This window comes from Narcine bancroftii, chromosome 2, assembly GCF_036971445.1.
Source record: "Narcine bancroftii isolate sNarBan1 chromosome 2, sNarBan1.hap1, whole genome shotgun sequence".
In the NCBI taxonomy this organism is placed as follows: Eukaryota; Metazoa; Chordata; class Chondrichthyes; order Torpediniformes; family Narcinidae; genus Narcine; species Narcine bancroftii.
In genome coordinates, this window is record NC_091470.1 from 232,115,566 (window position 1) to 232,259,744 (window position 144,179).

The window sequence follows — 144,179 nt, forward strand, 5'->3', positions numbered from 1 at the left end:
GAAAGATCAGGGTCACCATTTTCATTCCACGCATGTCTTCAAAGAGCATCCTCCAGCAAATAAATTTTAAAAGTTTCATTACCTCTACGATGTAGGTGAAATGATCTGAACTGGTGAAAAAGATCAGAGGAATTTTACACCAGTGGGAACACATGAATCTTGTATCATGGACCAGAACACTGGCTTAAATATTATTTTACACAAAGCTGAACTCTTTTTTCCCTTGACCCACAAAAATAATCATACCCTCCAGGTCAAAGAAGTGTGGATGGGTAGTTTAAATATACACATAGTGCGTGGTCACAGGCTCTTCTGGCTCACGAACCTGTGCCCTCCAAATACAACCCCCATACGAAGGGTGGGAGGAAACCCACACAGACACAGGGAGAATGTACCAACTCCTTACAGCAAGCTCTGGATTTTGAACGCGGGCTCTGGCACTGTAATAGTGTTGCACTAAACATGCCATCCATTTGCTGAGGTTGTCATTCTAATGGGTTACTGGCAGAGATCATGAAATTGAGCTTATGTTGTTAGAAAGGTGACACAAGTAAGCACAATTTAATGAACTGAACGCTGAATTTGTCTATCGTCACAATCGTTCCACAGCAGATACAATATTGCTTGTTCTCCACTCAGCTCTGGATCACCTCGAAAACAATAATTCATACGTATGGGTGCTCTTCATCGACCACAGCTCAGTGAATAATGGATTTGTCCTGGACTCTCCATGTTGATACAATCACAAATAATCACCAGTGGTTAGACTTTGTGAGGTGTCTGAGGAGATTGGGGAGGTCACTGAAAACCCTCGTAAACTTCTACAGGTGTACCGTGGAGAGCATTCTGCCTAGTTGCATTACTGCCCTGGTAAGGAGGTGCCAACTCTCAGGTCAAGAATAAACTCCAGAGGGTTGTTAATTAATTCTGCCACATCACAGGCACCAGACTTCACTCCACCCGGGACATCTACATGAGGTGGTGTCTTTTAAAAATTGGCCTCTATCCTCAAAGACCCCCCTCCACCCAGGCCATGCCCTCTTCACTCTGCTATAATCGGGGAAAAGGTACAGGGGCCTGAAGATGAGCACTCAGTGGCACAAGGACAGTTTCTTCCCTGCTGCCATCAGATCCCTGGACGATCAATGAACCAACTGCCTCACTTTTTGTGCACTGTTATTTTTTTATAGTAATGTCATTAGATGGTTATAATATGAATGTTTGTAAAACACTGAATTTCATGATTTGTTCATGACAATAAATTTTGATTCTGAATCTGATTTTGAACCATATTTAAAAGGTCAGAATTTGACTTGGGTGACCAATGGTAAATGAGAGCAGGATTACATCATTCTCTCTCTCCATTCTGACTTTTGGTTGCAATGGAATCCAAAATGGAGAGCAAATGCAATAGGAAGAGAGCAAGATTAGTACATCACTCTCTCCATTCTGATTTTTGGTTGCAATGAAATCCAAAATGGAGAGCAAATGCAATAGGAAGTGATTCACTCCACTAGCTGTGGTGATATGTAATTACACTACTAGTCACCAGGAATCATCCCTGTGACCTTGTATATAAAGCAGTCCAGAGCTACAGTCTAGCCTTCCGGGTTCATCTTGCAGAGAGACAAGACCTCTTAGTGTACATATTAGTTTATTAAAGCTGTCTTATACTCACACTGCTGGTGTGGTTATTGTCAGTACAATTTAATAAACTTGTCGTAGTTAAATGTAGACACTAACAACAAAGTTTATCATGAATAACTCTCGAGGTGCATTACATTTGCAGCATGGCTGGTGAATTTGGCCAGAAACTTAGACGGTGATGTCACTTTGGAAAAACAAGGCAATTTTGAAACCAGGTTGTTAATTGTCTCCACGTTGTTAACTCCACTCCAGCAAGCAGCAAGTGGGGCAGAGCAAGCAGTGGAAGTCGTCCATTCATCAGAAGGAAAGATTGGCACCATACAAGATACCTGTTGCATTGTGGGCCATTCATCCCTCTTGGGGCGCTCCTGCTGTGAGTGGGAGAAGTCCATAACAATATTAATTCCATTTACTTTAACAATATATCATTTCACCCACTGAAATTACTGGGTGAACTCCAAATGTGATTACGGTGCTGCAGACTTAAAGAGATAGGATTAGGGAAAAGTAATACTGACTTTTTAATTTGTAAAGTAAAAGCAAAAAATGCTGGAGAACATCAGCAGGTCAAACAGTGTCCTTTATGGAGCAGAGGCAAAGATACACAACTGACGTTTCGGGCTTGAGCCCTTCATCGAAGTATGAGAAAATCCCAGCAAGCATCCGAACAAAATGGGAGGGAGGGGACACCTGCGATTGGGGTTGCGGGGGGGGGGGGGGGGGGAGAGGGATGGCTGTGTGGATGAAAGAACTAGAAGGACAGGAAAAGAGGGAGGGGAAAGAAAAGGCAAGCATATTTAATGGAAAGCAGTGAAGTAGTCATTGTTTGTGCCATCTGGCTGGAGGGTGTCCAGACAGAAAATAAGGTGTGTTCCTCCAATCTGTGGGTGGTCAGGGTAGGATAGTACATGGACAGACGTGAGTGCGGGTGTATGACCCAGAAATGAAGTGGTCGGCCACTGGGAGGTCGCTGTGGTTGCGAATGGAGCGGAGGTGCTGAACAAAGTGAACTCTCAATCTGTAACCGATCTCTCTGATGTAGAGAAGGCCACAAAGGGAGTACCAGATGCAGTAAATAAGTCCTCTGGATATACAGGTGAAGTGTTGCTTCACATGAAAGGCCTGTTTGGGGCCCCGGACCGTGGTGAGGGAAGAGGTGTGGGCGAAAGTGTTGCACCTCCTGCAGGCAAAGGTGAAGATGTCCGGTGTGCAATGGACGGGGAGGAACGAGTACATGAGGGAATCGTGGAGGGAGTGATCTTTGCAGAAGGCCGAGGGGGAAGAGAAGGAAAAATGTGTCTAATGGTGGGATCCTGTAGTAAGTGCCAGAAATTCTGGCAGATAATGTGTTGGATGTGGAGGCAGGTGGGGTGGTAGATGAGGATAAGGGGTAAAGGATACTGTTTGACCTGCTGACCTTCTCTAGCATTTTGTACTTTTACTTCAATCACAGTGTCTACAGAATTTTGTGATTTACTTTTAATTTGGAAATCTTAGTACAATAAAACCCCTGGTATCTGGTTCATATGGGGATTGGTAGATGCCGAATAAGTGTATTTTCTGGTTGCTTGAGGTTGCATGTTGCATGATTGGTGAACAAATGGCAAGGCGCGCTAAATATTTTCCGTGATCTTCTTTGCCCGTTATTCAAGGCTGCCGGTTGTTTGAATTCCAGATGACAGGGATTTTACTGTCCATCTTTTCACTCTGAGGGGACATTGCTGAAACATCTTATACTTTTTCAAAGATATTTTAATTTTTTTTGCCCCTTGATGTCTGTTGGGAGCCTGTTGCTGTCCTTCCATAATCCTTGTCCATTGTTTGTGAGGGAGGACTGTCAGTAAATGTAGTGGGAATCCACACTGCGGGTGCTTTGTTATTTTCCACACTGGGTGGAGAGGGCTCCAACCCTGGTCCTGATCCAACCCCAGGAGTGGGGATGGGGCCACTGACTGCCCCTGCCCCCAAGCCTGACTCCCTGTACCTCTCATTTCACCTGATTTCTGACCCCACCACTGTCCTGGGACCATGTGGCTTGATCCCTCATCCTCTAGCTCCAATCTCCATTCTGCTTCTCTCCCTCATTTCTGTATCCAGACTGTGAGAGTTAGTGAGACTCATATGAGCTGCAATCTGCCAGAGACTGGTTCATGGGAACCAGGTATCAGAACCGGGAATTCAAGTGGGTGCTGAGGGCTGCAATGACTCCCAAAGTGCCTCAGGCGCTGAAGGCTTCCTGATCGTATTGGATCTAGAGCTCGGGTTGCCAGTGGATTGAACTGGAGTCTGCGCGGCTGCTGAGGCTGCGGGAGGGCTGGAGGCAAATCCATGGACACTCAGTGTCTGTGAAGGGAATCTCTTTCGCTTCTCTTTCTCCTCTTGTTCAGGTCCCTGGGCAATGGTCATGGCGACTCTTTGTTTGCTTTATAGCAGACAAAAGTTGAAGTATGTATTATTAATGTGACAATAAAAGGAACCTTGAACCTTTGAAGCTTTAGTGCGCATTGGAGTTGATTGGTGCAGTATATGACTAGCTGCAGCCCAGAATTCACAGTGTCGGGCCTGGGAACCGAGACAGGAAGCACCTCGAGACTCGAGGATGTGTCCCGATCCTAGAACCTTGACTGACCACTCCTCTCCTGACCCACTGAGGACCCCCCCCCCCACCGCCCCAGCTTCTCTTTGCTCACCCAAGATTCCGGCATCTGATATTCTTGTGTTCGTCTGATGCTGTGAGCCTCTTGGTTTCGCAGGAACACAATCAGTTACCATATTCTTGTTTCCTGAGACCATAATTTTGCAACGACTCTGTGATATTAGCAATAATTCATTTTCGAAGCATTAACCTGCCTTGCTGCTCATTGGACAGGAGGTTCTACAATGAACAATGAAAGCAGAACATAGTTTTCCGATAGATGGCAATGTTTCACTTCTGTTCCTTTGCTTCTGTGATTCACATTTACACCAGAGGGAGCGCTGAGTTGCCTCTCAGCCTTTCGTGACACCATAACTTCACCCAACAGAAATCCAAGCTGACTGAGCCAATGGAAAATCTATTCAAGCCTTCCTTTGCATTTTTTTTTCATCAAATAATCTAAATAGTTACCTGCAAGGATGGAAGTGGAACTACTAACAGAAGGCGGTCATCTTATTCAGTTTGAGAAAGGGCAATAGAGCACCTGAATGGTCTTGCTGCAAAGGCTTTTTGGATTCATTTGTAGATCGTGTTCATGGCTGGCCAGGCCAGTGTTCATAGCTGATCTGTGACTGGTCTTGCATGCTGGACCCTTTCATAGGCTGGCTAAAATTCTACCTCGTTGTTGGGGGGGCTCCAGAGTCATGTGTGGGCTAAGTCAGGAAAGAAAGTCAAATTTCATCCCCTGAGCATATGAATCAACTAGCTGGCTTCCAACACTCTAGATTTATTTAATCGAATTGAAATTCCTGAGTCACTGTGGTAGGATTTGAGCTCACATTTCTGAATCTTTTCTCCGGGCATCTAAAGTACTAGTTCCTTAATGTGACCTCTATTGCTTCCAGTTTCAGGTATCCCACAAACTTTGTGATCCTTTCGCACTCCTAGTCTTTCCTCCCAAGTTCTTTCTTCCTTTGTTTACCTTTTCTGTCTTCCCATTCCCCCTTGGTTCCATCTGTCCCTCATTCCCCCTTTCATCTCATCCCACCAATCACCTATCTGCCCCTGCACCACCCCTGCCCCTGCACTTCCATTCTGTTCCCCTTCCACTGCCCTAGTCCTCATGATCTGATGCAGGACCTCGACGTGTGTCCACAGATCCCACATAGGCTATGGACTTCTTCCGGCAGTTTGCTTATCGTTTAATCTCCATTATGCTCTTCCCTACTGCACCGTAAAACTGCTCTGTTCACATTTCAGGAACCTTTCACGGTGGTAATGGACTGAAACAATCAGATGTTACTCAGGCTAAGCACTGAACAGGGTTCCAATAAAGAATGGGTGCAGATAGAAAGGGAGGCTACGTGATCTGAGGAGCCCAGATTAATAAAATATTCTGTATATTGAGGAAAAAGATGAATGTCACTTGTTCCAATTTTCTGCTTTACTTCTGCTTATCCCTTTGCATTTGTTTTAATGACAAATGTTTTAATCTTCAAAGCCCATGATAATGAATATCTCAGCACGCAGACATCTTCCTGGCCTGACCTAAACATGTTCACAGCTGGCACACTCCATTCACTTTAGGTTTATTATCAGGGTAAGTACATGACATCACATACAACTCAGATTATTTTTTCCTGTGGCCCAGGCAGAATTTCCACTTGTCAGTGGTGCAAAAAAATATATACTGTGCTCAAGGCACACATGTAAACAGATAATGAATGTAAACAAACAGTGTAGTGCAGAGAGAAAAAACATCAAAAAGTAATAAAATGAAAAAGTCCTTAAATGAGTCCCCGATTGAGATTGCCGTTGAGGAGTCTGATTGTGGAGGGGGAGCAGCTGTTCCTGAACCTGGTGGTGCGAGTCTGGTGGCACCTAGACCTCTTTTCTGAAGGCAGCAGCTAAAACGGAGCATGTGCTGGTTGAGGTGGATCCTTGATGATTGCCCTCCAATGGCAGCGTTCTCTGTAGATGTTCTCGATGGTGGGGAGGGTTTTGCCTCTCATGCACTGGGCTGTGTCCACTACATTTTTCAGGGCTTTCCGCTCAGGGGTATTGGGTGTCCCCGTAAGAAATCGTGATGCAACCGATCAGCACACTGATATCTTCCAATCTTCCACAGTTGGGGAGAAGGGTCAGGTGGCAGATGGAGCAGATCTACCAACTGAATGTAATTGATATTCTGTCAATAATGATGTTGTCACAAATCCTGATGCTACATTGTGGGTACAAAAAGTTAGAGGAGTGCAGTGGACAAAGAGATTTAGGGGTCATGGTACATAATTTCCTGAAAGTTGAATCACATGTGGATAGGATGGTGAAGAAGGCATTTAGTATGTTGGCTTTCATAAATCAGATTATTGAAGACAGGAGTTGGGATGTTATGTTGAAGTTGTATAAGGTATTGGTGAAGCCAAATTTAGAATACTATGTTCAGTTTTCGTCGCCGAATTACAGGAAGGATATAAACAGAATAGAGAGAGTGCAGAGGAAGGTTTACGAGAATGTTGCCGGGTTTTCAGGGTTTGAGTTACAGTGAAAGTTTGAGCAGGCTGGGACTTTATTCCCTGGAGCGTAGAAGATTGAGGGGTGATTTGATGGAGGTATTCAAAATTATAAGGGGGACAGATAGCGTCAATGTGGGTAGGCTTTTTCCACTGAGACTGGGGGAGATTCAAACCAGAGGGCATGGATTGAGAGTAAAAGGGGAAAAGTTTAGGGGAAACATGAGGGGGAATTTCTTCACGCAGAGAGTGGTGGGGATGTGGAATGAACATCTGGCAGAGGTGGTAGAAGTGAGATCAATGTTAATATTCAGGAAAGTTTGGATAGGTGTATGGACGGGAGAGATGTGGAGGGTTATGGGCCGAATGCGGGTCAGTGGGACTAGATGGGAGAAGATGTTTGGCACAGACTAGTTGGGCTGAACTGGCCTGTTTCTTTGCTGTAAATAGTTATATGGTTATATGCTTGCCATATGGGGCCCTTTATTCTCCTGCCCCAACCAAGTCTCTGGACAAGTTCTGTTATTAGGAGGTTCCATTCTTATTAGATTTGAACTTTTCCTAAATGGTGCAGACAGCAGCAATTTCTGAAAAGCTGGCAGAGCTTCTCAATCAGGGGCCTTGATGTTAGCCATGCTATCATTCCAACAAATTCAGTGTACGTGTCCCATCACTGTGAAGGAGAGTTGATAGGGCGCTATATCTTTGGTTTGATGGAACGATGGATGGGATGTTAGTTAAGGGCTTGCTCAGTATCAATGAGTGGCCTGAATGGCTCCATTGATTCTGGAGGCAATTTCCTGTTCCAGGGAACTGTTATTGGAGATGTTCTGTCAAGATTCTTGAGCTCTTTTATCATTTCTAGCTTGGAATAATTCCTTGTTGGATAGCAAAGATCCAGGATTCTTTACAATATCTCGACAACACCAGGGGAGTAATCAGGTCCAAGGGCCAGGATGTGAATGAAGGCTGATCATGGTCTGGGAAGTAGATTACGATAGGATTAGTGTAAATCGATGGTTGATTATCAGTGTGGACTTGACAAAAGACCTCGTCTGTTGATTTATTGGACTTTCTCATCTGTTCTCATCTGTGACACTTTGTAAAGAGGGGCTGTGGGGCATTGGTGCATGGTAGAAGGCAATGGAAATTGTATAGAAGTTGGTAGGTAGGAAGTTTGGAGATGGATGAGTGTCTTGTCATGCAAGGATGTTAGGGATGGTGGTGGATTGACTAACTGAATATAGCTATTTACAGTATCCGGCACCAATGGGGATTGGTAGATGCCGCATGTGCAAATTTTATGGTTGCTTGAAACTCACTCTTACACCTGCATTAAGAATAAAAAGTTTAAAAGACAAAAGTCAGTCACAACTTTGTTCAAACAGCTGCTATGAGCAAAGCATGTCCAAGGCCCTCCGCTGGCTGAATATTTGGTACCATCTTCACTAAAGGTTTATACGTTACTTCAGAGAACATTTACCTTTTACAAATTTCTTTTTATTTATTTATTTTCCTCGATATTTTTGTTGGTTGCTTGAATTTTGGTAACAGGGTTGTTACTGTACTTGCATCCATTCTCTGAGTTCGGTTCATAGTGCCAGTTAGGGACCTGCTTGGGGGAGCTTGATTCAATGACTGGTGGTCTGAATGCTGAGGAGAACATCAGAGACCAGGGCACTGTCGAGCACCAACCTCCCTCAGACCATCCAGCTATCGGTCTTATCACCTTCATCCTCCTTGTCCCTCTTTCAGGTGCTTGTTCTTCTCTGCTAGTCTTCGGTGGGTTGTCCCTATCATAGGGAAATGTGAATGTAATTCCCACGTGCATACCCAGGCCTAGAAGCATTCATTGCAGAATCCTTGATGTCACGGCAGGCCTGTGAACATCACCCACACTGCTTGTCAGCTTTAACAACTTGCAGACATCATTGACCTAGATGTCCATTAAAGTGCAGAAGCTAGATATTGAGCAACACCCAAATACTTGATCATCCTTTGGACTCTCGAGCACAATAGCATAGAAACAGGCCCTTTGGCCCTTATAGTCTATGCCGAATTTATATTCTGCCTAGTCCAGCGGTTCTCAACCTTTTTCTTTCCACTTGCATCCCACTTTAAGTAATCCCTATGGAATCGGTGCTCTGTGATTAGGAAGTGGTTGCTTAAGGTGGGATGTGGGTGGGAAGGGAAGGTTGAGAATCACTGTCCTAGACCCAATTGTTATTGAAATAATTTGCTTGAGAAAAATTGTCATCAGCCCATTTCCTTTTGAGTGATGAAATTGTGCACATAACGAGTCAATGAGGGATGATTAAACTTTTTCTTTCCACCCACACACCACCTTAAGCAATCCCTTACTAACCACAGAGCATCTATGGCACAGGAAATATTTAAAGTGGTATGTGAGTGAAAAGAATAAAGTTGAAAACCACTGGCCTAGTCCCATTGATCTGCACCCGGACCATATCCCCCCCATACTCCACCCGTCCATGTACCTCTCCAAATTTATTTTAAATGTCGACCTTGAGCCTGTATTTACCAATTCAGCTGGAAGCTAGTTCTACACTCGCACCACTCTCTGGGCGAAGAAGATACCCCTAATTTTTAATTTAAATGTGGACATTTAACAGGCACAGTAACAGGCTCTTCCACCCCACGAGCCTGTGCGGCCAATTACACTGAATTTACCTACAATCCCGGTACTCTTTGGAGAGTGAGAGGAAACCAATGCAGAAACCAGGAGAATTCCTGGATTTGAACCCTGGTCACTGGCACTGTAATGGTGTTGTGCTAACCATGGTGCTCTTAAACATTTCTCCTCTTACCCTTAACCCATGGCCTCTAGTTTTTATCTCGGTGGAAAAAAAAGCCTGCTTACATTTACTCTATTTATACCAGTGATTCACAACCTTTTTTCCCCCACTCACATACCACCTGAAGTAATCCCTTACTAATGATGGAACACCTATAGGATGCCATAGGTGCTCTGTGATTAGTAAGGGATTACCAGCTGCTATGTGAGTGGCAAAAAAAGGTTGAAAACCATTGATCTGTATAACCATATAAGAATTACAGTACGGAAACAGGCCATCTCGTCCCCTCTAGTCTGCACTGATTTAAGTAATCTCCTTCAGTCCCACCTACCTGTTCCCTGTCCTTAACCCTCCAATCCTCTCACAAGTACGCACTCATCCAACCTTCTCTTAAATGACAAAATTGACCCTGCTGCAACCACCTTTACTGGAAGGTCATTCCACTCAGCCACCACTCTCTGAGAGAAGAAGCCCCCTCTCATGTTACTTCTAAATTTTTTCCCCCAACCCTTAACTCATGACCCCTCATTCCAAACTCACCTACCCTCAAGGGGATGAGCCTATTCACATCTACTCTATCTATCCCCCTCATAATTTCAAATACCTCTATCAAATCCCCCCTCAAACTTCTACACTCCAATTAATAAAGACCCAGTCTACTCAATCTTTCTTTGTATTCTAGATACTGCAATCCAGTCATCATAATTTTGTAGTACACGTGTATCAAGTCTCCCCTCATTCTTCCCCTGTGAAAAGACCTCCTGGGCGCTACCACAGAATGAATCTTTAGCTACATGTATAACACATATAACACGGCGTGTTGAGCTCCACTTTGTTCGTGGTGAGGTCAAGTGAATGTTATGTGCAGTTTGCTATCATGACCTTCTGTGTTTCTGGTGGTGATTAGTATTACATGCCTTAATATCCTTCCTAATATGACTCCTGATGCAACACAACAAATACACGTGCATCGAATCATCATAAAGCAACCAATCCACAGCACCTAATCAATTATTGCAATTCGGTTGAGTTCTATCAGACAACATGCATCTCGGACAATATTTATGGTCATTCAAGTTTGATTAAGCACAATAACACTGGTGGGAATATTATGTGTGGGCTAAGGTTAATTCACATATGATATCTGTTAATGACTGAATATGGCCAAAAAAGCAGTGGGGCTCGGGAAACTGGAGTACAATTTTTCAAAGGAATCCATGGGAAATTGGCAGAACCAATCAAAACAAAGTTTGTCTGCAATTTCTACATTGCAAACCTTTAAATACCAACAATAGTTTATTAATTTTCAATTTCCCACTCAATTGTTCCCGGTTTTCCCTTCCCACGAGGGTGCTCAACTCCAAATAACCCTTTCCAGCTGGAAGGAGGGGGCAATGCAGAGCAGAAACTTCATAACTTCTAACAATACTTACAGTTCCACCATCAGCCAAGAGCAGATTTAGTCATTTCGTAACCTTCCTGGGAAAGAGAAAGATTTATTGCCATAGTAACAAGGGCTTGTCCAGCTCTCAAGACATGTATTTTCTTGCTGAATGACCTTCTGCTTAACTCAGTAACCAGCCCTAGTCGATCTGTTTACAAGAGGCACATCTAGCCAGTACTATGTGCAAAACATCTTGGTTCAAGCCTGAATTGTTATGTATCTTTATATTTGCTATATTTGCTCCATACACAGTATGACCTGCTGAGTTTGTCCAGCATTGTGTTTTTACTTCAACCATGGTGTCTGCAGACTTACGTGTTTTATATCTTTAAATCATCTTCTCTGGTTTTCTAATATAATCCATTAAACTTTACATAACTGCATGAAAAGCTCATTTTATCTTTATTTTGAAATTTTTGGATATATCATTCTCAATACTGAAGAGATAAATACAGGTTGTACCTCTCTTATTTGACACTCTGTGGTCCTGTACCTTTGAATCTGCTGCCATGAGAACAAACTCCTTACAGACAGCGTGGAGCTGGAACCCTGGTCCCGATTGCTGGTGCTGTAAAGGCATTGCACTAACCGCTACACTAACCGTACCTCCCCACAGTATTATTTCCTGTTTTAAGCTTCGTTCTACTTTTGTTATGTTTACATAGGGGGTTCCCTTTGGGGTCAATTTCTGTTTCCCGGCATTTTCTGTGGTCCGGCAATGGCCAGTTGTGAAAGAATAAGTTTAACAAATATGTTTAACAAAGGGTTAATGAGTTGGATGCGAATATAGTGCCTTGTAACATAGGCGGGAATATGACGCTTTCTAACATGACCTTCCCTGTGTGACAGTGAGATTGTAACTAACACCACAAAGAATATAGTAAGACCAAATAGAAAAGGATGCAAGGTCATTCTGTTTTGCCAGCTTATCTACAGACACCACAGCGGAACATATGTTACAAAAACAAAAATTGCCAGTTGTGTGAAACCCATGTGAAACTTGTAGGGTCTCATGCAGACCCCTGCCCAAAGGTGTATAAAAATCGAATGAACACTCTGTTCATTTTGAGTAGGGCTCAGTGTAGAGAATGAGTTACTAAACCCTTTCTTTGTGTCCCTCACTCCCGCTAGCATTACCAAGGCTGAATAAAGAAACTGTATGCTTAATTGGTTCTGCTGTGTTTTGCTGTTTGTTTTAATACTTCACGGGCTGACTTTCACATATATCCCAACATCACGGGATAAAAAAGAGGTACATCTTGTACAGAGTCTTATAGATGTTGCTGCTATTTGCGATATTACAGATTGAGCAAAGAGTATAGAATGGTGAAAAAAACAACTTGACCCATCAAACTAACTCTTACACTATAAAGAATTATAATATCCCCTTGTTAATTACCGGTATTTTGCAGGAAATATAATTTTTTTCAGCAAGTCTGTTAATAATTCACTGGGGTCTACTTGGAAACAATATGTGCTTGGTTAGGAAGTGTCTTTTTTTACTTAATTGTGAAAAATGGACCTTGCTACAAAAAAAGGAGCCTGCATTTAAATAGCCCTCTTAATAACCACATTGTGACCCAACACTCTTAACAACCAGAGAAGTGTGATTAACATGTGCAAGGCAGAAAATATGACAGCCAATTAGTGCACAGCAAGATTCAAGAGGCAACGATGATATTATTATCTAAATCTTTGGCTTTCGAGATACAAGTTGAAGGATGACTATTGTAACGGGCACAGGGAACACTTTCCCTTGTTACATATTATTATGATATCTTTAGCATTTATCTGAGAAGCCAGACAATAATTGGAAATAGGGACTATTACATGTGCTAATGACATTATATTTTATTTGTTTTAAAACTTAATTTTAAATTTAAGCATACAACACGGTAACAGGCCATTTTGGCCCATGAATCTGTGCCGCCCAATTTACACCCAATTAACCTCCACCCCCGGTACATTTCGAATGGTGGGAGGAAACCAGAGTCCCTGCGGAAAACCCACACAGACGTGGGGAGAATGTACAAACTCCTTTCAGACAGTGCAGGATGCGAACCCAAGTCCCAATCGCTGGTGCAATAAAGGCATTGCAATAACCGCTATGCCAACTGTGCTGCCCCTATGAAATTCAAATCCCATTGAGTTGAACAAAGCTGTTCTTCATAAAATGCTCAGATCCGCTATATCACAGACTTATGCACATGGCTACTGTTACAGAGTTCTGCATTGTGTATTGGCCTATGTGTTGTGTGGTTTTATGTTAAAAACTGTCAGTTTGCCTTAGAGAGCCAAGGTGAAGGTGGACTGCTGAGAGAGTGGGAGATGGACTGGGCATGTGAAGAAAATGATCTAAAAATTTCTGGACTTGGACGATAAACCACCACTGGGTGGTGCTGTGGAGTGGAAGAAGGCCCAGAGCATGAGTCATAGTCTGGAGGACAGTTTAGAATGTTGGGATTTCAAAATGGATGAACATTCTGAAGGGAGCCAGAAGGATCCAGACCAAGCCAGTGGTTCCTTTCTCTGCAAGCAACACAAGACAACTTCAAATTTTGTGCTTTCTCTCTCTCAAAGATCTTTTGGCTTCAGTTTACCAAACAAACTGAATTTTGTTCATGATCTTTGCTTCAGTTGAGTTCGAAGTTTTGTGAGTCTTGTGTGTTTTGTGTCTAAGTTTTTCTATGGGCTGGTTGGAAATATAACTTAGACTTTGATTACGTTATATTTAGGCTGGGGAATTTGTTAGTTTTACACTGTTATAGAAATTTGCATAGTAACCAGTGGGCATTGTTATAAAAGGGGGGATTTTGAATGAAAGTTTGAAGGTGAATTTTTGTTAATAAAGTAATTGTTCATCTTTACCCCTGTGTGATATACCTCCTTTGTGGTTGCTAGTTTGATCTTGTAACACTACAGATACATTTTTGCCTTGATGCAAAAAGACAGCATCTCCCATTATGCAACATTTTCTCAGCACTGCACTGTGAAATCTAGCTAAACAGTAGCTTGAATCCATATTTTTCAAGACTCTCATTTATACCAAGCAATATGTATTTATTTCCATCAATACAATACTTGTCCTGCATATGTATTGTTTGTTTGCATGTGTGTTATGTCAGGTTATGATTCTGCATGTTTTGTACCAAGAACCGGAGAATGCTGTTTCGTCAGTTTGTACTTGTACAATTAGATGACAATAAATTTGACTTGATATGATTTTATCATGGCGTAATACTGCACAAGTGCACAGTCATGATTTATTCCTCCAGGCATAAGAGGCTGCTATTAACTTCTCTACAATTAAAAGTTACAAATTATTGTGTATATAAATCTATGTGCATCTGAATGATAACTGTTCATGGACACATGGAAACCTTTGATGGTGAAAATCCTCAATAAAGTATAAAGAACTGAATTCTTGAATTTGTATGACTAATAAGTCCTGAGATAAACAACCACATCTCTACTAAGTACTGCTGTTTTTTTTTTTAGCTCCAAATGAAGTTTAACAACTACTTTCCGGTTTGTCCCCTCTAACACTGAAGGTTGCTTCTGTAAATCAAAGTGAATCAAAGGAGACCACTTCTTCAATAGTGCTGACCTTGATCCATATCTAAAACACTTAAGGGAAAAAAAAACACTTTTTATTCATGAATTGCTTCTAAATCTGCATGAAACAGTCATCTGTTATCTGACAAATTTTTCCGGAAGCCCATGTAATGCAATCAAGGTCCAATTTTCAGTGTTTTGTTTTATAGGAATTCATCAGAAACATTTTTACCCATTCTCCATGGTGATCTATCACAGTCAATAATTATTGCTTTTCTAACTCTACAGAATCTATACTCTGGAAGACCATTTACATAGGTGCAAAGGATTAATAATGGTATTTTCTTTACTTACCAGTGTATGGGATGTGTACACACTGTGACATTTATGTCCCTAAAGGGTTGTAAACTCATCTAGCGTGGATACAGTAAAAACACAATGCTGGAGAAACTCAGCAGGTCAAACAGTGAACTTTATATAGCAAAGATAAAGATACATAACCAATGTATTGGGCTTGAGTGCTTCATTAAAGTATGAGCAAAATGAGCTAGCAGAAACTGAAGAAGTTGATGTTAGTACCATCCAGTTGGGGAGTGCTCAGATGGAATATAAGGTGTGGCTCCACCAATTCACAGGTAGTCTTGGTTTGAGAGTACATGAAGGCATGGACAGATAGGTCAGTGCGGGTGTGGGGTGCAGAATTAAAATGGTTGGCCACTGGGAGATCCCTGGCATTGATGCAGACTGAGCGAAGGTGCTCAGTGAGAAACTTCGACTTCTTCGGTTTCTACTAGCCTGCTCCCAGTTCCCTTTTCCTCTGTCTCCTTTCTCCAGATCTCTACCCTTTTCCCTCTCCATTCACAGAGCCCTTCCCCCTGCCCGTTTGCTGGTGCACCCTCCCTCCCTTATCCACTTATGACCTCCTCCATTTGGGGCTGTGCTCCTCCCCATGGCCCTCCCCTGACCATTTTGTTTGGGTGCCTGTCTACATGTTGCCCATACCTTGATGAAGACCTCAAAACCCAAAATGTTGGTTATGTATCTTTATCTTTGCTATATCAAATATGTTTTTTGACCTGCTGAGTTTCTCCAGCTTTGTGTTTTAACTTCAATCATGGGGGTGTCTGCGGACTTTTGTGTTTTACTCCTAGCATGCGTACAGACTCTTCAAAGTACCAGCCAATGAATGCCCATTTAAACCAATCCAGTTTCTTTGTTCCTCAAGCTTACTCCGACTTTCAAAAGATTTTGCTACTCACCAACACAGCTTACATTTAAAGCCAATAACAGATTAAGCTGCGTATCTTTGGAAGTGGGAGGATGCCTCAGTACTTGTAAGAAACGTACAGCGCTAACCCAGCCAACACATGTCTAGAACTTGCTGGCGTGGCACTCCAGCACCTCACTGGCCCACTCAGCGTGGTGATGGCAGCTCAATGCAGGATCTTCGTTGCCCATATTCCCCCAGGAAATGCGAATGCCTATCTACAACCCACCCCCCCCCCTCCCCACCACCCGCCGCGAGCACTATTTTCTATTCTGGACATACCTATTATTTCTGCAGTCGATTGTCCTATTTCGTAGTCCTGCAGTTCGCTGTCAATTATACAGCGCCAAATTCAACATGGCCACCACCAAGGCCAGGTCTCCTGAGACCATCTTATCACCATTTTTTGTGAGTTCTGGCACCCAAAAAAATTTGCACTGCGCCCCTGTCCAAAAGTCAGCCATCAGAGTGGTGAAGACCATCTTCTCCACTGTGCTTCCCATAGCCCAAGCCATTCTAGATAGCTGTGTGGCCAACATTTTATTAAATATACTTTTCTCAGGAATCACTACTTCAGCTCATTATATGACTGCTTCTTCAACTGACAATTCACTCTTGTGAGGGAGATATGAGTGGAGATAATTATGTGACTCTGGCATGGACTATATCAGATAGGTGTGATTGTCTTCTGCAATGACAGATTTTACATTTCAGATTTATTGTCAGAATACTTATATGATATCACATAAAACCCTAAGATTCCTTTTTCCTGCAGGAATTGCAGAATTACCACTAATTGGTAGTGCAAAAAATAAACTGCACACAGTGTGAGCATGTAAACAAATAAAGAAATGTAAACAGATAACAAATGGAAACAAACTGACTGTGCAAGACAGGGAGAGCAAAGAAAATCAATAAAATGCACAAATAAGAGTCCCTGATTGACTTTGTCATTGAGGAGTCTGATGGTGGAGGGGTCATCAATCAGCTCCTTAGTTTTGGTGACATTGAGTGGGAGATTGTTGCTGGTGCACCATTTAGGCCAAGTTTTCAATCTCCTTCCTGTATTTTGATTCATACAACCCACTACAGGCAACTCATCCAAATATAAGAACTAAAATATTTCTTCCCTATTTGGTGCAATTTGTTCCGTGTTCTCTAACTTTGATGTAACATCAGAACTGATCTTTTGTACTGAATATCTCAGCCATAAGCAACAGAAATAGGTTCTATCTTTATGCTCATGGTAGCTAAACATGCAAAGTACTGTTTCTGGATTCAGATCAGCTGTCAAGGGTTTATCATCAGTTATGAATTTCATGGGACTTTCTAATCTTAAAGCTCAGGGAAAATGCCTTTCCTATTTAGTTAAGTGTAATTCAGTTCAAGGTTCAAGAAGCAAATGCTAATAGGTCTCTCTTCTGCACTATCCAGCTCATGAGAGGCTACTCCTCCAATAAAGAGATCCGCTGTACAAACAGCACACTCTCGACATGTTTTTAACCCATTGAGTGTTTCTCAACCTTTTTCTTCCCACTCACATACCACATTAAGTGATCCCTATGCCATCAGTCCTCTGTGATTAGTAAGGGATCACTTAAAGTGGTATGTGAGTGGAAAGAAAAAGGTTGAGCACCACTGGGTTCGATGCTTTGTCATAACCATTGGCTCAAATCTATGGAAGAGCTTTCCTTAAATGAATCAAACTTGGTATAAATGTGCTATTGTAATTCACTGAACCCCAAAAAAACCGGGAGTCACGTGAAGGAGTAGTGGCCGGTCAGAGAATTCCAGCCCTCTCCCGAAAAGTTTAAAAAAAACACACAAAGCACAAAGGTACAAGATTAAAATTTATAATAAAGTAAAAATAAAGGTGAGAAGAAAATGGCAGCAAAGAGAGAAAAGTCGAAAACAATGGGAAGAAAAGAAGAAGAAAGAATGTCGGAAGAAGAAAGTGAAGGCCTTACCTGTCCGAAGAGGCCCGCCGCGGAGAGAGAAGCCAGCTCCCGCAGGTCAGTGGAAGTCCCGGGCTCGGGACTACAAAAATGGCTCGCAGAGCCGAGTAAAAGTACGCAACCACGCATGAAAAAAAACACACTGACGGGAGGGGGGAACAGCTGCGGAGTCGATCTCCACAGCTGAGAGAGACACCTGCAGCACAGCAGCAGGTGCAGAACACAGACAATAACGACAACAAGAAAGAAGAGGGTAAAAAGAAAACAAGGAAACAACAGATGGTCAATCCAGAGGAAGAAGAAGAAGAAGAACAGAAAGAAGTGGAAGAAGAAGAGAAAGGCAAGATAATGGATGTATCTTTTTTTAAAGAATATATGGAATCAGTGAAAGAATGGCAATTACAAGAATTTAATGAGATAAAAAGAAGAATTAAGAATGCAGAAGAAAAAATGAATAAAATGGAAATGGCCATATCAGAGTTAGGAAAAAGAGTGGAAAATATGGAAGAACGAGAAACAATTGTAGAAATGAAAGTAGAAGACTTAAAAGAGAAATTAGAAGAATCTAATAAAAAAGTTAAAGAGACACAGGAACTGTTAGCTCAGAAGATAGATATAATAGAAAACTATAATAGAAGAAATAATATAAAGATAGTGGGCCTTAAGGAAGATGAAGAAGGCAAGAATATGAGAGAATTCATAAAAGATTGGATCCCCAGGGTCCTAGGAAGACCAGAATTACAGGAAGAAATGGAAATAGAGAGGGCACATAGAACTTTAGCCCCGAAACCACAATCGCAGCAAAAACCAAGATCCATTTTAGTAAAATTGTTAAGATATACAACAAGAGAAAATATATTGGAGAAAGCAATGAAGAAAGTAAGAGAGGACAAAAAGCCACTGGAATATAAAGGTCAAAAAATTTTTTTCTATCCAGACATAAGTTTTGAACTCATGAAGAAGAGGAAGGAGTTCAATACAGCGAAAACGATCTTATGGAAAAAAGGATATAAATTTATGTTAAGGTACCCAGCAGTACTTAAAATAGTTATTCCAGGGCAACAAAACAGACTATTCTCAGATCCAGAGGAAGCAAGGAAATTTGCAGAACAACTACAAAACAAGCAGAGAGATGAAGACATGTAATAAGAGTAAAAATGACCACGAACTCTATGTATGTGTGTAAAGGGGTATATGTGTGTATATATATAGTCTGAACCAAGCCATGAAAGACCCCAACAATGAAGACGCTGTTTACATCCGGTACCGCACGGATGGCAGTCTCTTCAATCTGAGGCGCCTGCAAGCTCACACCAAGACACAAGAGAAACTTGTCCGTGAACTACTCTTTGCAGATGATGCCGCTTTAGTTGCCCATTCAGAGCCAGCTCTTCAGCGCTTGACGTCCTGCTTTGCGGAAACTGCCAAAATGTTTGGCCTGGAAGTCAGCCTGAAGAAAACTGAGGTCCTCCATCAGCCAGCTCCCCACCATGACTACCAGCCCCCCCACATCTCCATCGGGCACACAAAACTCAAAACGGTCAACCAGTTTACCTATCTCGGCTGCACCATTTCATCAGATGCAAGGATCGACAATGAGATAGACAACAGACTCGCCAAGGCAAATAGCGCCTTTGGAAGACTACACAAAAGAGTCTGGAAAAACAACCAACTGAAAAACCTCACAAAGATAAGCGTATACAGAGCCGTTGTCATACCCACACTCCTGTTCGGCTCCGAATCATGGGTCCTCTACCGGCACCACCTACGGCTCCTAGAACGCTTCCACCAGCGTTGTCTCCGCTCCATCCTCAACATCCATTGGAGCGCTCACACCCCTAACGTCGAGGTACTCGAGATGGCAGAGGTCGACAGCATCGAGTCCACGCTGCTGAAGATCCAGCTGCGCTGGATGGGTCACGTCTCCAGAATGGAGGACCATCGCCTTCCCAAGATCGTATTATATGGCGAGCTCTCCACTGGCCACCGTGACAGAGGTGCACCAAAGAAAAGGTACAAGGACTGCCTAAAGAAATCTCTTGGTGCCTGCCACATTGACCACTGCCAGTGGGCTGATAACGCCTCAAACCGTGCATCTTGGCGCCTCACAGTTTGGCGGGCAGCAGCCTCCTTTGAAGAAGACCGCAGAGCCCACCTCACTGACAAAAGGCAAAGGAGGAAAAACCCTACACCCAACCCCAACCAACCAATTTTCCCTTGCAACCGCTGCAATCGTGTCTGCCTGTCCCGCATCGGACTGGTCAGCCACAAACGAGCCTGCAGCTGACGTGGACTTTTTACCCCCTCCATAAATCTTCGTCCGCGAAGCCAAGCCAAAGAAAGAAAGAAGATACATGAATGTATCCATATTTAGAGGAAAATATATAGAGTATAGACAAGAATTAATAAGGGAGGGAAAGGGAATAGAGGGAATAAGGAGGGAATTAAAAGAGTGACCTTTGTTACATATGAAAATTGAAATCTTTTCTGGGGGGCTGGGTGGGGAGGAGTTACGGTCACTACAAAATCAGCTGACGTTTGCGAGTGAATTCGCAAATCCAAATGGAGAGGGGAGATGTGGTTGTCCGACAAGGGATAAAGGGCAACTCAGGAGGGGGAGGAGAGAATGGGGTTAAAGAAGTTTTAAATAGGTCAATAAGGAAAATGTTTGATGTTTTAGAAATGTTCTCTTATAAAGTGTTCAAAACAAGAAAGCAGAAATGGATAAGAAGGAAAGGTGATGATGGAGAAACGGAAAGGGAAGATAAACAAAGTATAAAATGGCTACGCTGAACTATATGACTTTAAATATTAACGGAATACATAACCAAATTAAAAGTAAGAAACTACTAAATTTACTGAAAAAAGAAAAAATTGATATAGCATTTGTGCAAGAAACACCTTTAACTGAATTGGAGCACAAGAAATTAAAGAGAGATTGGGTAGGACACGTAACAGCAGCGTCGTATAATTCAAAAGCAAAAGGAGTAGCTATATTAATTATAAAAATGTGCCAATTAAAATAGAAGAGGAAATAATAGATCCAGCAGGGAGATATGTAATAATAAAATGTCAGATATATTCAGAGTTTTGGAATCTACTCAATGTATATTCACCTAACGAAAAAGATCAAAAGTTTATGCAAGATATATTTTTGAAGATAGCAGATACGCAAGGGAACATATTAATAGGAGGGAATTTCAACCTGAATTTGGATTCAAATATGGACAAAACTGGGAAAAAAATTAACAGAAAGAACAAAGTAACCAAATTTATAATTAAATCGATGTAAGAAATGCAACTTTTGGATATATGGAGGAAACAACACCCAAATGAAAAGGAATATTCATATTACTCGGCTAGACATAAAACATACTCAAGAATAGATCTATTTTTGTTATCAGCTCGTATGCAAGATAGAGTAAGAAAAACAGAATATAAAGCTAGAATATTATCGGACCATTCACCCTTAATATTGACAATAAAGTTAGAGGACATCCCTCCAAGAATGTATAGATGGAGATTAAACACCATGCTACTCAAAAGGCAGGATTTTAGAGAATTAATTGAAAGACAAATTAAAATATATTTTGAAATAAATACGGAACCAGTGAAAGATAAGTTTATACTATGGGATGCAATGAAAGCGTTAATTAGAGGGTAAATAATAAGTTATGTAACCAAGATGAAGAAGGACTATAATCAGGCAACAGAGCAGTTGGAAAGGGAAATAGTAAATATAGAAAAAGAATTAGCAATGAAGGAAGATACAACTAAAAGAAGAGAATTGGCAGATAAAAAAATAAAATATGAAACACTACAAACATATATGGTGGAGAAGAACATAATGAAGATAAAACAGAAATATTATGAACTAGGGGAAAAAACACACAAAATTCTAGCATGGCAGCTTAAGACAGAACAAGCTAAGAAAATGATATTGGCATCAAGGAAAAAAGACAAACAAATCACATATAATCCAAATGAGATCAAGGAAAACTTCAGAGAATTCTATGAACAATTATACCAAACTGAAAACGAAGGGAAAGAAGGGAAAATAGATGAATTTTTAACTAAAATTGAACTACCAAAATTACAAATAGAGGAACAAAATAAATTAACAGAACCATTTGAAATAGTAGAAATACAAGAGATAATAAAAAAATTACCAAATAATAAAACACCAGGAGAGGATGGATTCCCAATAGAATTCTATAAAACATTTAAAGATTTATTAATTCCTCCCCTCCTGGAAGTAATCAACCAGATTGATAAAACACAAAGCTTACCAGATTCATGTAAAACAGCAATAATTACAGTAATACTAAAGCAAGGGAAAGATCCACTCGCACCAGCGTCATATAGACCAATATCATTACTTACCACAGATTATAAGATAATAGCTAAACTATTAGCAAACAGATTAGCAGAGTATGTACCGAAAATGATAAATCTAGACCATACTGGATTTATTAAAAAAAGACGCACAACAGACAATATTTGTAAATTTATTAACTTAATTCATGCAGTAGAAGGGAGTAAAGCGCCAACAGTAGCAGTTGCTTTAGACGCAGAGAAGGCCTTTGACAGAGTAGAATGGAAAGCAGAAATAAGAAAACTTTGGCTTGAGCTTGACCGCTGTCAACATTATCATGACCACTGACCTCTAAGGTTGTCTGTGAGCCATGCTGCTAGATACAGCCTTGTCTGCAGCTTACTCAATTCTGCAGATATATGTTGACTATTTTGGTCAGAGCACACACATCTCCTTCAAGCTTGTCCATGAACAATACTGTTTGATATGCCAGATCAATAACATAACCATATAACCATATAACAATTTGCAGTACAGAAACAGGCCATATTGGCCCTTAAAGTCTGCACTGATTTACTTGAAACTCCACTAGTTTCACTTACCCACTGCCATGCCTATAACCCTCCAATCCCCTCACATCCATGTATTCATCGAGCCTCCTCTTAAATGACAGAATTGACTCTGCCACAACTACTTCTTCCATTAGATCATTCCACTCAGCCACCATTCTCTGAGTGAAGAAGCATCGTCTTATATTACTCCTAACGTTTTGCCCCTTGTTTCAATCTCCCCTTCGCTAAGGAGAAAGAGCCTATTCACATCTACTCTATCTATTCCCTTCATAATTTTAAGCACCTCTATCAAATCCCCCTTCAATGAATAAAGTCCCAGTCTACTCAATCAACTTGGAAATGGACAACTGTTTACTGATCATTCTACCACACTCCACAAAGAAAACTCATGTAAAGTTCTCCTTCGAAGTTCCCAGAATTGCCATGTTTTAAAAACATTTTGTATGCTTCAATAAATTCACATCTGTTCTCATTATGGTACTAATTCCATGTTCCAAAGTGAAAACTTTCAGCCATGTACAATAGGTCAGATTTATAACGTTCTTCCAAAATTCATCACACTGTCCTCTTGCTTTACATGGGTAAGCCAGCTTTTAAAGATTTTATAAACTCAGGGCCTGCTCCAGTCAAAGATAGTGTCATTTTCCTCACCCATAACTACTGGCTTTGATCTTGATCATGTGGAATTTTCACAATATCACTTTGTATGAAAAAAATCCCTAAATACTCCATTTTGCAGAGAAATAATTTGGTTATTCATGTAGCCCCCTCAGTTGCTCAATCAGTCCCAAGGCCTCAACCATCTCAGAAGAGTAGATCAGCAACGATATCCACTCTTTATTGGCTTCTCCACCTCCTTCCATCCTGTTCTATAGGCTATGAAATTATTATCCTTAGTAAACAGAGAATATCAACCAGTCAGTTGATAGCAAAATTCAACAGCAACTCAGGTGGGGAAGCCCCATGTCTAATTTAAATTTAGTCATAAAGCACGGTAACAGGCCCTTGCGACCCATGAGCCTCTGCTGCCCAATGAACCTACACCTCTGATATGTTTCAAATGGTGGGAAGAAACTAGACCCCTACCCCTTGGGAAAAACCCATGCAGACATGAGGAAAATGTAAAACTCCTTAAAGACAGAGCAGGTTTTGAACCCCAGTCCCGATCACTGGTGCTGTAATGACATTAATTGTCAATAAGCTTCTATTTTCCAAGGTTAGGAATCATCCTTGTGAGTATGATGGTCACCAAGATCAGACTGTCTTGAGCAATAGTGTATTCCTATCATAAAAAGCACCTATTATGTCATAGTCAATGAGAAGTTGAACTAATACACTTCTGGCTCACAGCTGTGGGTTGCATCTAGTTGAGAAATAATAAATTAATCCATAAATTTAAAAAAACCTTAAAGCAATAAATCAAACTTGTCAAAAGATTATAATGTTTTTGATTTTTTTTAAATTCAAATTTAGACATACACTATGGTAACAGGCCATTTTGACCCATGAGCCTTTGCCGCCCAATTACACCCAACTAACCTAGAGCCCCAAGTACATTTTGAATAGTGGGAGGAAACCAGAATCCCCGGGGAAAACTCATATAGTCAAGGGGAGAACGTACATACTCCTTACGGACAGAGCGGGATTCGAACCCAGATCCCAATCGCTAGCACTGTAGCAGGCCAACCACGCTGCCCTAATGACAGGGCTACATGAATGACCAAGTGATCTTCTCTGCACTAATCTGATGGAGAGAGGAGATGATGACAAGGGATGTTTGTCCATCTGCAAGAAAATGTAATAATAATAATTTTTCATGGGTACGTCACAGTGGCATCACTAAGGTTGGTGTTACATGGTACGGTAACTCATGGTGTCACCCCCTATGGACCGAATGTACAAGTGCACCGAGCTTGATAGAAACAGGTGTGTGTTCCTTGTATATCCGGGGTAGCAGCGACACTGAGTGGGGGTGGGGTTTCTGACCAGAGCGCAGTAGAAGGTTCAAAAGGTAAATTAGCATCGAGTTTTAGCCTTGTAGGTATATTGATCCATGTAAGCTGAGCTTACAAAACGTGTTTTTGTTGTTATAACTAACTAAAGGGATATTTTTATAAAAAAATAATAAATTTCTGCTGAAACACGGCACAAAAATGTTATAGACAGTCATTTTGGTGTCAACCCCTCTGATGGTGTCATCTGAGGCAGCCCGCACTCCCCGCCCCGCAACCCCCCTAATGATACTAGTGACTCCCCCCTGCACCCCCCTCCCGTGACACCTGTAGTGCGTTGAATGATTCAAAGACTTGTTGACTCAAACCAGGGCTTTTATTAGCAAAAGACTGGAACGTAGTACAATGGGGTCGACCAGTCTGGTTAGGAGCTACAGCTCTCAGCCAATCACTAATATTATATTAAATATATACAAATATATACATTGGTGATGGTATCCTGTACTATCACTGCCCAGCGACGCCAGTGACCCCACCCTCCCGCACACCCCCCCCCTCCCCCCAGTGATGCCAGTAGTGCGTCATTTTCAAAAGGTGCATTTATTGCAATGTGAAAATTTAGGCAATGTACACCCTTTAATTCAAATCAGCATCGTTTAAGTTATTTCCTCGGATCTACGGTATTTTTTTGGCATTTACAGCATTTTTCTTTTGCCTTTCCTCAGCAATTGATTTTTCAGGAGTAGTTCATGGTGTTGAATACATGAGGAGACGCCGCAGAATTCCAGGTGGTGATAAGTACTGCAGGAGCTGGGCTTTCAAGACGCACTGCATTTCGTAAGATTAATAGCTGGTGTACTCCAGACAAAAGGGATCCTGTTCTCTAATCCTGTTAAATGCAGATGTAAAAATATAATGTTCCTTTGCTTTCCACAATCAATTAGTATGTGAATTGTTGATAAAATGGTTGAAAATACAGTGCACAGGTTTAATATAAATGAAGCAAAAAATTTTTGGAAATACAGGAAGCTCTCAGCGGTACAGGCAGCAGCCAATATCAATGAAAGACAATTGCTTGTTTTCAGTCAATTTAATTAAAAGGCAACTGCGCCAACTGGATCAGAGTTGGATCTATGGTTGCCTTGTGCCCACAAAGTTGTAACATGTAAGCTGCTGAAACACAACAGGATGTGGAGAGACAAAACAATGAGACCAATAATCTGATGAAGAGAGAAGTTGATGACAGGGAATGTGATTTTGCATTGACACTGGGATGGTGTTGACAACTGACTGCGGGCCGGAATTGCTGGAATGGTAGAGCTATTTCACGCTGACTAGCTTGTCGAGCAAGGTCTGATTTTCTCATTTTGTGTACTTGAGCGAACCTGTTGATCCATTGTGAGGCTATAGCTGTGTAAGCATTCAATCAAAAATGCTTATCTATGGACTAAAAAGGTAAAGACACTAAACTACACAGATCAGGACACAAACACAATTCCTATCTGAACATATTTTGTCTGTTTCAGTAAGTGGATTTGTCCCCCAATGTATCAAGGATAGAGACAGGTAAAACCAGTCAGGGGTAATACTACTGAAATTATCCGGTTGATCTCAGATGTAGATCATGTCAAAAAACCAATAAGGAAACCTCAAAGGTTACTTGGAATATTAGCAAAGTCATATAAATGATGACAAATACTATGAGTGACAACATTTCTGGGTTTAAAAGGAGTTTGTACGCTCTCTCCATGAGTTTTCCCCAGATGCTCTGGTTTCCTCCCACCCTCTAAAGCACACGGTGTTGTAAGATAATGGGGTGGAATGTGCTACAATGGTTAGAGTCGGCTTCTACTGGGTTGTTTCTCATTAATTTAAATTTTTAAAAAATTAAAACCATGTTTCTACACCGCAGGTGTTAGAGGTTCCAGAGTAGCTTATAGTTAGGGTAGTATGGGAAGGTTCAAGAACCTGATAGCTGTTGGAAAAATTTGTTCTTGATCCAAAATATGCTGGACCTCAGGCTTCTGCCTGAAGGGAGCAGAGAAAAGCAATTGTGACCAGGGTGACAGGGGTCCTTTCAGATTTCAAATTTCTGATTTCAGATTTATTGCCAGAGTGCATATATGGCATTGCATACAACCCTGAGATTCTTCTTTCTCAGGCGAGGCAGAATTATCACTTTTTGGTAGGGCAAAAAAAAACTATACCGAGCGTATACTTGTAAACAAATAAATAAATTTAAACAGATAACTAATGTAAACAAACTGACTGAATACACAGAGAATAAAAAATAAAATAATAAAGTGCACAAGTAAGAGTCCTTAAATGAGTCCCTGATTGAGTTTGCCGCTGAGGAGTCTGATGGTGGTTGGGTAGCAGCTGTTCCTGAACCTGGTGGTGTGAGTCTTGTGGCACCCAAACCTCTTTCCTGATGGCAGCAGTGAGAACAGGGTGTGCACTGGGTGGTGTTGCTTGTTGATTATTGCTGCTGCTCTCTGACAGCAGTGTTCCCTATAGATGTTCTTGATATTGCCTGTGATGTCCTGGGCTGTCTCCACTACCTTTTAGAGGGCTTTACGCTCAGGGGTATTGGTGTTCCCATACCAGATCATGATGTAATCGGTCAACACACTTTCTCTCACACATCTTCAGAAATTTGCCAGGGTTTCTGGTGTCATGCTAAATCTCCACAAATTCCTGAGGAAGTAGAAGTGCTGACTTGCTTTCTTCATGATGCCATTAGTGTGTTGGGGCCAGGAACGATCCACCGAGATAATGACTCCCAAGCACTAAAATTTGCTCACCTTCTCCACCTCTGATCCCCCAATGATCAGTGGATCGTACACCTCTGGCTTTCCTTTCCTGACGTCAACAATCAGCTTCTTAGTTTTGGTGGCATTGAAAGCAAGGTTGTTGTTGGTGCACCATTCAACTGGGTTTTCAATCTCCCTCCCATACACTGACTCATCTCCTTTCTTCATACAATCCACTTCCATGGTATAGTTGGGAAATTTGTAGATATGTTATTGTCATACCGAGCTACACAGTCATAGGTGTAAAATGAGTAGAGCAGGGGGCTATGAGCATAGGCCTGTGGTGCTGTGGTACTGATGGAGATTGTGGAGGAGATGTTCTTATCAATCCTCACTGATTGTGGTCTGGAGGGAAGGGAATCCAGGATCCAATTAGACAGTGGTGTGTTGAGTCCCAGGTCTTGGAGTTTGCTAATCAATTTTGAGAGGATGATGGAGTTAATGCCAAAATGTTGCATCCTGAATAATGCACCTTTACCGTCCAGGAGTTCCAGGGCTCAGTGTAGAGTTAGTGAGATGGCATCCCCCTGTTTCTGTGATGTATTCATGTCACCACTCAGACAGGAGCTGACATGATTCATCATCAGCCTTTCAAAACACTTCATCACTGTTGATGTAAGTGATACTGGTCGATAGTCATTAAGTCAGGTTACTATACTCTTCTTCATTGCTTCCTTCTTGAGGCAGCATCTCATATCAATAACTACAATGGGCGGGAGGTCAGAGTCTCTGCTAGGTTTGCCACTTCTGTGGTCTTCTGTGTTCCTGGGTACTTGCGTTTCCAAACCAGCCAGTATACAGTAAAACCCCTTATATCCGGCACCTACAGGGATTGGTATATGCTGCATAAGTGAATTTTCTGATTGCTTGAAACTGACTCTTATAATGACTAATGAATACACTTCCATTCACAATAAATAGCTTAAAAAACAAAGGTACTGTACTTAAACTGTATAGATGACACTTTCCAGGTTCTAGTATTTCCCAATTTCAAAGCATGCTATCTTCAAGGAATCAAAAGTGACAATATTCCGAATTACCAATTAATTAAAGAAAATCAAAACTTTGTAGATGCAGCTTTAAATAGCTTTAATTTGTTTATAAAACTAATCAACATTTTGCATAACTTTGCATTGAGATTTTCATAATGATGAGTAAACAAAGCAAACTGTAGATAATATAACGATATTCAACTTTAGATAGATATCAGAAGAAATAGACAAAATAATAGGAATGAAGATGAATTCAAAGAAAAGCATCTCAAGTTCACATCTCTGTCAAGATTCTTCAAAGAATGAGATGCAAACACTCCGTTCCCTCGGATATTACGACGTAAACGGTCAGAGTCACTATGGTAACACTCACATCCCACTTGAAGCAATCCCTATGCCATTGGTGCTCTGTGATTAGTAAGGGATTACTTAAGGTGGTGTGTGAGTGGGAAGGGAAGGTTGAGAATCACTGCTCCAGACCCAATTGTTACTGGAATATTTTGCTTGAGAAAAATTGTCATTGGCCCATTTCCTTTAGAGTGATGAAACCGTGCACATAACGAGTCAATGAGGGATGATTAAAACAGTGTGTTTCCCATCCACACACCACCTCAAGCAATCCCTTACTAATCACAGAGCACCAATGGTTAGGGATTGCTTAAGGTGGTGTGTGAGTGGAAATAAAAAGTTTGAAAACCATTGATCTACACCAATGCTGATCCATTTACTCAACAGGCTCTTGCAGGGACATAAAATGTATATCTGCATTGCTCTATCAACTCGGGTTACACATGCCTGGAGGAGATAGTAAAGCCACCTTTTCACACTCTTCATATAATGGATCTGACTGTTCTGCCAGTTCCCTTGGCACAAGGACTCACTCCTGCCATAGCAGAGAGTTTCTTTGAGTCGTTCAGTGAGTTTTCTTTTCTGGCACCTGTGCAGAATCAACAATGTGCACTGGTGCTGGAAATGATATCTTTCTCAGACTAATGAAAGCATCAATGTCCCTTTGACTGAACGTGGGAGCTCTCTTGCCCTCCCCTGCAGCCTCCTTTGGCTGTGATAGTGTGTATTGTTGCTGTCAGTCTGGCACAGCAAGTTGCCTTTGAGAGCTGTGGAGAAAGTTATTGGGAGTTGTGCTCACGTGACTCCATTAGTGTAGTTTTAGTGTATTTCAAAGCAAAAATATCCTTAAATCAGTTTAAAATGACTTGGCCAAATTCATGTTATTTTTGTAGAAGACCCAAATTTACATCAAATGTAAACGCAAAGTCATTTCAATTCAAGATAGTTGGTTGAAGTCCAAGTTTTAAGCAGCCCACATAAAACACTATATAAAAAAATAAATCTAATACTTAGATGTGAAATCAGTAAAAATAGAAATGGGGTGCATCCATTCAATTGGCCAATAATGTAGAGAGTGGAACAAGGCATGGTATAAAACAAATATTCTTTGCACAGTTGCACTGAATTACAGGGAAAGGTTAAACAGGTCAGGACTTTATTCCCTGGAGCCAGAGTTGACATCATGGGGGGCATTTGATGACTATCTCCCCCCCCCCCAATAAGTTATTGTGCTCCCCACCACACCACCCTGTTCAATGCAACCGCTTCCACAACCCCCCCATCCGATGTTGCCGTTGCCACCCCGCCCCCCACATCCGACGCTCCCCCCCCCCCCTGTTACCCTAATGCCCTTCAATTCATTTTCCATATATAACATAGCCATATAACAGTTTATGGCATGGAAACATTTTTCTGACTCCGACTCTGCCTGGAGTGCAGAACAGCGAGGGGAGATTTGATGGAGGTATTTATACTTATGAGGGTAAATATAGATAGGCTTTTTCCACTGAGAGCAGGTGTGATACAAACAAGAGGTTTAGGATGAAAGGGGAAAGGGGCATATGAAGGGGAAAATTCTTCATCCAGAGAGTGGTGGGAGTGTGGAATGAGCTGCCAACTGAAGTGGTGAATGTGGGCACAATTTTAACATTGAAGAAGAATTTGGACAGGTACATGGATGGGAGAGGTATGGGGGGCTATGGACTGGGTGCAGGTCTGTGGGGCTAAGCAAAAAATATGGTTCAGCACAGGCTAGAAGAGCTGAATGGGCCTCTTTCTGCACTGTAAAGTTCTATGGTTCTAAAGCAATTAAAGACATTCACATGAGCTGAATTAAGTCAAATTTAAATGTCTATTTATCTCATTTCTCGTGCCTGTCCCGCTCCCATCTGCAACTATTTATTGATTTACACCCAACTCTCTGGCTCAATACAGAATGAAGAATTCCCCTCCCCCCAGTAATTGGTTCAAAATCCACATCAAAGCTGCAATTATTCACAAACATAGCAAATGAGGATGATCTCCTTGATCTTCAGTTGTTTTTCAATGAGGAAGATTCCCTACTCTCGGTCATCTTCCAGTTCTTGAGCAAGATCCTATGTCCTTCCAATTCTAGCCACTTACTCTTCATCGTGATGAGTTTCCTGTCTCTCTTTCTCCATCCTGATCCACTTGACCTAGCCTCTGACTGTAATGGCATATGCTTTCTAGATTTCTTGTCAGAGTGCATACATCACATACAACCTTGAGATTCTTTCTTCTGCAGGCGAGGCAGAATCACCACTTATTGGTAGTGCAAAAAAATAACTGTATACAACATACACATGTAAACTGATATGAGTCCAAAACCCAGCAGCAATAGAAATTCACCAAGACAAATGTTTACTTAAACAAAGGTTGTTTTTAATTTTCTTTAAATATAAAACCAGGATCAAACTTTAACTTATTATTATTAACTTAACCTCACTTAACCCTCTTATAATTTTAACCCCATGTGTATGTAATGTGTGTATATGTTCAGAAAAGTTCTTTGATTCGCATTCCAATCTCACTTCTCACGCCTCCAAGTTCACTGGTATCAGGCAGTTCTTATACTGTGCAGGGAATCTAAAATTTTTGAACCTTCATCAGGCTCTTGTGCTTAAAGGTAAATGGTTGCCACTCAGGAAGGTTCTTGTTGGTTTTAGAGAGAGATTTGTTGCTCGTTGGACACACACAAACTGATTTCCCATGATCAGTACTTCAGTGTCTTGTCAAAGAATCTTGCCCCATCATGGGTTTTCCAAATGATAAACACTTCTTCCAGGTCACCACAGAGTTCCTCTTGTTTCCCTTACTTCAGGAGAATCACTCAAGCCAGCCGTTTCCTCTTATATGGACCACAAAGGTTTTGAACAGGCTGAACTCATAACTCACAACCCGTCTTCAAAATGGGGTCTTCAACAGGCCTGTCAGCTTGCCATTTTGTAGCCTCAGCTGCTACTGAACTCTCTCTCTCTCCCCCAAAGAGAAATCCTGTTTGATCTTTTATTCTCTCTCTGCTTATAAAAATTAAAACCAATTGCAGGGCTAACCCAATCCTTGAAAGATCTTTATCAGCACTTTGAGCCAGGGCTGTTTATTTGCACCTGCTTTTTGAACTTCTTTCCAGGAGAGTCCCATTGTCTTTTGCAAAGCCACTGGTGTGTGCAAGTCTGACTTCAGCCAAGCTCTTGCATTTTAAATGAGATGTGAAGTGTAAGTATAAGTATTTGCTTGTGAAGTGACCTACACTAAACCCCCCCACAATCTATCTCTTTGAAAAACATATTTATATGTAATATAAAATATAATATAACCCGTGCTAAACAAATAAAGAAATGTAAACAAACTGACTGTCCAATACAGAGAGAAAAAAATTAATAAAAACTGCAAATGTAAGATACCTTAAATGAGTCCCTGATTGAGTTTGTCGTTGACGAGTCTGATGGTGGAGGGGTAGCAGCTGTTCCTGAACCTGGTGGTATGAGTCTTGTGGCACCTAGACCTCTTTCCTGATAGCAGCAGAGAGAACAGAGCGTGTGCTGGGTGGGGTGGATCCTTGATGATCGCTGCTGCTCTCTGACGGCAGCGTTCCCTGCAGATGTTCTAGATGGTGGGGAGCATTTTGTCTGTGATGATCTGGGCTATGTTTTGCAGGGCTTTCCACTCAAGGGTATTGGTGTCCCCACACCAGACCCTGATGTACACTTTCCATCACACATTTGTAGAAATTTGCCAGAGTTTCCGATGTCATGTCAAACCTTTGAAAACTCCTCAGGAAGTAGAGGTGCTAGTGAGTTGGGTCCACAAAAGATTCTCCAAGATAGTGACTCCCAAGAACTTATATTCTATGGAGGAAAAGCACAATATCCATTCCATAAAAGTTGGGCACACATGATAGGCTGAGCACATTAGAACTGCTAAGCCAATTTATGTATATTCTAATAATGTTTTCATAGAAATCCCTCAATTCTTTATGGCCCCAAATGGATTATAGGGTTTTCCCAAGAAAGAAATATTGCTATCAACTTGAAACCTCTCATGATGGTTGTCTCTCTTACTGTCCTCTAGTGTCACTCTCGGAATAAACCTTTTTACATTTCCTACTCAGTGGCCAGTGTTATCTGCATTGGGCTGTGAATCGGATGGAATGGAAAACCTTCTCTGTCTCCTTATACTGTACCTTGACCGAAACATTCGTTATGTATCTTCATTTTTGCTACGAAAAGAATGCTGCGTGACCTGCTGAATTTCTCCAGCATTTTTGCGTTGAACTAGCATCTCTATCTCTTCCTTTCCACCACTTGATGAATGATTTATGCGCACATCCTCTGATGAAGATCTGTTTCTACTTGACCAAAACAAACTCCAAGGATTTCCTGCAGGTCTTCCCTTAGAAGATGCCGAACACATGAGCTGTGGCTGGTGGGAGCTTCCAACGCAATGCATTTTACAGCAAACCACAGAGGATGTTGTACTTGAATCTTGTGGAAATAAACCAAGTTGTTCTTTGCAAACTATAATACTCTGTCATGCATTGAATTACTTACAAAGATACAATAAAATGTACTTTATCATATCTGAAGATCATTATACACATGTCTTGTTCAATGCACAAAAATAAACCTCCCTAGTTACAAAAGGTAGATTACGTTTGTTTCTGCAAAATGTCACGAGCTTGTTTAATTTTAACACTGTGCTTAAGTTTGCCAGATAACTGTCAATAATGCGAACAGCAGCTGGAGCCTTGAGCAAAGCAACGAGGGGGTTGAAGCATTTTTCCACAGGGTCAGAGAGCAGGTTGTGAGAGCAACCCCATCCTACTGGTCATGAACACATCCAAAAACTGGTCGGAGGGTGATAAAAGCAAAGATTGCACAGGGCACCATTGTTTGACATCTTACAGGCCGAATGGGGCACTGAAGAAAGGGGTGAAACTGTGCAAGGGCTCTCAATCGCTTTGCAACACAGAAACATGTATGCTTCATTTACAGCACAAGTTTCATGCATGCCTCTATATATTGATTGAGAAAACTTTCCTGAACACATTTGACAAACTCCCAGCCATCAAGACCTTTTACAGCATGAGAGTCCCAGACACTATGTGGAAAATTAAAATCTCCTGCCATCATAACCTTGTGTCTACAGCTGCCTGCCTTTCATTGTGTGAGCATGTTTATAATCTTCTGTAGCAACTATAATTTAACCCATATACATACAATCAAAAGAATACACTTACTCATTCATCAGTAGAAAATGGAGTTGACCCACTTTATTTTTCTCAGCTTTATCAATCTCCTTTTCATCCCACAAAAAGCCACCCAGCCAAATCGTCCTGATCCTTTCAATAGTTCTTGGTCACATGGATGAATTCAACACTCTCAATCTCCTTCTCCTCCATCCGCGATCCATCACAGTGTACGCAGCCACCCCCACGCCCCCGTTCCAACCCACACATGTGCAATACTACACACGCGCGTCACCCAGGAAACGTCACCAGCAGCGACCGGCACTGCCCCTGACGCAGGTAAGTACGTGGCTGTGACACTTCTAACTGGGAAACAGCTTTAAAATGACAATTGTTAACATTAGCTTTTACTTTTTAGCAGTAATTTTTTTAATATTTGGGAATGTCAAGTTAATTTGTGAGAAACGTTTTTATTCTAGTTGAGAGTTTCTGGGCAGCTCCTGCAGTGCATATTTGGACTCGACTATAGCTTCGGAGTGCACAGAGTCAGCTTCAGAGTGTCAATCCCATAGTTCCAATGAAAATCAGGATGCAACAACTTCTTGAATAATATTGTTAAAGTAATTGGTTGACGTATTCTGTGGGAAATACAAAAAGTCTGCGGATGCTGTGATTGTAGTAACAATACACCAAAGTGTTGGAGGAACTCAAATGGGTCTTTTCAGTATCCATAAAAGGCAAGGATATATTGCCGACGTTTCGGGCCTAAACCCTTCTACAAGGAATGAGGCAGAAGCAGGAAATCTCAGAAAGTTTCAGAATTCAGACAGTGCCGGGCTGGGGGAGGAATCCAGACCAACAAAAGGTGTTAATTGGACATGATATGGGACGATGTAAGCATTGATCATGTTTGAGTGGAAGGAGCCAGAATGGAAGGACAGATCGGGAAAGCTGACAAGAAGAAGAAGGGGGAGTGCTTTAACAAAAGCCAGAGAAGTCGATATTAATACCATCTGGTTGGAGGGTGAGCAGTCGGAAGATGAGCTGTTTTTCCTCTGATTTGCGGGTGGTCTCAGTCTGGCAGTACACGTCAGCAAGGGAATGGGACAGGGAACTGAAATGGATGGCCACTGTGAGATCCACACAATTGTGGCAGACAGAGCCGAGGTGCTCCACAAAGCGATCTCCCAGCCTGCAACCAGCCTCTCTGATGTAGAGGAACCACAGCAATATTCAATTAATGGAATTTTTAATGATACTTACCTTTGCATTTAATACTGGAGGAACTGGCCATGTCATAATGTTGGTCTTATTTTAAGTAATATCTGCATGGGGCATTTAATTAAAATGCATCAAATCTATTATTACTGTGGATTTTATACTTGCAACTGGAATGAATATGTTGCCAAGTTGCTGCGTCAAATAATTCCTTGACGCTGTGAAATATGCATTCCTTTCAGTGTGAATGAAAATATTAACTATCAACCAAACATTGAAAGTAGGGGTATCAGCCGTCAGCTTTCAGTCAGTAACTCCTAATTAACCTGGCATACAAACAACAAACTAAGCAAATCGCCCATCTTTACTGTATAACTGGAGGCTGGAGCTTGAATGAATAAAGATTCTTGGATTTAATGTGGCACATAAAGTACATAAACACAACTGGATGCTTTCAGTAGCACAGGAGAAATAAATAAAGCCTTTAACTCACATCAGACACTAAGCTGGCAGGGACTGGAAGAAGGTCCAAATGCTCCATGGACCTTCTACATGCACTATTGTAGGGTTCTGACAGAAAGTAAATAGATTCTATGCAACACACAAAACTGAGTAAATCTGTTACCTAATTGCAGCCCGCCAACTGTAAATTCAATGATGTTGGAATATTAAGTTTATATTTTGTGGTGATATAACTACTACACTGGCCACACTCCTACTACTAGCCTACTGCAGGGGGCAACCACTGCACCTGCAGGTAGGCAATCTGGGAGGCTGGCCCCACCTGCCAGCTGTCAATCACCAGCCGGCCCCTTCGGGAACAGTCAGACCCGTGGAGCCAGCAAAGAGGGTGTGTACGTTTAAGCTAATTAAAGCCTGTTGTGCAGTCTGTGGGGTTGGCGTCGGAATCGTTTGCACAGCAGCGCTCACATATTTCGACATACAGCACGGTAACAGGCCCTTACGGCCCAAGAGCCCGTTCCGCCCAAATGTAACCTACAACCCCCATATGTTTTGAAGGATGGGAAGAAACTAGAACACTCGGAATAAACACATGCAGACACGGCAAGAGCATACAAACTCCTATGGACAGCGCCAAATTCAAGCCCAGGTCACTGGGGCTGTGATAGCATTGCGCTAACCATGCATCCCCAAGTATAGAAATATTATTGATATTTAATCACAGCGCAGTTTGAAGGAAGAATCACATTCTTAAATTTCTGCGATTCTATTTCCCCTCCTTTAAAATCAGTCTCAGCTGTCATTACATCTCCACATGTGGCTTGCAGTCAGAGTTTGCTCGATCATACTCACATTCAGCACCTTGGGATATTTGAATACATGAAAGGCTCTGTATATATCCACACCGTTTTCTTTGTCTTGTTATTCTTTCATACTTCTCTAATTGGGCAGTATGGTGAGTGGAGCAGTTAGCAGAACATTGTTACAGCATCAGCGATTGGGACTGGGGTTTGAATCCCACGCTGCCTGTAAGGAGTTTGTACGTTCTCCCCATGTCTGCATGGGTTTTCCCTGGGAGTTCCGGTTTCCTCCCCCCGTTGGAAAAGTTCCAGGGGTGTAGGTTAATTGGGTGTTAATCGGGCTCATGGGCTGAAATGGCCTGTTACCGCACTGCACGTGTAAAAAATACTTAATTTGATGCGTTTAATGGATTGGGATGTTAAAGGCTAACTGAGAAAAGAAAACCACTACCAAAATATGTGAGCTGAGAAATTCCACAAACACCTAAAAGAGGGGCTGAGGCTACTGATAACATGGCTTTGAAAATCCCTCCAGAAATTGGAGATGAGTCATGGCAGCAAAGGTTCATCCCACTGTTGAGGTTGGGTAAGATCAGCACCATATTGAGTCTGGATTTGTCTTAGGTATTCTCTCAGGAAGAGAGAGAAGTTTGAGGGTGACTTCACCCCATCGAGAACATCCACAAGAGGCGGTGTCTGAAGAAAGAAGCCTCTAATCCTCAAAGACCCCCGCCACCTCTTCATTCTGCTACCAACAGGAAAAATGGTACAGGAGCCTAAAGCCAAGCACTCAGCAGCACAAGGATGGCATCTTCTTCCCCGGTGCCATCAGATTCCTGAATGATTGAACCAAAGAGACACTGCCTCACTTTGACTCTTCGTGCACTATTTTTATCGATTGTAGTAATGGGGTTTATATGAATGTTTGCCCTGTGATGCTGTGACGAATTTCGTGACTTGTTCATGACAATAAATCTGATTCTGATTTTCCTATTTGTCCTCTGTGTGCAGATGTTTTGTGCCTCCAACATGAGTGTATTGGTCTTTTATTTAGCACCCCTCTAGTTTCAGGCCGAAACCTCAGATGCTTGAGGTGATAGGGGGTCCAAGGTTTAGTCATGCCAGGTCAATCTGTGTAACCCATGGACATAGCTCCAATTTTACACAGGGAAGGTGGGCAGCAGTGAATTGAATGTAAAAAATGTTCTGCCCATCTGCCCTGAGCCTGACACAACAAAAAGAGGATTCCTCTTGACTTCACCTACCACCCCACCAGCCTTTGCATCCAACATATTTTCCTGAGCAATTTCTGTCACTTACAACATGATCCCACCACCAGGCACATCTTCCCCTCTCTGCCTTCAGTGGGGCAATTCCATCCGTGATTCTTTTATCCTCTCATCCCTTCCCACCTATTGCCCCCTTGGCACCCTCCTCTATGAACACAGAAAGTGCCATACTTGTTCCCACACCTCCACCACAACCCCCCCCCCCCCTCCATCACCTCCATTTGGGGCTCTAAGCAGTCCTTTCAAGTGAAGCAACATCACTTATGTATCCATGGGAATCATCTACTGCATCCAGTTGTCCCGTTTTGGCTTCCTCTACATCAGGATACTGGATATCAACTGGGAGATCACTTCACTGAGCCCCTTTGCTCTGTCTGTACCAGTGACAGGGATCTCCCAGTGGCCAACCATTTTAATTCTGTGCCCCATACCCACTCTGACATCTGTCTGTGGCCTCATGTACCATCAAACCAAGGCCACCTATAAATTGTAGGAACAACACCTAAGATTCCATCTGGGCCCTCTCCAACCAGAATACATTAACATCGACTCCTCTGGTTTCTGCTAACCCATTGCCTATTCTCCCCCATCCCTCTGTTCTTTCCTCCAGCTCTCCAACCCCTTCCCTCTCCATTCATAGAGCCATTCCCCCTCCCAGTTTGCTTGAGTGCCCTCCCTCCCTTATCCACTTATTACCTCCTGCCCATGGGCCTGTGCTCCTCCCCCTCTTCCTCCCCCTCTCCCTACCCCTCACCCCCACCATTTTGTTCAGGCACCTGCCTACCTTTTGCTCATCCCTTGATGAAGGGCTCAAGCCTGCAACATTAGTTACGAGTCTTTATCTTTGCTATGTAAAGGACACTGTTTGACCTGCTGAGTTTCTCCAGCATTGTGTTTTTACTTCAACCATGGCATCTGTGGGCTTTCATGCTTTAATCTAGTGAAATGAATTTCTCCACCTCATCCTCTCAATTATTTTGTAATGACTTTTCTTCTTCCATTTTAATGTCCATATCTTCCTAAATCCCTTCAATACAGATGCAAGATTTGCAGAAAGTAAGTAGATTTTGTCTCTTTGTGGAAGTGTTAATGTCTTCCAATGAGGCAGCCACCAGCTTGATACTCACCTATACCCTGATGACACCTTAATCCCATCTGTTGTCCAGAATTTATGCATCATTACATCTCTGGGAGCCTAACTGACATAATGTATTCGGGTAAGCAAGCATCTTTGCCTGGTGAAAGGAAGAGGAATCCTTTAGAAATATTATAAAAGGCGATGAATCAATTTGTGTGCACAGTAATCAGAGTGACATCTTTTTTTTTAATTTTTTTAAAATTTTTATATTTTTCACACCATAAATCACATTAGCCATGATACACACTTTTTCCTTTTCACACATATACAGTGACATTTTCTCCCCCCCACCTCCCTCCTCCCAACCCACCCCCCCACCCCCCCCCCCTCCCATCCATTTAAGGTATACAATCTAGTTACTTTAAACCAGTCAGACAATGTTGTCATTCAACAAAAATACACCAGAAATTCTACTAAGTCCATTCTTTTCTTTCCTTCTCCTTCCATCAACTTAGGTAATGATTGTCCCCGGTAGGTTTTCGCTATTGTATTTAATGTAAGGCTCCCATATTTGTTCAAATATTTCGATATTATTTCTTAAACTATATGTAATTTTTTCTAATGGAATACATTTATTCATTTCTATATACCATTGTTGTATTTTCAGATTATCTTCCAATTTCCAGGTTGACATAATACATTTTTTTGCTACGGCTAGAGCTATCTTAACAAATCTTTTTTGTGCATCCTCCAAATCAATTCCAAATTCTTTGTTTTTAATGTTACTTAGGAGAAAGATCTCTGGATTCTTTGGTATATTGTTTTCTGTTATTTTATTTAATATCTGATTGAGATCTTCCCAAAATTTTTCTACTTTCTCACATGTCCAGATTGCATGAATTGTTGTTCCCATTTCTTTTTTACATCGAAAACATCTATCAGATACTGTTGGGTCCCATTTATTTAACTTTTGCGGTGTAATGTATAGTCTGTGTAACCAGTTATATTGTATCATACGTAGCCTCATATTTATTGTATTTCTCATCGTTCCAGAACATAATTTCTCCCATGTTTCCTTTTTTATCTTTATATTTAAATCTTGTTCCCATTTTTGTTTAGTTTTACCATTTGTTTCCTCATTTTCCTTTTCTTGCAGTTTAATATACATATTTGTTATAAATCTTTTTATTAACATTGTATCTGTAATCACATATTCAAGGTTACTTCCCTCTGGCAAACTCAAACTGCTTCCTAATTTATCCTTCAAGTAGGATCTCAATTGGTAATATGCCAGCGCTGTATCTCCAGTTATATTGTACTTATCTCTCATTTGTTCAAAGGATAAGAATCTACTTCATGAAAAACAATTTTCTATTCTTTTAATCCCTTTTTTTTCCCATTCTCTAAAGGAAAGGTTATCTATTGTAAAAGGGAGTAACTTATTTTGCGTCAATATTAGTTTTGGTAATTGATAGTTTGTTTTATTTCTTTCTACATGAATCTTCTTCCAAATATTGAGGAGATGATGTAATACTGGAGAAGTTCTATGTTTTACCAATTTTTCATCCCATTTATATAATATGTGTTCAGGTATCTTTTCCCCTATTTTATCTAATTCTAATCTCGTCCAATCTGGTTTTTCCCTTGTTTGATAAAAATCTGATAGGTATCTTAATTGTGCGGCTCTATAATAATTTTTAAAGTTTGGCAATTGTAAGCCTCCTTGTTTATACCATTCTGTTAATTTATCTAGTGCTATCCTCGGTTTCCCCCCTCTCCATAAAAATTTCCTTATTATTTTCTTTAACTCTTTGAAGAATTTCTCTGTCAGTTGTATTGGCAATGCCTGAAATAAGTATAATATCCTTGGAAAAATGTTCATTTTAATACAGTTTATCCTTCCTTTTAGTGTTAGTGGTAAATCTTTCCAATGCTCTAAATCGTCCTGTAATTTTTTCATTAGTGGATAATAATTGAGTTTATATAGTTGGCCGAGATTTTTGTTTATTTGTACACCTAGGTATCTTATTGCCTGCATTTGCCATCTAAATGGAGATTCCTTCTTAAATTTTGAGAAATCCGCATTATTCATAGGCATTGCTTCACTTTTATTTACGTTTATCTTGTAACCCGACACTTCTCCATATTCCTTCAATTTCTTATATAATTCTTTTATTGATAGTTCTGGTTCTGTTAAGTACACTATAACATCATCCGCAAATAGACTGATTTTATATTCCTTGTCTTTTATTTTTATTCCTTTTATATTATTGTCTATTCTTATCAATTCTGTTAGTGGTTCTATAGCTAATGAAAACAATAAAGGTGATAGTGGGCATCCCTGCCGCGTTGACCTGCTTAAGTTAAATTGCTTTGATACATGTCCATTTACTGTCACTTTCGCTAACGGTCCCTTATATAATGCTTTAATCCAATTAATATACTTCTCCGGTAAACTGAATTTTTGCAATACTTTGAACAAATAATTCCATTCTACTCTGTCAAAGGCCTTCTCTGCGTCTAAAGCAACTGCTACTGCAGGTGCTTTATTTCCTTCTACTGCATCAATTAAGTTAATAAATTTACAAATATTGTCTGTTGTGCATCTTTTTTTGATAAATCCAGTTTGGTCTAAATTTACCATTTTCGGAATATGCTCTGCTAATCTGTTTGCTAATAGTTTAGCTATTATCTTATAATCTGTGTTTAGTAAAGATATTGGTCTATATGACGCTGGTGAGAGTGGATCTTTCCCTTGTTTTAGTATTACTGTAATTATTGCTGTTTTACATGAATCTGGTAAGCTTTGTGTTTCATCAATCTGGTTGATTACATCCAGGAGGGGCGGAATTAATAAGTCTTTAAATGTTTTGTAGAATTCTATTGGGAGTCCATCCTCTCCTGGTGACTTATTATTTGGTAATTTTTTTATTATCTCTTGTATTTCTACTATTCCAAATGGTTCTGTTAATTTATTTTGTTCCTCTATTTGTAGTTTTGGTAGTTCAATTTTAGTCAGAAATTCATCTATTTTCCCTTCTTTCCCTTCGTTTTCAGTTCGGTATAATTGTTCATAGAATTCTCTAAAGTTTTCCTTAATTTCTTTTGGATTATATGTAATTTGTTTGTCTTTTTTCCTTGATGCCAATACCATTTTCTTAGCTTGTTCTGTCTTAAGCTGCCATGCTAGGATTTTGTGTGTTTTTTCACCCAGTTCATAATATTTCTGTTTTGTCTTCATTATATTCTTCTCTACCTTATATGTTTGTAGTGTTTCATATTTTATTTTTTTATCCGCCAATTCTCTTCTTTTAGTTGTATCTTCCTTCATTGCCAATTCTTTTTCTATATTTACTATTTCTCTTTCCAACTGCTCTGTTTCCTGATTATAGTCCTTCTTCATCTTGGTTACATAACTTATTATTTGCCCTCTAATGAATGCTTTCATTGCATCCCATAGTATAAACTTATCTTCCACTGATTCCGTATTTATTTCAAAATACATTTTTAATTGTTTTTCAATAAATTCTCTAAAATCCTGTCTTTTAAGTAACATGGGGTTTAATCTCCATCTATACATTCTTGGAGGGATGTCCTCTAGCTTTACTGTCAATATTAAGGGTGAATGGTCCGATAGTATTCTAGCTTTATATTCTGTTTTTCTTACTCTATCTTGCATACTAGCTGATAACAAAAATAGGTCTATTCTTGAGTATGTTTTATGTCTAGCCGAGTAATATGAATATTCCTTTTCTTTTGGGTGTTGTTTCCTCCATATATCCAAAAGTTGCATTTCTTCCATTGATTTAATTATAAATTTGGTTACTTTGTTCTTTCTGTTAATTTTTTTCCCAGTTTTATCCATATTTAAATCCAAATTCAGGTTGAAATCCCCTCCTATTAATATGTTCCCTTGCGTATTTGCTACCTTCAAAAAGATATCTTGCATAAACTTTTGATCTTCTTCGTTAGGTGAATATACATTGAGTAGATTCCAAAACTCCGAATATATCTGACATTTTATCATAGCATATCTCCCTGCTGGATCTATTATTTCCTCTTCTATTTTAAATGGCACATTTTTACTAATTAATATAGCCACTCCTCTTGCTTTTGAATTATACGATGCTGCTGTTACATGTCCTACCCAATCTCTCTTTAATTTCTTGTGCTCCAATTCAGTTAAGTGTGTTTCTTGCACAAAAGCTATATCAATTTTTTCTTTTTTCAGTAAATTTAGCAGTTTCTTCCTTTTAATTTGGTTATGTATTCCATTAATATTCAAAGTCATATAGTTCAACGTAGCCATTTTATACTTTGTTTATCTTCCCTTTCCGTTTTTCCATCATTACCTTTCCTCCTTTTCCATTTCTGTTTTCTTATTTTAAACCCTTTATAAGACAACATTCCTAAAACATCAAACATTTTCCTTATTCTCCTATTTAAAACTTCTTTAGCCCCAATCTCCCCTTCCCCTCCTGTGTTGTCCTTTATCCCTTGTCGGACAACAACATCTCCCCTCTCCATTTGGGTTTGCAAATTCACTCGCAAGCGTCAGCTGATTTTGCAGTGACCGCAACTCCCCCCCACCCAGCCCCCCCAGAAAAGATTTCACTTTTCATATGTAACAAAGGTCACTCTTTTAGTTCCCTCCTTATTCCCTCTATTCCATTTCCTTCCCTTATTAATTCTTGTCTATACTATCTATATTTTCCTCTAAATACAGATACATTCACGTATGCACATTATACATATACACACTTATACTTCTTTACCCACATACATATAAATCGTGGTCATTTTTACTCTTATTACACGTCTTCATCCCTTAGTCTATTTTGTAATTGTTCTGCAAATTTTCGTGCTTCTTCTGGATCCGAGAATAGTCTGTTTTGTTGTCCTGGAATAAATATTTTCAATACAGCTGGATGCTTTAGTATAAATTTATACCCTTTCTTCCATAAAATCGCCTTTGCTGTATTGAACTCCTTTCTCTTCTTTAGGAGTTCAAAACTTATATCTGGATAAATGAAGATTTTTTGTCCTTTGTACTCCAGTGGCTTGTTGCCCTCTCTTACTTTTTCCATTGTCTTCTCCAGTACCTTTTCTCTTGTAGTATATCTTAGGAATTTTACTAAAATAGATCTTGGTTTTTGTTGTGGTTGTGGTTTAAAGGTCAATGCTCTATGTGCCCTTTCTATTTCCATTTCTTGCTGTAGTTCTGGACATCCTAGGATCCTAGGGATCCAATCTTTTATAAACTCTCTCATATTCTTGCCTTCTTCATCTTCCTTAAGGCCCACTATCTTTATGTTATTTCTTCTGTTATAATTTTCCATTATATCTATTTTCTGAGCTAACAGTTCTTGTGTTTCTTTAACTTTTTTATTAGATTCCTCTAATTTCTTTTTTAAGTCCTCCACCTCCATTTCTACTGCTGCTTCTCGTTCCTGCACCTTGTCCATTCTTTTTCCCATTTCTCATAAGGTCATATCTATTTTATTCATTTTCTCTTCTGTGTTGTTTATTCTTCTTCTTAAATCATCAAATTCCTGTGTTTGCCATTCTTTTAATGACTCCATGTATTCTTTAATAAGAGAAAGTAAATCCTTTATCTTGCCTTTCCCTTCTTCTTCTATCTCACTGTACTCTTCCTCTTCCTCTTCTTCTTCCTCTGGGTTGGCCACCTGCTGCTTCTTTGTTGCCCTTCTCTTCTCTTCTTTCTTGTTTCCATTGTCTTCTGTGTTCTCCTCTTGCTGCAGGTGCTCTGCAGCTGTCGTTGCCGGCTGTGGAGATCGACTCCCCAGCTGGTCACCCCTCCCGTCGGTGTGTTTTTTTTCATGCGCGGTTGCGCACTTTTACTCGGCTCAGCGAGCCATTTTTGTAGTCCGGTTTCTACCGACCTGAGGGAGCGGGTTTCTCTCTCCACCGCGGGCCTCTTCGAGCAGGTAAGGCCTTTTCCTTCATCTTCCGTTGTCTTCTCTTCCTCTCTTCTTACCATTGGTTTTGACTTTTCTTTTTTCGTCGCCATCTTCTTTGCACCTTTATATTCACTTTTCTTTAACTTTTATTTCTGTGCCTTTGTGTTTTCCTTTGTTTTTTCTGACTTTTCTGGAGAGGGCTGGAGTTCACCGTCCGGCCACTACTCCATCACGTGACTCCCCCCTATCAGAGTGACATCTAATGTACCATTGATCCCCGTGTTGGATCATCTTGGAGAGTTGTGCAGGGTTTGACCATGGCTACAGTCAAACTGCATTATTAATCTGAAATCAACAGCTATTGATGAAACATGGGTGACAACACTTAGGGAGCAAGACCCTGGCCTTGACTCACTACGTGTCCTACTGCAGCAAAACTTGATCCATCATTCCGACAGAATACCTCCTCAGCGACACATTTCAGGACGATTCTGCTGCAACAGATTGGATAGTGCAGCTTGCAGAATCAAGTTTCACATGGTGTCCAGGCCAAGCCCTGATGGTCCATTACTGCTCTATTCCACTGTGCTCTGGAGACTTCTGCAAGAACTTTGGTGCATGTCTGAAAGACACTTACACTGAAATTTAAGCAGCTGTTTAAGTGAGATTTAAAGAAACCAGAATCATAATCCATCTGCCTGCAGCGACAAGGTTTAGTTTGCCTAATAATCACAAACGGTGATAGTAAAAGAGCTCTAAATTCCTTTGCGGCAAGACCTAATTGTATAATGCCTAGTCTCTCAAGGCTCAGTCTTCCAGCATCTGCAAATTATTTCAACATAATGGTTTGACCACCCTGAGATCCAAGTTTGAAAGTTCAGTTGTAAACATCTGTGACTATGACAGGCCAAAGGAATAGACTCATCCGGCCTGGTGTTGGACCATGTTAAACCAACCATTCTCAGCCTTTATTTGGCTATTCCCTCCCCCCACACCCCCAGAATTCAGCTTTAAGTCTCTGGACCCCTTTCCCTCTGACTCAGCCAAGTTTTAGTTTCTTCTGTACTCCTCTCCCACTACCAAAAAAAAAGCATAAAAATAATTCATGTTATGTCAGGTGAAAAGAAAAAAAAGGCTTTTACTTAAATGTGCTGTGGTCCCAAGGATATAGGGGGCCCCCATTGAGAATAGCTGCATTAGAGCACTCCGCTCCCTTCACTGCAGATGGACCAGGGCACTTTTGGCTGCCCTCTGAAATTTAGTTCTCAGAGTATACTGCTTTTTAGACATGCTTGAATTTTATTTGGGAAGGTAACATTAACCTGCAACAAGCAAGAACAAGGTCCATTATTCACTGGCATCAGGCAAGAGCAGCGCATTGTACAAATCTGAGTGAAACTCGTCTGGCACAATTGGCTCAAGTTGATGAACAGAACTTATCAGGAGGGAGGAAAAGGGGCTTCCCTTGGTCAGCGCACATCTCAGAAAGTGAGACCACAAGGATGTGGGAAGGCTTGTGCATGAATCGCAGAAGGTTGGTTGGTAGGTGCAGTAGGCTAGCAAGAAGGCAAATGGAATGTTGGCCTTCATTGCTAGAGGGATTGAATTTAAGAGCAGGGAGGTTATGCTGCTACTGTATAAAGTACGTGTGAGGTGGCATCTGGGGCACTGTGTGCATTTCTGGTCTCCGTACTTGAGGAAGGATGTGCTGGCTTTGGAGGCGGTGCAGAGGAGGTTCACCAGGTTGTTTCCAGGTATGAGGAGAGATCAAGTCATCTGGGACTGTACTCAATGGAATTTAGTAGAATGAGAGGGGATCTTACAGAAACATAAAATTAAGAATGGCATAGATAAGATAGAGGTAGGTAAGTTGTTCCCATTGGTAGAGGAGACTAGAACTTGGAGACCTAGCCTCAAGATCCAGGATATTATATTTAGGAAGGAGACAAGAAGGAACTGCCTTTGCCAGAGGGTATAGAATCTATGGAATTTACTGCCCATTGAAGCAGTGGAGGCGACCTCAGTAAATATATTTAAGACAAATTGGATAGATTTTTATATAGTACCTGTAGGGGAATTAAGGGACAGGTAGGTGGAGATGAGTTGTCATCAGATCAGCCACGATTTCATTGAATAGCAGAGCAGACTCGACGGGCCGGATGGCCAACTCCTGCTCCTAGTTCTTATGTTCTTATGAAATGATACAGAATGAAATTAAATGACTACTCAAAAGAAACTTTTCCATCCATGTGGCCTCTGTCCTGAAGTATATTCATTGGATGTTAGAGCTGATGAAATTAAAGTGCTTCCTGCTATTCCTCCTCCTATTTTATCATCAGCTCACTCACTAAAGTGTCGAGATGCTTAGAATGCCTTCAAGGACTGGTGTATTTCCCAAGGTGCATATCTTTTGTGTCCAGGCACTTGTGGTTGGTCAATGCCTTGAATATGTTCACCTCGGCACTGACTCAGGGGAAGACAGGGGAGGAGTAGAGGAGGGAGGAAGTGGCAGAGGGTGGAGCAGAGGCAAACAGGTAAGAGGTAGATATGGGTGGGAGGGTAGAAGAGAAGCTGAGAAGTGATGAAGAGAGGGCAGAGGGTAGCTTTTTGAGGAGAAGAAAGGGAAGGAGCAGAGACAGAGAAAGACTCAGGGGAGAGGTTTAACAGAAATAAGGGAAGTCAATGCTCCTGCCATCTGGTTGGAGAGTTCTGAGACAGAATACAGAATTTTGTAATTCCAATTTGCAGGTGGCCTCAGTTTGGTAGTGCATGATGCCCTGGACAGACACATCAGTGTGGCAGTGGTGTGTGGGAATACAATGGTTGGCCACTGGGAGCTCCTTGCTCTTGAGACAGACAGAGCAAAGGTGCTCAGTGAAACTGGCATGCATGTATTCTTCCAAATGACACTTGGTGCTGCATGTATTGGCTTAATCCCAGTAATTCTACTATTTACACTGGACAACATTTTTTTTTCCAAAAGATTTGGTTCCAGAAAAAAATTGGGAACCTCAAGCTTAACACAAAGATAATATTAGATTTGCTGTATCACACAGGAAGTTGGAGAATCATTAAATTACTTTATTGAAATGCTAATGGCAGTGACTTCCAATAATGTCTAAGCCAAGCTCTTAGGCTGACTGCACATGTTGCACAACAAATGTGAGGAGCCCAGGGTTTGCCTTGGTTACCAATAATAGAGCACGTCAGCTTTCTTAATAAGTCACATTGCATCTTCGATCCTAAAGCGCATACTCACCACAATGTAACAGAATGCATCACAGCTGTGGCAACATTGACAAGACATTCTGCTATATTGAATCTTCCTGAAGACAATAATTGCTATTGTTATGTACACTCACTATGCCATTGCCTGAAGAACATGTCCATCAATGTGTGTTCAATCTATAATCAATGTAATGCACAGGGTTCTGTACATGTGAGCTGCTTTTATAGCCTGTCTGCATCTATCCTGACTGAGCATGCCCAGGCCTAAGAAAACATTTGCATAGCACCTACACTGAGTGTATGCTTGGACTGACCAAAACAGCTTGCTTTGTGGGCAGTATACTAGTAGGCTTAAAATTTAGACATACAGCACAGTAACAGGCCCTTTCGGCCCATGAGCCTGTGCTTCCCAATTACACCCAACACCAAACCACCCCCCCCACTACATTTTTTATACTGGAGCCTCCAGGGAAAACCCAGGCAGACATGGAGAGAACCTACAAACTCCTTATGGACAGTGCGGGATTGGAACCCCAGTCCCAATCACTGGCGCTGTAACAGTGTTGCACTAACCACTATGAGAACTGTGGTAGTTATGACACGGCTGGAAAATATAACAAAAAAACACAACAATTGGTTATACCTAAAAAATAACAGTACGTGTTAGGAACATTTTAAAGTGATTTTTGTGGTCAGCAGCCCAAAATCCATAATATACACTTAAAAAGTGTTCAGGAAGCAAATTCTTTGTTGTTCAGTGATATACTCCCTTTGCTATGATCTTCGACACTACATTTCAGTGGAACCTTTCCTGAACCGTTCACTGATGTTAATGCATTTCTTCTTGCCCAAGATTGTACACATCCTCAAAGCGATTCATCCCTTTAAGTGCATCCTTTTCCTAAGTATTCTTTTGTTCACACAACAAAAGAGAAACTTGCCTTGTGGAAAGATTCAGTTAGAGGTCCTTGCATTGCACTCGAGCACATGTGCTAAATACCAACAACTGAACCTGTTCAGGTCTTGAGGCTGGCTCAGATTCCATGCAATTGTGTGAATTTCAAAGCCTCAATAACTTCCACTGCAGCTGGCAGGACTTGTGTCTGCTCATTATGCAAGTTAATTTATCCTAATCTTTCTGCAGAGCTTGGAGTATTTGGAGAGAAATATGGCCTCATTTCACATCTGTATGAATGTTAATTTGGTACGCTGTTCTTCAGTGAGGAGACATGGCGGTTCACAGGATCATTCCTGGCCCCTGTGCTAAGTGCACATGTTCTTCCTGTGATTGCATGGATTCATTCCACTGCATCCTAAAAAATGGTAGCTAGTTGGTCACTTTGAAGCACCCCTGAAGTTGACAGGTGGCAGGATAATTGGGAGGGAGTTATTGAGCTTGTGTGGGTGTGGTGCGCTGTTAGACAGAATCAGACACACACAAGGTAAAGACTGAACAACAGGCTTTAATCCACAAAAACCTCCACAGAGCCAGGCTGACTGTGGCTGCAGCAACTCAGTGTGAGGCCTTGGGAGGCCGGCACAGGCTTATATCCCAGAGGGTGATTGACACCCAACTGGGTGGGGCTTGATCCATTCAGGCCGACTGATTGGCAACCGGCCAGGTGTTGTCCTGTCCCCTTACACTCCTGCAGGTACAGAGGTTGCCCCCTGCAGTAGGCCGGTGGTGTACCACCACATTCACCCCCTTCTTTAAAATTGTCCCAGGAGTGGGGGGGGGGGGGGGCAGTAGCAAGGAATCACACCAATAATGTACACACAATATTTACAGGTTGAGACGATTCGGCGGCCGCCAGGATCTCTGGAACCGTCATAGGACTGGCTCCTGGTCACTAGTCAGAGGCGAAGTGAGGAGGCTGGTGGCAGGGGTGTGTGTGGCTTCTGGTGCCACGCAGAATGGTGGCCAGGGAGGCCGGGGTCGATGTATGCAGGTCGTATTGGATGGGTGGGGGGGGTGTTCATCTCTTAAGGCTGAAGCGGGCCCCTGGTGGTCAAGGAGGCCCTGCATGCCCCATAGCTGCATGGGGATGGGGGTGTATACCCGGTCAGCGTCGTCCTGGGCTGGAGGGTGGTGTGGTGTGGTGGGTGCTCCTGCTGGTGCCAGGTCCCTGGTTGAGACGGTGTCCTCCCTGGCACTGCCAAACCTAATGTAAGCATAGTTCTGGTTTGCATGAAGGAGGAACACCTGCTCCACCAGGGCTTCGGCCTTGTGTGTCCTTACATGCTTACGCAGAAGCACCAGTCCCGGGGATGTGAGCCATGCTAGGAGTGACATTCCAGTCATTGACCTCCTGGGGAATGAGAACAGACGTTCGTGAGGGGTCTCATTGGTAGCCATGCACAGCAGTGACTGAATGGCATGGAGTGCCTCGGGCAGGGCGTCCTGCCAGAATTCAATGGCCCACCCTTTTGACCTAAGAGCCAGGAGGACTGCCTTCCAGACCACCCCATTCTTGCGTTCCACTTGTGTGGTGAATGTCTGCCAAGCTGCCTGTCTCCCCTCTGGCGAGCCTTGCTGTACTAACATTGACTGTGCATTATCTCTATTGTTAAGGACACTCCCCGTAGGTATAACTGTGTATGCACCTATTGTCTTTCATTATTGTACCATGAGTTTCTGCTAATAAAAACCATGATTATTGTTTGACCACATCGTCTTTGTCTACTTCATCAACTGGCACTTCAATTTTATTAGCAGAAATGGATGGAGCACTCAAGCCAGAGTGGCTGATAATTGACCAGTCTGCCCCGAGGGCAGGAGAAATTTTCAACCACTGGATTGCTTGTTTCGATTACTACATGGCTCGAAACAACGTGGTCAATGAGGTGATACAGTGGGGTCACCTGAACTCTCTGCTGAGTAAGGTCCCTTTCGCCGTAACGCAAGGAGCTGCCACTCTGGCTATAGCCTGGGAACTTACTATGCAGCGCCATGGAGTGTGGTGCTTGCTCGACACCAGTTGCTGACTAGATGCCAGAATCCTGGGGAAAGTGATGCTGCCTATGCACTGGCTCTCGACTCACTGGCAAATGAATGTGATGTCAGGGCACTCATTGTGCAACAACACCGCAATGCCTTGAAGCTGGATGCTTTAGTCAGCGGGATTGACTCCAGTTACATCCAACAGAGGCTGCTGGAGACGGAGTCCTTAACTTACGACCGGGCAGTCACTCAAGCCAAAACACTGAGAAGTGCCATGCAGTCCAGTGAAATGCTAGAAACCAAAAAGGAAACATCCAGGAGTGCTGGAACCCCGAAGGAAAAATAAAGGTGAACTCCTGAAAAATGCTACTTCTGTGAAAAGAGCTGGCAACCCAGACAGAAGTGCCTGGTTCGATTTGCTACCTGTAGCTATTGTGGGAAACTCGACCACTTTGCTAAAGCGTGTAAGGCGAAAAGTACTCCCATTGATAAGAAGAAGAAGAAGAAGAGAAGCACCAAGAAAATGCATCCTGGAGCTGCAGGAATGAAAGACAATTGTGAAAAGGAGGAATCTTCAGACGAGGAGGCTGAATCGACTTCAAGTGACGGCAAAATGAGATCCCCTGTGATAGCTCAATTGACTCCAAAGCCTGGAGAATGTTATGGACTGGAAAGATCGACTATGAAGGGGGAGGTGAATGGTGAGACTCTTGATTGTCTAATAGACTCGGGGAGAGCTGACAGCTACATCCATGAGAGAGTTGCCATAGCCTTAAATTTGCGGAGATATCCAGCGAACCGAAAGGTATCGATGGCTTGTAGTGAACTTACAAAAACTGTACGGGACAAGTGTAAAGTTACTTTAAATTTGCAGGAACATTGCCTGGCTGATGTGTGGCTCTTTATTACGCCGGAGCTCTGCGCCCCTGTGGTACTGGGGTTAGATATTCAATTTCAGATGAACAAATTCATACATTTTGGTGGGCCACTACCTACATTTAACATCCCCTGCGCTAGTTACTGCGGTCTGTCCACATTAAAGATCGAAGCTCCCTCCCTTTTCAGTGATTTATCCCCCAAGTGTCGTCCAATTGCCACTAAGATCCATTCTTACAGCAAAGGGGATCGTGAGTTTATCAAAGCTGAGACCCAGAGATTGCTTAAAGAGGGAGTAATTGAACCCAGTAAGAGTCCGTGGTGAGCCCGGGTGGTAGTTGTGAAAAATCACACTAAGAAACGACTACAGGCAAACAATCAACTGTTACACTAACCTGGATGCCTGCCCCCTGCCATGCATCAATGAAATGGTTAATCAGATACCGCAATACAAAGTGTACTCCACTATCGACCTCAATGCAGCTTACCACCAAATCCCCATTAAAAAAAAGGAACGACCCTATACAGTCTTTGAGGCTGATGGGGGAGGTTATACCAGTTTAAAAGGGTACCTTTTGGAGACACTAATGGTGTGTCAGTGTTTCAGATGGAGATGGATAAGATTGTTAGGACGTATTAGTTACAGGGTACGTTTCCCTATCTGGATAATGTCACTATCTGTGGGAAAACACAGGCTGAACATGACAACAACTTAAAGAAATTTTTAGCAACAGCTAAAGAACTCAGCCTTGCATTTAACGAGGGCAAATGTGTGTTCAATGTGACAGAGCTACCCATTCTGGGCTACATTGTCCGCAAGGGCGAAATCTGCCCCGACCCGGAAAGAATGGCCCCCCTTAAGAAGTTACCACCCCCAGACTCAGCAAAAGCCCATAAAAAGTGTATGGGATTCTTTTCCTACTACTGCAAATGGGTTCGGGACTATGCCACAAAGGCACACCCTCTGTTTGACACTAAATCTTTTCCTCTCTCTCCAATGGCCTTGAAGGCTTTCGAGAGAATTAAAGCTGATACTGCCAAAGCTACACTCTCATCCATTAACGAGGATGTCCCATTCCAAGTGGAAACTGATGCCAAGGATTGTGCCTTAATCAAAAGGGCAGACCTGTGGCATTCTTCTCCTGCACGTTACGCGGACCTGAACTTAAACATCCTGCCATTGAAAAAGAAGCCCAGGCTATTATTGAAGCTGTTCGCTACTTGAGACACTTTCTAGCCGGCAGAAAATTTACTCTTGTAACTGATCAGAAATCTGTAGCCTACATGTTCCGTACTAAACACAAAAGTAAAATCAAGAACGATAAAATGGCACGCTGGCGAATAGAACTCTCAACTTATAATTATGAGATCCAGTACAGACCGGGCAGGTTAAATGATCCCTCTGACGCATTGTCACGATCTGCTGCTGGTGCTCAGCTGGAGGGGCTAAAAGAGATCCATAGCAGACTGTGCCACCCAGGAGTCACGAGATTCTTCCACTACTTAAGGGCTAACAACCTTCCTTACTCTCTGAAAGAAGTCAGGAAACTGGCTAAAAGCTGTCCCATTTGCACAGAATGCAAACTGCAATACTTCAAAGCTCCAGAGGCCACTCTCATCAAGGCAACCCGACCTTTTGAGAGGATTAGCTTAGATTTTAAAGGATTGTTACCTTCCAACAACAAAAATGTATATTTCCTGACTGTAATTGACGAATATTCCAGGTTTCCCTTTGCGATACCCTGCCCTGACGTCTCGTCAGCATCTGTCATTATGTCACTTGACAGAATTTTCAGCATTTTTGGTTTTCCCAATTACATTCATACCGATAGAGGCTCAACAGTCATGAGCGCTGAACTGCGGCGAGCCCTGTTACAAAAGGGATTGCCACCAGCTGTACCACGAGCTACAACCCACAGGGCAATGGGCAGGTTGAAAGGGCTAATGCTACAGTCTGGAAGACTGTTAATCTTGCTTTAAAAACACATGGTTACCCTGTAACCGGATGGCAGGAGGTGCTGCCTGAGGCATTACATTCTATTCGGTCTTTATTGTGTACTGCAACAAATCAAACACCTCATGAACGTATGTTTGCCTTTCTGAGGAAATCAGGAACTCTGATGGACTGGCCAGCCTGTTTATCTGAGCCTGGAACCGTGCTGCTGAAGAGCCTCTCTCGGGTGCATAAAGCAGACCCCCTTGTTCAACCAGTTCAGCTACTGCATACTAACCCCAACTATGCTCATGATATATTCCCAGACAGGAGTACTGACATTGTACCCCTAAGAGATCTGGCCTTGCCTGGCTCGCCCCTTCCTCGCACCCCTACTCAGAGTGAGCCTGAGAAGTTGGACTCACCCCCCCAAGCTTGTGACCCCTAGTCAGCTTTCAGATGGCCATGCTGAGGCTCCATTGCCTCACGCTGGCGATTCTGGAGCGGGTCCAGAAGTGATTCCTTCCCACACTACTGACCCAGGATCTGTACCAGTTCCCAAGGTTGTAAAGGAGCCACCTGTTTTGAGACGAAGCACCAGAGTTCGTAAACAACCTGATAGGCTGAGATATTCATAAAACATCTCATTATATTTCGATTTCTTGCTAGATACTGGTGTATTTTGGCTGTTAGAGCATCTCAGGCCAAACATGGAATCCATGTATCGCTTGCTTCAGTCTTTCCTAGCAGCTGTCCTTTTGATTTTAACTCTTCTTCTGCTGGGGGGAAACTGTGGTGAATGTCTACCAAGCTGCCTGTCTCCCCTCTGGCGAACCTTACTGTACTAATATTGGCTGTGCATTATCTCTACTGTTAAGGACACTCCTCTTGGGTATAACTGTATATGCATCTATTGTCTTTCATTGTTGTACCATGAGTTTCTACTAATAAAAGCCATGATTATTGTTTGACCACATCGTCTTTGTCTACTTCATCAACTGGCACTTCAACTTGCCCATTGCCTCTTGGGTTATAGCTTGTCATGCGACTGGTCACGATACCCCTCACCATCAGGTACTGGCACATCTCGTCGCTCATGAAACTTGACCCCCGGTTGCTGTGGATGAAGGCGGGGTAGCCAAACATGGTGAAAATCTGCCCCAGGGTCTTGATGATGGTGGCCATGGAGGTGTTCGTGTCCCTGACGTCTCTGATGGTGTACAGCAAATTTCGGGACTTAACAAAATGGTACAACCGGGTGATGCCCGGATAGCAGAGGGATTCATGCAATGCCTGGAACCTGTCATCTTGCATAGATGCGCAGGTGCGAGAGAGGACATCAGGGGAGTTGTTAAACTTCCCGGGGTGGTACTGGATGTCATAGCTGTAGTTTGCCAGCTCGACTCTCCAGCACAGGATCTTTTCATTCTTTATCTTGCTCTTGTGAGAAGTGTTAATCATGAACACCGTCCGTAAGGAGCGTGAATCTCCTGCCAGCCAGGTAGTGGCGCCAGTGGCGGACTGCTTCCACAATCGCCTGGGCCTCCTTTTCAATGGCGGAGTGCCCTAGCTCGGAGCCGTGAAGGGTCCTGGAAAAGAAGACGACAGGGCGCCCCCCCCTTGGTTGAGGGTAGCAGTGAGGGCCACCTCAGAGGCATCGCTCTCCACCTGGAAGGGGAAGTCCTCATCCACAGGCTGCATCGTGGCATCCGCGATGTCTTGCCTGATGCGGGTGAAGGCTGCCTGCGCCTCAGGTGGGAGGGGAAAAGTTGTGGCTTTGGCCAGTGGGCAGACTTTGTCTGATAAGTGAAGGACCCACTGTGAGTAATAAGAGAACAGGCCCAGGCACCTGTGGAGGGCCTTTAGCATGAGGGGGGGGAGGGGTAACTCCATTAATGGGTGCATCCTTTCCTGATCTGGGCCGACGACTCCATGGGCTACGATGTACTCCAGGATGGCGAGGCGGGTGGTGCTAAACACACACTTCTCCTTGTTGTAAGTGAGGTTCAGCTCCACGGCTGTCTGGAGAAATTTTTCCAGGTTAGCATTGTGGTCCTGCTGGTCACGGCTGCAGATCGTGACATTATCCAGATATGGGAACATCGCCTTCAGCTTATGCCGGTCTACCATGCGATCCATCTCCTGCTGGAAGACGGAGACCCCGTTCATGTCCTCAAAGGGAACCCATCGGAACTGGTACAGGCGACTGTCCACCTCATAGGTGGTGTAGGGTTTGTCCTTCGGGTGGATAGGGATTTGGTGATACGCCGACTTCAAGTCAATCGTGGAGAAAACCCAATAGCGGGCAATCTTATTGACCATGTCGGCGATCCTCGGCAGGGGGTAGGCATCCAGCTGGATGTACCGATTAATGGTCTGTCTGTAATCCACGACCATCCTTGGCTTACTTCCTCCTTTGACCACCAGGACTTGGGGTCTCCAAGGGCTGTTACTGGGCTCTATAACGCCTTCTGCCAGGAGTCACCGCACCTCTGCCTTGATGAAGTCCCTGTCTGCAGTGCAATTGCGCCGATCAGCTTGCAGCCTAGTGCAAGATGTGGGAAGAGCTCTGGTGGGGTGATGCGATGTGGAGAGACTGCGGGTTGGCTGGGGCTAGTAGGTTGGCGTGCTGTGCAATGTGAGTGGAGGTTGTGGCCCCCCGAAGGCAAGGGTGACACTCAGCAGGTGGCACTGTAAATCCAGGCCCAGGAGGAGTGGTGCGCAGAGTTTGGGCATGACCAGGAGCCTGAATCCTGTGTAAGTCTCCCCTCGCACCGTTATATCAACCGAACAGTGCCCGAGGGTACTTATCCTTGGTGGCGAGGGTGATCGAGAAGATGGTGGGGTGGACCTTTAACCTTAGGGAGTGGGCCACACTTGGGTGAACAAAACTCTTGGTGCTGCCACTGTCCAACAGGCACTTTGTTACCTGCCCATTGACTCGCACGTCCATCATCGAGACCCCGAGATCGTGGGGAATGTTCCTGGTCAATGTGGTGGTGGCTAAGACCATCGCAGAGTCAGAGTCATTGCTCTCTGGAGGGATGGGGAGCGTCGATAGGGTGGCCTGGTCATCGCTCGTGTTGATCACATCGCCATCGGTCATTGGGTGCGGCGTGCAGTGTCTGATGGCACCTGGAGGTGTGGGGAGCACTGGTAGGGCAGCCTGATCATTGCCTGTGTTGACCACATCATTCTCAATGTCGTCAGGGGCCCTCCGTGTTGGACACTGCCTGGCCCAAGATGACGGCGGCATGTGGGGAGCTGCTGCGTGGATGACCTCCTTCCCCAGCCATGTCTGCTGCGCCCGGGGAAGTGACATCATCACGGCCGGTGGCAGTGATGTAATTACGTCAGCTGGAAGTGACGTCATGCTGTGAGCCAGAAGTGACGTCACTGTAGTTCTCAGCGAGGGCGAGGGCTGGTGCAGATGCTCGGGGCACACGCTGCGACGGTTGCTGGTGGGGCCAGATGTTGCGCGGTTGATGTTGGGGAAGATGGAAGTCGCTGCAGGGACAATGGCGCCGTCCAGCACGCGCATGTGGGGGGGGTCCGTGGGGGAGGTAGGGAGGTCATAGAGGGCTGCTGAGCTGCCGGCTGGTTTAGAGAGGCACACTTTTGCAAAGTGGGCTTTCTTGCCACATCGGGGACAATACTGGTGCCTAGCTGGGCAGTTTTGGCGTGATCGTCGATCTGACCTACACCAGGACTCATGGTACTTACACGGACACCGGGCACCTGCTTCAGTGACGTTCTCCTCCCCAGCTCAGTCTGGGGCTGCAGCTGCAGTGTGAGAGGGCCATGAGGGGGCCTGGGGAAAACCGGAATTGAAGGCTTCAATGTGCAGGGCTGCTGCTCCCAGGGTTTGGACCACTTCCACAGTCCTGATTGGGGCATATATGTTGTCCTCCAGCAGCTTCTGCCGGATGGCCCTCGAGCATAGCCCTCGGACGAAGGCGTCCCGAATCATCCTCTCGACCTCCTCTACACCTACTTCAGGTTCAGCCAGACACAGTCGGGCCAACTCTCTCAAGTGTCCCAGGTAAGACTCAGCCGTCTACCCGGGTTGCTGGGCTCAGGTGTTGAGGAGGTACCTTGCACAGACCACATTCATGGGGGGCTTGTACAAGTTCTCAAGAATTTCCATTGCGATCTTGTACATGGTGCAGCCTTTGGTTACCTGGAAGGCTCGGGGACCCAGCTTTGACTGGAGAAGGACCAACCTCTTCCAAATGGAGTCCAGGATGTCGCCCTTGTGTGCCTCGATGATTGCCTCGACCGCTTACTGCCAGATCTCGAAGCATGTCTGGGCTTCCGGGTGGTGTGGGTCAACCTCGAGGCTTCCTGCGCACAGGAGTTTTTCCATGGCAGCCGTGGGAAAATTTTGTGGATTAAATTGTGGTGCGCTGTTAGACAGAATCAGACACACATAAGGTAAAAACGGAATAACGGGCTTTTATCCACAAAAACCTCACAGAACCAGGCTAGCTGTGGTTCCAGCGACTCAGTGTGAGGCCTCGGGAGGCCGGCACAGGCTTATATCCCGGAGGGTGATTGACACCTGACTGGGTGGGGCTTGATGCATTCAGGCCGACTGATTGGCAGCCGGCCAGGTGTTGTCCTGTCCCCTTACACTTCTGCAGGTACAGAGGTTGCCCCCTGCAGTAGGCTGGTGGTGGACCACCACAGTGGGAGAGTTGGTTACTGGGAAATACATGAAGCAATAGAATCTTTAGGTGGCATAGATTCAGAAGGCCAAATAGCTAGGGAGAGGGTACAGAAGAGATTTACCAGGATTTTGCTTGGATTGGAAAATAAGTCTTATGAAGCAAGGTTAGATGGGATAGGACTTTTTAGACCGTAGAAGATGACAGGAGACTTAATAGAGGTCTACAAGATTATGAGAGGCATCGATAGGGTGGACAGCTGGCACCTTCTCTTCAGGACAAGAAAAGCAAACACCATTTGTACAAAGCGAAGGGAGGGAAGTTTAGGAGAGATATTAAGAGTAAGGTTTTTACAGTGACTTGTGGGTGCCTGGAATGCCTTGCCTGGGGTGGTGGTGGAGGCTGAAAGAATAGGGGAATTTAGGAGACTCTTAGACAGGCACATGGATTGAATGAAACAAATAAAGGGTTACAGAATAGCGAGGTTAGTATTTTTTTTAAGGAATATGTGGGTTGCCACAACATGGATGGCCAAAGGGCCTGTACTATACTGTGTGTTCTATGTTCTAAATAACCTACTTCTTTGTCAAGATAAATAAAGATGCCAGGTTAGTAACTAAAATTGCATCAGCAGAAAGAGCAGAAGTTGGCGCGGTTGCAAGGATCACAGTTGGCGTAGCGATGACAGCGCCAGCGTTCGGGACCGGACTGGGGCTCGAATCCCGTGCTGTCTGTAAGGAATTGATACTTTTTCCCCGTGTCTGCGTGGGTTTCTCCGTGGGCTCCGGTTTCCTCCCACCGTTCAAAACCGGGGGTGTAGGTTAATGGGGTATAAATTGGGCTGAATTAGCCTGTTACCGTGATATAGGTCTAAATTTGAAATTTAAAGTAGGTTAAACTTAAATTGAAGGAACTCTCCTGGCTGAAATCTGTTGAACTTTTGAATGTTATCGACTAGTTCGATAATGATGCTAATATCCGTAAAATATTAATCGCTTCAACTGCCTAAAAGCAGAAGATAATTTTTCACTGCTCCTTCTGCATTTAGCGACAGTCTTTCAATTTGATATCTAGAGCCTGTGTTGGTTGGATAAGGTGCACTTTTAAGATTTATAGGCCTCTGGGGCTTGCAATCTATCCATCCTCCCTTCTTCCAGGAGGCCCTGGGTTGAACCTTCCCTGATCATTCATTGGGCAGCGTTACATGAAATAACATCCCAGGAATGCCAAGGCAGGTGAAAGTAAACTTGCAGCTGGCTATTCCGAGCACAGCAGGTGGTACATCAAAGCCACTGGCGGGCTGGAACACAATTAGTACTGTTCTGTTTCCCTAAGGTTAAATCCTATTCTTAGCTGTTTCACCTTGATGTTAAAGTCTTGGGAATTCCTTGCATATTTCTCAATCCATGCTATAATCTGCAACATGTACACATTCATACCTTATTCTGCAAACACAAATACCACCCAGCGTTGTCAGAAGACTTGATATTTATTCGCTTCAGTATTGAAATGAAAACCTAGCTTTATTTTCAATTTTAACTATGAAAGGTTCGGCTTTATAACATTACCTTTAACAGCCATAATCTTCTCATTGTACAAGAAAGATTGTAAGCTAAATGGAAAGGAAGGTTTTCTTTTTGGGGGTGGGGGGGGGAGGGAAAGATTGGCTGGGGCAGGTGGGGGGAGAATTTACAAAGGCAATCCCTGTTTCTATTTGATATTTGCTTTTCTCTGGCTCTTGTTGAAACTTTTTAATTTTTTTTTGCCTTTTACAGAGATACAGTCTCATTTTATTATTGTAGTGATGGAAAGGATTGACATAAAACCATAAATAGGCTCTTCAGCCCATCGAATCTGCCCCAGCATTCAGATCCTTTTTCCCACTCAGCCCCACTGCCCGGCCTTCTCCACATAACCTTTGATGCCCTGGCTAATCAAGAGTTTATCAATCTCTGCCCTAAATGCACCCAGTGGCCCGGCCTCCACAATTTCTTGTGGTAGAAAATTCACCACCTTCTGGCTGAAGAAATTCCTCTGCATCTCTGTTCTAAGTGGATGCCCTTGAATCCTGAATTTGTGCTCTCTTGTCCACACTCCCCCACCATGAGAAATAACCTTTCTACATCCACTCTGTTCATTCCTTTCAACATTTGAAATGTTTCAATGAGATCCCCCAGCTCATTCTTGTAAATTCCAATGAGTACAGGCCAAGAGCTGTCAAAAGTTCCTCATAATAACCGTTTTATTCCCCAAATCATCCCTGTACAACTCCTCTGAACTCTCTCTAAAACATCAGCATATCCTTCCTTAAATGAGGAGCCCAAAACTGCTCACAGTACTCTAAGTGAGGTCTCAATAGTTCCTTGTAAAGTCTCAACATCACATTCTAATCTTATAATCTCCTCTTGAAATGAAAGCCAGCATTCGCCTTCTTCACCATCAAATCAACCTACAACTTTACTTTCAGGGTATCCTGCACGAGAACACCCAAGACCCTTTACATCTGGGGATTTTCTATTTTCTCCACATTTAAAAAATAGTCTTCCTCTTTATTTCTTCCACCAAAGTGCATGACCATACATTTTCCAATATTGTATTGTTACATATGTTAGAATAGTTATGGGTAAAATACATCTTTAAAAGAGATAGATTGTGGGGGTTTAGTGTAGGTCACTTCACAGAGTAACACTTCACAAAAGACATCTCGCTTAAAATACAAGAGCATCGTTGAACCTGGACGTTGAGACTCGAGTTGACTTTGCAGAAGTTTTGAAGAATGCTGATTTATTGTGTATGGGCAATAAAGTCCAGGCTCAGAGATATTGATAAGATCTTTCAAAGATTGTATTTTGAACCCTGTAAGAAGACACATGGTTTTTACAAGCAGAGAGAAAAAGAAACAGTCAAGTGATTTCGGGAGAGAAAGAAAAGTCAGTTCTACAGTAGCAGTTGAGGCTGCAAAATGACAAGCTGGCAGGCTTGTGAAAAACCCCATTTTGATGGTGTGTTGTGAGTTCTGAGTTCAGCCTGTTCAAACCCTTGTAGTCCTTACAAGAGGAAATGCCAGGCTAGAGTGTTTCTCCTGAAATAAGGGAAACAAGAGAAACTCTGTGGTGACCTGGAAGAAAAGGTTATCATTTGGAAAACCCATGATTGGGCAGGTTTCTTCGGCAAGACAATGACTGATAGGAGGAAATCAGTTTGTGTGTGTCCATGGAGAAAGAAATATCTTTCTCTGAAACCAACAAGAACATTCCTGAGCAGTAACCATTTAACAGTGAGCACAAGAGCCTGGTGGAAATTATAAATGTTGAATTCTGTAGACAGTATGAGAATTGCCTGATACTGGTGAACTTGGAGAAATGAGAAGTGATTGGACAGTGAAACAGAAAACATATACACATTACATATAGGTGGCTTAGAATTAGAAGGGGATTAAGTTAGGTTAAGTTAATAGCAATAAGTTAAAGATTGATCCTGTTATTATGTTTAAAGATAATTAAAAGCAACTTTTGTTTAAGTAACCATTGCCTTGGTGAATTTCTATTGCCGCTGGGCTTTGGGGTCCTCTGGGCTTGTAACAATATTTCATTTGCCACCTCGCTGCCCCTTCTAATCTGCCCGAGTCCTCCTGCAACCTCCATTTTCTCAACACTACCAGCTCCTCCATCTACCTTTGTATCATCTGCAAACTTGGCCACCATTCATCCAATAGTTTAAATCATTAATATATGACATAAAAACCGACCCCTGTGGAACACCACTAGAAACTGGCAGCCAACCAGAATATGACTGACTCTCGGTTTACTGCCAATCAGCCAATGCTCTGCCCATGCTAGTATATTTCCTGAACTACCATGGGCTCTTATCTTGTTCAGTAGCCTCATGTGCAGCACCTTGTCAAAGGCCTTCTGAAAATCCAAATACACAACATCCATTCCATCTCCCTTATCCAGCCTGCTTGCCACTTCTTTAAAGAATTGGCATTGGCAGGAACCTATACTAAAGGGCGAGCTGGTGTTAAAGATGGACTTCAGAGGAATCAAGAGGTGATTGACCCAAGTTTAGACTTGTGTGATTTGTTTCCCATAGAGGTGGCCCTGACAAATTAGTGAGAGGCCCTCAACCATCTCCCTCATCAGGACAATAAATTACTGTATAGAAGGAGGACTCAATCCCCCTCCCTGTAATTGGATTCTGGACTTCAAAATGGAAAGATCACAGCCTGGCCGTGTTGGTCACACAACATCGAGCACCATTGTGCTGAGCACTGGTGCACCTCAGGGATGTGTGCTCGGCCCAGTCTTGTTCACACTCCTGACCCAGCATGGACAAGATGAGGGAGATGGGGAGCATGGGGAGCAGGAATGACCACCCTCCACTACACAGCAATTACTCCACAGTGGAGAGAATAGAGAACACCATTTTCCTTGGAGACCACTTAACTGGTGACCTATCGTGGACATACAACATCTCATTTGTCAGGAAGGCGCGACAGCGACTGCACTTCCTGAGAAGGCTGAAGCAGGCAAGGCTACCGGCCACCATCATGTCAACCTTCTATAGGGGATCCATTGAGAGTGTCCTGTGGAAGTAACATTTCCTGAGGAGACTCTTAGTTGTTTTTTCCAAAGACAAATTAATTTTTATTTGTAGTTCATCTATTTTTTGACTCAATCTTATTAATTTCCTTCTTAAAAGTCTTTTTATTGCCTCTAACGTGCTCTTCTTCTAAACTTGATGTTTCTTCTTCACTCTAATAACCTTCTGAAGCCTCTTTCACTGGAGATGTATCCCCTTCATGTACCGGACTGCTAACTGCAACACCAACTGTGCCACCCAAGATACTGACTTGTTGGTGAATGCTGATAAGAAATGGAGTCAAAACTGAACCAAAACAAAAATATAGAAAAATCCAAATCTTATTAATAAGTCCAGTTCTGTTCCACCTCAGTGCCACAGTTTCCGATATCACAGCTTGTGAGAATTCACAGCACAAAATCACAGTGTTTAAACATACCCCCGTTCCTAAACGAGACAATCAATGAAAAATCCCCAACAACTCAACCATGCAAAACATCCCCCAGGTGTTCCGCAGGAGCTTGTTCAAACAGAATGTGATGCTTGTCGATATCAGGAGGTATTGGGTCAAGTGGCTCGCTCAAGGGAAAAGAGTGGCTTATAGATTTGAGAGCTTGGGTAAGTGTCCTGACAAATAAAAGCGAATTCAGCTATCATCTGAACTCACTGCTCACTCACACGTTCCTCGACTGGAACCGGGACTGAAGAGAAGGTGTCGTGAGATAGCAGTACCTCTGATGCCCCTGTCAAAGTTGTCAGACGTTGTCAGAATCTGAATCCGAATCAAATTTTATGGTCATGTGTCGTGCAATTCGTGATTTTGTGGCAGCATTATTGTGCATTACAGGTGCAAAAATTGCTCTAAATTACATTTCTTTAAATATATTATATAAAAAAATAGTTTAATAAGTCAAGGTTTTTAAACCTTAAATATTCCTCTCATTCAGCAACATTATAGATGGCTGTAAATAACTTTTATTTTTAAAATTATTAAATGTACTATATTAATTAAAATATTATTAAAAATCAAAATAAAATGGAATAAACAAAATCAACCAACCTGATTCTTCCTGATCTCCTCATTGGATATTCCCATTCAAACCACCCATGAGGATTCTGATCCTTGGTGGATCCTGGGTGGAAAGCGAGAGAATCCCAGAAGTATACAGAGAGCCCACTGATGTAGATGAGACATGGACAAATCTTAACAGGTTTGCATTCTATGTGAGATTACAAAGGAATGGGCAAATGTCTGGGCTTCCCTTCAAAATGTCCTGCCACAGCCAGTAAGATTTGGCGCAGTGAGGCAGTGATTTAAAAAAAAACATTTAAAATGTTTTGAGCACTGACAGACTTTAATTTGAGGTCAGGATAGTTATTGTGACATCAGAGATGATGGGCACAGTGAATTATTTGCAACTCCCACTTGCACTGATGTATAGATGGATTATTCAGCTTTTGAAATCTCTGTGGTGTGTGGACACCTATTTGCATTGCTTCTTTTATTTTACCAGCAGATTCTTTTATTGTTACTTGCAGTGCCTTGAAGATCTCTTTACCTGCGGCTTGAACAGTATAGACAGCAATTTTGACAATTCCCTTTGCCATGTGGAAGATTTAGTCAATGGTTACACCTCCTTTGTAACCAGTCTTTTTGTCTGTTATGCACAGTGTATAAAACATCTTTTTAATTGTTATTTCAGGTGTATAAGCAGCCTACTTGCTTCCTTCTTTCATTGCCTTGTCTGTCTAGTCCACTGTTACTTTCAAACATACATCTGCTGAAATAATGAATGTGTTACATATTAGACACACTGTCATTGGGGACATCCTCGAAGATTGAGGGAAAAAGACTCATTCTACTTGATGAATAACATCCACACTGCTGCCAAAGGATAGATTTGTCCAATAATAATATGCCATCCCTGAGGTATCTTCAGCGTTGAAGAAAATGATGCAGTAGCAATTTTACCACACATCAGGTATATTAAATTTTCTTTCATTTGTTCACTTTACAACATGATTTCTTTGGTATTTTAATTTTATTTTACTTACCTTCTTTAATAAATTAATGATTATTTGACCTGGTGCAATTATTTCAGGGTTTTCAAATCTGAATGCCATTGTAAAAATTGCTGGTCACTTTTTCATTATGTTTTCACCTTAAAGAGAAAGACTAGAGTTTGCACTAGTGGAGTTCTTCTACTATTACTGTTAAACATTGTGAGTTGTTTGATGCATTGAGCATCATGAGGAGTAAAATGCTGGCACAAAAAGGCAAGTGAACTATCTATCTATCTATCTATCTATCTATCTATCTATCTATCTATCTATCTATCTATCTATCTATCTATCTATTTCTTTCACCATTAAAGACATTCTTTTTGTGCAAGCTTGGTCCAGTGCTGTTCTTCCGCTTTATACAACTTATTATCTTAATTGTAAAATTCTAGGGCACTACCTGAAGCAAATTAATCATTAATCATTTTAAAGCATTGAATCATATTACACATGTTGAAAGGTTCCAACCTGCAATGTCAACTGTTCTCTCCTCTTTATACTTCTTGACCTGCTGAGTAAATAGCTTTTGGCTCTAGTTTCCAGTATCCACAGTCTCTCCTGTCTGCTATGCATAAGGGTTCCCATTTAACAACTGAAAGACTTGGTCACTTTTACATCTTTTGAAAGTTGTCCACACCTGAAAACAACTGGATTAGAAGAGATTCCATGAAGGGCTAGAATCTACAGCATCTACTGGAAATGTGTCTTGTTCATTGATCTATCATGGTGGTAAGGTAGATTTGAGAACCTAGGGCAAGAACTGTGCCCTTGGTCATGTATATTACAAGGGTGTGAGACAATCATCCCTGCTTATTTCATTAGTAGCACCAAGTATGAGGGGAGCAGTGCGCAACTGACAGCTAATATGCTCGGTCCATTTAACACATATGAAGACATGTATCTCCCCAATACTCTTAACAGTTGCAGACATGTGATTATTCCTGGCAGAAATGGTAATTGAATTTCAATAGTCTTTTTCTGTAGTTTAACATTTAAACAAGTTGCACTGCTTAAGTGAACAGAATCTTTAGAACAGAATGCAGCACCTCTGATGGTCCTTCATTTTTGCATTTATTCTTCCAGATTCAGTGATTCAGTTGGGATTCAAGCACTATGAAGTCAGAATTGTAATAGTTTTGGAAGGTCGTGTGATCTGACCAGACCAGTGATACCAACAAAAATAAAAACATAATGCTGGAAAAAACATAGCAGGTCAAACAATGTACTATACATAGCAAAGATAAAGATACATAACCAACATTGCAGGCTTGAACCCTTCATCAATGTATGAGCAAAATGTATTCAGGTGCCCGAACAAAATGGTGGGGTTGGGGGGTGGGGTGGGGAGATCATGGTGTCTGCAGACTTCCGTGTTTTACTCATACCAATAAAAATGTTGGAATTCTGAATTAAGCTCTCCAAAGACACTTATGAACATAAAAATAAGCAATAAATATGGGAACTTTCCTGTTGAAGACACTTCATTCAGTATGTTCTTCTACACTGAGCATATCCTGACTTTGTTGATCCAAACCAATGCATCTTTTAGCGGTTACTCTAGGACAGCCATTCTCAGCGGAGGAACATGCACCTCTCCCCACTGTCCCCCCCCCCCCCCCCCCCATGCGCTCGAGTACATTTAAGGGGAGGCCATGGACTGAAATCAGAAAATACTTTCTTTTCAGTTTAGTCACCAGGAGAGAAGTATGGAAAGAACAACTAAACTTGACAGCTTCACAAGGAAGGGGGCCCATAAACATTGAACAGAGTCCTAAGGGGATCATAGCCAAAAGAAAAGGTTGAGAATGACTGCTGTAGGCAATATTAGTTGATGAATACTTAATACATTCAATTGTCTGTTGCTTCATAATAACGGCAACCAATTTATTTTAAATTGGGTTAGATCTCGACCATGAACACTGACCAAAAGAATGTCGCATGATGACATTAAGCAATTATCTTCTAACAATGTCCAGTTATTTCCAGAGCCTGATCATGAGTTGAGGGGAGCCCTTCAAAGGACTTAATTTCACATCCTCCTCAATTCTCTTACAAGATCCCAGCCTGTCCAATGTGCTTGCTTCAGCCATTTCTCCGACATTTATTGCTAGCTCAATGAGTCCTCAGATGCCCTGTCATGAGGGACATATGCCAGTACACAGGTGGATCACCTCAAAGCCCTCCACAACGACCTCTGCCACCCCAATGTCATGAGATTCTTTCACTTTATCAAATCTCAGAATCGCCATACTCCATTGGGGATGACAGAGACATGATCAGGGACTGCAGGGACTGTGCGGAGTGCAAGCCACACTTCTAACAACCAGACAGGGCATACCTGATAAAAGTCACGTGCCTCTTTGAGTACCTGAGCATGGAATTCAAGAAACCCCTTCCCTCCACCAACCGCAACACATACTTCCTCCCGGTTATCAACAAGTATTTGTGGTTCCCCTTTGCCATCCCCTTGCCTGACATGACCACTATCACAGTCAATGGGACCCTGTGCAACCTGTTCACCCTGTTTGGGTATCCATTGTACATCCACAGCGACTTGGGGGTCCTCGTTTATGAGTGACAAGCTGTGCTAATTCCTGCTGGCCAGGGGTATCGCCACCAGCAGGACCACGAGTTATAACCCCCAGGTAGAGAGAGAGGACAGCAGTGTGGAAGGCCATCCTCCTTGCCCTAAATTCCAAGGGAATGCCTGTCTCTCACTGCCAGGAGGTCCTTACAGAGGCGCTTCATGCCACTCGATCTCTGCCACTAACGCAACCCCTTAAGAAAGAATTTTATCCTTCCCCATGAAGTCCGTATCGAGGACTACTCTACCCTCCTGGCTGATGCCTCCAGGACTGGTCCTGCTATGAAAACACGTGAGGGGCTATAAAACTGACCCCCTGGTCAAAAGAGGTTAGTTTCTCTATGCAAACCCCCAATATGCATATATAGCCTACCTGGATGGCTGCGAGGAAACAGTTTCCATCTGACACCTCATCCATGCGGGGACTCCTGAGGAGCAAATCCACCAAGCAGCACTTTCCCCCTTTTACGGACATCCAATACATACCACGGCACCCTCCCCCACCCCAGTCACTTCAGCCGAGCCGTCACACTCCCAGCAGGTCGTCACAGTGCTGGAGGTCTGGGGCAAGGCAGTGGCCCCGGCCGCACCCCAACACGGGAGATCAAGCCACCGGACCTGGCTTAACCTGTAAGACTTTGTGCCCCACGTTACCCCGTTGGACTATTAAAAAAAAACAAGGGGTGTATGTGCTGAACTGCTGTGTCCCTGATTACAGTCCTGTGACTGTACCTATCGCCCCCCTCCCTCTTTGACCTTGTATAAACACCTTGACCCTTCCTCAGAAAGCCCAGGTCATGGCGTAGGATGAGGTCCTTGTCCATTGTGATCAGTGACTCAGTTTCAGCCTCTTGAGTTATTTACTGCACGTCACTGTTCCTGACTGCTTAAAACCTCATGTTTTCTCTTTGATTTTGGCCTGCATGAAAGTCTTAATTAGGCTTAAGCAATCTTTGAGGTTAGTATTCGACATGATTGGTACAGTGGTGTTGCAGGTTGTAAAATGTCTGTAAAATATCTGTGACCCAGATTTTATTCTGAATGGAGTTTGCAAGAAATTTAACGTCCACGCAGCAGTCCCCCAGTGAGATCCGGACCTCCATACTGCAGCTGTAGAATAGAAAGCAAGAGCAGGGATGTGATGTTGAGGCTTTATAAGGCACGGGGGGAGACCTCTCTTGGATTATTGTGAGAAGTTTCGGGCTTCTCATTTAACAAAGGATGTACTGACATTGGAGACAGTTCAAAGGAGGTTCACAAGAACGATTTCGGGAATGAACAGGTTATCATTTGACAGCGCATGGACTGTTCTCATTGCAATTTAGGAGAATGGAGGGGGAACCTTATTTATATATATCTTTTTTATTTTTCACGCATAACCTTGTGTTTATTGTATTCTTCATAGTTCCAGAAACATAACTTTTCCCATACTTCATTTTTTATCTTTATGCTTAGATCCTTTTCCCACTTCTGCTTAGATTTATAGTTTATTTAATTTTCCTTATCTTGCAGCTTAATGTACATGTTGGTTATAAATCTTTTAATTATCATTGTGTCAGTAATCACGTATTCAAAGCTGCTTCCTTCAGGTAATCTCAAGCTGTTTCTCAATTTATCCTTTAAATAAGCTTTCAATTGATGATATGCAAACATTGTACCATGAGTTATTCCATATTTGTATTTCAACTGTTCAAATGTTAATAAATTATTTTCCAAAAAACAGTTTTCTATTCTTTTGATTCCTTTTCTCTCCCATTCTCTAAAGGAAAGGTTGTCTATTGTAAAAGGGATTAGTGGATTTTGCGTCAATAGCAATTTTGGTATTTGATCATTTGTTTTTTTCCTTTCTAAGTGGATCTTCTTCAATGTATTAAGTAAATGATGCAATACTCGTGAGCTTTTATATTGCACCAGCTTTTCATCCCACTTATAAAATATATGTTCTGGTACCTTTTCCCCTATTTTATTTAGTTCTATCTTAGTCCAGTCTGGTTTTTCCCTTGTCTGGTAAAAATGATAAATACCTCAATTGTGTGTCTCTATAATAATTTCTAAAATTTGGTAACTGTAAACCACCTTGATTATACCTCTCTGCTAATTTATCTAATGTTACCCTTGGATTCCTCCCTTTCCACAAGAATTTTCTTATTATTCTCTTTAGTTCCTTAAATAATTTTTCTGTTAAGGAAATTGGTAATGTTTGAAATAAATATTATATCCTTGGGAACACATTCATTTTAATGCAGTTTAGCCTCCCTATCAACATTAGTGGTAATTCTTTCCATTGATCTAAGTCTTCCTGCAATTTCTTTATTAGTGGCTGATAATTTAGTTTGTACAAGTGGCTTAAGTTATTATCTACCTGATCTCTAGATATCGGATTGCTTGTGCTTGCCATTTAAATGGTGATTCTTTTTTAAATTTTGTACAGTCTGCGTTGCTCATTGGCATCACTTCACTTTTATTTGCATTGATCTTGTACTCCAATATTTCTCCATATTCCTTCAATTACTTATGTAATTCTTTTACTGATACATCTGGTTCTGTTATGTATACTATGATGTCATCTGCAAATAAACTGATTTTATACTCCTTCTCCTTTATTTTTATCACTTTTATTTTATTTTCTATTCTTATCTGTTTTGCCAAAGTTTCTATTGCTAAGGCAAACAATGAGGGAGATAGTGGACATCCCTGTCTAGTTGACCAACTTAATTTAAAGTGACTCGATACATATCCATTTACTGTTAACTTTGGGAATGGTCCATGCTATAATCCAATTTATATATTTTTCTGGTAGATTGAATTTCTGTAATACTTTAAATAAGTAATTCCACTCTACTCTGTCAAAGGCTTTTTCTGCATCTAGAGCAACAGCCACTGTTGGTTTCTTATTTCCTTGAACTGCGTGAATTAAATTAATAAGTTTGCAGACATTGTCCACTGTTCATCTTTTCTTAATAAATCCAGTTTGATCTTGTTTTACTATTTTAGGTACACAATCGGCCAATCTGTTTGCTAATAATTTTGCTATTATCTTATAATCTGAATTAAGTAGAGATATTGGTCTATATGAATATGAATCTGGCAAGTTTTGTGTTTCTTCTATCTGGTTCATTACTTCCAGGAGAGGAGGAATTAATAACTCTTTAAATGTTTTATAAAATTCTATTGGAAATCCATCCTCTCCTGGTGTTTTATTGTTCAGTAACTTTTTTAATACATCCTGTACTTCCTCGATTTCAAATGGTTTTATTAGTTTATTTTGTTCCTCTTCTTGCAATTTCAGCAGTTCAATTTTAGCTAAAAATACCTCTATTTTATCATCTTTCCCCTCGTTCTCAGTTTGATACAAATGTTCATAAAATTCCTTAAAATTTTCATTAATCTCTGTAGGATTATATGTAATTTGTTTGTCCTTTTTTCTTGATGTCAGTATTGTTCTCTTAGCTTGTTCTGTTTTAAGTTGCCAGGCTAATATTTTATGTGTTTTTTCTCCCAGTTTGTAATACTTTTGCTTTGTTTTCATTATGTTCTTCTCCACCTTGTACATTTGTAATGTTTTGTATTTAATTTTTTTGTCTGCCAGTTCTCTCCTTTTCGTTATATCATCCTTTTTTACTAATTCCTTTTCTGTACTTACTATCTCCCTTTCCAAATGCTCTATTTCCTGATTGTAATCATTTTTCATCTTGTAGTCACATAACTTATTATCTGCCCTCTAATGAAGGCTTTCATTGCATCCCATAATATAAATTTGTCTTTCACTGATCCTGTGTTTATTTCAAAATATGTTTTAATTTGGCCTTCCATAAACTCCCTAAATTCCTGTCTTTTAAGTAGCATGGAGTTTAACTGCCATCTATATGTTCTTGGTGGGATGTCCTCCAGTTCTATGAATGATCTGATAGTAGTCTAGCTTTGTATTCAGTTATCCTATCTCTCCCTTGAATATGGGCTGACAACAAAAATATATCAATCCTTGAGTAAGTTTTGTGCCTACTCGAATAATATGAAAATTCCTTCTCTCTTGGGTGTTGCCTCCTCCATATATCCATAAGTTTAATTTCCTGCATTGATTTAACTATAAATTTGGCTACTTCATTCTTTTTACTTGTCTTTTGTCCTGTTTTATCTACATTGGGTCCAAATTAAGGTTAAAATCCACTCCTATCAATATATTTCCTGCAATCTTCAAAAAAAATCCTGCATAAACTTTTGATCCTCCTTGTTAGGTGCGTATATATTGAGCAAATTCCAAAATTCTGAGTATATCTGACACTTTATCATTGCATACCTCCCTGCCGGATCTATTATTTCCTCCTCTATTTTTATTGGTACATTTTTGTTAACTAGTATGGTTACACCTCTAGCTTTTGAATTATAGGATGCTGCCATTACATGTCCTACCCAGTCTCTCTTAAGTTTGTTATGTTCCACTTCTGTTAGATGCATTTCCTGCACAAATGCTATATCTATTTTTTCCTTCTTCAATAAATTTAGTAGCCTCTTCCTTTTAATTTGATTATGTATTCCATTAATGTTAATAGTCGTATAGTTCAACATAGCTATCTTATTACTTGCATACACCTCTTTTCCACCTCTTCACCACCTCCATCCCCCTTTTCCCCATTTTCATCTCTTAGTTTTCTCTTATTACACTTAATGTTCAACAACACATTTAAGAAATCACTTTTTTTTAACACATATAACAAAGCCCTCTCTCTTTTTTTTCCGCTTACTCCCTTCCTTCTCTTCTCTTTTCCCTCTTTAATTCTTTACATATACATTGTTTTTAAATCTTTATATATATATACTTTATCGCTGTTCTTCATTCTTGTTATATCTCTTTATCTCTTCTGTCCTGCAAACGTTCTGCAAATTCTTGCACTTTCTCTGGATCCGAGAAGAGTCTGTTTTGCTCCCCAGGTATAAATGTTTTAAGCACGACTGGATGTCTTAATATGAATTTGTAACCTTTTTTCCATAAAGCTTATTTCGCTGTATTAAATTCCTTCCTCCTCTTTAAGAGTTCAAAACTTATGTCTGGGTAAAAAAATATTTTTCGACCCTTGTATTCCAATGGTTTATTATCTTCTCTAATTTTATTCTTTGCCCACTCCAGTATATTTTCTCTTGATGTGTATCTCAAAAATTTTACTTAGATGAATCTTGGTTTTTGATGTGTCTGTGGTTTCGGAGCTAATGCTCTGTGTGCCCTTTCTATTTCCATTTCTTCCTGCATTTCTGTTGTTCCCAGGACCTTCGGGATCCATCCTTTTATAAATTCCTTCATGCCTGTGCCTTCTTCACCCTCCTTCAGGTCCACTATTTTTATGCTGTTTCGCCTACTATAATTTTCCAACATACCAATTTTCTGAGATAACAACTCTTGTGTCTCTTTAATTTTCTTGTCACTTTCTTCCAATTTTTCTCTTGTCATTCACTTCCATTTCTACAGCCGTTTCCCGCTCTTCCACATTTTCTACTCTTTTCCCTATTTCTGTCATTACCAGTTCTAACCTTTGTATTTTATCTTCTGTTCTTTTCATTTTCCTTTTAATTGCGTTAAACTCTCATGATAACTATTCTTTTAATGATCTCATTTGTTCTTCAAAAAAGACTTTATCTATATTCTGTTCATCAGTTTTACCTTTTAGTTCTCTTTGTCCATCAGTTTTACCTTCTATTTCTCTGTGAAGATCTTGGTCTTCTTCTTCCTCTTCTTCTGTGTCTGTACATATGTTTGTCTCTTCTTCTTCTCTTCTTGTTATATCTCTTATGTGCCTGTGTCTCTTCTGTTTTTCCTGATAAGCTGCTTGTATCTCTTTGTCAGGCCTCTTCTTGCTGGGCCTCTTGTTGTTGTTCCTCCCCTCTTGGGCTGCTTGTCTGTTGTGCTTCTTGACATTGGTCTTCTTGTCGATCTTCCCTCCGTCTGTCTTCCACGTCTGTTTTATCGCACCCTCTTCTGCTGTCTTCCTTATCCTCCAGCTGAGAGCCCTGGTGTCGGGCGTCTCTCAGCTGCTCGGTCTGTGACAGCCCACTCCTCTGCTGAGCCCCCCTCTCGCCAGTGTCCTCTTTCTCTTCCGATTGCGCACTTTTGTTTGGCTCCGAGAGCCATTTTTGTAGTGTATCAGCTGGTGGGTTGTGACTCTGTAGGGCAGGTACTGACCGCGAGGGTCAGGCACTCCTCGTCACCACAGCGTCCTGTTCCTTCCTGCAGGTAAGGCTTTCTTCCATCTTCTCCAGTGACTTTTTTATTTCTTTTTTTCCAGCTGTTCTTACTTTCTCCTTCTTGGAAGCCATCTTCTTTCTCTTCTCTGTATCTTTATCTTCTATTTCTTGTACTTTATTTCTGTTATGCTTTGCTTTTTCCTGACTTTTTTTTCTATTTTCCTGGAGAGGGCTGGTTTTCCCGACCGGTCACTACTCCATCATGTGACTCCTCCAAGGGGGAACCTTATTGAAACATTGAAAGGAGTGGACTGAGTAGATGTAGAAAGGTTTTTTCCCATTGTAGGAAAGGCCAGAACAAGAGGGCACAATTTCAGGATTGAAGGGCGTCCACTTAGAACAGATGAGCGCAGGAATTTCTTCAGCCAGAGGGTGGTGAATCTGTGGAATTTGTTGCCACAGGGAGTTGTAGAGGCCAAGTCATTGGGTGTATTTAAGTAGAGTTTGATAGGTTCTTGATTAGCCAGGGCATCAAAAGGAGAAGGCCGGGCAGTGGGTCTGAGTGGGAGAAAGGATCAGCTCACGATTAAATATCAAGGTGTGGTGTGCTGAGGGAGCAGCAAGCAAGCTCAAAATCAAAAGAGTGTACAACAGGCTTTATTCCAGTAAAAGTCTGAACACCAGTTCATGCCTTGGTGGTCTCCGTATGACTGGCCCAGGAGGGGCCAGCTCAGGTCTATTTTCGGGTCGGCTGATTGACAGCCGGCTAGGTGGTCAGCCCCTTAGGTGATCTTCCTGCAGGTACAGAGATCGCCCCCTGCAGTAGGCTGGTGGTCATATCACCACACAGGGCAGACTCAATGGGCTTATTTCTGCTCCTATGTCTTATGGTCTTTACACACTGAAGTGCGACTGGTCAGATGTTCTCATAAAATAGTGCAAAGGCACAGGGCAAAACTGGCCTTTTGGCCTGCTGTGTCAACCAACCATTGACCAGAGCCTTGTTCCCTGTCTTCTTTCCTTGTTGTCAAGCAGTGGACACCCCTCAACTGCAAGTCTGCTTGTTATTCACCAGCATGTCCTGGCCCGATTTTAGAGAATCTGAAACAGTTCATTAATCGGAATGGTAATCCTGTTCGTCTTGCCAGTCCTTCCGACTTCCAGAATTTTCCATGAACGCAGTAAAGAATCCCAAAGGGGGCTTTTTCCTTCTGCACCCACCCACTCCCCCTGCCCCACTGAAGAGAAACATAGGAAATGACCCTATAGGGAGGTGACCATGGCAGCGGACCAGTGAGGGGCTCAACGGCAGAAATACCTACACAGTCTGCGGGCTGCTGGTGACTGGCTAATGGGAACCAGGTAGCAGAATCAGGATTCCAAAGGGTGCTGAGGGCAAGAAGGGACCCCAAAGGGCCTCGAGCGCTGGAGGCTTCCTGATCCTATCGGAGGTTTGGACCTGGAGCTATGGTTGCTGATGGTTTGATCTGGAATCTGTGGAGCTGCCGAGACTGTGGGAGGGCTGGGGGTGAGTCCATGGACACTTACTGCCTCTGAAGGGACTCTCCTTTGCTCCTCTTTCTCTTGCATTAGGGCCATCGGGCAATTCTCACGGCATCTCTTTGTTTGCCTTACGAAAGTTGTACATCAAGTAAATGTACATGACAGTTTCTAATGTGTTATTACATGACAATAAAAGGAACGTTGAACTTTTGAACCGTTCTGCCGTACTGGGAAGGTGATGGTGCTGCTCCTTGAAGTCACGTTGGATTTCAACATGAGGTAATCATCGTAGACTCGTGAGGGATAAGTTCTCTGAAGCAGTCATCCAACTTGCATTTCGTATCCCCTATGCATTAAATTGGAAATAAATATAAATGAACATTCAACCATGGACGACTGAAAGGAAGGGGGAGAAAGATCAATGTTGTGCTCCTTCAGTTGCTTGGGAAAATGCAGTGAAGCATAGATGCTCGTGGTGATAAAAAGGTGCACCAGAGTTTTCCAGAGAGAATGGTCCATGTGGAATGCTGAAAGAAGTGGGGAGGATGTATCTGGTGGCAACATCACACCAGAGAGCATGGAGAATAAATATGAGGGCTGGTGCAGAGAAAAGAGAAGGCAGTCGGAATCTCTTCCAGGTTATGGGACTGGGAACAAGGGGCATAAGGAGCCTTGTTGGAAAGATCTGTTGTCAAGTGCAGTGGAGGGAATTCTACTGCTATTGATAAAGGAAGATATACAGCATACTGTGCATGTGGATGGTGCCATCGTCAGAACAGATGTGCTTGACAGGTGTATGGGAAGGCTCCTTACAGCCAGCAACATGAGCAGAGTTGTAGCTGAAGCAGGATATTTCGGCACCGGCAACACTGAGGTTTGCGTAAGTCACTTGCCTCCAATCCAGTAACACCCAACAACACGTAGCGTAGCGGTTCGCACAACACTATTATACTGCCAGCAAACTGGGTTCGAGTCCCCTGCTGCTTGTGAGGAGTCTTTACATTCTCCACGCGTGGGTTCCCTCCTACATTCCAAAGATGTACGGGGTCTGAGGATTAATTGGTCGCATGGTTAATGTGCTGTACCTCTAAATTAAAACGGACAATCTACATGTGGCCATCTCCTGGTGGGAACGTCGACCACCCTTAGCCTCACACGGGGAGAAAGCCTTCTTGTACCAACCCTTTCCCAACATGGCATGCTGGCATGAAGAGAGGAGGAATAAACTAAACAAACCAGAGAAAGAAAGAGAGCTTACCTTGCAGATTATGCCAGTTCTCAAAAAAGACACATCTAAAAAACTACACATTAAATATATCAGTTTTCTGTCATTTTCTGGGGCCTGGTGGATGGTGTTGTTACATGTCCCACTGTTTAATGTGAAGGTCTAATCCCATTCTGTGGACTGGGCTAAAAGCTCTTCTGCATTCTTTGCTATAAACTATGTCAACATCAAGACTCAGCACCTTTGGGCCAGTGTTCTAAATTAATCCACCCAATGAATGCTGGTTTATCACTGGCATTTTATTGTCACGTGCGGGAATACTTTGATGTCACTAGCTACCCCCAGTGAAGGTTAGCCTCGAATGGATTGAGGTCAACGTTGTTTCTTTTTATAGAGCCAGAAAATAGTTGTGAATGAAAACGATTTCCTGTGGCTGCCAAGGACATCAGAAGGTTCTTTCATTATTACTTTCCTGCAATGGGTCATATGGCTCTTGTATTTGCAAGACTAACTTCCTCTGCCTTGAGGGCACATTGGTCTAATTTAATGAATTGAGGCCCACCAGAGCAGCTCTGACATTAAGCTTGCCCGGACACACAGTACTTAGTGCTGCAGTCAATATCATTATTGTTTTTATCTGTTATTAAGTAATGGTAGCTAATAACTGAATATGGATCACTGTCAAGTTAAGAGAACCTTAACATTGCCTGAGACAGATGACTGGCCTCAGTAAAGCAAACAGCTTTTGAGAAGTATGAGCTCCGCATTTTGTTTCGCACCCTTTGCTGTTCTTATCAGTGCTACTTGTTAAACCAAATCCACATTTCAGTAGGAGCCCATGTGATCACATTATTAGATTATACTTTGCAGAGATCACATTAGATGGTAATTTTCTCAGCTTGTCTGTGATGTTCTGTTTTTGTACGCCAAATTTTACATTCCCCAAAGTGTTGAAACCACTCTCCTGTCCATTTTCCCAAACTACAAATGTTGGAATGAAAGCATAGGGTCAGATTTGAGGGCTTCCACGCTCTGCGCCTGTGTCACTCTCTCTTCAGCACAGCTTCTGAATCTGCTCCTTCAAGCACCTGCTCAGCATTCTTTCTGTTCAAGGCTGCTTGTTGGGAAACTGTAAGTGGAGTGTGATGATATGTTTCCTCCATTGTATATAGTTATCATTGTCTGTTGTATATATGGAGCTGGCCCGCCCACGGATGACTCATACCCTATGACTCCTCCCCCGTGGCCCTGGGCCATAAAGGTCGAGCCATCTCTCCCTTGCCACCATTCCTATCCTGGGATCCGGGCCAGCAAGGTTCTTCTGTGTATTAAAGCCTATCGTTTCCTCAGCTTGTCTCTGTGGTTACTGGTAGTGCACTACATGGAGCGAGGGCAAGTTCTGGCAAGTCAGAAAGAAGAGAAAAATCTTTAGTTGTGTGATTAGCTGGAAACTTTTTTTGCCCATTATATGGGGTGTTAACCCAGTATTGTGCTGTTCACACAATGCCATGTGTACATGACCTTAGATGGCAATCTCCGTGTAAAAACATAGTGTACTGCTGCTGGCCAGCACCATCACAAGCATCAGGCAGTGTGGATCTTGGCAATGAGTCTTGAACAGCTGTAGGTGAATTACAACATTTAAACCACATCAGGGCTTCAGGCCTTAAAGGACGCTTAGCGATAAGCTATGGTTTGGCAAGAGGTGCTCCATCCCGAGAACATTTTGGGCTAAAGGGGACTAGGGAGAATGGAGTATGCCTCCACACTTTAGACCATAATCCTTGTAAAAGAAGTGGAATATAGGAGGGCTACTCCATTGTGCTAAGGCCAGAAGCTACCCAAGACAACAAGGAACTGATGGGAGTTGAATACAGAGCTGACAAGTGGAAATACCTCTCTCCGGGTATTGGATCAATGACTGAAGAAATTCCATGAACTCTCCAGATGCTACAAGTAATTTCCTTGAGAAACAATGCGTGGGAACTTTTGGAAATCATCTTGTATCTCCACACACACACACACACACACACACACACACACACACACACACACACATACACACACACACACACGTGCACATGCACACATGTACTCACACGTGCACACACATGTACTTCTACGCCACATGGGCCAAAAACTTGCCGAATCCAAATTAAAACAAAATCTCAATGAGCACCTGCATGGAATAATGACAACTAGATCCCTGGTTTCTAAAATGAAATCAACAGCATTTAACCTACATGTGTTTTGACTTTCTTTCCCTAAACATGTTGGATCACAGAGGAGGCTAAGTTCACCCAATTTTCTCCACCAACAGTTCGAAAGCTATCCAGTTATTGTATCCCATTCCTTGTAATTTCTAGATACTTTTCAAACTTGCTTTTCCCAAATGTGTAAAACCATTGTGAGTAATGTTGACCTTGGGTGATAGGGTTACACAGCTTCAGCTATCAATAGAAATGGAACGAAAGAGGGATAAATGTGAAAGGTATGGCTGAATCAATATCCTCCATTTCACACCATGTACATTTCACATCAATTCCTGCCCTTTTAAATTTTGCTTTGTTTTTGGATACACACACTTAAACTTGGTGCAGTTCCATTGGCACAATTCTTCCTGGGAGTCCTTGCTCAAAGGGTCCTTTGTCATATCAGAACATCAGCACATTTAACAGTAGGTAGACTATTGCATAATAGTTCTGAGCTTGTACTGGGCTATGTAGCAAAGACCTAGATTAAATGTTGCAATATGCAATGGCTTCAATTGGCTTGGATTAGTTTTTGTAAGTTCTTCCACTCTGTTGAATGACAATTGTCCTCTCATTGAATCAAATCATAGGCTCAAGGAATTAAACAAGACAGTCTGCAGATGCTGGGGTCAAGTGTAGTGCACAAACATGCTGGAGAAACTCAGCAGGCCATACAGCATCCTCACGAAGGGCCCAGGCCAAAAAGGTTAGTTATCCTTTCCTTTCAGTGGATGTTGCATGGCCTGCTGGGTTTCTGCAGCATGTTTGTGTTTTACATAGGCTCAGGGGAACCACTTGTCAATGTATTCCTCACTGAGGGAGGAGAAAGGACTGGGAACGGGATGTGAATGTGTAGCCAAGTTGGCAGAGATGTGTATTTTTTAGATATACAGCACAGTAACAGGCCTTTTCGGCCCATGAGCCCATGCCGGCCAATTACACCCAATTAACCTATAACTCCCTGTACGTTTTGAAAGGGGTGAGGAAACTGGAGCCCATGGGGAAAGCCCTCACAGACACAAGGAGAACGTACAAACTCCTTACAGACAACACAGTTTTCGAACACCAGTCCTGATCACTGACGCTGTCACAGCGTTGCGCTAACCTCTACACCCACTGTGCCATTCTCAAAAGCATTCACTGAAATAAGAAATTATTGCTAAGATGTTCTTTAATGAATTTTAAGAAGTCTTTACAACTAATTGGCCATAATCTGATTGTTGGAATGGGAGTTCTCAGATCAAGAATAACACCAGGATGCCAAGAAATATTTTAATGACGATAAAAATCTTTCTGTATTGAAGTCACTATACTATTGAGGGAAGCACATTAGATCATTTGTGCACATCTAACTCCCACAAATAGCAATTTGATAACTGCCAGAGCATCTCCTGCTGATTGAGGAAGGACATCAGAGAGAATTCTTCAGTTGCTCTTCAAAGGATGACTCCAGGATCTTTTATAACTCCCTAACGGAGCACTCTAAGCTATAAATTTAAAAGTTGACATACAGCGGGATAACAGGCCCTTTTTGGCCCTCAAGCCTGCGCCGCCCAAATTACACCCAAATGACCTGCAACCCCAGTAGGTTTTTAACAGTGGGAGGAAACCGGAGCCCCGGAGGAAATTCACAGACACAGAGAGAACGTACAAACTCCTTACAGACAGCACCAGTTTCCAACCCTGGTCGCTGGCGTTGTAACAGGTTGTGCTAACTGTGCCTCCCTTAATGATCTTAAGCTAATAATTCAGTTATTCATGTGCCGCATAACATCTGTTCAGGCAACATCCAGCAGCATATATGCCCTTGATCCCATAAGGCTATAATAGATTATCCATTACCTATTTCTGTATTTATGCATCTTTTTATGTTGCATCTTTTTATGTTGCAAATTGAAATCAGAATGAGTTAATGATTTAATCAGAGCAAAGAAATTATCTGGTTACATCTGTTACAACCTGTTCTCCAATTGGAAATGGGACATAGTGGACAGAACTGAATAATATGGTGCTTGCACAACGTCTAAATCGCTTAAGGTCCTATTTCACAGAACATATTGTAGACGTTAAATGATGCACGACTATATTAGTAACAAGGAAAATGCTGGAGTCTATTAAAATGAAAGTGGTTACAGTACATTTAGAAAATAATAACAGAATTATACAGTTAATATGGATTTATGGGTGGCAAGGTTAGTGTAGCCGTGAGCACAGCAGCATCCATGGAAAGTAACAGGTAGTCGACTCATCAAGATACCTGAATTTCTATTTTTTAACATTTAGACATACAGCACGGGGCCCATGAGCCCGTGCCACTCAAATACCCCAACTAACTTACCACACCTGTATGTTTTGAAATGTGGGAGGAAACTGGAGCACCTGGAGGAAACCCATCCAGACACGGGGAGAGCATGCGGACTGCCAACTGTACTAATCTCTGCTAACCATGCCACCCAATTTTGTGCATGAATCACTGAACTTTAACATGTGGGATCAGCAAACAATTAGTAAACCAACAGTGGTTGGCAAATATTTTGCCACTTTACAAAAGGATTTTAGTACAAGGCAGTGTTAGTGTGGAATGATTAGCGTAGTTGTTAATGCAACACTATTACGGCGCCCGTGACCTGGGTACGAATCCAGTGCAAGCTGTAAGGAGTTTGCACGTTCTCCCACTGGCTCTGTGGGTTTCCTCTGGGTTCTCTCATTTCTTCCCACCCTCCAAAAACATAAGGGGTTTGCAGGTTAATTGGTGTATTTTTGACAGTACAGGGTCGTGGGCCAGAAGGGTCTGTTACCATGTTTTAGCTCTAAAATTGTAAACAAAAATAAACAATTGAGACATCTGTCTCCATTAATATAATTCCTTGGTGAGATGATAGCCAAAATATTATGGGCATGTCTGATCTCCCAGACTCAGAAAGTTTCACCTTTATTTATCATTCATACTAAGCTCGCACAGTAAAAATGAGATATCATTTCTCCAGGACCACGCAGCATATTTACATAAATATGTTAGACTAGAAGTTAAACACATTAAAATATTATATTGCAAACAGTAAAGTCCACGGTCCACTATCCACATATGTTCTGGGAATTCAGGAGCCTGATGGCTTGGGGGGAGAAACTGTTGCCCAATCTGGATGTCAGGGCTCGAGTGCTATGGCACCTCCTGCCAAATGGCAGAAGGGAGAACAGTTTACATGTGGGGTGTGTGGAGTCTTTCACACTGTTTATTTCCTTTTGCCTGCATCAAGTGTTTTGGACATCCTTCATGGTAGGAACAAAGCCCCCAGTGATCTTTTCCTGTGGTCTGAGGAGGTATAGCAATCACAAAATTGATTGCTGAGATGATGAATTTATTAAATGAAAGATTAACCAGAGATTTGGCCCAATGCTTACAGTGGTTCTCAACCTTTTTCTTTCCACTCACATCCCACTTGAAGTATTCCCTATGCCATAGGTGCTCTGTGATTAATAAGGGATTGCTTAAGGTGGGATGTGGGTGGGAAGGGAAGGTTGAGAATCACTGCTCTAGACCCAATTGTTACTGAAATATTTTGCTTGAGAAAAATTGTCATTGGCCCATTTCCTTTGGTGTTATGAAAATGTGCACATAATGAGTCAATTAGGTACAATTAAAACAGTGGCTTTCAAACTTTTTCCTTCATCTTAAGCGCATCAGAGAGCACCAATAGCATAGGGATTTCTTAAAGTGGTATGTGAGTGGAAAGGAAAAGGTTGAGAACCACTGCTTTATACCAAGCCTGTTATTGATAGCTGAAGGTCTCATTGGTTATGAGAGGATTTGTCACGAGTAAGTACAGGCAATGAAACGGATTCAGTTGATGTGAACCTCTCAGTTTTATTAATCAAAATGCCATGCAATTATCAGCCAAGATCCAGTTCATTACCTTCCCTTTATGCTGGGGGAGAGTAACAGTTCATTCATTGCAATTTTTTTTTACTGACTCGTTTAGTTCTTTGTTTGAAGCAGATCTTTACAGGATGCATGTATAACAGCTGTAATCTGAGAGATGAATCCGTGGAAACTGCCCAAAAGCTCAGATCAAGAAAAAAAATAGATTGTTCTAAAGAACTGGAGTCTGTGCAGAAGCATGGCAGTTTTTGTACAACAGTTACTGGACTGTGCATTCAAATAGCTTGTGGGTGGGTGGAAATATACATCTGAGAAACCATCTTGCAAAAAAAATTGCCCTGTCATTTCCCAATCACTAGACATCAGACTGATAAAGTTGGTTAAATGTGGGGGAGAAACCTGTCCCATATTTTTGGCTTCCAAAAGCCATACACTTCATTGCTGGAGGTTGTTTGGATCAAATAATCACTCTACATAAATTTGAATAATTCACTTTCAATGGTGAGCTTTCTTTTGGGCAGGTGGATCACGTTGACAGGTAGCTGTGGAGCCGAAGGTGAGGTGTTAACTTGTGGGAACATGTAAAGTAACTACAATTCCTGCTGATGTGCATTGGTCACAGGAACTTCGGCTGAAATGTCAAATAAGATGTCCAGGGGCTAATGGTGATTTATTGCTGACGAAAGGTTATTGATTTTAGCTCGGTTTCCCTCTCCACGGATGCTGCTTGACTTGTTGAGTATTCCCAGCATTTCCTCTTCTCATAATTGTTAACAAGCCTGTTCACACTCCCACGTCATGACCAATCTTTGTAATCACATATTCAAAATTGCTTCCTTTTAGTAACCTCAGCCTGCTTCCCAATTTGTCCTTCAAGTAGGTTTTCAGTTGGTGGTATGCAAACATTGTACTGTGAGTTATACCATATTTGCACTTCATTTGTTCAAAAGATAATAATTTATTTCCCGAAAAACAATTTTCTATTCTTTTGATCCCTTTTCTCTCCCATTCTCTAAAGGAAAGGTTATCTATTGTGAAGGGGATTAGTTGATTTTGCGTCAATATTAATTTTAGTAGTTGATAATTTGTTTTTTCCTTTCTACGTGAATCTTCTTCCAAATGTTGAGCAGATGGTGCAGTACTGGTGAATTCCCAATGTTGCACCAGCTTTTCATCCCCCTTAAATAGTATATGTTCAGGTACATTCTCCCCTATTTTATCTAGCTCTAATCTGGTCCAATCTGGTTTTTCCCTTGTTTGATAAAAATCTGATAGGTATCTTAATTGTGCTGCTTGGTATCTGTAAGCCCCATTGTTTGTACCATTCTGTTAACTTATCTAGTGCTATCCTCGGTTTCCCCCCTTTCCATAGGAATTTCCTTATTATTTTCTTTAGCTCCTTGAAGAATTTCTCTGTTAGATGAATTTGTAATGATTGGAATAGGTATTGTATCCTTGAGAAGATATTCATTTTAATGTAATTTACCCTTCCTATCAGTGTTAGTGGTAAATCTTTCCAATGTTCTGGTCATCTTGTAATTTCTTCATTAATGGCTGATAATTTAATTTGTATAGATGGCCGAGATTATTATCTAGTTGAATACCTAGGTATCGAATTGCTTGTGTTTGCCATCTAAATGGTGATTCTTTCTTAAACTTTGTGAAATCCGCATTATTCATTGGCATAGCTTCACTTTTATTTGCGTTGATTTTGTACTTTTGATCTTTTAGAAGTGTTGTCTTACAATGTGTTCAAAAAAAGAAAACAGAAATGGATAAGAAGGGAAGGTGGTGATGAGGAAGCGGAAATGAGAGGTAAACAAAGTACGAAATGGCCATGTTGAATTATATGACTATAAATATTAACGGAATACATAACGAAATCAAAAGGAAGAGGCTGTTAAATTTATTGAAGAAAGAAAAAATTGATATAGCATTCGTGCAAGAAACACATCTCACTGAAGTGGAACACAAGAAATTAAGGAGATATTGGGTAGGGCACGTAATGGCAGTATCACATAATTCAAAAGCCAGAGGAGTAGCTATATTAATCAATAAAAATGTACCAATCAAAATAGAGGAGGAAATAATAGATCCAGCAGGGAGGTATGCAATGATAAAGTGTCAGATATATTCAGAATTTTGGAATTTGCTCGAGCACTTGTATCACCAACTGCTCCCACTGAGGCTGCCAGGTGGAAAAACTGGTGGGAATGTAGGGAGGACAGGTTACAGGAATAATTAGTGGGGAAATGATTCAGCATGGATGCACTGGACAAAATCACCTCTTCCTGCATCATCTGATCAATATGAACTATATTTCCTGCAAGGCAAGTAAGACTTTTGCCAATCTGAATTCTTTAATACGTTTCAATTACATTGACAGGCCTAACATATTCAGAGATATTTAACATGTAAACAAATACTTAAAATAAAATGATTGCTTTATCAACAATTTTCAATATAGTTTTAGCACTGAACCCTTTGCTGGCCCTCTTCAGCGAGGCGAGAATTCTGCCCCACCTACTCATGACCAGTGGTTATGTGACACCATGTCCTGTTTGAACATGGAAAAGGTTCATCATTCAATTAATAATTCAGATATATGATTCAAAAGTAATGACTCACTCTCTTACTTTATTATTTTACATCATTGTAATTAAATTGTGAGATTTGTATCTTTTCCATGTTCCTTATATTAAATTTTTTTTATCTTTGATTTTCCTTTAATACCAGTCATATATCGCATCTGGCAACACGGTTAGGTAAGGGGTTTGACTTTGTCTCCTCTACTATTTTCTTCTTTCATCATTTTTTATATATTATTAAAGTTTTTTTTTCTAAAAAAATGGTATATACTATTCAGAATATGAATGATGGATCTGATTTACAATTTATGTACGTTAGTGATATATGGAATGTCTTATTTTGTTTACGGAACAGTCCGTTCTGTCTTATTGAATTGTACCCTTTTTTGTTTGTGTAAGTTCTTTATTAAGATCAATAAAATTATTTTAAAAAGAAAGAGAACTCTAAAAAAAAATTATTGCAAATTGGAAAAAAATAAAAAAAAGGTTAATGAGAAACACATGGGTAGGTTAATTGGTCACATAGGTGTATTTAGGTGGCATGGGCTCATGGATCGGAAGGGTCTGCATCTCTAAAATTAAAATTAAAATTAAATAATGTAGAATATACTTTTGACAAGTAATTTGGAAATACGTTCATTGTCATTTATCGTGAGGAATCTCTAAAAGTAGTGAGGTGATCCTTCAGTTATTTATGGCACTGGCAGTTTCATATCTTTCCTTACCAAAGGAAGGATTTTGGTGCACTGGGTGAAATTCAGGGAAGGTTCAATCGTTCAACATCCATTATGGGTGTGGGTGGATGGTCTAATGAGGAAGGATTAGTCAAACCTGGCTTGCATCTACTGGGATTTAGAGGAGACGATTGAACCTTATCAGATTATGATGGGTCGTGACAGGATGGATACAGATAAGATCCGAGAGAATGTAGAATTAGAGGTCACTGTTTAACTCAAAGAGGTGGCCCCTTTGCAGAGAATAACTATTTATTATTTCTCCCAGAGCACTCTGAATTTATTTTTGGAAATCACTCCTGGAAGTGGCCTTTCAAACAGAGACTTAGAATATTCTAAAGACAGAAGTAAATTATTTCTTGATAAGTGTGGGAAGTGAAAAGTTTCAGGTGGAGGATGGGTCAGAGGGAATGCAGAGATGAAGTTTTCAATCAGATCAAATGTGATGTTATTGAGTGCTTGAAGCATAGAGTGGCTTAGTGCTGTTTCTAATTCAAATGTTTGGATGTTAGTAACTGTCTTCTGCCTCTGTGCCTTATAAACCTCATTGTAGTGTTTAGGATCCTGAGCCTCGGGAGTTCTGCTACAGGTGATTTGACCTCCGATACTGTCAACAAGTTTCAGGCTTGTGTGCTTCCCAGCTTTGATGGCCAGATTTACTTTGGCTTAAATGGCCAAACATTAATAATGCAAATGCCAGCACCCAGTTCAGCTACTTTCCCTGCATCTTAACCGACACACTGGTTTGTGGACTTAAGTTTATCTTTCATAAAATACCTGGTGTAGTTAGAGGGGAAGTTTTTAATTCTTTTAATTTAATTTTAATCTGGACCTACAGCAGAGTAATAGGCCTTTCTGTCCCATGAGACCCAAATTGTTAAAGTTTATTATTATCATTCAAATGTACAAGTACAACTGTATAGATGACAGGGAAATAAGAGAACTTGGAAAGTGTCATCTATATTATTATTCAAAGAAAAGTATCTCAACCTCATGTATCTGTCATGGTTCTCTGAAGAATGAGATACAAACTTCCATTCCACTTGGATATTACAACATATTATGCCATAGTAATTATGGTACACTTCAAACAATACTTATCCTTAAATGGATAGTCACAAAATTAACAAAAATCAAAACACACAAGGTTTTAATCTTTTCAAACTGGACTAAACAGTGTCCTTTGGTCCTCGGTGTAAAAACATGCAAACACAAAATAGACATAGGACACATCTACAAATTACAGGTACACAATCCTTTATCCGGAGCCCTTGGGGACAGAGTGTTCTGAATTTTGGATTTTTACGGATTTCGGAAAGCCCACCCAAATTGTGCTGCCTATCCATGCCCACCCCCTTCCAGTTGCCTGACAGTCTCCCCCAATGGCTGCCTCCCCCGACCACTGGTCCCTCGGCCACCCGAACACCTCCCCCAACCGCCGGTCCCTCGGCTGCCCGGACGCCTCCTCCGACCGCCAGTCCCTCGGCTGTCTCCCCCAATCATGGTCCCTCGGCTGCCCGGCTGCCTCCCCTGACCACCAGTCCCTCGGCCGCCTGGCCACCTGCACCCAACTGCCGGTCCCTTGACCATCCGGCCGCCTCCCCCGACCCTCCGTCCCTCGGCCGCCCGGCTGCCTCTCCTGACCGTGGTCCCTCAGCTGCCTCCCCCAACCACCGGTCTCCATTTTCCGGATGTTGGAGCTTTCCAGAGTTTAGGTGTCCGGATAAAAGATTGTGTACTTGTATTTAAATGCAATGCATATATAAAAATGAATTCATGTTCTTAAATAAATAGTAGAGTGAATAAATACACCAATTAACCTATAACCCTTGTATGTTTTGAAGGGTGGGAGTAAACTGGAGTCCCTGGAGGAAGCCCATGCAATTATGGGGAGAACGTACAAACTCCTTATAGACAGCATGGGATTCGAATCCTGGTTCTAATCACTGGTGCTGTAACAGCGTTGAGCTAGCCACTATGCTAACCATGTCACTCACAAATAGAGCAACAGCTTTATCTCCAGCATCGCATACAGTTGTGTATGAATGCTATTGACAGAGTGTAGCATTAAACAGAGAGGGAATATAAGACAGCACCAAGCAAAGCAGCGCACAAAAGTGCTGGGGAAACTCAGCATGTCATGCAGCATCCAGAGAAAGCAAAAGGCAGTCGGCACTTTGGGCAGCTTGAGTTATTCAGGAGCCTGATGGCTGAGGGGAAGAAACTGTCTCCAAGTCTGTTGCTGCACATTTTCATTTTTAAGCCTTCTTCTCAATGACAAAAGGAGAGTGTCTGGGGTGTAATGGTTCCTATCTTCTGTCCGTACAGGTGTCCAGAGTCATGCTGCACAGAAACTTGCTCTTCGGACCATCGACTCTGTGACAACCAGCAAGCACATAGTTCCTTCTTCCCTCATTCCTGCTGTCTTCCCCTAGATTCTACTTCTTGAGGGGGGATTCTTGGTGGCCAGATACCAAACTGCACTTTTTGGGAAGTGGGAGGAGAGCAGAGCATCCACAGGAAGCTGGGTGTTCCAATATTTTACAAGGTGAGAACCTGATGTAGACAGCACAGGAGGTCACGAATCAATTCAATCTGCTGGAACTGTGATGCACAGCTGAACTACCTGCACTATTGTTTAGTACATGCTGAATGATTCTCATACATTGAGGAAAAGATGTTGTTTCACACTGTCAGCGTTTTTCTGCAATGAGTGGTTGAACAGGTGACTGATATCCTCATGGTTTAATAATGCTGGACAGCAATTTTCTTCAAGAGGTTTGCTTCCTGAAAACAAAATTGGGGATTCTGATAGACAACTTCAAGCTGAACACAAAGATAATTTCAGATTTGCCGTATCACATTGGAAGTTGGAGAAACATTAAATTAACTTTTATTGAATTTAGCATGTTTAATCACACAATGATGCTACCACTTTGACCTAAAAATGTTTTGCCGCTGATTTTTCTGTGTACTCAGCATTTGATGCCTTTTTTGTCAGTGTCCAACAATAGTTGGCCAGCATCGATAGATTCCAGTTGCCCCGATAGTGTTTTCTCATGGTCGCAATGTCCTGGTGAAGCTTGTCACTGACTTCACGAAGATCAGCGGGGAAGAAGCCCAATTGTGAACGCAGAAAATGAATTTTCAATGACATGCTGCACTTCACGATTTTGTATGCTTAAAGTGGACTTAAAATATGATAGAAGATCACAAAAATAGGTTTTATCTAAAAACAGTACATGATAGGTTGTTTACGGGGGAACGGTTGGCATAGCGGTTAGCACAACGCCTTTACAGTGCCAGCGATTGGGACTAGGGTTCAAGTCCTGTGCTGTCTGTAAAGGGGTTTATACATTCTCCCCGTGTTTGCATGGGATTTCCCCAGCGGCTCCGGTTTCCTCCCATCACTCGAAAATGTACCGCCAGTGTAAGTTGATGGGTGGTATAATTGGGTGGCATGGACTCCTGGACAGAAACGGCCTGTTACCATGCTGTATGTCTAATTTTTTTTAAGTTATAAATTTTCATGATCAACACCCGAAAATCCATAGAAATATACCCCAAAGTGTTCAGGAAGGAAAATCTTCACTGTCTGGTGAGATCTGTCAACATTTTGTGTGTTAACTCACACATGTAACCTGAGCAATTGGGTCAGATCTCAATGAGCAATTAAGCAGTTGTTACTGTACCGATCAAGAACTGCACAGGAGAGTCTTCAGTGTCAAAGAAAAATAAAAGTTACCTTGCCAACTTTTAAAAAATGACATCAATCAAGGGTGGAAAGGCCTTAGTTCAAATGATCAACAAGCAATTGAAAATGAAGTCATATTACATTTTTTTTGTGCCTTACAATAAAAAATCAATAAAAAAGCAATAAAATGCAGTAAAAGTCGTAACTCAAAAGACTGAAATGGATATGATAGTTTGTGTGAAGGTTAAACTCAGATTCCTGCGTACAATGAACAATTTGTAATACTGCTAAATTCGATCGGCATTGCGTTGTTCAGCTTGGTGATAAAGAGGAAGTGTACATTTTTCCCTCCAAGTCCATTTACGCTGTATTTGTGACCAGCGAGAATCACTGCAGGAAGAGTTAAAACGTAATTTCATATGTGCATGACATGTTGAGTCCATTCAGCCCCTCAGATTAAAGTTGGAAAATTGTTATGACTGAGGACACTACTTGAGTTTGGTAAAGAGATACTTGAAGTGGATTAGGGAAAAGCACAGGGAAATGGAATTAATTGTATATTTTCTTCAAAGTAATAATGTGAACGCACAATATGACTCCACAACTCTAAATAGCTTCTAAAAGTACAGCAGAATCCCTGTAATCTGGAATTCAAGCAATTGGCAAAAAAAATCGCAGAAAATAAACAGGTCTAAAAAAAAGTTTAAAATTGGCGGGCCTAGTGGTGAGTTCACCAATCACGCCACACACACAGACTCACGCAACTGGAAAATTCACATATCCAGCATTTACCAATCCCCATAGATGCTGGATACTGTTTTTTTTTTACTGTATTTACAAGATTCTAATCCCTAACTTTCTTTTACTGAGGATAATCAGGAGATTTTAGTCAGGTAAAACTAAAAAAAATGTGGGTATTTTGAAGATGACAATGATAAAATGGTGTTGAACAACACTGCACATCTTTCTACATGAATTAATACCAGTCATTGATAATAATGGACTTGCTGATGTGACACAATGTATGTATTACTTAGATAGATTGATGGAAAAGGCAGGAAAGTGGAGCTGAGTCCATGGCCCGACTGGTCATATCTTATTAAATAGCCAGACTCGTCATATCTTATTACATGGCCGGATTGGTCATATCTTATTAAATTGCCAGATTGGTCCTATCTTATTGAATGGCCGACTGGTTATATCTTATTAAATGGCCGACTGCTCATATATGGGCGACTCCTGCTCCCATTTCTTATGAATCCTTTGACTGACTTTTTTGAGTCTAAAACTACGCAAGACAAACCAAATGAAGTTTATTGTTATCTGCTGCACAAGTACAACTCGACGAAACAACATTCCCCGGTCCTTGATGCAAAATGCGCAGACACCCATCCAGACATAACACATGCAGACAGACAATACATACACAGGACAAGTATTTTATCTGTAAAAATAAATAGATATTATTTTGTACAAATGAGAGTCTTTGATGGTTAGTGTGAGCTGTTCTCACTGCCCATGGGAAGAAGATGCTCCTGAGTCTGGTGGTGCTGGCTCTGATACTCCTATTTCTCTTCCCCGAAAGGAGTAGCTGAAAGATGCTGTGCCCAGGGTGGAAGGGGGTTCTCAATGATTTTGCATGCTCTCTCCAACAACAATCTGGTAGATCACATTGATGGGTTGGGGGGAGTTGGGGCGTGGGCGGGAGGAGGGAGACTTCAGTGATACTTCAATACCAGTGCAACATCTCAAATGCAGCACTAACTAGACTCTCAGCCTGGTTTATGACTGGTTCTGTTTTCTCACAGGATTTACACTGGCAGCTAAAACTATGTGCCAGTTAAAGGATTGGCCATGGAGGCATGAAAGGCAGCAAATGCTGGAATCCGGAGCAAAAAATGCACTGCTGGGGGTACTGAGTGGACCAGGCAACATCACCGCAGGGAAATAGTCAGCATTTAGAATCTGCACTAGTCAAGATGAAGAATCTCAACTCTCAATGTCGACTGCCCATTTCCCTCGACGACTGCTTCCGGACCTGCACATTCTGCCAACATCTCATTTTTCCTAGCTCTGTAACACTCATGTTGCTTACCTCTCTGGCAAGCAAACCAAGTAGCTCAACCAACCAGGATCACATTCACCGCACCTTCAGGTGTGTCCTCAAAATTCAGTAGCCCAGAAATACCAACAAGGTCCTGCAAAAAGTGGAAGTAACTCCACTTACATCAGAAGTCAGCCACAAACTGACTAAAGTTGCCAGAGATGTCTCTGAAGACAGGGTTGGATTTTGTGAAAGCCAACAAGATTTGGAAACCAAATGGAAACCTGTAAATAGTTTGTATGTTCTCCCCATGTCTGCGCAGGTTTCTCCCAGGGGCTCCAGTTTCCTCCCACTTCTGAAACGTACTGGGGGGGGGGTGGGGGTTGTAGGTTGATTGGGTGTAAATGGGTGGCACGGGCTGGTGGGCCGAAATGGCCTGTTACCGTGCAGTATGTCTAAATATAAAATTTAAATTGATCTTCCAGGTAGGAACAAAGGTTACATTTATCAAAAATTTGCTGGTTGACCTTTTCTGGACTTCTGCAGTGTCATGGCAACAATGGCAGTCTGCAAGGATTATGAGGGAAAGTGCCTCAGGTTGAGCATCACCCTGATTCCTCCCTGAGGGCTCTTGCAGACACTTGTGTTTACTTGCAGAACAAATCTCAAGCAATAACTACAGCCATTCTAAATGGGCACATGTCTGTTGCTGTGCACCTTCCTGATTGCTAGTTGTCATGAAGTCCCTTTCCACAAATAAACCATCTCTTGCATACGCTGTCCTTCAGAAGCCCTTGCAGGTTCCTTTGCCTTCCAGGAGGAACTTTCCACCTCCCCATTCCTTCCACCCCCACCTATCATCGTAGCTCATTGTTTGCCAACACTCCTGAAAGTTAAACTGTGCATGTTGTACATAGGGACACTTCTTTTAGGTCAGTATTTGGATAAAATGGCTTAGTGTTATTATTTGTAGGAGGTTGCTAATATGTTTACACCAGGGAAATGATGAGGGTGAATTTCTCCAACTGTGATCGGCATGGGTTTATTAAGCAAAATGCTGACATTGCAATTGATGGGTTGGCGATTTCTGCTGCGTGCTACTCTTTTCAGTTAAGTTTAAGTTCCAGCTTGTCACAATTCAGCAAATGGGAGGAGTGGACACAGCCCAGGATCTCACAGGCAAAACCCTCCCCACTATCGAGAACATCTACAGGGAGCGCTGACATCGGAAAGCAGCAGCAATCATCAAGAACCTGCACCACCCAGCACATGCTCTGTTCTCGCTGCTGCCATCAGGAAAGAGGTAGAGGCACCAAAAGACTCGTGCCACCGGGTTCAGGAACAGCTGCTACCCCTCCGCCATCAGACTTCTCAACAACTGAAAAATCAGGGACTCATTTAAGGACTCTTGTGCACTTTATTGATTTTTTTTCTCTCTGTATTGCGCAGTCAATTTGTTTACATTTCTTTATTTGTTTACATGTGTAAGTATGATCTTGAGTACAGTTTTTTATGCATGACCAATAAGTGGTAATTCTTCCTCGTCTGCAGGAAAACGAATCTCAGGGTTGCATGTGATGTCATGTATGTTCTCTAACAATAAACCTAAACTTTGACTTTGAACTCCCATAGATTGCAAGTGAATAAATAGGCAGAAATTTCTCCAAAACATTAACTATATCTGTTCTATCTTCTCAAAAATAAAGTCTGAAAGGTGCCTGCTCCACATTCTAGCAGACCCTTCGTAAGATGCCGCATTTTGTGATCAGATGGTGTTTCAAGATGAGTCAAAAACAACAAAAGATTTACTTCATAAACTATAAAGGAAATATTTTTCCCAGCAGTTGGTCTGCGAAACTTGTGCTAACATCTTCCAACTCTACCAATCTTTGTGCTTTCATTGAATAATAGTGTCATTCCTTGCAGGTAACGATTAATGCTTGTCTCGGGACCAAGGCATGCCTTGACTCCACCAGATTTTAGCACAAAGTTCAGCAGAATTCTGTACATTAGATTTGTTCAGTGAGTTTTTTTTTATGAGTTGCTTCAAAGCAATCAAAACCAGAAGGGCTACCCTCAATTGAGCTCCTGGAATTAGTACAGTAAATTGAGCCTTTGCGTATTCAATTGCAGGGGCTTATAAACTGAAATTACAACCCATGAAGTTTGTCAGTTAAAAGCAGACTGAATGAAGTATCCCTGCTGCTACACCAACCTCCCGAAATACTTCTGCATTTTCAGCAAAAGTTGTTTTACATCCTTGGAAGTAACAAAGATAAACGCCTTTGGAAATTTTTGTGCCATTATGATTTTTTTAAATGATTTTTTACACCAGTTTTTAACTCCTCAGTGCTGTCTTCAGCCAACCGTCCTGCTGTCAGATGGTATCTTACAGTTTCTGCTGCAGTGCAGGTGGGTGCAGCTTGGTATTGCTCGACCAATTAGGAAAGAGCCAACATTCAGCTCAAGCCAAAACAAGCCCATTTTATTTCCTTTCAGTTGAAACTGCCAGCGACTTGTGTTGTTGCCATTTTTCTGCAAATTGTAGTGGAAAAGAGAACTTTAAAAAAAAAAGCGACAAGCCCAGGGCAGAGCAGTGAGCGGTCTGCATTTAATCAACTATTTCTAAGATTGCAAGAAAGATTTACGTGTATAATGATGTGAAAGAGCCAACTGCTCCAATTATAGAGTTTGAATCTACCACTGTATGCTTTCTGACAGAACCGTCAGTGGGATCAAAGTGTTTTGCCTGGGCTGCATTCTACTAACTGGTTGAAATGATACAAGGGTTTGTATCATAGTAAACAACATTCACAACAACTTTCCTTTGTACCAAAACATTCACATCTCCTCACTTGCCGGGAAGGAGCAACAGCAACTGCACTTCCCGAGAAGACAGGACGACTGGCCACCATGGTGTCAACCTTCTCCAGGAGCTCTATCTAGAGCGTCCTGGCCAGCTGCATCACAGTATGGTTGCTGCAGAGAAATGGATCGCAGGTCAATCCACAGGACTATAAGAGTGGCAAAGAGGATCACCGGAGTCTCTCCAACACCCCCCCCCTGCCCCCCACTGCCCCCCCCCCATCGACGTAATCTACTGGATCATTGTCTGAAGAGGGAGCGCAAAATCATTGAAGATCCCTTCCATGCTGCACACAGTATCTTTCAGCCACTCCCATCGGGGAAGAGAAGCAGGACCATCAGAGCCAGCACGACCAGGCTTCTTCCCAAGGGCAGTGAGAATGCTGAACAACAAAAGGAACTGCTCACACTAACCATCAGAGACTCACACAAAAAAAATATTAATTTATTTATATCTATGAAAATGTCATGAATAGGTATGTGTGTTATGTCTGGTTGTGTGCATGTTTAGCACCAAGGACCCGGAGAATGCAGTTTCATCCAGTTGTACTTGTACAGTCAGATGACAATAAATCTGACTTGACTTGGCTATAGGAACAGGTCCTCAGGCACTCATACAAATGTTAACAAATGAAAATTGACAGCAAGCACCAAGGATGTGACCAAAAGCTTGATGAATGAGTCAGGGTTTAATGAGTGACGTGAAGGAGAACAATGGTGGGGAGGGGATGACATTCTGCAAAAGAATTAGAAAGAGTTATATCTTTATAGCTAAAGGTGCAGCTTCTAATAGAAGGTGCATTACAATCAGAAACTCAGCAAGTCATACAACCTTCTTAATATTGCAAATTTTATAACCAGCATTTCAGGCCTTTTGTCAAGATATGAGCAAAAAGAAAATGGACGCCTGAATTAAATGGTGGGGGTGGGGGGGGGGGGAGAGGGAAGGGCAGATCGAGGAGGACAGGCCCACAGGCAATAGGTAATTGTGGGAGGGAGGTCACGAGAGAAATGGTGATGGGTGAGGGGAGTGGAGAGGGAAGGAGGTGGAGAGCTGGAGAAAAGGAGAAAGAGGAATGAGGAAGATTTCTGATTCAGATTTTCGGATTTTAGATTTATTGTCAGAGTACGTACATCACATCACATACAACCCTGTGGGCCAGGCAGAATTACCACTTATTATCATAAACCTGTCATTGTTCTGCAGCAAGTGCAAATATTGGAAAATACATTCCAAAAATAAATAAATACATTGGTGCAAAAGAAGATAAAGTGAGGCAGTGTCTGTGGTTCAATGTCCATTCAGGAATCTGATGACAGCGGGGAAGAAGCTGCCCTGTGCCACTGGGTGCTCATCTTCAGGCTCCTGTACCTTTTAACAGATGGTAGCAGAGTGAAGAGGGCATGGCCTGGGTGATGAGGATAGAGGCTGCTTTCTTGAGACCACGGGCCTTGAAGATGCCCTCGATGAAGTGAAGACAGGTATCTTTGATGATTCTGGCTGAGTTCGCAACTCTGTTATTATTACCAAAAGATGTAACAGAGGCTGAAAGATCACTTATCCGGCTGTGGTTGGGACTGAGGTATGCAACAATTAGTTTCCAAGCACCTGTAAAAGTAGTCATTTCTCTGTGTGACTTGCAGTCAGGAAGAGGTGGTTTAGAAGGTGGAAGCTTGTGATTTCTCTGAGAAACTAGGGGAAGCTTTATTTTTGTGTCTACACAAAGGAGCTGATTGCTGACAGCAAGTGAAACGGACCTGAAACAGTACACAAAAGTTCTTAAGGAACTCAGCAGGCCATACATCATCCTTCAGGAAGCAATGATCAGTAGACGCTCTGGGCCTGAACCCCTCTTCAGAGTCCAGGGGCAACTCTGATGGGGGAATGGTTTCTGAGTCTGTAAAAGACAGCACGTGTTTGTTTTCTCAGATTCTGCAGTTGCAACAATTGAACAATGCATTGGGTCCCTCTCAAATACTAAGGATGTCTAAGTTAGTGTCTTAAGAAAGGAGCCTCTATCTTCCACCCAGGCCATGCCCTCTTCACTCTGCTATCAACAAGACAAAGGTTGAGGAACTTTCCTGCTCACGGTGTCGAAGGCTTTGGTGAGGTCAACAAAGGTGATGTAGAGTCCTTTGTTTTGTTCTCTGCACTTTTCTTGGAGCTGTCTGAGGGCAAAGACCATGTCAGGAGTTCCTCTGTTTGCGCGAAAGCCACACTGTGATTCTGGGAGAACATTTTCGGCGACACTAGGTATTATTCTATTTAGGAGAATCCTAGCGAAGATTTTGCCTGCAATGGAGAGCAGCGTGATTTGCCTGTAGTTTGAGCAGTCTGATTTCTCGCCTTTGTTTTTGTGCAGGGTGATGATGATGGCGTCACGAAGGTCCTGAGGCAGTTTTCCTTGGTCCCAACAAAGCTTGGAAAACTCATGCAGTTTGACATGCAGAGTTTGGCTGCCAGCCTTCCAGACCTCTGGGGGGATTCCATCCATACCTGCTGCTTTGCCACTTTTCAGTTGTTTAATTGCCTTATATGTCTCATCCTGGGTGAGGACCTCATCCAGCTCTAGCCTTAGGGGCTGTTGAGGGAGCTGGAATCTTGGACTGAGCGGTTGGCACTGAAAAGAGATTGGAAGTGTTCTGACCATCGGTTGAGGATGGAGATCTTGTTGCTGAGGAGGACTTTGCCGTCTGAGCTGCGCAGCGGGCTTTGGACTTGGGGTGAGGGGCCGCATGCAGCCTTTAGAGCCTCGTAAAAACCCCTGAAGTCGCCAATGTCCGCGCTGAGCTGGGTTTGTTTGGCGAGGCTAGTCCACCACTCATTTTGGATCTCCCGGAGTTTGCGCTGAAGATGGCTGCATGCGCGACGGAAGGCTCGTTTCTTCTCTGGCCAGGACGGCTTTGCAAGGTGAGCCTGGTGGGCAGCTCGCTTCTTTGCCAGCAGCTCCTGGATTTCCTGGTTGTTTTCGTCGAACCAGTCCTTGTTTTTCCTGGAGGAGAAGCCCAGTACCTCTTCAGTGGATTGCAGTATGGCAGTCTTTAACTGATCCCAGAGGGTTTCAGGGGACGAGTCCATGAGGCGGATGTGCTTATCCAACCTTCTCTTAAATGACAAAATTGACCCTGCTGCAACCACCTCTTCCAGAAGGTCATTCCACTCAGCTGCCACTCTGTGAGTGAAGAAGCCCCCTCTCATGTTACGTCTAAATTTTTGCCCTCTAACCCTTAACTTATGACCCCTCATTCTAATCTCACCTATCCTCAAGGGGAAGAGCCTATTCACATCTACTCTGTCTATCCCCCTCATAATTTTAAATATCTCTATCAAATCCCTCCTCAAACTTCTACGCTCTAATGAATAAAGACCCAGTCTACACAATCTTTCTTTGTATTCTAGATACTGCAATCCAGCACCCTCTCTGCCTTATTGATATCCTTCCTATAATTTTGGGACCAGAAATGCACACAGTATTTCAAATTTGGCCTCACCAATGCCGTAAACAGTCTCAACATCACCTCCCAGCTCCTATATACTATGCTTTGATTTATAAAGGCAGCATACCAAAAGCCTTCTTCACCACCCTATGTACATGTGATTCCACTTTCAAAGAACTGTTATTCCAAGATCTCTCTGATCCTTTGCATTCCTCAATGCCCTCCCTTTCACTGCTTATGTCCTGTTTTGATTATTCTTCCCAAAATGAAACACCTCACACTTATCGGTATTAAACTCCATCTGCCCTCTTTCAGCCCACTCTTCTAAGCAGTCCAAATCCTTCTGCAGTCCCTGAAAACCATCTTCACTATCCACAAATCCCCCTATTCTTGTATTGTTTGCATATTAACTCACCTAATTTGCCACTCCATCATCCAAATCATTAATGTAAATGACGAACCACAGGGGACCCAACATCGATCCCTGAGGCACGCTGCTCATCACCGACCTTCATCCTTTGTCTGCCTTACATCTGTTTTATTATGTGACAATAAAAGAATCTGGAATCTTGAATGAAAGAAAGAAAATGCAGCATCTGGGAGAGAGAATGAGAGTTACAGGTTCAGACCGAAGACGATCGGCAGCTCATTTTACTGGCTCCCCATCTTGTCTTTGAAATATATTAAGTTCGAGTTTATTATCATCTGATTGTACAACCCGATGAAACACTATCCTTCCAGATCATGGTGCATAAACAAAAGCACACAATGCACAGTGGATAAAGATAAATATATCTAAACATTTGGCATCATTTTTCACAGTTTCAGGAGACTATTCATCAGTCTCAAAGGGTGCGTGAAGATACTAATTCCCCAGCCTGGTTGCCCTGATTTTGATACTTCTGTACTTTCTTGATGGTAGTGGGTTGAAGATCGTATTTGCTGTATGGAAAGGGTCTTTTGTAATTCCTTGAGATCTATTTAGACAGTGCTCCCAGTAAATGTTGTCTTTAGAGGATAGGGAGACCCCAGTGATCCTCTCAGCTGTTCGAATGAACTCTATATAGACTTCCCATCCAATGCTTTGCTGATGCCATCCCACTACAATGATGTAGCAGGAATGGGCACTCTTAATTGTGGTCCTGTGAAAGGTTGGCAGGACGGGGGCCAGTAGTCTTGTCCTCCTCAACCTCCTAAGGAAGTGTAGGTGCTGCTGAGTCTTCCCGACTAATGAGGAGGCGTTGAGTCCAGGATAGGCTGTCCTTCTGTGTTCTCCGCACACTCCATTGATGTGCAGTGGACCTTAGCCCTCCCAAAGTCCACAACGATCTCCCTTGTTTTGTCCACGTGGAGACTCGGGTTGTTGTTCTTACACCTATTGATGAGCCTTTCAACCTCCTTCCTGTAATGGGTTCACTGTTGTGATCGATGAGGCCAACTACTGTTGTGTCATCTGCAAACTGATTCTGTGGCAACTAAATCTGGCAGTAAGGGCATGAGTCAGTAGCATAAATAGTTGTGGGCTGCGCACACAGCCCTGAGGTGTGCCTGTGCTCAACTTGATGGGACAAGATTTTGTGGCCAATCTGGAGAGGCTGTAGTCTTTCCATCGCTGTTCCTTCATTATCAATGGGTGCGAATGCTGGAACTCCTACTAACAGAGCTGCAAGAGCAGTGAATTGAATTGAGTTGTACATTGCCATGATACAATGAGTTACCCAGTAAGTCAGCCCACCCTGAAGTACCGCAGTGGTGCAATAAGAAAACAAAAGTGCGGAGTGGTTACAGTAAGTTAAAGAGTGCTGGGTCCAGTGCTTCAAAGAGCAAGGTATAGCAAAAAATACAGTGAAAGCAATGCATGGGCCTAACCTTTCACCAATGGGAGGTCAAGTGTCATATAGTCAAAGTGTAATTTAGTACAGAAGCAGGGCCATTCAACAAACTATGTCTACACCGACGATCAAATACCTATATATACAAATCCCACTTATCAGCACCTGGTCCATAACCTTCAATGTCTTATCAATGCTGCTGGATTTGTTTTAATGTTACTGCCATCAGGCTGTACATTCCAGTCTCCAAATAACCTCTGGATGAAAAAAAGTCTCCCTCAAATCTCAGTTAAACTTTTAACCCCTTCACCTAGACCAGTGGTTCTCAACCTTTTTCTTTCCACTCACATACCACTTTAAGTAATCCCTATGCCTTCGGTGTTCTGTGATTAGTAAGGGATTGCTTAAGGTGGTGTGTGGGTGGAAAGAAAAAGGTTGAAAACCACTGTTTTAATTGTACCTCATTGACTCATTATGTGCACGGTTTCATAACTCCAAAGGAAATGATAATTATTCTCAAGCAAACTATTTCAGTAACAATTGGGTCTAGAGCAGTGATTCTCAACCTTCCCTTCCCACTCACACCCCACCTTAAGCAATCCCTTACTAATCACAGAGCACCAGTGGCATAGAGATTACTTACAGTGGTATGTGAGTGGGAAAGGAAGGTTGCGAACTTCTGAGCTAAACTGGTAACTTCTGGCTTTAGACACCATGGCTCTCGGGAAACGTCTCTCACTATCTATGCTCCTCATCATGTTATATACTTCTATCGGCACCTCTTCTTCCTCCTCTTTCCGGAAAGCAAGCACAGTCACTCCAGCCAATATACAGTATGTTATTTTTTTTGTCACCAGCACCAACTTACCTCAAATAACTGTAGGGAGTTTGTACGTTCTCCCTGTCTGCATAGGTTTTCCTTGGGGGTTCTGGTTTTCTCCCACCCTTCAAAAATGTACTGGCGGCGTAGGTCAATCTGGTGTAATTGGGCCAAAATGGCCTGTTACTGTGCTCTAGGTCTAAAAAAATTTTAAAAAGCAAAAATTTTTTTTTTATTGTTGTGAGGTGATGCACCATATTTTACTCAAAAAAAAATTACTCAAAGACTGAGGATGAGAGAACTGATGGGCTGTTATTCACTAAAGAACAAAGGCTCATCCATGCTCCTCAGCAGTTCTACACTGAGGAGGGGGCTGTGGAACAGTCACCATTATACAGGAGCCTGTGGGAGGGGCCACAGGTACAGCCGGCCAATGGGTGTGCCCGTCCGGACAAATACATACAATAGTGGTTTACCACAGGAAGAATTCAATATATTCAATGCATACTCACAAAAGGCTTCAGTGTGAGATAGTTAATCTGTCCTTTAACAAGGAAGGTCATGGTATGGATAGGGTGCAATTCACTGGGTTTTCTAATCAATTGAATTGGTATTAACTACACATGGTAATGAAGTCCTCAGAAAGCAAAGTCATTATTACGTCCTTGTGGAGGAATCATGCTTTAAACAGTTCACTTCAGGTCCTATTGACACAGTTTGGATGAGGAACTATGGAGAAGTTGGAAATCACTAGGCCACTTTGTTATCTGACATTCACGGGCAATGATAGAAAAGAGAAAAAGCTGAGGCAGCTAGTTTCAGTACAATCGACTCCTCCTGGGCATTGCTTGAAGAAAAACCGATCTCCTACCTGAAAGGCTTTATCTTCAATTTTCTCACTCGTTTCCTTCCCTGCAGAGAATCTGCCATTCCAGGCCTCCACTCACTTTTTTGACCTTCCCACAATAGAGGTCAGAGGGCAGACCATGTAATCTTTCCCAGTTCAGGTGCCTTGAGGCTGGTACAGAGTATTGATCCATGTATAAACAGTGGATCTTTGCTCTCCACAGCCTGCTTTTGTTTAATGGCTTCATTAGCAGAATGGTTTTTTTTCAAATTTTGGTAAAAAGAGAAGTGATGTCGAGGCCACAGGAGTTATTAGCTGTGGGTCTCGAAAGATGCTGAGGACCGTGCACGGTGGTGAGTTAATGAAAAGCAGCTCCATTCCATCAGGCAGAGATGTGAACCAACCCATCTGAAAACTATTCAGAGAACAAAGCAGGATTGATTTGGCTAATGTTTCATTTGTGAAGAATCCCCTTTGTATTTTGCATTCCTCAGTCTGCTTTCTTCAGGCTATGCCCTCAGCTGCCCCCTCTCATGCTCCCCATTTCCTCCCCATCAACTGAGTGTAGCAATCAGCCCACTCCCAGGCCACTGGAGCCATTTGCAAGGGAGTATGAGCTGGTGAAGACAGCTCCTATTTTTCATTCACTCAGAATGGGAACAGGATCTCCACTCATCACCTCATGTGACTGGCCTGGTTCGAGACGGGGAACCCAACCACACCACAAGGACAGGGCTGGCAGACCTCTACCTTTATTGATCTCAAGTGATGGGGGGTAAATGCATTGGTTCGCAGTTTGTAGGGTGAAAGCAGAAATTAATTGTGGCATAGAAGTAAAGAATAAAGATTATAGAAGAAAGGAATTAAGGGGCAGCACAGTTAGCGTCGTGGTTAGCGCAACACTATTACAGTGCAGGTGACCCAGGTTCGATCCTGCCACTGTCTGTCAGGAGTTTGTACACTCTCCATGCGTCCTGCATGGGATTCCTCTGGGCGCTCCGGTTTCCTCCCACCTTCAAGTTAGTCTCCTGCTATTTGGGTGGCATGGGCCCGTGGGCAGGAAGGGCCCATTACCGTGCTGCATCTCTTAAAAGATTTTATAAAAACTAAAATCAAATAGGTACCACAGGAACTTCCTGTAGGGATGGCATAGAATGAACGAAAAGGCTCATTATGGTCGGGATGGGAATTTTAGAATGAAGCAAAGGACGAAGAATCAGGAAAGTAATTAAACTTCACATTTTAAGGTCAGATTTTAAGATCTTCCACACATGTAAAATTAAAAAAGGATCCATTATTGTCATTTAGAATGTAGCATACATGAAATTCTTTAACTTTTGTCTACTGTAAGGCAGACAGAGATGGAAAGGTTAAAACCTTGTGTTTTTACTTCTTAGTTAATTCTGTGCCTATCCCTTTAAGACATTGTTGTTTGTAGTGTTACCATAGTTACTCTGATGTCAGATCTCATAATATCCAAGCAGACTGAGAGTTTGCTTTTCATTCTTTGAAGATTTATGGAGGAGAGATAAGCTTAAGAACTTCTTAATCATCTTAATTTGTCTTATTTTGTCTATTTCTTCTTATATCTGTCTATAGTTGAATATCGTTATATTATCTACAGTTTGCTTTGTTTACTCATCATTATGAAAATCTCAATGCAAAGTTATGCAAAATGTTTATTGGTTTTATCAATGAATTAAAACTACATAAAAGTTGCAACTATGAAGTTTGATTTATTGGATTAATAAGAGAGCAATTTGGAATATTGTCACTTACATTTCCTAGAAGATGACATGTTTTGAAACTGGGAAATTGTAAAGTGTCGTGTATAAGAGAGTTGCCCCTCAAAGACACCTACAGCACCTGGTGTTCCCGGATGGTCTCCAGTCCTGAGCCTGCGCAGTATCCAAGATCAAACAATCTCAGGTACATTCAGGCTATTAGGTACTGTTCTAGGCAAAAGGAGAAGTTTCTCCCTCAGAAACTTGGCAGTTAATATTGGGAAAGAGGGAAATAACAGAGACATTAGTCAGTCAGTCAGCATTTTATTGTAATTTTTAAAACTGTGAAACAGCCATAAAAACAAAATTGCATTTCTCCAGGACAAGGTGTTACTTAATAACATAATACTATACACAAGACCAAGTGTCGAAGCAGGCAAAATGGCACCGTATCAGGAGGGTGCTGCGAGCAACTGCCATGCAGCCATCACGAACCATGACTACCATCTTATCCCAGCTTCCCAGTTACAGTTTTATCTCTTACAAATTAACAGCATAACATTACATTTAACTTCTTTAAAACAAACTACTCAACAGAATGTGCAAAATAACAGCGAATGGTACGTGTTTATAGACCGAGCCCAGTCTGTGGGCTCAGTAAGGCAGGATATTAATGTTCATATCAACTAAAGTGACTCCTGGCCCAGCACTTGCCATTTCCCCCATCCAGAGGCTGCCGCAGCTTTTCGCCATGCTGACCGCAGATGGTAGCGAGAGTCCTCCAGCCTATTTTTTCAGGGGAACTCCCCTCAGTCAACAGTTCCTCAGTGCCCTCATCACGGCACCATCCGCCGCTATGCCCCACACTCTCGGCCGACACACCAGCCTTGAGTGCCCAAGCCAGCACGTGGCCTACAGCTCCAGAACCTTGGACTACCTCATCACCGTTCTTCCAGCCAGACATGGCACCGCACCCTGTGATGAAGACGGCCCTCGCAGCTTGCACCCCACCTTAAGACTGCCAGCTGCTGTCCTGCTGACTCTACCCTTGAGGTACCACCGACTCTAGCCTTCACCACTGACTCTGCTCACCACACCACCATCCTTGACACGATAGGTTTCATCCGTGGCCAGCAGGCCGCAACAAGTTCTCTGCTGCCAGCCCCAGCCGGTCGAGTCAGAGCCCGGCATGGCCTTTCTCAATCCCCATTGTTCCAGAGACCGTCCTCAATCCATTTCAGTGTTTCTTTTCGGCACCTACTTAGGTAAGTGTAACACCCATGCCTGGAGAGGCTGTTGCGAGCTGCAGTCAATAAATATTTAGTAAATGTCCTCACAGCAGAAGATACAAGAAATATCAAAACTAGAAGGATGGGGTGGGGGAGGGGAAGTGAGAGGACTGAGAACCACCTTTATCAATGGAGAAAAGGTAATTTGATAAAGCACACTTATAACCTGGATCCTACAGTTCAGGGGAGGGTAACCTTTTCCTGTCCACTCACATACCACTTTAAGTAATCCCAATGCCATCTGTGCCCTGTGATTAGTAAGGGATTGTTTAAGGTGGTATGTGAGTGGAAAGAAAAAGTTTGAAACCCACTATTTTAATCGTACTTCATTGACTCGTTATATGCAAGGTTTCGTAACTCCAAAGGAAATGGGCCAAAGACAATTTTTCTCAAGCAAAATATTTCAGTAACAATTGGGTCTAGAGCAATGATTCTCAACCTTCCCTTCCCACCCACAGACCACCTTAAGCAATCTCTTACTAATCACAGAGCACCAATGGAATAGGGATTACTTACGGTGGAATGTGAGTTTTAAAAAAGGGTTGTCCACCCCTGCTTAGTTCTTCAAGATCAGCTGCCTCCTTTCAAAGAGCCAAAAACTACCCCCCCATCACTTCTCCCCTTTCCTCTCTCTAATACCTTTTGTCTGTTGGTCTGTTCTTCCCTTCTCCCTCCTGCCCATTCTTCCCTTCTCTCCAATTTAATATAAGCCCATGCCTGCTTTTGGCTCACACCCTGAGGCCCAAAGCGTCGGCCTCCTGTGGACGCTGCGGGTCCCGCTGAGTTCCTCAAGCATTTCTGTGTTTTTTGCTACAATTGCATCATCTGCAGATCTTCGGGTCTTGTGGAGATAATGGATGTGATCTATCAACATGTCCTTGATCTGGAAAGGGTTAGGGCTCGGGTTTCAATTGATTGGAAAATCCAATATGTGACACCACTACTCAATAAAAAAGAAAATGAGAGATATTTGCTGCACCAATTTATTGCTGAGGAAATGTTAGCGTTCAACTTTAAGAAACTAGAGACAAAAACGTGAAAATTATAATATAATTCGGATGTATCAATGTGGATTTAAATTAAAATCATCTTTGACATTTATTGGAGTTCTTTGTACCTTGTCTGGTAGATAAAGGGGAAAGTAGTAGATGTAAAATAACAACTGTAAAAGGTGGAGATACTCAACCCAGCAGCATTTATGGAGAGAGGGAGGAACAGAGTTAGAGACATAAGAGGCTACAGATGCTAGAATATCAGCTGTTCTTTGCCTGATTGGGTGAGCACGTGGACAGGTCATGTTTGAAGAGTTGGGCTCCGTGCTACTTGTGAGGACCCTTGGAGATCAGGCAGCGGAGACACAGTGCTCCCCTGCAGGGTACAGCCCCCCTGTCTTAAGATGTCGGCTCCATGCAGGCTTTAAATAAGTGGTTTATTTTAAAATCCTGCGACTGGAGGTTCTGGGTCCAAGATGGTGGCATCTGGGCTCAGCAGCGGCCTTGAGGGATTGCAGATTCTGGGGGAGCAGAGGATTGGTGTAGGGCACCAGGCAATGGGGAGACTGCACCCCATTTGAGAAGGAAAAGCAGAGTAGATGACCCTACAGATGGTGGACCAGCAAGGGGCTCTGTGGCTGAAGAAAATACAGGTAGTGGGCTATTGGTGACTCAAGGCAAGGAACCCACATGGGCAGTGGATGATTACAGTCAAGGGACTCCCACCAGGTCGTGGAATGCTGGAGACTGGCTGAGGTGGTGCCAGGACTTGGAACCATAGATGACATTCCATTTTCTATTATTTTCCAATTTCAAGATGTCATCTTCCAAAAAATGTAAGGACGATATTCTGAATTACTATCTTATCACTCCAATAAACCAAACTTTGCTGATGCAGTTTTATGTAGCTTTAATTCATTGATATTAATGGATAAACATTTTGTATAACTTCTCATCAAGATTTGAATCTCATGCTGTCTGTAAGGAGATAATATGTTCTCCTGTGTCTGCATGGGTTTTCCCCAGGAGCTGTAGTTTCCTCCCACCTTTCAAAAATGTAGGTTAATGGAGTGCAGCACAGGCTCAGAGGGGTGAATTGGCCTGTTACAGTGCTGTATGTACATGTTTTAAAAATGTAAACAACTGACTGTGAAAAACAAAGAGGAGAAAAAAAATCAAGGGCAAAAGTCAGAGGCCTTAAAACGAGTCCTTGATTGAGTTTGTTGTTGAGGAGTCTGATGGTGGAGGGGTAGCAGCTGTTCCTGAACCTGGTGGTGCAAGTCTTGTGGCACCTACGCCTCTTTCCCGATGGTAGCAGCGAGAGCAGAGCATGTGCTGGCTGGGGTGGATCTTTGATGATTGCTGCTGCTCTTTAACAGCCTCTGACCTGTGTCCATTAGCCTTTGCAGGGCTTTCTGCTCAGGGGTATTAATATTCCCACCCCAGGCCGTGATGAAGCCGGTCAGCACACTTGCCACCACACCTCTGTAGACATTTGCTAGGGTTTCTGGTGTCATAGCAAATCTCCGCAAACTCCTGAGGCTGTTCCATGGCCATTCAATGATTCTGAAAGCTCTCTCTTTCACTTCGCTTTTCAGTTTTGTTACCTGGAGGGCAAACAAAAGAAAGAAATATGTGCAATGTCTATATTGTACAACAGATGAATCCTGTTATTCTACTTTTGCCTCGCTGGGCAATCTCCATCTTTTACCATATAAATTACACTTACAATTTTGTTGGCATTCCCGAACATTGAAATGAAACCACCTTGACCTTCTTTTGAATGTGAAAATACCATTGCTCATCTGCCTCAAAACTGACTCCTGTGAGTCACATTTATTACATACCTCCTTCAGAATGCCTGGCATCAATACTAACCGTCAGCTTTTAAAAGTAGTCTTATTTTAAACCTCCTCATTTTGTTACCCTTTGCTAATCTCCACAACCAGATTTTAACAAGACAATTTATTGCATTCCCAGTTTAACCACGTCCAGATTTATGAGCAGCCGCAGATGCTTTATTGCAGACTTAAAATAAATTGAATAAATTGGAAAAAAAATGTCTGCAGATGCTGGAAGTGTTCAATAGAAATGGATGGCAAGGATATCATTGTGGTTAGCGCAACCCCTCTGTATCGCCAGCGAGCCAGGTTCGAACCCAGCCCTGACTATAAGAAGTTTGTACATACTCCCATGTCTGTGTGGATTTCCTCTGTGTGCTCTGGTTTCCTCCCACCCTCTAAAATTGTACGGGGGTTGTAGGTTAATTGGGTGTAGTTGGGTGGCATGGACTTGAGGACCAAAATGGCTGTTACTGTACTGTATGTCTAAATCAGTGGTTCTCAACCTTTCTCTTTCCTATCACATGCCACCTAAAGTATAGGTGCTCTGTGATTAGTCAGGGATTGTGTAAGGTGGTATGTGGGTGGAAAGAAAATGTTTGAAAACCACTGATTTAATCATACCTTGTTGACTCATTATGTGCACGGGTTCATAACTCCAAAGGAAATGGGCCGATGACCATTTTTCTCAAGCAAAATATTTCAGTAATAATTGGGTCTAGAGCAATGATTCTCAACCTTCCCTTCCCATTCACATCCCACCTTAAGCAATCCCTGACTAATCACAGAGCACCGATGGCTTATGGATTACTTAAAGTGGTCTGTGAGTCGAAAGAAAAAGATTGAGAACCACTGTTCTAAGTGTTAAAAACTTAAGTGTTGGAAATAGTCAGCATGTTTAGTTGCACTTGTGAGGACGAAAATGGAATTTGTGTTCATCAAAATGGGATTCTAACTCTGTTTGTCTGCCCTGCAGATGCAGCCTGACCTGCTGAGCATTTTCTGGTTTTGGTGTACAAATTGGTTGGGCATGAATTTTATTTTGTTCATCTCTGCCATCTCTTAGTATTCTCCCCATATCCTCATAAACTAGTCCCCGCCACAGATTCTATCATGCCCTTAAGCACTAGAGAATCTTGGGACAATATGCATTTAGTGGCTAATTTACCTACCAGCCTGTATGTCTTTGGGAGTATGTGAAGCACCAGGAAGAAACCCACACAGTCACAGGGAGAACATGCAAACACCATGCAGCTGAGATCAGCATTGAACCCAGGCCTGTGGTACGGCAAGCCAGTGGCTTGACAATCTGTGTCACAGTGCTGCCCATACACTGTTTCTACAGCCATCAAATCTTTCATCATGCCAATTTTACTGCATCTTCAGTTTTGATAACTATTCCGCTCCACATTGCAGCATTGCCACAAAACAGAACCATAAAACCAGAGAACCCTGCAGCAAAAACCCAGACCCTTCCACTCATCTTCTCTGTGCCAAACTAAGTTTCTGCCCAGTCCCATTCACCTGCCCCTGCACTGTAGCCCTCCATGCCTTTCCCATCCATGTACCTCTCCAAATTTTCATAAATGTCAAAATTCACCATTTCAGCTCATTCCACACTCTTACTGCCACCTATAACCATATAACCATATAACCACTTACAGCACAGAACAGGCCAGTTCGGCCCTACTAGTCTGTGCCGTAGCAAATCCCCACCCTCCTAGTCCCACTGACCAGCACCTGGTCCATACCCCTCTAGTCCCCTCCTATCCATGTAACGATCCTGTCTTTCCTTAAATGTAACCAATGATCCCGCCTCGACCATGTCTGCTGGAAGCTCATTCCACATCCCCACCACCCTCTGCGTAAAGAAATTTCCCCTCATGTTCCCCTTATAATTTTCCCCCTTCCATGTCCTCTAGTTTGAATCTCCCCCTTTCTCCCCCTGCATGAAGAAATTCCCCCTAATGTTCCCTCTAAATATCTCAGCTTTCACCCTTAACCCATGTCCTCTGGTTCTTGTCTCGTCCAACCTTGTTGCATTTACCCATCATAATTTTGTATCCCTCAATCAAATCTCCCCTCATTCGTCTACACTCCAGGCAATTGCATTGCTCAATTACAACTACACTTTTTATATAAATAATATCTATTAAAGAAAACCCATTTGGAGATGGGTGCGAAAAGGTTGGCGCAGCGGTTAGCACAATGTTGTTATTGCGGCAGCAATCGGGACGAGGGTACGAATCCCACGCTGCCTGTGAGGTGTTTGTACCTTCTCCCTTCACTGCGTAGGTTTTATAAAATCTGGTTTCCTCCCAGAGATGTAGGTTAATTGGGTGCAAATTGGGCAGCACAGACTCATGGGCCGAAATGACCTGTACCATGCTGTACGTCTAGAGATGAGCTAGATTCAGGAAGAATAGCATTGGCATTGAGAACATTTTGAATGGCCACTTTGATGACCTTGATGCCTGTCACTCACCTCTGGGCAGAATAGAGATTTCACATTAAGAAATAGTATCTGCAAGACTGTGAAAAGGAGATAGGACTGCAAACAAGGGTGTGTACTGGAAACTGATGCCAGAATAGTTTATGTTCTAGTTTGGTGGAGTAATTATGTCAAGTTGGTTTGAAATCCTAAACTATTATTTTTAATGATTTTTGCAGCTCATTGCAACCCCCTCTCCCTGGCAGAACTAGTTGGAGTGGGAATGAAACTGAAATGCACAGTTATAATCTTTGCTAGAGACAGAGAATGGCTGAATATCTTCTGGTAATGCAGAAGAAATAGCTGCTTAAATCTACATCACCATTAGCACCTTAACCACCTATTACCTCCTGCCTGTGGGACTGTGCTTCTTCCCCTGTCCCTCCCTTCCATCATTTTGTTCGGGAGTGATGCATCATCAATAATCACAAATGACTGAAGTGAAACTGACAGGCTTTTATTAACTATAGACTGGAACAGCCAACGACCTCATTGACTGATCGAGGCAGAGTGGAATGGGGAGCATGCAAGGGGCTGTGGGTAGGATCGAGCTCAGGAGGTGTGTCCAGCCGGCATAACAGTGGTTTAACAAAGGGTGCTTGTCTATATTTTGTTCATAGCCCAAAATGTCGGTTCTGTATCTTTATCTTTGCTATACACAGGACACTGTGTGACCTGTAGAGTTTCTCCAACATTGTGTTTTTACTTCAATCATAGTGTCTGCAGACTTTCCGGTTTCACTACAAACAGCATAAGGATGATTTGCCTTTATGCTAACAATTACAATTTACTTTTATATAGCATAAACTAACTTACAGGAGTGATTTTAAACAAATTTTAATGCTGAGCTGCATATTACCTCAAAAAATTAAAAGCTTGGTCAGAGGGATATATATTTCAAGGGCGTATGGAGAGAAAAGAGGTTTAGTAAGGAAAGTCAAGAGGTCAGGGCCTTGAATCAGGATACAATTGTAGGACAATTAAATTTGGAGATGAGTTGGAAACTAGGCCTAATAGGCTGGAGTATTGCAGGTGTGTAAAGTGATAAGAGACAATGGAGGTTTTATAAAACCAAAGATGAAAATGTTAATATCCACATGTTGCTTAGCCAGGAGACACAAGTGAGCTGAGAAAATTTCTACAGACATGTGGTGGAAGGTGTGCTGACAGGCCATATCGTAGACGCCAATACGCCAATACCCGTGAGTGTAAAGCCTGCTGATGTACCATCAATAATTCACATAAGGCTGAGTAGTGAAACAATCAGGCTTTTAATAGTTAAAGTCTGGAACACTATCAAACAACCATCCACCTCCTTGACTGATGAGAGTGAAAGAAAAGGGGTAGCCTGCAAGGGGCTATGGGTAGGATTAGTCTTAGGAGGCCTATCTAGTTGATAGCAGCCAATCCCTTCCTGAAAAAGGTAGTGGACACAGGGCAGGATATCACAGGCAACCCCCCCCCCCCCCCCACCTTTGAGAACATCTACAGGGAACACTGCCATCAGAAAGCAGCAGCAATCATCAAGGATCCACCCCACCCAGTACACGCTCTGTTCTCACTGCTGCCTTCAGGAAAGAGGTCTAGGGGTCAAAAGACTTGCACCACCAGGTTCAGGAACAGCTGCTACCCCTCCAGCATCAGACTCCTCAACAACAAAATCAATCAGGGGCTCAAGGACTCTCACCACCTCACACACCTACAATACTCCAGCCTATCAGGTCTCCCCCTCTTCTAGTCTCTCATCCCCAAATAAAACTTTGCACTTCATTGAATTTTTTTTCTCTGTATCACACAATTTGTTTTACTTTTCTTTATTTGTTTACATGAGTATGTTGAGTGCAGCTTTTTGCATTACCAATAAGTGGTCATTCTGCCTTGACTGCAGGACAAAGAATCTCAGGGTTGTATGTGATATTATGTATGTTCTCTGACAAAGAATCTGAGGTTTGAACTTTGAGTTTGGTCTTGGAGATCAGAGCTTTTCATGACTCAAGCTGATGGAATGTGGAAAGCTGACTGGAGATGTGTTGCAATAATCGAGTGAGGTCCAAAAGCAGGTAATCTGAAGCAGGAACAGATTTAGGTTACAGAGATGGATGTGATATGAACGTGAAGTGGAAGAGACCTTAGAAATCTTCAAACTTCCTCATTTTCTAATAACATTGACACTTTATTCACCAACTATAGCAAATAAAAGCAGGCATTTGGAACTTGTTAAGTATCTTGACTTGGCATGCAGGTAGCTACATTACATCAGCAAGGCATCTTTCCAGATATAGGGGGTCAGTTTGGTTCTTGTTAGGCTATTAATGAACTTTTAACTTCTACCAATCAATATTGCTATGGCATTAAACTAGACAGAACAACACATATTTCTGAATCTCTGTCTTCACTTCTGGAGACAAGCTATCCATTGATATCCACTATAAACTAATGACTTCCACTGCTAATTAACCTCTACCCTGACGATGACTTCTTCATTACCTGAAATCTTTCATTTCCTAAATGTATGCTCTCACCCCGCTCTCCCTCACAACAGAGATTGACCTTCCTTGATACTCATCTTTAACCTTGCCAGCCTCCAAGTTTCTGCTAGCTGCACAAGTCACATCTTCCCCTTTCCTCGTCTCCCTCTGCTTTCTGCAGGGATGACTCCCTGATCCACCCATCCCTCCCTACCCAACCTTCCCCGTCCCCAGCACTTTCTTCTGCAATAGTTCCCCTATACCATTCAGGAGCCTAAGCAGCCTTCCAGGTGTGGAAGAGACTGTTGTACACCCTCACCAATTTCACCCATTGCAGTCAGTCCCTATGATGTGCTGCCTTTACCTTGGTGAGACCAAGCTCAGACTAGACAACCATTTTGTAGAGCATATGCACTCTGTCTGCAGTGGTCTAAATCACAAATTTCCAATAGGGTCACAGCACATTTAAGTAAAAGCCTTGCTTTCTTTTCAGCTCACTATGGTGAATATCTGCCAAGCTGCCTGTCTCCCCTCTGGCGAGCCTTGCTGTACTAACATTGGCTGTACATTATCTCTACTGTTAAGGACACTCCCCTTGGGTATAACTGTATATGCATCTATTGTCTTTCATTGTTGTACCATGAGTTTCTGCTAATAAAAGCCATGATTATTGTTTGACCACATCATCTTTGTCTACTTCATCAACTGGCACTTCAATTTATAAACTGAAATGGATGCAGCCCTCAAGCCAGAGTGGCTGGTAATCAACCAGTCTGCCCCGAGGGCCAGAGAAATTTTCAACCACTGGATTGCTTGTTTCGATTACTACATGGCTCGAAACAACGTGGTCGATGAGGTGATACAGTGGGGCCACCTGAACTCTCTGCTGAGTGAGGGCCCTTTTGCTGTAACGCAAGGAACTACCACTTTGGCTAAAGCCCGGGAACGTCTGACTGCTTACTGTGCAGTGCCACGGAATTTAAAAAAAATGTATTTTATGTAGTTGGTTGGATAAATGTGCGGAAGAAACCAAAACTTGACTGGGAAGGGGCCCATAAACTTTGAGCAGAGTCCAAAGGTGACCATAGCCAAAAAAATAAATTGAGAATGGCTGGTTGCAGCACTATCAATTAGACCTGACAGACCAGAAATCAAGATTAATAGGCTTTCATCACTATAAACTTACAGGCATATCTTACATGCTGTTTGCCCATTTCCAAGGCAGTACTGAAGGAGGGGATTGGGTGATACTGCCTTTATTAGAGATCCTAGAGGGGGAGGCCTTACGGTATCATGTGGGCCAACCAGTACAATGCCTGTAATAAGGTGTTCCACCACACTGGTCGAAAAATGAAACCTCTTCAAAGGGCCACTAAAGTCTCAATGGGCCAAGTGGCCTCCCAATTGGGTGCAATCTAGAATTATTTCTGTGACTTAATGCCACTAAATAAGCCCATCCATTAATCTGGAAGGAGATTTGTCAGGCCATTCCGTCCTGCTTTTGCACTATTAAATGGCAGCTCACAGTCTATTGACAAACATAACTCTAAGCTCAAAGTTCAGATTTATTGTCAGAGTACATGCATGACATCACATACAACCCTGAGATTCCTCGTCATCCTGTCAGGCACAATTTCCACCTATTGTTAACTGTAAACTTTACTCAAGCAAAAAAGATCCGTACACAAAAGAGGGAAAAGTAGACAAACTGACTGTGCAATACAGAAATAAATATTCAGTAATAAATAATCTGCAAAGTAAAAGTCTTTAAATGTGCCTCTGATTGGTTTTGTTCAGGAGTCTGATGGTGGAGGGGTAGCAACTGTTCCTAAACCTGGTGGAGCGAGTCTTGTGGCACCTCTACCTCTTTCCTGATGGCAGCAGTGAGAACAGAGCGTGTGCTGAGTGATGTGGATCACTGATGATTGCTGCTGCTCTCTGACGGCAATGCTCCCTGTGGATGTTCTTGATAATGGGGTGGGTTTTGACTGTAATTTCCTGGGTTGTTTCCACTATAGGGAATACAAAAGCGGGCTTTTCACTCAGAGGTTTTGGAGCCCCCATGCCAGCCAGTCAGCACTCTTTCCACTACACATCTGTAGAAGTTTGCTAAGGTTTCTGATGTCTTCTTGCCATTCTTGCTGAAGCCACCTGAAGTCTAGTTTCTTCCCTGAAGGGCTGAGTTTCAGAATGCACTGTCCTTCTTCTGGGCGGTTAATTGATAACAGCACGGATATTTCTCTCCATTGGAAATGACAACATGTATGATCTTATCTTCCGTCATCAGATTACAGTGTCGGGCTTGGGCCCAGAGCTTTATATATTGCTGACTAAACAAGGTGGAGGAAACGCTAGGGGAGCTGAATCCCTTCTCCCTCTAGTCCGCTTTCCCAGAATGCTTGAACTTCAACCAGCCAACTTTTATACTGTTTCTAGAATGGCTTGACTTCAAGGCTGCAAGTTATGAGAACACAGCGTACTGGCCAGAGCTCAGCTGTATGTTCCCTGCAATAAAAGTGCCCCACTTTGAACTGAAGCACTGCTGGGACCAGAGATCAAACACACAGGAGAGGCATCACCTCATATGGCCCCAGCCTTCAACATGCTTTGGGATATTTAAATGAGATTCGCAGCCTCGTTCCTTCTTGAAGTCACCTGAATTCTCAGGGGGAAAGCACTGAGATTTAGAGGAGTCTGTCCACTTATTTTAACAGTTGCTTCTAGAAGTAGACGCGTCAGGTATACTGGAAAATAAAATGATTAGATTAACAGCAGGGAATCTGAGAGCTTGCAATTGGCGGCATCCCACATAATGACTACCACAGTGGCTAAGCTGGCATATGCTGATTGGCATGCCAACCACAACACCTGAACATAGGCTTTCATTTACTTTTTCAAGGAGACTGCAACTCACCTCTGAGAAATAACTTCTGGTTTGAACTGCGGCAATGTGTTGATCAAACTTACTCCCAAGAACAGCTTCACTGCGCCAACATCCAAAAGCCTACCTTCTTCTAGATGGAAGACTGTATCATCCTATGGAGTCCCAGCCCAAGGCAAGGAGATCTGGCCCACGAGGTCTATTGCTCAACAAATTGGCATTAAGTGTGAACTGCAGAATTGTTTGTTAAAATTAATCCAGAGAGATGGTGTTGATTCTCCAGCAATATGCGGGGCTGTCATAACCCAGAACAGAGCACAGCAACAGGCCTTTTGGCCCATTATGTTTATGTTGAACATTGGGCCTTCTTCCACTAAGACAGTTTGTAGTTCTATAAATATGACTTTAAAAGCATTTGTACCTTAATTATTTTGGACTATTTATAAATGCAATAACAGAATATTGATATTTATACAGTGCCTTCCACAACCTCAGAGAGTGAAAGGACCTTGAAGCTAAAGACGTCCTCCCTAAACTCACTGCTGCCTTTTGACAGATGTAGCCATCAACCAAGCAAAATCACACGCACCATAATGAAATTGGTAATCAGTTATTCTGCTCTGGTAAGGTTGAGGAATTAATATTACTCCAATAAAACCTACTGATCTGCAAAAAAAAAAAAGGCTGAGCTGGACAGTCTCTGGAATTAACAAACTTTAATTTTTCCTCAGCTCCTTTTGTTCATCCAGATTTCAGATTTCATCACATACAACTCTGAGATTCTTTTTTCCTGCAAGCAAGGCAGCATCACCATTTATTAGTGATTCAAAAAAAAACTGTACACAGCAAAAACATGCAAACAAATAGAGAATAGAGGCTGTGCAGAGGGGAAAAAATCAATAAAGTGCACAAGTGAGAGTCCTTGAAAGAGTTCCTGATTGAGTTTGTTTTTGAGGAGTCTGATGGTGGAGGAGTAGCAGCTGTTCCTTAACCTGGTGGTGTGAGTCTTGTGACACCTAGACCTGTTTCCTGATGGCAGCAGCGAGAACAGAGCGTGTGCTGGGTGGCGTGGATCCTTGACGATCGCTGCTGCTCTTCGACCACATCCAAAGAAGCTGCTTCAAGTATCTTATCTGAAAGGCAGCATGTTTGATAATGCAGCATTACCTATGAACACTCGGATTTGCACCTGAATGAACAGTTTAAATTGTAAAAACATAGCATTTCAGTTATTTTTCTATTATTTAGAGTGACACAGTTAGCAAAGGGCATAGCACACCACTGTTACAGTGCCAGTGTTCGGGGTTTGAATCCCACTGTGTCTGTGAGGAGTGTGTAGGTTCTCCCTGTGTCTGGGGTTTTCTCCAGAGGGGTCCAGTTTCCTCCTACTTTTTGAAATGAATGAGGATTGTAGGTTAATGGAGTGTAATTGAGCAGCATGGGCTTGTGGGTTCAATTACCCTATTACCCTGCTATATGTCTAAATTTAAATTTAAAATGTCCTTCCTATTTTCGCTCTGGGAGTGAAGGACAGACCCAGCCTGACCTGCTGGGGATGTTCTCCAGCTCTACATTTCTCAATTTCCACATTCTTTTGTTTATGTTCTCACCTGCTCACTGCCCCCAATCACTCGTTCACCAGATGATGTTCATCTCCAATTGTCTCCTATGCTCACCCTTGCTTTATCCTTACCCTCCCTGCAGCTTTTACAAGCTCCTTTTGTCTACCTTGTGAGTCTGACAGAGGGCCTCTGACCTGAATCATGAGCTCTGCTTCTCTTCCCGCCGCTGTGGCCTGATACGCTTGAGCATCCCCAGTCTGCCTCAGTGGACGACCTTCGATTGTGTGATGTAATGAGACAATAATGCAAGTGGCGAAAATCAGGGCCACTTGGAGCTCGATCAGAAGGTCATGGATGGAGTCACTTGTGAGGACATGAACTGAGGTGTGGCTGGCTTGAAGGCAATATGGGTCAAGAAAGATGGGGTTGGAGGAAATCAGGACTTGCTCTGGGATAGAGCAATTCAGGTGAGGTGACGTTTATATGAGTACAAGGTGGATGGCCAACACAAAATATGCTGGATATGACTTTAGGATTTGATTAATGTAAATGGAGATACAGTGTAAGTGATATTGGAGTTGCTGAAGATGGATATTGCCTGGGAGTAAGATCCAAAATGCCAGCGTAAATGGACAGAAGAATATCAGTGATTATTTTGCTCAATAAAGCAGATCGGAAATTGCATCCACATTGGACTTGGATTTAAGATGAGTGGGAAAGTTTTTGCAAAGAGGATGTGTAAATTAATCTAGATTTCATATTGCACAAATTGATTCAGTCCCATGTGGAACGAGCTGCCATAGGAAGTGGTTGAGGGTACGATTGCAATGTTCAAAAGACGTTTGGGCTCGTACATCGACAAGAAAAGTTCAGAGGGATATGGGCCAACTGCAGGGAAATGGTACTACCTCTGGAAGACAATTTTCTCATTAGAGATAAGATGGGCTAAAGGCTACCTAGAAGCACATGAAGGGCTAGGTTATTTGCACCTCAGGGCATAGACACTGTCCTCTGAAGGCCAGTATCAAAACAAATGCTTCTTACAAGGAGTCTAATCCAGTAGTTCTCAATGTTTTTCTTTCTACTCACATACCACCTTAAGCAATTCCCATGCCATAGGTACTCTGTGATTATTAGGGGATTGCTTAAGGTGGTATGTGGGTGGGAAGAAAAAGGTTGAAAACCACTGTTTTAATCATATCTCATTGACTCGTTATGTGCACGGTTTCAGAACCAAAAAGAAATGGGCCAATGACAATTTTTCTCAAGCAAAATATTTCAGTAACAATTGGGTTTTGAGCAGTGATTCTCGATCTTCCCTACTCACCCATATCCCACCTTAAGAAATCCCTTACCAATCACAGAGCACCGATGGCATGGGGATTACTTAAAGTGGTATGTGAGTGGACTTCTGGGGGGTGGGATTCCATCCATACCTGCTGCTTTGCCACTTTTCAGTTGTTCGATTGCCTTATATGTCTCATCCAGGGCGGGAACCTCATCCAGCTCTAGCCTTAGGGGCTGTTGAGGGAGCTGGAGCAGGGCGGAATCTTGGACTGAGCGGTTGGCACTGAAAAGAGATTGGAAGTGTTCTGACCATCGGTTGAGGATGGAGATCTTGACGCTGAGGAGGACTTTGCCGTCTGAGCTGCGCAGCGGGCTTTGGACTTGGGGTGAGGGGCCGTACACAGCCTTTAGAGCCTCGTAGAAACCCCTGAAGTCGCCAATGTCCGCGCTGAGCTGGGTTCGTTTGGCGAGGTTAGTCCACCACTCATTTTGGATCTCCCGGAGTTTGCGCTGAAGATGGCTGCATGCGCGACGGAAGGCTTGTTTCTTCTCTGGACAGGACGGCTTTGTAAGGTGAGCCTGGTGGGCAGCTCGCTTCTTTGCCAGCAGCTCCTGGATTTCCTGGCTGTTTTCGTCAAACCAGTCCTTGTTTTTCCTGGAGGAGAAGCCCAGTACCTCTTCAGTGTATTGCAGTATGGTAGTCTTCAACTGATCCCAGAGGGTTTCAGGGGACGGGTCCGTGAGGCGGGTTGCAACGTCGAGCTTTGCTTTGAGGTTTGCCTAGAAGTTTCCTCTCGCTTCGTCTGACTGCAGGTTTCCAACATTGAACCTCTTTCTGGGGGCTTTATTGTTCCTGGGCTTTGGCTTGAAGTGAAGGTTGAGCTTGCAGCGAACCAGCCGGTGGTCAGTGTGGCATTCCGCGCTAGGCATGACCCTGGTGTGGAGCACATCTTGTTTGTCACTTTCTCGCACCAGGATGTAGTCCAGGAGGTGCCAGTGTTTGGATCGGGGATGCATCCAGGTGGTCTTAAGGCTGTCCCTCTGCTGAAAAAGGGTGTTTGTAATGACAAGTCGCTGTTCTGCGCAGAGCTCCAACAGAAGGCGCCCATTGTCGTTGCACTTGCCGACGCCATGCTTGCCCAGGATTCCTGGCCAGGTTTCTGAGACTTTGCCAACACGAGCGTTGAAGTCGCCCAGGATGACAACCTTGTCGGCTGTAGGGGTACGTTGGATGATCGAACAACTGAAAAGTGGCAAAATCGAACAACTGAAAAGTGGCAAAGCAGCAGGTATGGATGGAATCCCCCCCAGAAGACTGGAAGGCTGGCGGCAAAACTCTGCATGCCAAACTGCATGAGTTTTTCAAGCTTTGTTGGGACCAAGGTAAACTGCCTCAGGATCTTCGTGATGCCACCATCATCACCCTGTACAAAAACAAAGGCGAGAAATCAGACTCCTCAAACTACAGGGGAATCACGTTGCTCTCCATTGCAGGCAAAATCTTCGCTAGGATTCTACTAAATAGAATAATACCTAGTGTCGCCGAGAATATTCTCCCAGAATCACAGTGCGGCTTTCGCGCAAACAGAGGAACCACTGACATGGTCTTTGCCCTCAGACAGCTCCAAGAAAAGTGCAGAGAACAAAACAAAGGACTCTACATCACCTTTGTTGACCTCACCAAAGCCTTCGACACCGTGAGCAGGAAAGGGTTTTGGCAAATACTAGAGCGCATCGGATGTCCCCCAAAGTTCCTCAACATGATTATCCAACTGCACGAAAACCAACAAGGTCGGGTCAGATACAGCAATGAGCTCTCTGAACCCTTCTCCATTAACAATGGCGTGAAGCAAGGCTGTGTTCTCGCGCCAACCCTCTTTTCAATCTTCTTCAGCATGATGCTGAACCAAGCCATGAAAGACCCCAACAATGAAGACGCTGTTTACATCCGGTACCGCACGGATGGCAGTCTCTTCAATCTGAGGCGCCTGCAAGCTCACACCAAGACACAAGAGAAACTTGTCCGTGAACTACTCTTTGCAGATGATGCCGCTTTAGTTGCCCATTCAGAGCCAGCTCTTCAGCGCTTGACGTCCTGCTTTGCGGAAACTGCCAAAATGTTTGGCCTGGAAGTCAGCCTGAAGAAAACGGAGGTCCTCCATCAGCCAGCTCCCCACCATGACTACCAGCCCCCCCACATCTCCATCGGGCACACAAAACTCAAAACGGTCAACCAGTTTACCTATCTCGGCTGCACCATTTCATCAGATGCAAGGATCGACAATGAGATAGACAACAGACTCGCCAAGGCAAATAGTGCCTTTGGAAGACTACACAAAAGAGTCTGGAAAAACAACCAACTGAAAAACCTCACAAAGATAAGCGTATACAGAGCCGTTGTCATACCCACACTCCTGTTCGGCTCCGAATCATGGGTCCTCTACCAGCACCACCTACGGCTCCTAGAACGCTTCCACCAGCGTTGTCTCCGCTCCATCCTCAACATCCATTGGAGCGCTTACACCCCTAACGTCGAAGTACTCGAGATGGCAGAGGTCGACAGCATCGAGTCCACGCTGCTGAAGATCCAGCTGCACTGGATGGGTCACGTCTCCAGAATGGAGGACCATCGCCTTCCCAAGATCGTGTTATATGGCGAGCTCTCCACTGGCCACCGTGACAGAGGTGCACCAAAGAAAAGGTACAAGGACTGACTAAAGAAATCTCTTGCTGCCTGCCACATTGACTACCGCCAGTGGGCTGATAACGCCTCAAACCGTGCATCTTGGCGCCTCACAGTTTGGCGGGCAGCAACCTCCTTTGAAGAAGACCGCAGAGCCCACCTCACTGACAAAAGGCAAAGGAGGAAAAACCCAACACCCAACCCCAACCAACCAATTTTCCCTTGCAACCGCTGCAATCGTGTCTGCCTGTCCCGCATCGGACTTGTCAGCCACAAACGAGCCTGCAGCTGATGTGGACTTTTTACCCCCTCCATAAATCTTCGTCCACGAAGCCAAGCCAAAGAATGTGAGTGGACAACTAAAGCGGCATCGTCTGCAAAGAGTAGTTCACGGACAAGTTTCTCTTGTGTCTTGGTGTGAGCTTGCAGGCGCCTCAGATTGAAGAGACTGCCATCCGTGCGGTACCGGATGTAAACAGCGTCTTCATTGTTGGGGTCTTTCATGGCTTGGTTCAGCATCATGCTGAAGAAGATTGAAAAGAGGGTTGGCGCGAGAACACAGCCTTGCTTCACGCCATTGTTAATGGAGAAGGGTTCAGAGAGCTCATTGCTGTATCTGACCCGACCTTGTTGGTTTTCGTGCAGTTGGATAATCATGTTGAGGAACTTTGGGGGACATCCGATGCGCTCTAGTATTTGCCAAAGCCCTTTCCTGCTCACGGTGTCGAAGGCTTTGGTGAGGTCAACAAAGGTGATGTAGAGTCCTTTGTTTTGTTCTCTGCACTTTTCTTGGAGCTGTCTGAGGGCAAAGACCATGTCAGTGGTTCCTCTGTTTGCGCGAAAGCCGCACTGTGATTCTGGGAGAATATTCTCGGCGACACTAGGTATTATTCTATTTAGTAGAATCCTAGCGAAGATTTTGCCTGCAATGGAGAGCAACGTGATTCCCCTGTAGTTTGAGCAGTCTGATTTCTCGCCTTTGTTTTTGTACAGGGTGATGATGGTGGCATCACGAAGATCCTGAGGCAGTTTACCTTGGTCCCAACAAAGCTTGAAAAACTCATGCAGTTTGGCATGCAGAGTTTTGCCGCCAGCCTTCCAGACTTCTGGGGGGGATTCCATCCATACCTGCTGCTTTGCCACTTTTCAGTTGTTCGATTGCCTTATATGTCTCATCCAGGGTGGGAACCTCATCCAGCTCTAGCCTTAGGGGCTGTTGAGGGAGCTGGAGCAGGGCGGAATCTGCCAAAATGTTTGGCCTGGAAGTCAGCCTGAAGAAAACTGAGGGCCTCCATCAGCCAGCTCCCCACCATGACTACCAGCCCCCCCACATCTCCATCGGGCACACAAAACTCAATACGGTCAACCAGTTTACCTATCTCGGCTGCACCATTTCATCAGATGCAAGGATCGACAATGAGATAGACAACAGACTCGCCAAGGCAAATAGCGCCTTTGGAAGACTACACAAAAGAGTCTGGAAAAACAACCAACTGAAAAACCTCACAAAGATAAGCGTATACAGAGCCGTTGTCATACCCACACTCCTGTTCGGCTCCGAATCATGGGTCCTCTACCGGCACCACCTACGGCTCCTAGAACGCTTCCACCAGCGTTGTCTCCGCTCCATCCTCAACATCCATTGGAGCGCTTACATCCCTAACGTCGAAGTACTCGAGATGGCAGAGGTCGACAGCATCGAGTCCACGCTGCTGAAGATCCAGCTGCGCTGGATGGGTCACGTCTCCAGAATGGAGGACCATCGCCTTCCCAAGATCGTGTTATATGGCGAGCTCTCCACTGGCCACCGTGACAGAGGTGCACCAAAGAAAAGGTACAAGGACTGCCTAAAGAAATCTCTTGGTGCCTGCCACATTGACCACCGCCAGTGGGCTGGTAACACCTCAAACCGTGCATCTTGGCGCCTCACAGTTTGGCGGGCAGCAACCTCCTTTGAAGAAGACCGCAGAGCCCACCTCACTGACAAAAGGCAAAGGAGGAAAAACCCAACACCCAACCCCAACCAACCAATTTTCCCCTGCAACCGCTGCAATCGTGTCTGCCTGTCCCGCATCGGACTTGTCAGCCACAAACGAGCCTGCAGCTGACGTGGACTTTTTACCCCCTCCATAAATCTTCGTCCGCGAAGCCAAGCCAAAGATGTGAGTGGAAAGAAAAACATTGAGAACCACTGGTTTAATGCATTGCAAACTCATATGAATGGAGCTTATAGTTAACCAACCAATGGCTGAAACCTGTGAGCAATGCAATTCCAATCCATTCACCTCAGGTCATGGGACTGAATCAATTTGTGCAATATGAAATCTAGATTAATTTCTCTGCCACAAGACTCCGTCTATTGCGATATAATGTTCCACTGGCACCATTTTTAACGTGAAGAGCACACTAAAATTTCAAGCTAACAGCACACAGGCGGCCATGCACGTAGGCCATGCAGCCTACTGATTGAAAAGTTGCATCCAAAGCACTTCACATTGGTACAGAAGCATCAGTGGAGATGCCCATCTCAGTTACTCCTCACGCAATCTTGCATTGAGAACATTTGAACCAGAAACGTGTTTCAGTTTATACTGAATATTGGAAGTGGCAGCACCCAGTTTGAAGACTTTATCTGATCTTACTTGATGTAATGTGGACTGACTAAACTCTAATCAGTGCACTGCACTTATTTCCCTGCACCATTCATCCTGACTGACAGGATGCTTTATTTTCATTGAAATTCCGCAAGCTCTCTAATTTCCAACACTGCACCCATAATCCACTCGCTGCTTCGTTGGTGGCAGGCAGCTTTTGAGACATCTCTGGGCTTCTCAGAGACCTGGGTCTTTAATTGAGGTAAATGGCAATGTAAAAAGCAATGAAGCAGCACAAATAGCTTTGCTGAGTCGGATGGAAAAGATCGCTGCTGGTTTTGGCAGCTTTTAGTATAATTACTGCTAATCATTTGACCTGTGACACTGCTAATTGTTTCATATGATTACTTCTGTTTAATCCTCCCGAAACACGTTAACTCTAATCTTTTACATACAATAAACAGCTCTTGCAATGGAATTAGAAGGGAAGGTTGTAACTCGCACCCCCCCCCCCCCACCCCACCAGCACCTTTAGTCCGGTGCATCCATCCTCTCGTTCCACTTGCTTTTTTGAAAGCCTGTTTCATTGAATTCTGTAGCTAATTCAGATAATATCAGAAAATGAATTTTTAATTAAAAAAAATTTAGACAGGCAGGACGGTGACGGGACCTTTCAGCCCACGAGCCCATGCCGCCCAATTTTACACCTAATCAGCCTACAAACCCATTATATGTTTTGAAGGGTGGGAGGAAACCAAAGCCCCCGGGGAAAACCCACGCAGAAATGGGTAGGATGTACGAACTCCTTACAGACAGCACGGGATTCGATCTCAAGTTGCTGGTACTGTAACAGTGTTGCACTAACTGCTAGGCTAACCATGCTAGTAGATATAAATAGAGCACTTTTAAATCCTTGGAATGTTTCAGTACAGATAGCCGTTCTTTGAAGTGAATGCCCACAGTCACCCCGTTTTACCCCATTGGGGACATCCTTACACTCTCATCCTCAAGTGAGCTTCTTTTGTCTGCTAGTAAAAACACAAAAGTGCTAGAGGAACACTGCAGGTCTTGCAGTGTCCATAGAAGGTAAAGATATATCACCAATGATTCAGGCCCAAGCCCTTATTCAAGGTAAGAATGTACCTTGAAGAAGGACGCAGGCCCAAAGTACTGGTTATATATCTTTACTTCCTAAGGACTCCAGGAGACCTGCTGAGTTCCTCTAGCACTTTTGTGTTTTACAGCAATCAGAGCGTCTGCAAATCTTTCTATTTCACTTCTTTTGTTTCCTCTTCTTGCCCTGATGAGGAGGCTTCAAACTGAAGCGTTAACTCTGTTTCTCTTCTCACAGATGCAACCCGACCTGCCAAGTATTTCTAATATTTTTGGTTTTCATTCGAGGTACTTTGAAGTTTTTATAGACATGACATTTGTGCCCGGCCACCTCCCTCAAAGATTAAAGAGTTACGAACAGTTTTTAATCAGTGTTTATTGATTGAGGGGCAAGGGCTGCCCCTGGATGCATGCAATTTTTTAAATATTGCAATTTGTTTGATTGTCAGCACTCCCTCTACACTGGTTTGGAGATTGAGCTTTGATTCTTTTTCTCGTGTTTCTGGACTAGCACCTTCTGAACTCAGAGGTGAGAAAACGGCCAACTGCCCTGCAGCAGAGAAATTCTGTAAACTGTTATTTCCTTCCTCGTGTGTTCCAACATCTAAAGTCAGACCTGTAAAACCATGTGTTGATGGTTCAATGCTCTGTAATTATTAAAAGTATTGCACCATTTCTTGAAAATAGATGGTCGGCATGAACAGGATGGGCCAAATGGCCTCTTTCTATTAGTCTATGACTCCCAAGTTGTAAAACTCTCCATAGCTTTCTGGAGTTGTTAAATTGATAGAGCATCTGATTTTTTTCCAAAGTTAAACATGCCAGCCGTTGAGTATGAGTAACGGGGACAACATCTTTCCATCTCATCAGAATTGAACGTCTAGCAATAAGTGAAAAAAAGATTACATGGGATTGTTAAATTCTAGTCAGTTATCTTAGTTAATCCAAATAGGGCAATTAAGGGATTTGGTCCCAAATTTACATTAAGGATTAAAGATAAGGCACGAAAAATACCTTCCCCCCAAAAAAAATGTTTCCCTGAGTTTAAATATTTTAATTTATGGCACTCTTTTATTAATTTTCATAATATATAAGATTACTCCGATATTGTTTTGTGATTCTACTTTTTCTATATGGTAGTAAATTACATCCACCCACCAACAACTTTGGAAGAGAAGCGTGTAGATTTTGTAGAATAGCAATATCTTTTCTTTTGTCCTTTTTCAAGTGGCCGTTTTATATTTGTTTAAGTGCGCAATGTACGTTTTTTGTCTTTCTTCTAGTCCAGTGGTTCTCAACCTTTTTTCTTTCCATTCACATTCTACTTTAAGTCATCCCTATGCCATCGGTGTTCTGTGATTAGTAAGGGATTGCTTAAGATGGTATGTGAGTGGGAAGGGAAGGTTGAGAATCACTGCTCCAGACCCAATTGTTACTGAAATATTTTGCTGGAGCAAAATGGTCATTGGCCCGTTTCCTTTGGAGTGATGAAACGTGCACATAACGAGTCAATGAGGGACGATTAAAACAGTGGTTTTCAAACTTTTTCTTTCCACTCGCAGACCACTTTAGCCACCCCTTACAAATCACAGAGCACCGATGGCATAGGAATTACTTAAAGTGGTGTGTGAGTGGGAAAAAAAAGGTTGAGAACCACTGTCCTCGTCTGTTTGTTAAAGTACTGTGCTTATATAGAACATATAATTACTACACCTCTATATTCCTTTGTACATGTTCACTCTAATGGTTGTACTTATTTATTATTATTGAAAACAATAAAAATATTGAAAGAGCTTTCTCAAGTTGTGAAATGCTGCATCTACTTTCATTAAGCTGACTGCTTTCCAACAGCTAGATAAAGGCTGCTGCATTGATCCAAGGATTCCTCTCTGGGCTCGGAGTGAATGCATCAATGGGCCAGGTCTGTGGTTTTGTTTCAAAAGCAACATCTTTAACAGTGTGGCATGGCCCACCTGCCAAGGCTACATTCCAATCCATATTGTGGTCTGGATGCACAGCTTTCTGACTCAGGCTGGGGAAGCGTCTGTTTTAAAATTATCAGATGAGCATCTCTTGCGATCTCAGGATGTCACAAGAAACGAATGGAATGGTTGTTTATTGTTGTGTCCACCACTTTAGTAAAGCAGTTTGTGCAGTAATAAAAGAAAGTGCAGGGTTAGTGTTACACGGAGTCAAAGATGTTGCAAGAAAAAGTGCAAGGTATAAGAACAGAAAAGATCAGTTAAAATAAGTGCAGGAGTGTCATCCTTTATCAAATGGAGGTCCATTTAAAAGTTTTATAACAACTGTCCTTGAATCTGGAGGTTGGTCTTTTACATTACAGCCAAATAGATCCAATGACCAGAATAATACATATCACAAAATTTAGATGGCAGAAAGTGCTTGAAGCAATCAACAGCTCAGACAGCATCTGTGAAAGGACAACGCATCTAACGCAACGCTATTACAGCTCCTGCGACCTGGGCTTGAATCCAGCGCTGTCGGTAAAGAATTTGTGCGTTCTCCCCCTTGTCGGCATGGGTTTCCTCCGGGTGCGCCAGTTTCCTCCCGCTCTTCAAAAACATACAGCGGGAGGTTTGTAGGTTAATGGGTGTATATGGGTAGCACGCGTTCGCAGGCCACAACTGTAAATAATTTAATAAAAACATTTAATGCTCTAGGACCGAGACCCTTTGTCACATTGAGTAGAGAGTTCTGTACCTTTGTACAATGTCCTGTGCTTCTGATGTCTGACCTGAATCATCCGCGTCCACGGATGCTGCCTGACCCGTTGAATGTTCATGGCATTTTCTGTTTTAATTTCATTGCTGTGCTGCAGTAAATTCAGGAGTCAATTTGTACATATCATACTCCCCTGCCCCCTCAGGAAAGAAGACCTTGTGGTGATGGTTAGGGAGTCAAGGGTTACGGTGAGGAGGCAGGAGAATGGGGTTGAAAATGGGATAGAAAATCAACCATGACGAAAATGGTGAAGATCAATGGACTGAATGGCCTATGTCTTCTGGTCTTATGACCTGATTAACATGAGATTATTGTAAATGGGTGGGGTGATGGTTGGAATGGATGATGGCCTGAGGGCTGTGCAACTTGCTGGTTGGGGGGTGGGGGGGTGGGGGGGGTGGGGGGGGGGGGGTGGGGAGTGAGATAACTGTTTGGTAGGAGTCCCTTGCTTGAATTTGACTGGCAAGAGAATTTAAGCAATTAACATTGTAACAGAGAATGATCATAGATGCTTACATCAAACTAATATAATTTCCTCAGTGCCAGTGTTCAATTCAGGACAATTAATGGAAAACATAACTAAAAGCTCTTTCTGGCTGGAATATTCATCTGGTGATGCAGAATGTCTTTACAATGCACAAAGGATTATGTGCATTTAAATGGAAATGTAAACAAAGCCAATTCTCCATGTGTGAATTGTAATGGCGAATTGGCTGCTTGCTGATTCAGAATCTTGCAAGTGATGACAGGTGACTGTAGTTATTTTAGTAACAAGGCTTCTATTCGCAAAACAATTAGGCACACTTAAACCCCCCTGCGATTCGCCATGGGCAACAGGCCAAAGTTAAGAATAGTCCAAATCCAGCACTGCATTCCTTGAATTTGATTTTAAATAAATGACCTGATCTGGCAACAGAGATTTGCCGAAAAATCTGTTAGTTAGGGAAAATGTGAGAGTGGATGGTGTTGAGGCCCTGAGGTTCAAGCCGAAGAGCTGTGACAATGTGGAGGCATTTCACTGGCACAATTACAAACAGCTGGAAAGGATCCTTCACCAGTCGGGAGCTGAAGGAGGAGCAAGGTCAGGAAAGCCTGCCAAAACTACAGTGGACACAAGGTCAGGAGCTAAAGTATCAAGACGGAAGGATTGCGGAGGGAATTGCACCTGGATTCAGAATCAAGATTTATTGCCATGAACAAGTCATGAAATTCGATGTTTTGGGGCAGCGTCACAGGGCAAACATTCGTATTATAACCATCTTATTTCATTACTATAAATTAAAAAAAATAGTGGAGCATGAAAAGAAAGGCAGTGTCTTTGGTTCAATGATTATTCAGGAATCTTTAATTTTCAATCTTTTTACTGGTTTTCACATACACAAATTACATAGGAACATATGATAATAATGATAAAGTAAATTACCGTATATTTTGTCATATAACTCGACCGACATATAAATCCACCCCCAGTTTTCAGTCTAGTTTTTGAGTATATATCCGGTGTATAAGTCAACCCCCATTTGTCAGGCTGTCCAGGTCTCTTAGGAACAACTCAATTAATTTTTTTTTTTAAAACACTCCAATCGCAAATAACAAAGCTGTAAATTAAGTAAGTTAAAAAAAATCCTCGGCCTACCAGGCAGCAGTGGTGATGGAGCAGGAGCGCCGACATCTTGCTCCTGGCAGGAGCAGGAACCTTGGCCTAGCAGGCAGGAGAGGTGGTGGCGACCTCAGGGTTCCAGGTGGAAGCAGTTATAGTGGGGACATGTCGGGGAGCGGCAGTGCTGGTGGCGGGGAGGTGCTTCCAGCCTCGACTTATATGCTGAACTGACACCAATCTGGTTTCTTTGGTGAATTTATGGTCTCAAATGTATACCTGGTGTATCAGTCGGCCCTCTACCCCACTTTATGAGAATTTTTTTTAAGTTTCACAATAGCTGAAATATCGAATTAGAAATAACGAATAACAGAGAGCAAAGTACATATTTCATTAAAATAGAAAAAAGGGAAAGAAAAAAAACATATATTGCTAAACTAAGAATTTAGCCCCACCCTATGAGGACTGCTGGCCAAGTTAAGGAGTCTACTACTGGTAATACTAATAACAATGGGGTTCAGAAAAAAAATTGAGCACCTAATTTTTTATAGAGGCAGACATGCCATCACATTGAGTATGAGTGGGGAGGGGCAGCATCTCTCCATCTCAGCAAAATGGCCCTTCTAGAAATGAGGGAAGCTAAAACCATGACATGAAATTGAGAAGAAGTCAATGTTAAATCCATTGGCCCCACTCACTCCATAGATAGCTAAGAAAGGGCTAGGAGACATTAATATCAAGAACTAACGATAAGGTGCGAAATACCCCTTGCCAGAAATTAAAGTGAGAAGGACATCGCCAAAACATATGATACAAAGCACCTTTCTCAGTTATGCATTTATCACATTTACTCGAAATGTTAGGATAAAATTTAGCTAACTGAACCTTGGTAAACTGGGCCCGATGGACTACTTTAAATTGTATTAATGAAAGCATGGCACAAAGTGAAGATGAGTGAATAAGTTTCAAAATAGGATTATTCAGGAATGTGATGGCAGTGGAGAAGACTCTGTCCTTGTGCAGCTGAGTGCTTGTCTTCAGGCTCCTGTACCTTTTCCCCGATGGTAGCAGAGCGAAGAAGGGCATGGCTGTAAACAGTCAATACATTTTCCCCGTGTCTGCATGGATTTCCTGCGGGTGCTCTGGTTTCCTCCCACTCTTCAAAATGTACGGGGTCGGGTTGTAAGTTAATTGGAGTGTTTTGGAGGCACAGGCTCGTGGGCCAGAAGGGCCTATTACTGTGTTAAATGGCCAAAAAGAATTCAAAACGTTAAGCAAATTCTAACTTGATGAAACCATTATTTTGTTTATCTTGAAATCTGCACATTAAGTATTTTCAGAATAAAATCGAACCAAGCAACTCAAAAAGGTAGGATTATATTCCCTATTTTTTATTCTAATAATTTCCATGGATTTCCAACTGGAAGTTTCAATTGCAAGCAACGAGCTGTGGAGGAGCTCAGCAAATGAGACAGCATCCGTGGACAGAAATGGTCAGTCAACCTTGTGGGTTGGGATCTTTTATCAAGACTTAAGGAGGAAAGGTGGGGAGCAATGTATGACATATAAAGGGGGAAAGAACTGGAGGGTATGGCCAGAATGTGATAGATTATTGGACATAAGGTGTGAGAGTTGGTCAAAAGTGAGAGGTGCAAGGTGGGTCAAAGCTTGAGCGTCCTATTGCCAATCATTTCAATTCCCACACAGATATGTGTGTGCTCAGCCTCATCCATTGTCAGGGAGAGGCCAACACTAAACTTGAGATCTTATGGTCTTGAGCAACAACACATCATATTCCTCCTGGATGGCTTCAAAGCTAATGACTTGGACATCGACCTTTCCAATCTCCACTGTTTCCAACTTTCATTTACCTACTCCTGAAATTTATTCTTTTTCTTATTCTCGCAACCCCCCTCCATTCCCAGTGAGTTTGTCTCCCCCTCTATATACGTGATATCATCCCTTCCCCCCCCCCCACTGCATTTTTTTATTTTCGTCGTGATAAAGGATCCCAACCCTAAATGCTGATCAACCATTTCAACCCATGGATGCCATTGGGCCCACTGGGTTCCCACAGCAGTTCATTATTTGCTCAAGATTCAAGCATTTGTGCTTTTCTGGAAAGTTTCTATTGTCTTATGTGATCCTTCCTGCCAAATGTCCTTCTGATTTTGGTACACAACACAAAGCCCAGTTCTTGAAGACAAATCAGCCTGGTTCTGTGATGGTGAAGAACATCTACCATGGAAATGTCAGGAAGACAATACTGCAGCCAATTCAATGTAGCTGTGTACCATTGGGAGCTGTTCCATATCTGCTCATTAGGTAGGTACGAGAGATTTGACAGAAACGGGGAGTGAAGAAGGAGAGACAAAACCATGTTTTGAGGTGCTTGGGGTTTTGTTATTTTTAAACAGCACTGAAATTGGCATTGTGATCTTCTACAACTCTTCCTCAGTCAGATGTGTATTGGGACACATCCAGACTTGTTAATTTTGAACAAATTTCACAAGAATGGCAGATTTTAATATCGTGTTGTAGTTGTGCTCCATTTTATAACTGAATAAGTCAATTAGATTATTCGATACTTCAACTTTCCAATCCCAAATTTGATTCCTTAAGTTAAATTCAATCACACAGTTTAATTACAATAATATAAATCCTCACTTACACAAGCATCCAATATCAAGAAGGTTCAATACTGGGGGTGAGGAAATGGTTAAATTTATGTGCAAACTGCAATACATTTTGGAAAACAGCGCCACTCCAAGGTGACTGGAGGCAGGTTGCTGGTGGGACCAAGTGCAGGGATCGGAACATTGCCAGTTGATTTTATCTGCATTCCAGAGAGAGATAGAAAGTTGGTCAAAGGCAGGAGGGATTGTCTCTCCCACTGTATGATAATATGTTGTGAAAATCCCTACATTCTCTCCACAGGTCAGCACTGAATTCAATTGGGCAGTCAGCCAAACACTCCAACATTTCAAACGTCTACCAAATATATCAATAAGGAAATATGCATTGAACTCATCAGACATATATGAGCACAGATTCTCAGTGGCATTTCCAAAATGTTTCTAACTTTTAGGGTATTATTCATCAGCAGAGTGATATTTTGAATGTCATTGCAACCCTTGAGAGAGTTTGCTCAACATTTGAGATGGACTGGCCCCCTGAATAATCTCTTTGTGGGTCTATCAACCTATGGAGGAGACTCTGGATTCTGGCTTGCCCATCAATCTTATCACAATGTATGTTACTTCCCTCTCATATTCAACCTAACAACTCTTTACCATGGCACATAATGTTTTGTATAACTTAAGTGAACCACAGGATAAGGGGCCAAGTTCAGGTGAGCAAGATCTTCAACAACCATGCCAGCAATTGAGCTAAATTTATTTGCCTTGTATCCCCAAATGGACAAGGGAAGGAATAGGCCATTCTGTCCTTTTAGACTGATTCACAATTCAATCCATTGAAATTATTTATGTTTGTGTCTTTCTTTGCATCTGTACATTGTAGATACGTATTTGACAATAAATTCTCATTTATCCATTCATTCATTCACAGCTGAATACAATCATGGCAGGTATCTATCTCAATGCCATATTCCCATCCCTTCATCATACCACTTGAACCCTTTTCTATCGAGAGATCTCTCTGCCTTCTTAGATATATTCAGTAACTTGCCTTCATTAACTTCTGTGATAGAGAATTTCACAAATTTCACAGTGAAGGTATCTCTCCTCTTCTCTGTCCTACAATTATCTCTTAACGTATCCTGACCCTTGGTTTAACAAATTTGTCCTGGGATAAACATCTTTTCCCCATCTATTTGGTTGAGACTTGTCAGAATTCTATATATTGTAATGAGATCCCACTTCATGCTTCAACATTGAAGAGGGCTTGGTCAACCCAATCTCTCTTCATGTAAAACTCTCACCGCTTCAGAAATAAGGCCAGTGATTCGATGTTGCACTCCATCTATAGCAATATATTCTTTTTTGTTTTGAGTCATAGGGTAGTGAAGAAGAACTTTGGAAAGCTGTCCTTTATAAATCAGAGCATAGAGTATAAGAGTTGGGAGGTAATGTAAAAATTGTACAAGGCATTGGTGAGGCAAAATTTGGAATATTGTATTCAGTTCTGGTCAGCAAATTATAGGAAGGATGTGATCAAAAGAGAAAGAATACAGAGAAGATTCACCAGAACGAGACCTGGGATCCAGCACCTAAGTTATAGAGAAAGGTTAAACAAGTTAGGTCCTTATTCCTTGGAGCATAGAAGGCTGAAGGGGGATTTGATAGAGGTCTTTAAAATTTTGAGGGAGATAGATAGAGTAGATGTGGATAGACTTTTTCCATTGAGGATAAGGAAGATTCAAACAAGAGGACATGAGGCGAGAGTTAAGGGGAAAAGTTTAGGTGTAACACAAGGGGAATCTTCTTTACTCAGAGAGTGTGGAATGAGCTTCCGGTGGATGGGATGGAGGCAGGTACAATATGATCACAAGATTGCAAGTTAAAGGAACAGAAACAGGCCATTTGGCCTATCGAGTCTTCTCCGTGAAACCTCCCTGAGCTAAACTGTTCTCGCATCTAGTTCCAAGTTCCAGCCTTGTCCCCATACCCCATGAATCCCTAACTAATTAGATACCTGGCAATTTCCTCTTTAAATCCCCCCAAAGTTCCTGTCTCCACAGCTGCATATGGCAATAAATTCCACAAACCCACTACCCTCTGGCTAAAGAAATTTCTCCTCATCTGTTGTAAATTGGTACTTTTTAAATTCTAAGACTGTGCCCTCTTGTCCTGGAATCACCCAACAGGGGAAACATCTTATTTACATCCACTCTGTCCAATTCATTTATTATTCAAAATGTTTCTATGAGATCCCTTCTCATTCTTCTATATTCTAATGATTAAAGTCCAAGAACTGCTGGAATTATTCCTGGAATTATTCTGGTAAACCCCCTCTGTACCCTCTCCAACCTTGCTATATCCTTTCTAAGATATGGGGCCCAAAATGCAGACATTTCTCCAAATGAGTCCCATCAGTGCCCCATAGAGCCTCATCAACACTTCTTTATTCTTATACACAATCCCCTTTGAAATGAATGCCAACATAACATTTGCCCTCTTTACTGCTGATTCAACCTGGCGGTCAACTTTCAGGTTATGTTGCATGAGGATACCCGCCCCTCTGAACGTCTGAGATTTGAATATTATCCCCATCCAAATAATAATCCGACAATTTATTTCCTTGACCAAAATGCACAACTGTACATTTCTCAACATCTCACTTCTGCCATTTCCTCCCCCATTTGCCTAAGTTGTCCAAGTCTCTCTGCAAGTTTTCGATTTCTTCAACACTTTGTACTCTAGCACCCATCTTGGTGTCATCTGCAAACTTTGCCACAAAACCATTTAATCCATAATCTAAATCATCAATGTATAGTGTAAAAAGAAGCGGCCCCCACACCAACCCTTATGGAACACCACTAGTAACGGCATAGGATCCCTTTATTCCCACCCTTTGCTTTCTGCCTATCAGCCAATGCTCCACCCAATCTAACATCTTTCCTGCAATTCCATGGTGTCTCATCTTATTAAGGAGCCTCTTATGCGGAACCTTATCGAAGGCCTTTTGAAAATCCAAATACACAACATCTACAGCCTCTCCCTTGTCCACCCAACTTGAGGTTTCCTCAAAAAATTCCAATAAGTTGGTCAGGCAGGATCTTCCCTTCATGAACCCATGCTGGCTTGGACCTCTCATGCCATGCACCTTGAAGCATTCCATAACTTCATCCTTGAGGATCAATTCTAATATCTTTCCAACTACCGAAGTCAGACTAATAGACCTATCATTTCCTTTTTTCTGCCTCCCTCCTTTCTTAAACAGCAGAACTACATCTGCAACCTTCCAATCCTCGGGAATCTTGCCTGAGTCTATTGATTTCTGGAAAATCAATTCCAGTGCCTTCACACTCTCCAAGGCCACCTCTTTCAGAACCCGTGGGTGCACCTCATTCGGTCCTGGTGAATTATGTAATTTTAGACCATTCAGCTTACTAAGCACTAGCTCTCTTGTACTTTATTCCCAGATAATTTTGAATATCAGGTTTATTGCTAATGTTCTCTATAGTGAAGACTGATGCAAAATATCCATTTAGTTCGTCACCCATTATAATTTCTCCAGCTTCATTTTAAATCGGCCCAATATCTACCCTTGTCTCTCTTTGACTTTTTATATACTTGAAGAAACTCTTAGTATTCTTTTGTATGTTATTTGCCAATTTCCTTTCACATTTCATATTTTCTTTCCTAATGACGTTCTTTGTCTCTCTGTGTTTTTAAATGTTTCCCAGTCCTCTGCTTTTCCAGTAATGTTTGCTCCCCTGTCTGTCCTCCCTTTTGCTTTTGTTTTAGCTTTAACCTCTCTTGTTAACCACATCTATGTCATTTTACCATTCATAATTTTCACTTTCCTTGGAATATACCTATCCTGTGCTTTCTTTATTTCTTGTAGAAATATAAACCAATTCTGCTCTGCCATCCCCCTATCTAGCTTACTTTTCCAGTCAACCCCTCCCATTCCTCTATAATTCCCTTTGTTCCATTGAAATATTGAGACACCTGATATCATGTTTTTCCCTTTCAAATTGGAAGGTGAACTCTATCATGTTGTGATCACTACTTCCTAAGGACTCCATAATCCCTAATCACCTCAGGTTCATTACACGTCACTCAATCCAAAACCGCCGATCCCCTGCTGGGCTGAACAATAAGCTGTTCCAAAAAGCCATTCTTTAGGCCTTCTATAAACTTTTTCTCCTGAGATCCTGCACCTTCCTGACCTTCCCAATCCCCTTTCATGCTAAAATCTCCCATAATTATCTGGACATTCTCCTTCTGACACACTTTTTCTAATTTCAACTGCATCTGGCAGTTCACGTCCTGGCTGGTGTTTGGGGGTCCGTAATATTACTGCCAGTAAGGCCTTTATACCCTTGCCAATTTTTATTTCAACCCATAAAGATTCCACAATTCCCGTCCCTATGTCCCTTCTTTCAAGTGATTTAATAGCAGTGTTTGCCATCAGGGCCAGGCCACCCCCTCTACCTACCTGCCTATCTTTCCTATAAGAGGTGTAACCCTGTACATTCAGTTTCCAATCACATCCCTCATTTAGCCATGTTTCAGTGATGGCCACAATGTCAGACCTTTCCATTTGCATTTACACAACTAGGTCATCTACCTTATTCCTAATACTCTGTGCATTTAAGTACAACACCCTTAGACCAGAATCTGATTTCTCGGTAGTTCCAGTGTGCACCAAAGCACTAAGATTCAGAATCCCACCCTCCTAACAAACTAATTTAAACCCTCCCCAACAACTCTAGCAAACCTGCCCGCCAGGATATTAGTCCCTCTCTAGTTCAAGTACAGTCCATCTTGTTTGTAGAAGTCAGACCTTCCCCAGAAGAGATTCCAATGATCCACAAATTTGAACCCCTATCCCCTGCACCAACTCTTAAGCCATGCATTCATCTGCCACATCCTCCTGTTTCTACCTTTTCTAGCACATGACACAGGCAGCAATCCTGAAATCACCACCCTTGAGATCTTATTTTTAATTTTCTTCCTAACTCCCTGTATTCTCTTTTTAAGACCTCATCCCTACTCTTCTCTATGTCATTAGTCTCCACATGGACCACAATGTCTGTCTGCTCCCCTTCCCCCACCAGAGAGATTTGTTGTTCATTGGACACACAAAAGCTGATTCCCTCTGATCAGTCACTTCAGTAACTTGCCAAAGAAATGTGCCCCATCAGGGTGTCCAAATGATAACCTCTTCTTCTACAGGTCACCACAGAGTTCCTTCCATTTCTCTTATTTCAGGTGAAACACTCTAACCAGCCATTTCCTCTTGTATGGATGACAAGGGTTTTCAACAGGCTGAACTCAGAACTCATAACCTGTCTTCAAAATGGAGTTTCAGCAAGCTGCCAACTTGCCATGACTTTAGAAACCAGTTTTCTTTCTCTCTCTCTCTTTGTCTCTCTCTCTCTCTCTCTCTCTTTGTCTCTCTCTCTCTCCCTCTCTTTCTCTCTCTCTCTCACTCTCTCCCTCTCTCTCTCTCTGCTTGCAAAACCACATGACCTTCTTAGAAAATTAAACTGTAACCAGACAGATTGCAGCACCAGACCCAAGCTTCTGAGTCCATTCATCTGTGGCTTTCAAAACAATAATCCATTACTCCACAGCATGTCCAATTAACACCTACTTGTGAAGTCTCTACAGCCATTCTTCAAAAGTTTTGCAAAGGCACTTGGAGCCTGGACTGTCTGGCTTGAGCCAAACTCTGGCATTTTAAATGAGATCTGTTTTGTGAAGTGTTTGTGTTTGTTTGTTGACATACACTACCCCCATGATCTACCTCCTTCAAAAACATATCTATATACAATATGAAATATGATATAATCCATCACATAGTAAATAAAGAATGGCTGATTGAACCTCTTCTCTTTGAAAATGCTGGTCAATGCCAAGTGTAATTGGGTAATTGGTCTCAATGGAAATGAAAACCAGGAGTTCAAAGTTCAGGTTTATGGTCAGAGTAGATGCATGGCATCACATACAACCCTGAGATACTTGTTCCTGTGGGGCAGAAGGAATTTATACCTATAGCAAGTGCAAATTGTACTCAAGTAAAAGATAGTGTACTCTGAGTGAGCTGGCGTGCTTTGGTTCTCATGGCTACTTTCTCCGATGTATTGAAGTATATCATGTTACCCTACAACACGGAATGCCTCCATCCAGTTTCAATCTCACTGCCTGTTCCAGTGCTGCCTTAAACATTAAACATTAAAACATTACAGCACTGTACAAGCCCTTTGACTCTCCATGTTGTGCCGAACCATAAAAAAGTGCTAAACCCTCCCTACCCTATAACCCTCTACTTTATTTTCGTCCATGTGCCTATCTGATAGTCTTTAAAAGGCCCCTAATGTTTCAGCCTCTACCTGAGTCATTTAACCCCATCATGCAATGTTGAAGTCTATCCCCGGATATGCGGGGATAGTCAATTGTAAATTGAAGTGCACTGGACACAAGAGGCACTTTGGTTTACAAGAGATCGAGTAAAAGCATTAAAACTATATAATTTTCATTTGAATCTCTGGATGTTAAACATATTCACATATCTTATTTACAGATCTGAATCAAATTACAAAGTAGGTTGCATTACATTATTGGAAAGATCATTATTCCTTTGACAAGTGGTCCAAACATCCAATTCTGTTTTGGGAACTGACAGATCTATATTGACATGATTTGTCATGTAGAACTTTTCTGAACATTACCCCCCCTCTCTCTCTCTCTCTCTCTCTCTCTCTCTCTCAATCTCTCTCTCTCTCTCTCAATCTCTCTCTCTCTCTCTCTCTCTCAATCTCTCTCTCTCTCTCAATCTCTCTCTCTCTCTCTCTCTCTCTCTCTCTCTCTCTCTCTCTCTCTCTCTCTCTCAATCTCTCTCTCTCTCAATCTCTCTCTCTCTCTCTCTCTCAATCTCTCTCTCTCTCAATCTCTCTCTCTCTCTCTCTCTCTCTCTCAATCTCTCTCTCTCTCTCTCTCTCTCTCTCTCTCTCTCTCTCTCAATCTCTCTCTCTCTCTCTCTCTCAATCTCTCTCTCTCTCTCTCTCTCTCAATCTCTCTCTCTCTCTCAATCTCTCTCTCTCTCTCTCTCTCTCTCTCTCTCTCTCTCTCTCTCAATCTCTCTCTCTCTCTCTCAATCTCTCTCTCTCTCTCAATCTCTCTCTCTCTCAATCTCTCTCTCTCTCTCTCTCTCTCTCTCTCTCTCTCTCTCTCTCTCTCTCTCTCTCTCTCTCTCTCTCTCTTGCAGTCAACTTTATCCAGTCACCAAGCAAAAAAGAGAAACATTTCAAATGATTGCATGTCACCAATGCAATCAAGCTACAACATCACATTCATTTACAATTCTTGTCTGAAGTCATATTGCAGCTTTATAAGTCTCTGGTGAGGCCACATATGGAATATTATGTCCAGTTCTGGTCGCCTCATTATATGAAGGATGCGGAGGCTATAGAAAAGGTGCAGAGGAAATTGACCAGGATGTTTCCTGGATTGAAGGGCATGTCTCATGAGGCAAGGTTGGCAAAGCTTGGGCTTTTCTCTTTGGAACGCAGAAGGATGAGAGGGGACTTGATTGAGGTCTACAAAATTTTGAGGGGTTTGGATAGGTTGAACAGCCAATACCTGATTCCTAGGGTGGGAATAACAACCACTAGAGGACATGTGTATAAGATTAAGGGAGGGAAGTATAGGGGAGACGTCAGGGGTTTTTTTTTACACAGAGAGTTGTTGAGGCTTGGAATGCCTTGTCAAGAGTGGTGGTAGAGGCTGAAACATTAGGGGCCTTTTAAAGACTATCAGATAGGCACATGGACGAAAGGAAAGTAGAGGGTGACAGGGTAGGGAGGGTTTAGCACTTTTATATGGTTCGGCACAACATGGAGAGTCAAAGAGCTTGCACAGTGCTGTAATGTTTTAATGTTTAATGTTTAAGGCAGCACTTGGAACAGGCAGTGAGATTGAAACTGGATGGAGGCATTCCGTGTTGTAGGGTAACATGATATACTTCAATAGATCAGAGAAAGTAGCCGTGAGAACCAAAGCACGCCAGCGAATGAAGGGTTTCATTCTCAATGGCTGCATCGCCATCAATTGGTGAGAGAAAGGCAGCGGATTCAGTGCAAAGATCTTCATTCTCTTCTCAAGAAGGATGTCTGGCTTACACCATTTTCAAAAATTGGATTCAATAGCACCATAGGAATTTAAATCAAATATAGTCTCTACCATACACAAGCACATTTATATTTATGGCATGAGTGACACACCATGTTGCTGAGGTTGACCGCAGGAATGTTTCTCCATCTAGTTGTACTGGTGTAATCGGATGACAAGTAAACTTGAACTTGAACTTGATGTCAGGCACACACCAAATGCAGAGCAGACAAAAATTAGAGTGGATGATGCGTGCACATTGCTGATTTCAAACCAGATCTCCGTTGTTCTCAGAACTCCTTCTTCCCTATGGGGCTTGCATTTCCATCAATCTTTTCCCCCTCCAGTTAGATAGACACGGCAGGGTTCTACTTTGTCCTCCAAGAAAGAACTAAGAATGCTGCAGGTATAATTCAGTCGACTTGAATGATAGGGCTACTGTAAATTTAAATTTAAAATTTAAATAAGTTTAAATTTAAATTTAGATATACAACACGGTAACAGGCTATTTCCGCCCACGAGTCCATGATGTCTAATTGACCTACACTCCCAGGTGCGTTTCCAACGGTTAGAGGAAACTGGAACCCCTGGGGAAAACCCACGCAGTTGGGGAGAATGTATAAACTCCTTACAGACAGCGCGGGATTCGAACTCCAGTCACGATCACTGGTGCTGCAATGGTGTAGCCGGTGAGGCTGGCAACTGGATTTACTGATCCGACTATGTGTTACGTATGAGCCGCAAGGGACAGAACTTGTTGGAAAGTGAGCGATGGAGGATCAGTGGACCGAGCTGTACCTGCGGTCAGTGGTGCAGCTGGTAAGAAATCCCACTTGATGAGTCCTGATACCACTGAAATGCTGTAATGCTGCATCCAACTTCTCACGCCAGGTTACCTCGGTTATCTGCTCACATGAAGGCAGCATGATGTATTGAAGTATATCATGTTACCCTACAACATGGAATGCCTCCATCCAGTTTCAATCTCACTGCCTGTTCCAAGTGCTGCCTTAAACATTAAACATTAAAACATTACAGCACTGTACAAGCTTTTTAGCGCAATGCTTTTACAGCGCCAGCAATCGGGAGCGGGATTCAAATCCTGCACTGTCGCTGAGGCACTTGTACATTCTCCTGTGTGGGTTTTCCCCGGGGGCTCCAGTCACCATTCAAAACATAATGGGGTGCAGGTTAATTGGGTATAAATTTAGCTCGTGGGCCGAAATGATGGCCTGTTACTTTGCTGCATGTCTAAATAAAAATTTAAATTTGAAAGATATTGAGGTTCTCCTAGCTTTTCTCCTCCTCCTCTATTAGGTCCCCCCCCCCCCCACCACCAAATTTCATTCCTTCCTATATTGTGTTATCCTTCAAAGTCTCACAGGTCAGGCTGACATCCAGAACAATTGCACAGAAACTGCCTCATCCACCATCGATCCCCTTTAAGAGCTAAATTTAGCAATTGCTCATCATTCACAAAACTGGTGGCTCCTTGAACTGTCCAATGAGTGTTCAGTTAGCACTTCCTGGATGCTGAAATCAACTCGTGCAGAAGGTAGGATATCCCTGTGTCATTGGTGACTGGTCAAATAAGAGTCAAATTGGAGTCCTTGGTCTTATTTTTGGAAGCTGCTCCAAAGTGACTTTAAGAGGAGGAAATTGTATTCCTTTTAACAAGTAAACCATCATTCATTTCCAGGTTTCTAGGAAATTCCAACAGCTGCAGTGCTGTCTGTAAAATGATGTAATCCTGTCAAGAAGTTTACTGAAGAGAGGAGTCTTGAGCAACACCAAGTTCAGGAAAAAACTTGGATACACTTGAAGTCAGCAAACAGGCAACCTTCTGTGTGTTGTGCAGCCAGTAAATGAAAAACATACACAAGAGTGCTATAATGCTCCAAATCAGTGGGTGCTTTAGTAAATGGTACTCTTTTTTTTCTGTTCCAGGGTATTGGCAATGAAAAGTAACAGCGTTAGACTTCCTGCAATCAGTAGCTCTACTTTTCCTTCAGAGTGCTTTACTTGGAGCTAATGTTGAAAAATACTGTCGCCCTGAGTGGCTCCACACTCCCACAACATTAGAGAGTTAGCATCAGATCATTCTGGCATGTTAACAGGGAGTCTAAGTCTGGAAAAGCATCTCCCAGGAGCCAAGTACTTCTCAATGCTTCTACCAAAAAAGATTAGTATCAGTGACACTAGAATTTGATTATTTTAATGTAATTTACCATTCCCGCCCAAACTACTCTCCTCTGAATGAGGCAGAGGTGAAGATGGTTATTTTGCCTTAATGAATCAAAGGCTTGAAAACGCATTGTGTTTGGCAGATTGAGATTTTGTGCGTTAAATGAGTGAATTACAAGCATAATCGACAATGTAGGTAATTGAGATATTTAGGTTGAGAAACATTTTGGATGACCGGAGATGGTAACGTTTCATGTGATTATAATCTGCATTACCCTTGAAATAATCGCAAGTATTTGCAAAGATCTGTCAAACACCGGGTTAATCTGCATAATCTCAGTGACATTGTGATTGGTTACTGCCTATCCTTCATTGCCACAGGAAGTATATCATGTTGTTAAGCACTTTGGAAGATCCTGAAAGGGATTGAAAGATACTACTTAAATATACATCTGTCTCATATTTCCATATGTCTTTGTTTTGCTAAATGTGACTAATTAATCAGAGGTTGTAAAATAGTAAAAATGGCTTGGCACCTTGGAACGAAGTGGTGTTAGGAGAACCACCCTCTTTATGAAGTGAGTGATGACATTTCAGATGGCCTCTTTAAACATAAAGCAGTTTGAGATGTTCTATAATGGGTCATGAAAGGCACACGGAAATTGGATTTGTAGTAAGTTTGACCCTGAACGTCAAAAAAACAAAAGAGATGGTTGTTGACTTCAGAAGGGCCCAGGGGGACCATGCTTCGCTGACCATTGATGGCTCGACTGTTGAGGTTGTCAAGAGTATCAAGTTCCTTGGAGTGCACTTGGCAGAGAACCTCCATTGGTCCCTTAACACCAGCTCCATAGCCAAAGAAGCCCAGCAGCGCCTCAACTTCCCGTGAAGGCCGAGGAAAGTTCATCTCCCACCCTCCATCCTCACTACATTCTACAGAGAATGTATCGAGAGCATCCTGTGCAACTGCATCACCACCTGGTTTGGAAGCTGTACCGCAAGACCCTGCAGAGGATAGTGAAGTCAGCGAAAAAGATAATTGCGGGCTGTCTTCCTACCATGGAGGATGACTACAACACTCAATGCAGGTGAAAGGCAATGAACATTGTGAAGGACTCCACACATCCCTCACGTAAACTGTTCTCCCTTCTTCCATCTAGTAGGAGGCACCGTCGCACTCGGGCCCTAATGTCCAGATTGGGCAACAACTTTTTTCCCCAAGCCATCAGGCTCCTGAATTCAAAGAATGTATGTGGATAGTGTACGTGGACTTTACTATGTACGTCTTAATATTTTAATGTGTTTAACTTCTAGTCTAACTTATATTTATATAAATATACTCCGTGGTCCTGGAGAAACACTAACTTGTTTTCACTGTGTGAGCATGGTGTGAGGGATAAATAAAGGTGACTTGACTTGACTTGATGTGTGGTGTCATCACTTAATGGAGGTGAAATCCAAGAAAGCACAGATTTATCAGTAGATTTACCGATAAGAAGTCTTCTTTCACCCTGTTTGCTGCATTTGAAAGCATTATACCCTCAGTGCTGGTCAACAAGCTCCAAACCCTGGGCTTCTGCTCCCCCTCTGCATCTTGATCCTTGAATTTCTCATCAGAAGACCAAGGTCAGTATGAAGTGGAAACAACTTCTCCACTTCACTGATTATCAACACAGGGGGACCCCAAGGGTGTGTACTTAGCCCATTACTCTACTCATTATACACCCATGAATGTGTGGCCAGGCACAATTCCAACGATATCTACAAATTTGCTGATGACCCCATGGTGGTCAGAAGAATTACAAACAATGATGAGGAAGTGTAAAGGAGGGAGATAGATCAGCTCGTTGACTGGTGTCACACCAATAACCTTACATCCAACATTAACAAAACTAAAGAGATGATTGTGGACTTCAGGAAAAACATGATCCAACCCTTACCAAGGGCTTGGTAGTAGAGAGGGTCAAGAACTTCAAATTCCTGGGTGTCAACATCGCTGAGGATCTGTCCTTAAGCCTCCACGTCAACGCGATTATGAAGAAGGCTCGCCAGTGGCTAGACTTTGCGCAGTGTTTGAGGAGATTCGTTATGTCACCGAAAACTCTCGAAAACTTCTACAGGTGTACCATGGAGACCATTCTGGCTGTTTGCATCACTGATATGGAGGTGTCAATGCTCAGAACAAGAAAAAACTCCAGAGGGTTGTTAGCTCAGCTTGCGGCATCACGGCCACCAGTCTTCACTCCATCAAGGACATGTGTCTGAAGAAAGCAGACTCTATCCTCAAAGACCCCCACCACCCAGGCCATGCCCTCTTCACTCTGCTACCTTTGGGAAAAAGGTAAAGGAGCCTGAAGCACC

At 42.5% G+C, this 144,179-nt stretch overlaps 2 long non-coding RNA genes across 2 annotated transcripts; one reads left to right on the plus strand and one right to left on the minus strand.

Annotated features, from left to right (window-relative positions):
• Positions 1–8,270: 8,270 nt before the first annotated feature.
• LOC138752625 (uncharacterized) lies at positions 8,271–64,354 on the minus strand. The gene is made up of 3 exons (XR_011350779.1): positions 64,085–64,354; positions 11,042–11,087; positions 8,271–8,585 (listed from the first exon to the last, which is right to left on the minus strand). It is a non-coding gene; the product is annotated as an uncharacterized lncRNA (long non-coding RNA).
• A 94-nt stretch (positions 64,355–64,448) lies between these two features.
• LOC138752626 (uncharacterized) lies at positions 64,449–66,291 on the plus strand. Its single transcript, XR_011350781.1, has 2 exons — positions 64,449–65,006; positions 66,169–66,291. It is a non-coding gene; the product is annotated as an uncharacterized lncRNA (long non-coding RNA).
• The last annotated feature ends 77,888 nt before the right edge of the window (positions 66,292–144,179 follow it).